The sequence below is a fragment of the Rhinolophus hipposideros genome (genome assembly GCF_964194185.1).
Source record: "Rhinolophus hipposideros genome assembly, chromosome: 3".
NCBI lineage: Eukaryota > Metazoa > Chordata > Mammalia > Chiroptera > Rhinolophidae > Rhinolophus > Rhinolophus hipposideros.
In genome coordinates this window covers 101,602,976-101,747,154 of record NC_138049.1, presented here as the reverse complement: position 1 = coordinate 101,747,154, position 144,179 = coordinate 101,602,976, and the positions used below count along the sequence as shown (strand labels likewise).

Sequence of the window (144,179 nt, the reverse complement as noted above, 5' to 3'; positions counted from 1 at the left end):
ATATATATATACATATTTACAATATGTATATATATGTATACAAAATTATAGTTGGCATTCATTATTGTTCAGCTTCAGCTTCCGGTGTACAGTGCAGTGATCAGGCATCTACATTTTCCCTGAGGTGGTCTCCCAAATGGGACAAGTGTCCATCGGATACCTTGCAAAATCTTTACAACATTATTGATTACATTCCCCAAATTAATTTTCAAAACTCCGTGGCCATCTTGTAGTTACTGACTGTTTTCTAATCCCCTCACCTCACCCCTTATACCCACCCCCACTCCCATCTAGCAACCCTCAGTTTTTCCTATATGTCTCCAAAACTGTTTCTGATTCGTTCATTCACTTTTTCTTTTCTTTAGGTTCCACATATAAGTGAGATCATATGGTATTTGTCTTTCTCTGTCTGACTTACTTCACTTAACATAATGTTCTCTAGGTCCATCCATGTTGTTGCAAATGGTAAGATTTCTTTCTTCTTTATGGCTGTGTAATACTCCATTGTATAAATGTACCACAGTTTCTTAATCCAGTCATCTACCGATGGTCATTTTGGTTGTTTCCATGTCTTGGCTATTGTGTATAGTGCTGCAATAAACATAGAAGTGCATAAAGTTTTTTGAATTAGAGTTTTGGATTTCTCTGGATAGACCTAGGAGTGGAATTTGCTAGATCATAAGGTAGTTCCAATTTCAGATTTTTGAGATACCTTCATACTGTTTTCCATAATGGCTGCACCAATCTGCAATCCCATCAACAGTGCACAAGCGTTCCCTTTTCTCCACATCTGCGCCAGCACTTGTTTGTTGATTTATTGATGATAACCATTTTGACTGGGGTGAGGTGGTATCTCATTGTGGTTTTTATTTGCATTTCTCTGATGGTTAGTGAGGTTGAGCATTTTTTCATATGTCAGTTTGCCGTCTGTATGTCCTATTTAGAAAAATGTCTCTTCATGTCCTCTGCCCATTTTTTAATTGGGTTGTTTGTTTTTTTGGAGTTGAGTTGAGTGAGATTTTAATAAATTTGTGATATTAACCCCTTATCAGATATATCATTGGCAAATATCTTTTCCCATTCAGCAGGATCCCTTTTTGTTTTATTGATGGTTTCCTTTGCTGTGAAAAAACTTTTTAGTTTGATGTAATCCCACATATTTATTTTTTCTCTTACTTCCCTAGCGCAAGAAGCTATATCAGTAAAAATCTTACTCCAGGTGATGTCTGTGAAGTTTCTTCCTATATTTTCTTCTAGGAATTTTATGATTTCAGATCTTACATTTAAGTCTTTAAGCCATTTTGAATTTATTTTTGTATATGGTGTAAGGAGGTGGTCCAGCTTCATTTTTTTGCATGTGTCTGTCCAGGTTTCCCAGCACCATTTGTTGAATAGACTGTCTTTACCCGACCGTACATTCTTGCTTCCATTGTCGTAGATTAAATGGCCATATAGGCATGGATTTATTTCTGGACTCTCTATTCTGTTCCATTGATCGATGTGTCTGTTCATCTGTTGATGCCAGTACCATACTGTACACTTGTAGTATAATTTGATATTAGGTATCCTTATACCTCCTACTTTGTTCTTATTTCTCAAGATTGCTGAGGCTACCCGGGGTCTTTTATGGTCCCAAATAAATTTTAGAATTATATATTTTATTTCTGTGAAAAACGTCATTGGTAGTTTGATAGGAATTGTGTTGAATATGTATATTGCCTTAGCATGGACATTTTAACTATATTAACTCTTTCTATCCATGAACATAGTATGTGTTTCCATCTATTTGTATCTTCTTTCATTTCTTTCTTCAGTGTCTTATAATTTTTTGACTACAGATCTTTTACTTCTTTGGTTAAATTTATTCCCAGGTATTTTATAGTCTTTGAAGAAATTGTAAATGGGATTTTTTTTAAATTTCTCCTTCTGATGTTTTATTATTGGCAAATATAAAAGCAACTGATTTCTGAATATTAATTTTGTATCCTGCTACTTTACTAAATTCATCTATCAGCTCTAATAGTTTCTTGCTGGAGTCTTTAGGGTTCTCTCTATATAGTATCATGTCATCTGCATATAATGATAATTTTACTTTCTCCTTATCAATTTGGATGCCTTTTATTTCTTTTTCTTGTCTGACTGCTGTGGCTAGAACTTCCAGCACTATGTTGAATAGAAGTGGAGAAAGTGGGCAACCTTGCCTTGTTCCTGATCTTAAGGGGAATGGTTTTAGCTTTTCCCCATTGAGTATGATGTTAGCTGTGGGTTTGTCATATATGACCTTTATTATGTTGAGATATGATCCCTCTATTCCCACTTTCTTAAGGGTTTTTATCATAAATGGCTGCTGGATTTTATCAAATGCTTTTTCTGTATCTATTGATATGATCATGTGATTTTTATTTTTCATTTTGTTAATGTGGTGTATCACATTAATTAATTTGCGGATGTTGAATCACCCCTGCATACCAGGGATGAATCCCACTTGATCATGTTGTATGACCTTTTTAATATATTGCTGAACTCTGTTCGCTAATATTTTCTTGAGAATTTTTGCATCTATGCTCATTAGAGATATTGGCTAGTAATTTTCTTTTTTTGTGGTGTCTTTGTCTTATTTTGGGATCATGGTGATAGTGGCTTTGTAAGAAGTGTTTGGGAGCCTTCCCTCCTTCTGGATTTTTTGGAAGAGCTTGAGGAGAATAGGTGATAATTCTTTTTTGAACGTTTTGTAAAATTCATCTGTAAAGCCATCTGGTCCAGGGATTTTGTTTGTTGGGAGACTGTTGATTACTGATTCAATTTCCCTGGTGGTAATCAGTCTATTCAGGTTGTCTGTTTCTTCTTGAGTTAGTCTTGGAAGGTTGTACACCTCTAAAAAATTGTCCATTTTTTCCAGATTGTGAATTTTTTTGGCATATAGTTGCTCATAGTAATTTCTTAAAATTTTTTGTATTTCTGCAGTGTCTTTTGTTATTTATCCTCTTTCATTTCTGATTTTATTAATTTGGGTCCTCTCTTTCTTTTTTTTAATGAGTATGGCTAAAGGTTTGTGGATTATGTTTATCTTCTCTAAGAACCAACTCTTGGATTCATTGATCTTTTGTATTGTTTTTCTGGTTTCTATTTCACTTATTTCCGCTCTGACCTTTATTAACTCATTCCTTGTACTCCCTTTGAGCATATTTTGCTGTTCTTTTTCCAGATCCCTTAAGTGTGAAGATAAACTGTTGATTAGTGATTTTTCTTGTTTCTTTAGGTAGGCCTGCAATGCTATGAATTTCCCTCTTAGGACTGCTGTTGCTGCATCTCACAGATTTTGGGTCGTCGTGTTTTCATTTTTGTTTGTCTCGAGATATCTTTTGATTTCTTCCTTGATCTCATGGTTGACCCATTCATTAATTAGTGACATGCTATTCAGGCTCCGTGAATTGGTGTGTCTTCCAGTTTTTTTCCTGAGTTCATTTCTAATTTCATAGCACTGTGGTCAGAGAAACAATTAGTATGATTTTAATTTTCTTAAATTTATCAAGATTTGTCTTGTGGCCTAACATATGGTCTATCTTGGAAAATGTTCCATGTGAGCTTGAGAAGAACGTGTATTCTGCAGCTTTGGGGTGAAATGCTCTGAAAATATCGATTAAATCCAAGTGGTCCAACGTGTCATTTAAGGCTGTTGTTTCCATATTGATTTTCTGTCTGGAAGACCTGTCTCTTGTTGTCAGAGGTGTGTTGAAGTCCTCTACTGTGATATTGTTACTGTTGACCTCTGTCTTTATGTCAGTCAATATCTGTTTTATATATTTAGGTGCTCCTATGTTGGGTACAGAGATGTTTAATAGGGTTATGTCTTCTTGTCAGATTGATCCCTTTATTATTATATAGTGCCCATCTTTGTCTTTTAACATGTTCTTCATTTTAAAGTCTATTTTGTCAGATATAAGTATTGCAACTCCAGCTTTTTTCTCAATTCAATTTGCATGAAATATCTTACTCCAACTCTTCACTTTCAGCCTTTGCATGTCTTTTGATTTGAGGTGAGTCTCTTGTATACAGCATATACAAAGGTCTTGCTTTCTTATCCACTCAGCCACCCTATGTCTCTTGATTGGAGCATTTAATCTGTTTAATTTTAAAGTGATTATTGATAGGTACATAGTTACTGCCATTTTTAAATTTGTAGTTAGATTGTTTTCATCTTTCTTCTATTTACAGAAGTCCTTTTAGTATTTCTTGCAATGCTGGCTTGATGGTAACAAATTCCTTTAGCTTATTCTTTTCTGGGAAGCTCTTTACCTCTCCATCAACTTTATATGATAGCCTTGCTGGATAAAGCAATCTAGGTTGTAGGCCTTTGTTTTCCATCACTTTGAGTATCCCCTGCCACTCCCTCCTGGCCTTCAATGTTTCTGTAGAAAAGTCATTTGATAGTGTTACGGGAGTTCCCTTGTATGTAACCCTCTGTCTTTCTCTTGCTGCTTTTAGGATTCTCTCTTTGTCTTTAAGCTTTGCCATTTTAACTATAATGTGTCTTGGTGTGGGCCTGTTTGGGTTTATCCTGGTTGGAACTCTCTGCACTTCCTGGGCTTGTATGTTGGTTTCCTTCAACAGGTTAGGGAAGTTTTCGGTCATTATTACTTCAAATATGTTCTCAATCCCTTGCTTCCTCTCTTTACCTTCTGGTATTCCTATGATGCACATGTTGCGCTTGAGTTTATCCCAGAGGTCTCTTAAATCATCTTCATTGTTTTTTATTCTTTTTTCTTTCTGTTGTTCTTTTTGGGTGATCTCTGCTAACTTGTGTTCTAAGTTGCTGATTCAATCCTCTGCTTCATCTAACCTGCTGTTAATTCCTTCAAGTGAGTTCTTTATTTCAGTAATTGCGTTCTTTAGTTCTAACTGGTTGTTCATTATGATTTCTCCATCCTTCTTTATGTCTTCTCTAAGCTTCTTAAACATTCTTATCATCAGTGTTCTGAACTCTGTCTCTGATTGGTTGGTTACTTCTGCTTCATTTGGTTCCAGTTGTGGAGGTTTCTTCTGTTCTTTTATTTGGGATATGTTTCTTTGTTTCCCCATTCTGGCTGACTCTCTGTGTTTGCTTTGATGTATTACGTAGATCCCCTAGAGTTCTTAGTTCTTGCTGGGTTATCTTATATAGTATGTGTCCTTTATATTTGACGTCCACTACTTCGTTCTTCTCCTCTGCCTGTGCGCCAAAGGTGACACTTGTGTTGTGTATATTTTCCTGTTAAAGATCTTTAATTGCTTTTTGCTTGTGAGTAGGTGGGGTTAACTCCTAGGCTGACTAGTTGTGAGACTTGGCTCCGCCCAACGCAGGGTGTTCTGCTGAGTCAGGGTTGGCCACTTAAATGTGGTTTGGCCTCTATGGGCTCTTTTGCCTGTAGAGAATTCCCTCTGGGTGCATCACTTGTAGGTCAAACCCTGTAGTACTCTGGTTTGGTCTGGAGTTGTTCTCTGGGTGTGTTGAATCTTGCGCCTCTTAAGCTGGGCCCTGGTAGGGCAATTTCAGAACAAAGCAAATCACCAAGCACAACAACAACAACAACAACAACAAAGAAAACAATCAAATACATTCACATGTAAAAACAACTGACAACCCACACTCAACACAGGCAAAGATATCAAAGATATAAAGACAAAACAAAACAAAACAAAACAAAAGCAGTGCCAGTCTTGGCTTAAGCCCACCAAGTAATCTCCAGGTTGTCCTCTGCTGTACCAAAGAGTCCTCTGTGCATTATGCTGGCAGAACCGGTCACCTGGTGCCCAGAGTGACTTTGGGACTGCAGATTTAGATGCGTGGGGCTGAGGAGTCTGGATGGTAGTTTCTACAAAGTCAGTGCAGTTTCTGCCCTTGCCTGCAAATATGTGCACTGAGAGTAGCACCACCAGTCCTGTGCCCAGTTCTCCTGAGTCTTCGGGCACTTCTTCCGTGTGTGTGTGTGTGTGAGTGTGTGTGTGTGTGTGTGTGTGTAGGTGGCAGGACATTTCTGAGCTGCTGAAAGCCCAGAGCTGCGTCTGCCCCCTACTGCTGATCCCTGGGAGTGCCTCCGCAGTTGTAATTGCCCTGCCCTAGGCAGGCCAGAAAGGGTGGGGTCTCGGGATGGAGGGGTCTTCTCTCTCCCAGCCCAGCCGTGTCACACTCTTCCCACAGGCCAGAAAAGGTGGTGGCTAGGGGTGGAGAAGTCTCTTCTCTCCTAGCCCAGCAAAAATCACACTCTTCCCAGCCTCTTCCCTGGGTCACAGCTGCACACCGGTCTTCCCAGAGCCTGAGCACTAAGGCTCCTCTGTAATCTGACACTACTCCTCAGTTCAGGAGCCAGTTTAAGTCTCTAGAAAGACTGGGGTAGGATTGGAAGAGCGGGGGAGGGGCACAGGTATGGAGTTTGTGTCCTTTGTCCGACCTACGGACCAACTGGAGGTCTCAGCAGAGGTTATTGCCTCAAATGCTGGATATGCTGCCCCCTCGGAGGGAGAGATCAGCTGTGGGACACAGGGAAAGAGCCCACCTCCTGGCTTTTGTGTTCTCTGTTCCGTCCTGGGATCCCCTGCGTCTCTGCAGCTGCAGATGCCGGCCACATTTCCACTGCCGCAGATGCGGGCATGTTTCCACTCTGCTCCCTTCCCTCTTCCCCTTCTGGCCCAATTTGCCCACCTTCAAGTAATCCTTGCACGAGTCTCTTAGCTGTTCTGCGTGATGTGCAGAGAGTCCTTTGATGGGTTATAGATGTCCCGTTTTCACTAAGATCCGGAGGAGAATTCAAAAAGTGCACCCTGCTGCCGCATTCCTATGACGTCACTCTTCTCCAAGGTTTTTGATATATTGATAATCACGTACTTTTTCATTTTAAAAAAAAAGATTTTACTGGGTAAGGGGAGCAGGACTTTATTGGGGAACAATGTGTATTTCTAGGACTTTTTTTTCCAAGTCAAGTTGTTGTTCTTTCAATCTTAGTTGTGTAGGGTGCCGTTCAGCTTCAATTTGTTTTCCTTCCAGTCTTAGTTGTGGAGGGCGCAGCTCAGCTCCAGGTCCAGTTGCCGTTGCTAGTTGCAGGGGGCGCAGCCCACCATGCCTTGGTCGAACTGGCAACCTTGTGTTTGAGAGCCCACTGGCCCATGTGGGAATCAAACCAGCAGCCTTCAGAGTTAGGAGCACGGAGCTCCAACCGCCTGAACCACCGGGCCAGCCCCCACTTTACCATTTTAATACTTGCCCAAGGAAAAACTATTCTTCCAAATCTGGTGCCTTCACGGGGGCTGACATTGCTAGGCATGAAAGGTCCTTATCTATGGTGTAATTAGGGTGCATTTGGATGTGTGAAGTAGGTTTAAAATGATGCCCAATGTTATCTGGCCAGACAGAAAGTAAGGGGGAAAAGCAAATAACAACTATTACAGTGAGTGGCTAACCTCTCATATTTTTGTAAGATAGGAAGGAATTAAAGTGAGACGAAAGGAAAGGGAATTATACAGGCTTGGTCCGGAATCTTGGATTAGCTGTCCACAACAGATGTGATCTGCTTCATTTCCCACTCATTTTAAATTTCAAATCTTGTGTTGGTTGAGCTGTCCAGTTTGGTGCAAGAGCTTTCTTTAAATTAGGAAACATGAGTCCAAGAGTCAACACCTTTAAACTTGGTCACACGTGGATTAGTTAAGAGGAACTGAAATCTGGAGGCATCAGGTAGGAAGGAAAAGATCAAAGCTTTAATTTTGTTTACAAAGGTATAATTTACCAAATTGCTGTAGGTCATAAGTAGCTTAGGAAGAATTTTTCTTATACCTGGGAGGAATGAAAACCAGTGATGTAGGAGATTTTTTGAGTGAGTGCCGGAATCGTGTCTCATGAAACCGAAAAATGGAAGCATGGACCAAGGAGAGGCAAGGAGTTGTAAAAGAGGATAGTTTATTAAAAAACGAAGGGTCAGAGCTCCCAAGCGGGAGGGGGTCACAAATGGGGTGCCTGCATGGGGCAAGGTCTCTTACTCTTATATCTTCTCTTGGCTGTTTGCAGAAAGGAACTGACACCTTTTAATGAAATTTGTGTACCGGGTTTTTTTTGCCCTGTTTGCGCATGCTGAAAGCATTAGAAAAATAATTCATTCCTATCTATTAAATCTGGTCCATTTGTCCTGGCGTGAAAGAGTTACTTCAAATTTATAATCTGGAGTTTTACGAAATGGCTGCCTTTTGTTTATTCCACCAGGGACTTTCCTGTCTACCTAACAATATGCTAACTAACCTGTTTCACCAGTAATATTTTATATGAAAAGTAAAAAAAAGAACTATAATCACTCTTACCCATGTTATTAATTCTCGCTGATGCTTAACTTCTTGTTAGGAGTTTCATAAATCCAGTTTTTCCTTAGAGTTGTATAAATCTTTACCTAGTTCAGTGTTACGTTTTGAAAGTTACCAGAAACCTGTATTTTACAGTACTTGTAAGGTGTTTTTAAAGAATATTTGAAGATGACACACATTTGTCGGAATATATTTTGCCAAATTATCAGAGTAAAACTGTAATTGTCTGTAAATTACAAAAGGCTAAAAATGGCCATGGTTAAAGGCCTGGTGAGAGTTCATATACATCTAGATACACATACTGTAGTTGACTAAGTTTCCCATTCCAGTCTTAGTTAGCTGGACCGTATGGAAATTCTTTTCTCAAGATTCCTCCTCTACAAACCTTCTGCAATATACACATACCTGCAACTTACCTGTACCTTCCGTTTTTGTCTTATCTTTTCCTCTCTAATTTTGAAACAATCATTCTAGTTTAGGACAAAATTACTTTCCTTTTGCTTTATTTACCAAAATACCCTCAAAACAAAAACAATCCCATGTCCTTTATATCCTACCTTATCCAAAAAAACACATTCTATTTTCCTTTCCCTCAACAAAAATGTATATTCGCACTTCATACCTTCTTCTGCTGAAAACATACATCCCATTTTAATGTATAGCCATTTGTTTTATCCTTTATTAATTTTTAGTAGTTTTGTAAAAAACCTAATTTCTTTATAACTCAACATTCTGCAAGGGAACTTATACAGCAGTCTGTATTTTAAAAAGGCCACTTTTTTATTCCCTTCAATCTCTCTGGATAATATTTTAGTTAATTTCTTGGTGTTTACATCTCAAAGACATGGTAAGAGTTACAGCTTTAAGAGACAAAGACTACGTTTTTCAGCATTCCCAGGACATGTCAGAATTTTATATAATTTTTAGAAAATGCATAATAATATATCTAATATGTAAATATAATCAAAGGTTTAGCATCACTTATTTGACAGTGCTTCCCATGGAATTAACATACCAAATAAGCCTAATTAGTTTAATTTTCCCCTTTCATAAAGAAATTGTCTTTGAAATGTTTCAGGGGCCTTCTGGAACACCCCAAAGTTATTCCTGTGTCAATAAGACAATTTGGAATCTGATCTTGGGAGTTTTGTCAGACACATCAAGAGTTTTAAAAAACTTCATGAAATAGAATCATAGGTCATTGTGGAACAATACTTAATAGAACGATACTTAATTACGCATTTAACCAAAGTAACAAGAAAAGATTTTAAAGAGAAATACGTAAAGTTACATATTTATAAGCAAATTTTAGTAGTTGTTTTTTTCTAATATTAAGAAGACTTGGCTTAGTTAGGCAATTAAAGACCAGATGATAAAGAACACAGGAAATCATTTAAATAAAACATAAATCTTTGCTTTCCATTTTTCTTATTAAGAGTACACAAATAATACAGGAAAATGTTGTGCTTTTACCAGAGAAATAACATTAAGTTTTAGCTCTACATAAGCACGTCATTGATGTTAAAGCTTAATTAATTTTTGAAAAGTCCTTATAATAACAATTGAAATTTAACCTGCTTAATTATAAGATATAAAATTCTTTCTTTCTCTCTTCCCATTCTGAAATAACCAGAACCAAATTATTTACATTTTCCTTAATGAAAACATATCTCCATATCTCAGACTGATTAGCATTCTTTAGATTGACAAATTTGTGAATACATTTTGTAATCTCTAGAAACATAGGTTTTTGACTGGCAAACATATTTCATCATTTTTAGAAGCATGTGCTTCCTTAACTTAACAAGACATTTTTATTAATAGGCCCAAATATTTTTAGTTTTCCTAATACCAAGAAGACAAAAGTAGGTAAATTTAGATTCATTTAGCAATTAATGTTTCAGTATTTTATCTTATTTGGAAATAAGATATTCAATAATTTTCATCTTTTCATTTAACATAGTAAATCTCTAAGGTTTCAAGTTACCAAAAGACTTTGCGGAACTATTTTTAAGTACACATACCATAAAACATTTATTGATGAAAAGTTTCACCAAAATTCTTTTATTTTATTTACATCTATTTAATTTAGTAATTCTCAATAATTATACTTGGATTACTCGTGAAAATTTTATGAGATATTAAAATTAATTACTATCCCCAGCTATTGTTGACAAACCCTGTAACAGAGATAACATGAACTTAACTTTTTGGAAACACAGGTAAAGAATATGTTAAATTTGATAACTCTAAAGTCGTGTCTGTTTTAATCAAACCAACAAATTTAAATCAATTTTAATAGTAAATATGTTTTCAGATCACATGAGCCTAAAAAGCACTTGGGTTAGTTTCTGTTATATTTCTTAATTAATATAAGCACTTAATTTTGTAACCAGTTAAACAGAGCTCTTTATATAAACCAAGTCTAGTTATTTCCTTTGGAGGTAGACATACATACACATATATAAACAGACATAACCAGGGACCTGATAGTTTCATTAAAAGATTTTTTTTTTAGCCATGAGACAGGTACAATAAGACAAAACTCCCATTAATTTATAACAGTTGGAATAATTTAAGTGTATTCCTTGAGGTGGCTAAGGCTCTAAGATTTGTATTTGTCCTTGATAAACACTTTAGTTAAGGAGACTGAGGGTGCTGCTTATGCAAAGGGACTCTTTTAGCTGCTTGTGTTTTTGAAAAAGCTTTCTTCCCATCTGCTGCCCTTTTTGATTTATTTAGTCTCAGGCAGTTGTGGGCTGTGTTTGCATTTCTGATTATCTGTGAGCAAGGCCTTACAGTTACTGAGGTTTAGAAAACTCCTATTAGGCGTCTAATTTTGCCAAATTTCTGATCATAGAGTTATTAAATTATTTTAAATACCTTGTCTGGTTTCAGGTAGGATAAACAGTAAGAAATTTTAAAGTACGTACTCAGATGGTCAAAAATTATTCATTTATTAGAAACTTCTGCTTCCAAAGAATGCTTTCCATTGTCCCAGAGAGGTTTGGATTCCTTTCCTATGAAATCTTTTTCTTAAGACAAGCAACATAACAGACAGAGACAAGAAAAGGAAACAAAAGAGTGTAAATAACCAAATGAGTACTCATCCATCAGGAAACCCTGCAGAGCTACTCACCTCCCAGGGTGCTTCTTACAAGCAAAAGCTGTGCAAAACCACTCCTAATAAAAGAAAATTTGTTTCCACATAACTGCATTGGGATAGAATTAAGCCCTGGTCATTCGCAGAAGGTGCAAAGAATTCATGAGATACTACAAAGTGGGAGAACAAGAAAGTTTTATTGAAAGTCAGGCAGAGAGAGTTCTGGCAGAGGGAGTCTTGCCAGGGCAGTCTGAGAGAGAGCTGCGGAGACAGAGGGCTAAGAGTGCGATGTGGGCAAATGGAGTTTAGCCAGGGTAGAGTCCGATAGGACAGCTCTGCTGAAGAGAAGGAGTGCCGGGGTTTTATACTTTCGCATGCAGGATGTAGGGTGCCTGGCAGCTTGCAGGGGGGCTGCCATTACAACTGTGTTCTCCTGGGAACTGTCCTGTTCCCATGTATGACAGGTGTTTGTTAGTTTGCACGGGGTTGCCATTGTGATTGGGAACTCTTCTGTTCCCATCTGTGACAGATGTCAGCTTGCAGGGAATTGCTGTTGTAATTGGGAACTGTTCTGTTCCAATCTATGATGGATATAAGGTGCTTGTCAGCTTGCAGGTACAGTGCTAGCCAGGGGAGTAAGAGCCAAGTCATTAATGTTTGAGTTTGTTCCTGCCATAGCTTACAAGCCCTGTCCTGTTAACTCTTTATTTGTCTCGTCAGTAAAAAGCTTCTGTGACATTTCCCCATGTGTCAGTACCTGAGGCAATCGCCCCTACCTTTACCCTCCATGAGGGAAAAATCCCTCTCTTGAAGTAAAAAATCTCTCCTTGAGAGAAAAACCCACCTGACCTCAAATAAAGGTATTTGACATCAACTAAGAAAGGCAGAAGGCTTAAATGTAAGAGGGCTTCACAGTCAGGGAGACAGCAGTCCATGGAATCTGTGAGCACAAAAGAGCCTCTGTAGTTACCACACCTGGTTCCAGGAGATGCTGGACCATGAAGGTGAGGCCACTTTAGGCCCCTTCATAGTCACCAAGATATGTAAACCTAAAAATAAAAAGGCTTTCCAGGTGAGAGGCAACAAGCTTTTATGTGAGATATAAAAGAAAAGAATCTCTATTCGGGAAGCACTTATTCAGGCAGAATACCAAATAATGTTCTGATTATGAGAAAAAGGCAATGGGCATTTATGAGAAAGAAGGGGAACAATTGTATCAATAGATGGAAGGCATTTCTATTGGTGCAGATAATGTAATATAGTGATGTTAATTTTAAACGACTAAAAATTTTTTTTCTGTCCCTTAGTCATCATACCTGCTTTCCTGTTATGTTTGTAAGCAGTTCTTTGGGGCACATGCTGGCTCTAGGCCCAGTCAAAGGTTATTTTGCTGCTTTAACATTTCAAAGTTTTGAGGCATAAGACGTGCAAAGCAGTTCCTCTGGGATGGCAGCTCCAGCTACATTTTAAGGTGACTCCATTTATTATTATTTTTTGAGAGGTGTTGTTGTCTTTCATGAAAGTATACTTTTCTGGAGTTTTGAAACATTTCTATTTAAGCTAACATAGAATTCTTTTTATCGAAAGTTCTTAGAAATGCAATATTGAAATAATTACTGCAATTTAAAAAAAACAATCCAAGGAAATATATTTCTGTGATTCAGTTATGAAAAAGAGAATTTAAAGCAAGAGCAGTAAAGCCTGGGAGCTGAACCAATAGTTTTGGGAATGGCCGTCAAGCAGAAACTAGGAATGAAAACCCAAACAGGCCCTGGGAGGGGAGAATGTGAAAGATGTCCTAAGTACTGCATGAATGCCTCATGGGCAGTGGCTGGGGGGTTGGCTGCACAGTCAGAACTAGAGGAAAATAAGCTGGAAAATTGAGAGCTGAAGGAGAGATACGTTCATACACCTCTTGCCGTGGGCAGAGTAATGAAGTTACTGGTGTGGGTGTGGATGCAGCAGAGGTTATCTCTGTGGTGGGGGCTGCTGGAACCCGGAGGGGGCGGTGCCTTGTTGGATGGTGTCACTTAGCCTCTCCCAGAACCCCAGGGATGTCTCATGGGTCCCCGTACAAAGTGACGACTGGGATGGAGCCTGTATGGGCACAGCACTGTGGCTTTCCACTCACCCAGGCTGACCTGGCGTCTGCCACTGCTGAGTGTCCAGCCTGCTAATGAGAGCTTTTCAATTTTTTTTTGAAGAGACAAATAAAATAAGTGAACTTAAGTAAGAACAAAAGAGAGTCGTCTCAGGTAAATATGTTTGCAGGCACAGGAGAAATTTAAACAGTCTTAAAACTATGAAGAACTTTATGTCAATGGAAAAGTCTTACTGCAAGGAACTAAGTCAAAGCGGTTGTAAAAATTCCGTTTCCATTCAGAATATCCAGGATCTTTTACAGGTAAGTTCTCTAAAACTTTTGAGGACAGTTCATGATCTTATATAAAATATTCAAAAGAATGGAGAAATATAGGGAAAACCAAACAACTCCTTTTATTAGGCATGAATAACATTGATCCTAAGCCGGTTAGGGAACAAAGAAGAAGAAAGCATTCTAGGAAAATCACCTTTCAGAAATTAGATCCTGAGAATACTGCCACTATGTGTGTGTATACTATATATAAAATACAGTAGTGCCCGACAACCAGGTGGTGCCCCAGCGCCTTCAGGCCCGCGCTCAGGCTCTGGCGCCTCCTCACGCCCGCAGGTGGCGCCCCTGGGATGGCTCCGCTGCAGCTTCGGCCACCGCTGCTGATGCTGCCGCTCCGGGAGGGGCCAAGTGCCCGTGCAGGGATCCAGCGCTCTGCCAACCCATCCACCACCACCCGACTTCGAGGTCTTTGTGTTTTGTGTTAGTGACAAAACTGGGGAAGCTTATGTCTGGTCACAGATCACAACTGTGACAGTCTTTGGAAAATATGACTCAGAACTTACGCGCTACGCTCATTCAAAAAGGGCCAGCGCAGTGCTAAAGGGAGACGTGTGGGTAAAGAAGATCATCAGTCCTATTCTCAGAGCATCCCGGATAACTCAACAAGTTAACTTGTCCAAAACACGATGGATGGGTGGAATTAATATAGACCCAGAGCAAGAAGCTAATTGCTCATCACCTGAATATGATGCGTTAACTGCTTCAGTCAAAGAAACTACAGATCCTTTCCATCGGGAAATTGAGGGATCCCAGGTAACTGTGATGTAGCTGGGTCTCCAAAGTGCATAGACACAGGTGCTGTAATTATACTGGAATTGCAGATGCTGTGACTTCCTCTTTGTCACGTCTTGTGATGAACAAAGTCAGGTCTGGTCAGAACGTGTTGCCGCAGCCAACGCTCCCTATGATCAGACGTTAACTGCGTATGACGACTACACCAGGATGGGCATTAACTCTAAGCCACGTGTAAAGGGTGTTCCTGTGTGGTTGTGATTATACCTGCCTGGGTGTATTGGAGGATCGTGCTTGTACCATTGCAAAGTCCCTCCCCGGGGGTCCTTGTACTGATGCAGCAGGATGTCAGGTGCCCATGAAATGATTACGAAGCAAGTAAACAGCTCTGCTTCTGGAATCCAGTGGGATAAAGATCAAAAGCCTCCTTATTATACCTATAAAGATGCTGCTGGCCGTACCCATCACGTGTGGTGTGATAACCCGAGAGCATTTCTTTAAAGGCAGCTGTATACAGATGTGTGGCTTACACGTCACTGGCGCGTGGCAGGCAGACTCGGGAGCCGCTGGAGCCAAACAGCAAATTAAAGAAATGTGGCAAGTCTTAAAACCAAACTGTACATTCACATCTTCTGTCAAACTATTAAGATTTAGAATATTATCTGTATAAACTGATCTAGTTTCTCGAAGGGATAAAAAATATATACTTTTTTGTCATGTCGCTGTATATTTTAGTTATTAGTATACTCAAAAAGAGATTCTTTGTTTATATACCATATAAATACACTATAAAACAATTAAATACTTTGACCAAGTTAAGTATCCCAAGAGTACAAGGATATTTAATCTTTAAATCATTTAATGCACTTCACCACTAAATTAAATGATAAAAATAGACAGGGATGATCGCACCTTAGTAAATGTAGAAATTACTACAGATGAAATTCAGAGCTCCCTCTGACTCACACTTCTCCAGTCATCTTCCACTTGAAAGACACATGTGATTAGAGTAGATTAGCCCCACCCCCATTGTGGGGGTGAAAGACTTGTACACTGAAAACTAGAAAACACTGCTGAAAGTAATTTAGAAAGACAAATAAATGGAAAGACATGGATTGGAAGACAGATGGTTAAGATGACAATATTACCTAACGTGACCTATGAATTCAGTGTAATCACTCTCAAAATCCCAACAACATATAGGATCTCAGGAGACCTCGAATAGCCAAAACAATTTCAGAAAAGATGAACAAAGTTGAAGGTCTCAGACTTCTTCGTTTCAAAATGTGTAAGAAAATTATAGGAATCAAACTGTGTGAGATTCTGGCATAAAGGCAGAGATATAGACCAGTGGACTGGAATAGAAAGCCCAGAAATAAACTCTTGCATATGCAGTGTTATGGACAAAATTGTGTCCCAAAAATTCCTATGCTGATGCTTTAAACTCCAATGGGACTGTATTTCGAGCCAGGGCCTTTAGGGAGGTCATAAAACTTACATGAGGTCATAAGGGTGGGATTCTAATCCAATAAGATTGGTGTCTTTATAAGAGGAGGAGGCCGTCGTTCTCTAATGCCAGAGCCACCTCACCGAGCTCCAGCAGCAGAAGAAATAGGTAAGGAGATCCCTATACCATGGCTCATACAAAGCAGACTGCCTGCAAACCGACGCATGGGAAAGCCTGGAGGAAGCCACTGGCCATAAAAGCTGCTCACAAGAGTGTGCCCTCTATTGGTGGAGGGAGGAAACCTCATCATTACAGGCCTGGTACCGCAGCACTCTGTGAAATTGGATGTTATCAGAGGTTCACTGAATTTCTGATTCACAAACTTTCCTTCCAGCGTCTGGTGCGAGAAATTGCTCAGGACTTCACAACAGATCTTTGCTTGCAGAGTGCAGCTACTGGTGCTTTGCAGGAGGCAAGTGAGGCCTATCTGCTTGGCCTTTTTGAAGACACCAGCCTATGTGCTCTCCATGCCAAACGTGTAACAATTACACCAAAGGACATCCAGCTAGCACGCTGCGTACATGGAGAACGCGCTTCAGAATCCACTATGATGGGAAAAATCATTCTTAAAAAGAATTCTTTTCTTTCTGTCATTGGTAGTTCTGAACTTAAGATATTTTTTCTCCATCGGGTTAAAAGGTACTAATTATATGATCGCAAGTGGAAAAATGGGAGAAGAAATCAGGTATTGGCAGTTTTCGCGTTTTTATCTGTGTGTGAATTTTTAATACAAATGCAGGGACATAAAGTATTAATACAAGTCAAAATATTTCAGTGAGCAAGTTTCAGCAGAGCAACTTTGTAACAATTATAGAAAGGCCATAATTGAAACAGAAAAACCTGTTAATTTTTTCTGCACAACGCCAGCATTTTGATTTTTTAAAACAAGTAAACAAGGATTTTTTAAAACAAGTAAATTTCTTATTGCTGGCAACTAAATGGTGTTTGTAGCATTTTTATCATACAATAGATTCCATCCATTTACTATACTTTTCTGAGTTGTCCTACATGCAAGTACGTGGTTTTAATGTTGTCTGCTTCTGTGCTGCTCCTATAAGTTTGCTATTAAAATACATTAAACTATTTTTTAAAAAAGAAGAGGAGGAGACACCTGAGAACTCTTTCTCCACTTATGCACAGAAGAAAGGCCATGTGAGGGCATAGAGAGAAAGTGGCCATCTGTAAGCCAGGAAGAGAGCTCTCACTAGAAACTGAATTTGCTGGCAACTTGATCCTGAATTTCTAGCCTTCAGAACTGTGAGAAATAAATATCTGCTATTTAAACCACCCAGTTTACGCTGTTTTGTTATGGTAGCTTGAGCAGACTAATATATATGGTGAATCGATTTTCAACAAGGGTGACAAGACCATTCAATGCGGAAGAGGACAGACAGTCTTTACAAAAAATGGTGCTGGGATAACTGGTTATACACATGCAAAAGAATGAAGTTTGATCCTTACTTTACACCATAAAAAATTAACTCAAACAGGGTCAAAGACCTAAAGTAAGAGTTGAAGCTATAAAACTCTTAGAAGAAATCATAGAGGAAAAGCTTTATGACACTGGATTTGGCAATGATATTCTTGTATATGAAATCAAAAGCACAGGCAACAACAACAAAAAAGAAAAAGAAAAAGAAAAAATATGTAAATTGGAGCACATCAAAATAAAAAACTTCTGTGCATAAAAGGACACAATCAATAGAGTGAAAAGGCAACCCATAGAACAGGAGAAAATGTTTCCAAATCAAGTATATGATAAGTTTTAGTATTCAGAATATATAAAGAACTTCTACAACTCAACAAAAACGACCTGATTTATAAATAAGCAAAGGACTCGAATAGACATTTTTCCAAAGAAGATATACAAGTGACCAATGAGCACATGAAAAGATGCTCCACATGACTAAGCATTAGTGAAATTAAAATAGAAAACACAATGAGGTATCACCTCATACCCATTAGGAAGTTTACTATCAAAAACAGAAAATAAATACTGGGGAGGATATAGAGAAATTGGAACTTTTGGAGATATAAAATAGTACTGCTGTGGTGAAAAAACAGAAGGGTAGTTCCTCAAAAACTTAGAATTAAAAAAAAAAAACCCTTAGAATTAAAATAGAATTATCAAATGACCCAGCAACTCCACTTCTGGATGTATACCCAGAAGAATTGAAAGTAGGGTGTCCAAGAGATAATTGTACAACAATGTTCATAGCCAAAATGTGGAAGGAACCCAAGTGTCCATCAACAGATGAATGGATAAAATGTGGTATATACATACCACAGCAATATTACACAGCCTTAAAAAGGAAGGAAATTTTCAACCATGCTACAACCTGGATGAACTTTGAGAACATTATGTTAAGTGAGAGAAACCAGTCAAAAAAGACAAATGCTGTTTGATTTCACTTCTATGAAATACCTAGAGCAGTTAATTCAGAGATAGAAAGTAGAATGATGGTTGCCACAGGCTGGGGAGAGAAGAAGATGGGGAGCTGATGTTTAATGGGTGTAGAGTTTCAGTTTCAGTTTTGCCAGATGAAAAAAGTTCTGGAGAGCTGTTGCATAGCAACATAAATGTATATAAGACACTACTGAACTCTGCAATTAAAAAGGGGTACTATGATACATTTTGTTATGTATATTTACCACAATTAAAAATTTAAAAATATTACATTTTTTAAAAAGGAAGTGAGGATTGTCAGGGAAGGATCTAGGATGGCTAAGTAGATAAATGCTATATCTGCTTCCTCCCATGAACACATTAAAATTACAACTAAATTATAGAACAGTCAACTTGGAGAACCATCTGAAGTCTACCGGAATAGAAATTTTATAACTGAGGACATAAAGAAGCCACGTCAAGACTGGTAGGAGGGACGATACGTGAAACGAGCTGTCCCCACACTGATATGTGGCGGTTGAGAATCAGGAGTGATATCTCAGCCACAGAGGTCCCCCGTTGGAGGAGTGAGACTCTCCAGCCTGGGTTACTGGTGCCTGGAAGAAGAGCGCCCCAAACATCTGGCTGTGAAAAACATTAGGGATTCTGACCATCTGGGAAACCCAGAGGTCTTCTTAAAGGGCCAGTGCACAGATACATTCATTTGTAGGCACTGACCCTGGGCTGCAATGGAGGGACAGTGGCTGGGTAGCATTGGAGACATACAGGGAAAAACTAAGTTGTGTGGCTGTGGGCGAGGACTGGAGGGACAGTGGCCATTTTTCCTGTGTGGAGTCTTCCTCCCATGTAGCTGACAGGCAGGTACCATCCCTGTGTTGAGCACTCCCCCCACACCCATGGCGAAATCTGACTCTGAATTTGTTTGGTAAGCTCTGCTCGTTTCACCCTGGTGATTTCCTGAGACCCTGCCTCACCCAACTCATGGACTACATTATACTATCAGAGCCACTAGGTGGCAGCAGGCCCCGGGGTGTCCTGGATTTTAGTGGAACTAACACAGGGACAGTATTGGTTGCAACCATCCTCGGTTTCAGCATGGCCTCCCCATGTACCTCCAGGTACAGCACAGGCAGTGACCAACTGTGGATTGCATTGTAGCTCCTACTAGGTAGTCCTGTGCCAGTCACAAGGAGTGGCTGACCTGGGCTGCAGCAGACACCTTGCAAGAGGCCCAGGAACCAACATACCTGGAGGTTGGCTTTGGACCACAGCAGAGTACCACCTAATTAGTCCCACAAATGGCATACCCAAAGGGTGGTCTCAGCAGGCACCAGAGCACAGTGGGACAAATCCCGCTCTGTAACAATCCCCCCACACAGCAGCCCATAAGCTGTATGTGGCCAAACCCCAAAGCTAGTCAGCCTGAGAGTCAATCCCACCCACTGTCATGCCAACAGCAACCAAGGCTGAATTATAACAGGAGGGTACACACAACCCACACAGGGGAAACTCCTGGAGCACCCGATCCCATTGGCCAGGGAGACTGTGCTACTGGGCTCCACTGGACACTTACTATGTAAGGCCACCTGGTCACGACTGGGAGACATAGTAGCCCTAACTAATACATAGAAACAAACATAGAGAGTCAACCAAAATGAGGATACAAAGAAATATATCCCCAATGAAAGAACAGGAGAAAAACTCCGGAAAAAGAACTAAACAAAATGGAGGCAAACAACCTACCAGAGACAGAGTTCAAAACAGTGGTTATAAGGATGCTCAAGGATCTTAGAGAGAACTTCAACAGAGAGATAGCAAACGTGAAAAAGGACACAGAGACCATAAAACAGAACCAGTCAGAAGTGAAGAATACAATAACTGAAATGAAGAAAGCACTAGAAGGAATCATCAGCTGACTGGATGAAACAGAGGATCGAATTAGTGATTTGGCACACAACGTAGCAAAACACACCCAACTGGAATAGCAAAAAGAAAAAAGAATGTTAAAAAAAGAATGTTATAAAGGTCCCAAAAGAGACCTTTGGGACGATATCAAATGTAACAACAATTGCATCATGGGGGTACCAGAAGGAGAAGAAAGAAAGCAAGGGAGTGGGAATCTAAAAGAAGAAATAATGACTGATACCTTTGTAACCTGCTGAAGGAAATAGATGTAAAAGCCCAGGAAGTGCAAAGAGTCCCAAAAACGATGAACTCAAACAGGCCCACTCCAAGACACAGTATAATTAAAATGAGAGAATGCTGAAAGCAGCAAGAGAAAGGCAACTAGTTACTTTTAAAGGAGCTCCCATAAGATTGTCAGCTGATTTCTGAACAGAAATTTTGCAGGCCAGAAGGGATTGGTATGAAATATTCAAAGTGATAAATAATAAGGACTTGGAGTACCAAGAGTACTCCACCCAGCAAGGCTGTACTTGAAATAGGATGAAGAAGGATAAAGAGCTTTCCAGACAAGAAAAAACTAAAGGAGTTCATCAGCACCAAACCAGTCACACAAAGAACGTTAGAGGGACTACTTTAAGACTACCTGTATATGACTATATATACCTATATATTCATATATATATATGAAAAATAAAATGGCAATAACTACATATCCATCAACAATTACTTTCAATGTAAGTACAATTACTTTCAATGATCCACTCAAAAAACATAGGAGGGCTGAATGGATACATATGCTGCCTACAAGACAGTTCAGTTCAGATCAAACGACACACACAGGCTGAAAGTAAAGAGATGGAAAACTATTTCATGAAATAGAAACTATACAGAATTGTACACCTGAAATCTATGTAAATTGACTAACAATTGTCACCCCAATAAATTTAATAAAAAAAAGAAAAGAAGTAGAAACAAACAAACGATATAATCTGGAGTAGCTATACTTATACCAGACAAAGTAGTCTTTAAAACAAAGACTATAAAAAGAGATAATGAAGGACACAGTAATCCCACTTCTGGGTATTTATCTAAATAATAAAAAATTATCAAAATGCTACTTTGAGGGGACATGTACATCTACATGTTCATTGCAGCATTGTTTACAATGGCCAAGATGTAGAGGCACCCTTGGGTGTCTGTTGATGGATGAATGGATATAAAGGAGGTTGTACATATATACAAAGGAATATTGCTCAACCATGGAAGGGAATGGGTTCTTTCTATCTGTGGCAGCAGGGATGAACCTGGAAGGTATAGTGCTGATTGGAGAATGTCAAATTAGAAAGACAGATGAAATATGATTTCACTTATATGTGGAATCTAAAGAACAAAATAAACAAACAAACAAAACAGAAACTCATAGATATAGAGAACATTTTGATGATTGCCAGATGGGAGGTGGGTTGAGGGGGTAGGTGAAAAAGGGGAAGACATTTAAGAAGTACAAATTGGTTGTTATAAAATAGTCATGGGGAGGTAGGATATAGCATAAGGAATATAGTCAATAATACTGTAATAACTATGTATGTGTCAGATGTATACTAGATTTATTGGGGTGATAGATGGGAGGGGTATTGGGCAGAAGGGTGAAAAAGGTGAAGGGATTAAGAAGTACAAACTGGTAGTTACAAAATAATCATGGGAATGTAAAGTAAAGCATAAGAAATATAGTCAATAATATGGTAATAACTATGTATAGTGCAAGATGAGTACTAGACCAGTCAGGGGGATCACAGTTTTTAACTTTTTTTCATTGGGGAATATTGAGGGACAGTGTGATTCTCCAGGGCCCATCAGCTCCACGTAGTTGTCCTTCAATCCAGCTGTGGAGGGTGCAGCTTACTGGCCCATGTGGGAATCGAACTGGCAACCCTTTCGTTCAGAGCTCGTGTTCTAACCAACTGAGCCATCCGGCCAACGCTTAAATTATATAAATGTCTAACTGCTATGCTGTATACCTGATATTAATATAAAATAACAATACAAGAGAAAAATATATTCTACAATACCATCAATATGGCATTCTGGAAAAGGTAAAACTACGGAGACAGTAAAAAGAGCAGTGGTTGCCAGGAGTGAGGGGAAAGGGAGGGATACATAGGCAGAACGCAGAAAAACATTAGGGCAGTGAAACTATTCTGTAATGGTGGACACATGTCATTATATATTTGTGCAAACCCATAGAATGTACAACACCATGAGTGAATTTTAATGTAAATTATGGGCTTTGGGGGATAATGATGTATCAATGTACATTAATCATTTGTAACAAATGTAGCACTCTGGTGTGAAATCTCTGAGTATAATTGTGGATGTCTCTATTTCCCTTTGTAATTTTATCCATTTTTGCTTCACGTATTTTGAAACTCTATAGTAGGTGTTTAGGATTCTTATAAATGTTTAGTGATGTTGGGGGAGGCTGCAGATGTGCAAAGGCAGGAGGTTTATGCATTCCTTGTACTTTCCACTCAATTTTTATGTCAACCTAAAACTGATCTAAAAAATAAAGTCTATAAAAATTCGGGGAGGGGGGAGATCATTGGCAGAGGAAGAAAAACAATACTAAATATTCTATTCATATTTATTTTAGTTTTACATCAGGAAAATTAGCAATGTAAAGCTTAATTAATAAAAAATTATGTGAACTATAAAAAAAGAAGTGAAATAATCCTTTCACACATACAAAAGCTGAAAGAATTCATCATCAGTAGACCTGTATTACAAGAAATGTTAAAGGAAATGCTCAGGCAGAAGAAAAATGGAATCAGATAGAAATCTGGAACTATACAAAGGAATGAACAGCCTGGATATTTTTCTTGTCATTTAAAGCTCTGTAAGAGATAATTTAAGCAAAAATAACAATGTAGGTTGAGATTTATAACATGAAAGCAAAACATACGATAGATAACAATTGCACAAATAGGAAAGTTGGAAGTTTACTATCGTAAGGTTCTTGTACTATATATGAAGTGGCATAATATCACCTGAAAGTAGACTGTGATAAGTTAAAGATGTATATACTATAAACTCTAAAACAATCACCAAAATAATGCAATAAGGAATTATATATAATAAGGTAGCAAAGGAGATCAAATGAAATTATAAGTAATATTAAATTTATCCAAAAGAAGGTAGAAAAAGAAGGGGGGAAAACCCCAAAGAATAGATGAGATAAGTAGAAAAGAAATAATAAGATAACCACTAAATATAAATGATCTAAATATCCCAATTAAAAAATTGTTAGATTGGATAAAAAAGCAAGCCCCAACTATGTACTGCCTATAATAAACATACTTTAAATATAGATATGTTAGTTAAAAATAAAAAGGTGGGAAAGGACATATCATGTCAACACAAATCAAAAGAATTCTGGAGTGGCTACCTTGATATCAGACAAAGAAAATTTCAGGGCAAAGAATAATCGCAGGGATACAGAGGTCATTTCACAGAGAAAAGGAGTCAATTCATCAGAAGGATATAAGGATATAAAGGAGTCAATTCATCAGAAGGATAAAACATTTATACACCTACTATACCTACCTACTATACCTACACCTACTATAGAATTTCAAAATACATGAAGAAAAGTGGATAGAATTACAAAGAGAACTAGAGAAATCCACAATTATAGTCAGAGATCTCAATACCTCTCTTGCAGTAATTAATAGAATAAATAGACAGAAAATTAGAAAAGATGGTAAATTTGAAGAATACTATCAACTGACTTAATCTAACTGACATTTATAGAACACTGCACCCACAATAGCAGAATAAATATTCTTTCTAGATGGATATGGATCATTTATCAACATAGAACACATTCTGGACTTAAAACTGTTTTCAATGAATTTAAAATGATTCAGATCATGCAACACATGTTTTCTGATCATACTAAAATTAAATTAGAAATCAATGTCAGAAAGATTTCTGGAAAATATCCAATTTTGGAACAAAGTAGCATATTTATAAATAACACATAGCTCAAAGAAGAAATCAAGAGGAAATTAGAAAGTATATTTATTTGACAAAAATGAAAACACAACACATCAAATTTTGCATGATGCCATTTAAGTAGCACTTAGGAGAAATTTTATACCACTAAGTGCCTATCTCAGAAATAAGAAAGATCTTAAATCAATGACCTTAGCTTCTACCTTAAGAAAGTATAGAAAAAAGAGCAAATTTAACTCAAGGTAAGTAGAAGAAAAGTAATAAAGATCAGAGCAGAAATCAGTGGAGATGGAGACATAAGATAGAAAAAGAATAGATAAAATCAATAAAACCCAAAGCTGGTTTCATTAAAAACTTATAAACCTCTAATCAGGCTAATGAGAGAGAGAGAGAGAGAGAGAGAGAGAGAGAGAGAACACAAATGGATAACAGAAATGAGAGCAATGACTTCACTATACATTCTACAGATATTAGAATGATAACAAGACAATATTATGAACAGATTTATGGCAATAAACTTGACCATTTGGATTAAAAAAAATTCTTAAAAAGACACAAACTACTAAAGCTTACTGAAGAACTAGATAATCTCAATAGTCCCTTATCTCTTTATTAAAAAATTGAATTTGTAGTTAAAAACTTTCCACAAAGAAATTCCAGGTCCAGATGATTTCAGTGTTGAATCCTACCAAATATTTAGGAAAGAAATCCTCCTTTTTATGAAGACAGCATTACTGTGATACCAAAACCTGATGAAGACATTATAAATAAACTACAGACAAATATCTCCCATGAACATAGATACAAAAATTCTAAACAAAATTTAACAGATCTAATCCACTATAGAATTACACATCATGACTAAACAGTTTATGCCAAGAATATCATGGCTGGTTTAACATTTAAAAATCTATCGAAATAATTTACCATATTAATAATTAAAAAAACAAAGACCATGTAATCATCTCAACACATGTAGAAAAAAACATTTGAGAATATGCAGCATTTATTCCTGATTTTTAAAAATTCAGCAAATTAGGAATCGAAGGGAACTTCCTCAACCTGATATAGGACAGCTATGAAAAAGCCTATATCTAACACCATACTTACTGAAGAAAGACTAAGTGCTTTCCCTCTAAAATAAGGAACAAGACAATAATGTCCCATTTCACTATTTCTACTCAGCATTGTCCTGGAGGTGCTAGCCAGTGAAATAAGGGAAGAACAGGAAGAAGTAAAACTGTCTTTATTTTCAGACAACATGACTGCAGAAAATCTGATGGAATCTACAAAAACAATATTTGACCTAATACATGAGTTTAGCAGTGTAACAGGGTACAATATACCAAAAAAACAAACAAAAAATTGTATTTCTATATCCTAAAAACAAACAGTTGGAATTAAAATTTAAAAATAATACCATTTACAATAGCATCAAAAATATAAAATAGAGATAAATCTGCAAAAGATGTGAAAGACTTGTATATGGAAAACTACAAAAAGATATCAAAAAAGACTTAAGAGAATGGAGAGAAATACGACTGTCGTGGGTTAGAAGACTCAATACTGTTGAGATGTCAATTCTCCCCAAGTTGATCTATAGATTCAGTGCAATCCCAATCAAAATCCCAGCAGAAGTTTTTAAAATAGAAATTTTAAGCTGATTCTATAGTTCATATGGAAATGCAAAGGACCTAGAATAGCCAAAACAATTTTGAAAGTCGCCAAGACAATTTTAAATTCAGATGGAGGAACATGATTTAAAGACTTACTGTAAAGCTACCGTAATCAAGACAGGGTGGCACTGGCACAAAGACAGACAAATAGGGCGATGTAATAAAATAGAGTCCAGAAACAGGCGTGTCTATGTATGTATGAAGTCAATTCAGTAGAGAAAGGAAATCTTTTCAGAATTAGTGCTGGAACAATTAGAACACCAGGAGCCAAAAGTAAACTTTGATCTATATCTCTCACCAAACATAAAAAAATAACTCAAAAGGGATTATAGATCTAAGTTTAAAACTATGACGTCTAGAAGAAAACAGAGGAGAAAACCTTCATGACCTTGGGTTGGGCTAAATAGGATGACCAAAAGTGTGATTCATAAAAGAACTTAGGGAGGCGGAGGCGACGCTGGAGGAAAGATGGAAGACCACAGTCTGCGGAAGAGACTGCTTTCCTTGTTGGTGACGTGAGCCACATAGTGAAAGAGGCCGGAGAAAGTGCAGTTGGTGGCAACACCTATCACCACAGCAAAGCGAATCAGTGGATCACAGACGTAATAGAACAAACATGAAGCCAACTCACCAGGCTGGGACAACCAGCTCATACATTGTGACCGGTACGATTATGCAGAAGAAGGGAGCAGGATCACACTCGGCAAGTTCTTGCTTCTGGGACAGCTCTGCTGACGGAGCTGCACCGTGCGATTGGAGGGGGAGACCATGTGCTGCGCTGTCAGAGCCTGTGACTGTCCATTGGAGCTCCTCGTCTGCCTGTGGTCTTTCTCCTTTTGTCTCAGCAGTTCTCTGCCATCTTCTACCACACGCTGTGAATTCAGTGAACACCATTTTCATTCTCTGTAAGTGTCCTTTGTTGCACTCTCACAATGTAGAGGGAAAAACCCCAAATGACGGCACTGTTCTGTGAGCTGCACCCCCTAAGTCGGAGGAATCACTCGCCACAGGTGGTCAGAAGCCGGGCCTGCCATTTGCCTTTACTCTGACTCTTTCTGTGCAAAGATGCTAAAAACAGAAATCTTCTAGTGTGAAGCTTTGTCTACTCTCTGAAATGATTCAAGGACACTAATTTTCCATACTTTGTGCTTTTGTCAAAATAATAAATTATTCCAATTAAAAAGAAATAAATTGATAAACTGGACTTCACTGAAATTAAAAGTCTCTGCTTTCCAAAAGATACTGTTAAGTGAATGAAAACACAAGGCAGAAACCGGAAAAAATATTTGTAAGTCATACATCTGATAAAGGGTTTGTATTTAGAAAATATAGGGCGGCCGGATGGACCAGTGGTTAGAGCACATGCTCTCAACAACATGGTTGCTGGTTCGACTCCCGCAAATAGGTTGAAAACTGCGACTGGACCTGGAGCTGAGCTGCGCCCTCCACAACTAAGATTGAATGGACAACAACTTGATTTGGAGCTGATAGGTCCTGGGAAAAACATACTGATCCCCACTAAAGTCCTGGAAATACACACTGCTCCCTAATAAAGTCCTGTTCCCCTTGCCCAATAAAATCTTTAAACAAAGGGGGGAAGAAAATATAAAGAACTCCCCAAACTAAACAATAAGAAAATAAACAACCTAAATTTTTAAAAAAGGCAAAAGATTTGAACAGACATGTTACCCAAAACGATGTAAGAATGCTAAATGAGCACATGAAAAGATGTTCAGCATCATTTGTCATTAGAGAAACCCAGGTTAAAACCACAATGAAATAATGCTATCCACCTATCAAAATGGCTAAAATGAAAAACTTATCGTCTGTACTAAGTGCTGGCAAGGATGTGGAGAAACTAGAATTCTCATATACCGTCACTGCGAATGCAAATTGTACAGCCGCTCTAGGAAAAATATTGCCAGTTTCTTTAAAAAGTTAAAATGATATTTACCCAAGATAAATGAAATCCTAAGAACATACAATGTTTTGTACAGAAATGCTTATAGTGTTCTTCTTCATAATGGCCCCAAACTGCAACCACTACATGCCCTTCCCTGGACAAATGGATAAACAGACTGTGGTACACTCATGCCATGGCGTCCTACTCAGCAAGGAAGAACAAACTATTAACATACATAATGACATGGATAAATCTGAAAGGCATCAGGCTGAGTGAAAGAAGCCACACAAAAAAAGAGTACGTACTGCAGGGATTCACTTTATGTAACATTCTAGAAAATGCAAACTAATACATAGTGATAGCAATCAGTACCTTGCGATGTGGGATGGGGAGTGCAGGAAGGGGCAGGAGGCGGGGATTATGAGGAACCGTTTGCAGGTAACACATATGTTCATGAACTCAATCGTGGTGATGGTTTCACTGGGTATACTTATGTCAAATTATATACTTTAAACATTATATGTTATCATGTGGCAATTATGCCTCAAGAAAGCTGTTAAATAAACACTTAAAATAACATCGAATATTTGAAGTAGAAGTTTGCTCAATTTGTCTTCTATGTTGGCTTAAGCTGCTCTGATAGTTTCTAAACCTGAACACAAAGAGAATTTTATTTTTTGTTTTATTTTTATTTTTTAAATATTTTGTTGGGGAAGGGGAACAAGACTTTATTGGGGAACAGTGTGTACTTCCAGGATTTTTTCCAAGTCAAGTTGTTGTCCTTTCAGTCTTAGTTGTGGAGGGCGCAGCTCAGCTCGAGGTCCAGTTGCCGTTGCTAGTTGCAGGGGGCGCGCAGCCCACCATCCCTTGCAGGAGTCAAACCGGCAACCTTGTGGTTGAGAGAACGCACTCCAACAAACTGAGCCATCCGGGAGCTCAGCCACAGCTCAGCTCAAGGTGCCGTGTTCAATCTTAGTTGCAGGGGGCACAGCCCACCATCCCTTGCGGGAATCGAGGAATCAACCCTCCACCTTTGTGGCTGAGAGCCCACTGGCCCATGTGGGAATTGAACCGGCAGTCTTCAGAGTTAGGAGCATGGAGCTCCAACAGCCTGAGCCATGGGGGCCGGCCCCAAAGTGAAGTTTCTTGGTCTGCGATAATGTGTAATCTTGTCCTATCTCATATGATTGGCTAAGTGATTCATAACTGCAAATCCTCAAGGTCAGGCCTCAAATCTTATGCTTTTCTTGCATCCTCCTCCAGGTTCCAGACACAGAAAAGTTTAGCAAATCCCTTTTGATGAACCAAGTAACTGTTTTTTACACTATTTGACAAATTTGGAAAAGGGGGGATTCAAAACAGAAAAGGAAGAATGACTTTTCTCTATTTTTATTCTTTTACTTATCTGGAATACAGCATAGAGGACACAGGGAGAAAAACTATAGCACAAAGTCACCGACAGAATCCTTCATGCAATCTGAGATGCACAAACACATTCGCGTGCCCCAGGGTTACATGAGAGAGCTCCAGGTTGAAGGCTGATGAGGACATGCGAAAGTGAGAGGGTTGGCTGGCGGCAAGTCAGCTTCATGTCACTCCCTCAATTTGACCAGGAAGGTGGTGCTGACCAGACAAGGAGGGAGAGCTCCAGGAGTGCCTGATAAATAACAATACCCTTTAAGTAACCATCCTCGGTGAGCAGGATTTCTCTCCACATTGGCCAAAAGGCAGTAGGGTCTCTACTTGAACAGACCAGCAAAAGTGAAAGAGATGGAAACAACTACCATGAGAACCTGGTAGATCTACCCTCATGGGAGAGAAAAGGGCCAACATCATTCATTATCGTGGCGGATAAAGTTGATTATCTTTGATTTCCACCGTGGGAACTTTTTACTGTCTGCAGAAATACATCTGTTGTAGAAAATTATATTGCCCTGGGCTTCACTTTTGTAAATTATGTGGGCATAGGTGGTGACAAAGAGCATCCAGAAACAATGCACGAACGTACGGGCCACCACACCAAACCAGCGCATGACTCTGACCTCTCCAATGCTGGCGTCATTGTTGGTAAGGATTTGTAGTACAATGTTTACAGTTTCATAAAAGAAGATCCAGATGATGTAACTCACCAAGCCCCTGCACATCTGGGCGTATACTGAGGATATGAGCAAGCAGCTGATGATGATGGTGATACAAGCTAGGAAGAGGGCGATATTCAAACTCCAACAGATGATGAACTGACGTAGCAGGAGAATTACTCTCGTTCCATTGGTTAACCTGAGTGCAATTGCTGCTCCTCAGTGGCTTCTGTTCGAAGATGAGGTACATGTCAGTGGCTACGGTGGTAAAAACCCCTGCTAACACGGTGCCTGTTTTAACCGTCATCCCACACCAGTGCTTCTGTCTCATGCTGAGAATTCCTGTGGAGACAAACAATATAAGGGGGAATTCTGGTTCCCATCCATGTGGCAAATTAAATTACCAGGTTGTCTGCCTCCAGTCCTAAAGGAGAAACGACAGAGAGAAATATGAAACCAGGAAATAACTGTAGGAAAACAGAAGACTGTTTACAATTGACTGGGAGTGTGAGTGGGGAGGAGGGAGGATACAGTCTGGTGGCAACGAGCAGATCAATTACAGGAGTGGTTCTCAACCTGTCTTCACATTAAAATCACTGAAAGTATGAGGCCTAGGCGCTATCTCAGACCAATCAGAACATTTTCTAGGTGGGTCCCAAATATCAGAATTTTACAAAACTTCCTAGTGATTTTCATATGTAGCCAGGATTGGAAGACACTGAGCAGAAAAGGTAGTTTAAATGATCTTTCCTAGATTTGCCTTGGGCAACCATTGCTGCCCCCTTGTGGGGACAAAGTGCCAAAAAGCAGTTTCCAGGCTCTCGGCCTCACATAGAAAGGTGCTGGCTCGGGTAGTAAATGGCCATCAACTGTGATCAGACGGCCAGCAGCTGTGGCTAGTTGGCTGTCAGCTGTAACCCGTAAGCCATTGGCCACTAATATAACTGCCGTGGCTACGCTAGCAGAAAAAAAAATGGGGCCAGCAAGAAGATGGTGGCTGGCAAGTGCGGACTGCTGTTAGGCAGATTATGTAGATCCTGCTTCCTGTGTCTCCAGCCCAGCCACCAGCGAGAATATATTGGTTTGACTCCCCTATCTATGGCTCCGTGGGTGTTCCTTTTTGGCCTCACCGTGTCCTGCATTCTTATGTAGGGAGTGGGAGCTGAGACCCCGCCGGACGCCCCGCATGACAATGGCGCAGCGAGCAGGGTCCCCTGCATGACATGGGACCTCCGTATACTACAGTCACTTGCGGTGGCCACTCAGCCACCACCCCTGGTGGCACTTGCAAATCATGAGTCAAACCGGCCCCCCATGGGGCTATCAGGCCCAACCATCGACAGTGGGGGCTTTGGACCTGCCAGGGCCAAGTCCATTGCTGCCGTTCCCCTGCTTTCAAGCATGTGGGTGCTGGCAGCAAAATGTTTCCATTTCTGCCGTAGCCTGGCTTTAACAGAGTCTCACTGGTGGTGACTTGTAATTGAATGGGAGCGGCCATTCGATGTAGCAGAGTTTCTACTGGTGCGGGCCCTCCCTTCCGTGGTCTCTCATTCAGGACTCTCAGGATGTCCCATAGATGCGAGGCCCAGTCACGCATTGTGGGAGGGTGTTCTGACACCCGGAGACCTTGCTTTCTCTGGCCTATAGTGGTTGGAGAACCATCCACTTCTTCCCACCCCTCCACGGGGGTCCAGCTCTTGGGCAGCTGCTCCTCCTGGTCTGCCTGAGACTGAGTGTTCATACGCACAAACTGCTCCATTACCTTCCGGAAATTTTCGGCCGACACCATACCCTGCTCGCTGCGCCATGTGTCATGCAGGGTGTCATGCAGGGTCTCAGCTCCCGCTCCCCACATAGGAACGCAGGACATGGTGAGGCCAAAAAGGAACACCCACGGAGCTATAGGTAGGGGAATTCAAACCACTATACTCTCACTGGCGACCGGGTTGGATACACAGGAGGCAGGAGCCACATTACCCACAACCACTTCTCTCTGCCAACCAACTTCACTTGTTAGCTGCAATCCACCGTGCTTACTGCAATCCGCTCTTGCTAGCTCGGCCACCATCTCTTGCTAGCTCCCATTTTGCTGCTAACATAGCCACAGCAGTCATATTAGTGGCCAATGGCTCACTGGTTACAGCTGACGGCCAACTAGCCACAGCTGATGGCCATCCAATCACAGTTTATGGCCATTTACTAGCTGAGCCAGCCCTTTCTATGTGAGGTTGAGAGCCTGGAAACTGCTCTGTGGGGCTCTGTCCCCACAGGCATCTACACACTCCATGAAGTGATTCCCTTAATAAGTCCAGTGCCCATCTGGCACCCTATTATAGTCACACAGCAGCCTAGCTGACAGTCCCCCTGGTGTCTTTCCTTGTGGAAAGAAAATCTGTGAGACTGTGCCTTTTTGGGACTTTGTTTATCTCAATGTTTTACACCTTATGTCTCTTTGTCTGGTCCCCAAAAGATGGTTTGCAGCCAAAGATGGGTAAGATATCTCAAGCCAGGCGGAACCGAGTGGGGACCCCAGTGAGCTGCCTTAGAAAATCCGGGAAGGAGCTTTGCCTCCCCTTCCCCCTGCCTGGGAAAACCCATTGCTGACTCTGGCTTTCCTCTCTCACCTGATTGTGAGAGAAGTCATGAGGGCAATAAAGATCAGCTCTCTCCACTTAGCTAAACAGTTACAACATGAGAGACTTGCCCCCAGGGAGTGCATACCTCACCTGAGTCATCACAAGACTTTCCACTCAGGCTGCTTGGGGGTTTGATTCACTTTTGTGACATGATGGATGAGTCTCACAGACCATGTAAATAAATAAATAAAACAATACCACTTCCTTGCATGATTATCAATAAAAGCCACCAGTCGGCCCAATTCGGGGCTCCAGTCTCTGGTGACTGCGAGACCCCCTGGCCTTCTGAGATTTAACTGCATTAAGTCTCTGTTGCTTTCTTTCTTAAAACTTAACCCAAAGCCGCCCCTTCTCGCTCCCTTACTGCCCGTGTTGCGCTGGACGTGACACCCTACATGATCTTTACAACATGATTGATTATATTCTCCATACTGTATTCCATATCCTTCTGACTATTTTGTGATTACCAGTTTGTGTGGTTATGTGGTCAATGTGAGAGAAAGTGACATGTGCCACTTTAAAGGATGAGGAGTGTCTCACTTTCTCCTTTTCCTCCTTCCTGATTCTTGGCCATGATCAGAACTGATCTTTGATCCAGACTTGGAAGCCCTTGTCGAATATGGTGAACACCCTATTAGCCACGGATCACGGTTACTTGAGAGAGAAATAAGCCCCTATCATAAATAAGCCACTGTTTGGGGGGTTTGTTACAATAACTTAGCCTGTACTATAATATATCTAAACTTCACTTTTTGGTGCTAAACGCAGTGAGGACTAGCAATCCACGGGGATCTAGCTCCTCCCTTGACTTTGCCCTTTTGAAGAAACCAGCAGGTTCTCTCCATCTACCGTATTTGCCGGCGTATAAGACGATTTTTTGGCCCCGAAAAATATGCCTCCAAGTGGGGGGGTCGTCTTATACGCCAGGTACACTTCAGATAGACTGCCCATAGTGCTTGCCCCGTGCCATAGTGGCCTCCCGATGCCCGCCCACTTCATTCCACATACCATTCAGGCATCAGCAGCGCTGCTCGGCTGTTATGCGATTTTGCTGTTATGCGATTTTACCACACTCGCAAAATCGCACACAGCCGAGCATACACCCAGTATGATAGCGCAAAATCGCGAATCGCGATACCATACTGGGTGTATGGTCGCTGTGTGCGATTTTGCGAGTGTGGTAAATTCGGGTTACCGTATATTTCTTTACATATGCATTGAAGATTCGCGATTTTGCGCTATCATGGTGCCTGTTAGAATGTTGAAGAGCTCGCACTTGCGCACTAGTGAGGTCCCAGGGAGATGCTGATGCAAGGGTGGACCAGACTGCTATAGTGACAGGGCAGGCAAACAGGGAGCAGGGACCAATCAAATCAGGCTTTGTATACAGACAACAGCCAACCACAATACTGCACCATTGTACAGTACAGCATAGAAAATGTCGACCAGTCAAACCCCTATCATCCCTATCATGGCACCAGCCAAAAGAAAGAAGTATGATGCAAATTTTAAACTGAAAGTTATTTGGTGTGTGGAAGGTGTGCGGAAGAGGGGGTAGTCTTATACGGCGAGTATATAACAAACTCTGTATTTTGAGTGGAAATGTTAGGGGGTCGTCTTATACGCCCAGTCGTCTTATACGCCGGCAAATACGGTATATGTTTATCTCCCGGAAAGAGATGTCTCCCTTTAAGCTCAGGGTCACTATTGTCTTTGCAATTAACTTGGTAATAAATCATGTATTGTGACATCTTTTCTATTGTTTTACATTGCTTTTTAAATATTCTGTATGTATAAGAATCATCCCAATGGCTACCAATGGGGACCTTAGAGAAGGTATAATTTATTTTGCCTAAGGCGTCCATCTGGTCAGTGGCAAAATCCAGATTTTAACCTATACCTGTCTGTCTCCAAGACCAATCTCAACACTCAATCCACTTGTGCCTTATCTTCCTCAGAGATTTGTGAGCTTGGTGAGCCCAGAGACTCCATCCGTCCCACAGTTCCTAACAGATGGTCTTGACTAGAGTAAGACCTCGATTAGAGCAGGCCCTTGACAAATACAGACAATTCTTCCCCCATTGCCTCTCATCTTAGTCTTCTGTTCTCAGTAACTCTGAGGGCCCTTACGCTCTTCTCTCCTTTTTCTTCCTCTCTCCTAGGTTTTCTCCTTTCTTCGCTTCCCTCCCTTCCTGTCTTCTTCCCTCCTACACAGTAAAACTTCTAAGGGTGTACTCCTGATCGCTGTAAGAGAAGGCTATGGTCTTTAAATTGGGAAAGTAGAAAGGACTAGGAAATGCAGGGAGCAAAAGAATTGCGCGATGGCCATCAAACATGTTTTGTTTGAACAGCAGTCTTTTAAAGGAAGTTGAATTACAATGCTTTCAGGCAAGGTGGATACTGTCCTGTTGTTAACTTTCCATCGCTCCCTATTATCTTTATACCTCTTATGGGGACAAAGCCCCAAAAAACAGTTTCCAGGCTCTCGGCCTCACATAGAAAGGTGGTGGCTCGGGTAGTAAATGGCCATCTACTGTGATCAGGTGGCCAGCAGCTGTGGCTAGTTGGCTGTCAGCTGTAACCCGTAAGCCATTGGCCACTAATATAATGGCTGTGGCTACGCTAGCAGAAAGAAATGGGGGCTAGCAAGAAGATGGTGGCTGGCAAGTGCGGACTGCTGTTAGGCAGATTATATAGATTCTGTTTCCTGTGTCTCCAGCCCAGCCGCCAGCGAGAATATATTGGTTTGACTTCCCTGTATATGGCTCCGTGGGTGTTCCTTTTTGGCCTTACTGTGTCCTGCGTTCTTATGTGGGGAGCGGGACCAGAGACCCCGCGGGACGCCCCGACGACAAATGGCGCAGCGAGCAGGGTCCCCCGCACGACACCTCTTCACCTCATACATTTATTATACTTGCCTGGCCCCGGAAGGCCTTGGAGTTTGAGATTCTTGCTTCAGAAGTCTCTTATCTCATTTGATAGAGCAGACGTGACATTTTATGTAACATGAAAATATTAATCATAATACTTTATTAATAATATTTTATGAATAATAATTAAAATATTATGATTAATATTTTCTGTATTTTTATTTGTGACTTTTTAAATCTTAGTATTGGCTTTTCCCCCCTATAGGATTATCTCTGTAAGGACCTGGCCCTCAGGCAGACAAGCTGGCAAGGCAGTCAAGGTCTCCAGGCTGCACGGGAACACTGCTTAGCAGACCCCTAGTTCTGTACGCTGGCCAGTCGTCAAGGTCTCCCGGCTTCTTGGGGCGCAGTGTGCCTGAGAGCAGGCCTGCAGGGCCCGCCAGATCGTTTCTCCCACGGAACGCCCTTTGTCTTGCGGGACCTGTATCACCTCGCTTCTCCTCCACCTTGGGGCCCATCACTTCCTTCCCGCCGCCACCGCAGACTCTCCCGGGTCCGTAAGTCTCAATGAACCTCCGTCCCGCACTCAGCCAGCCCGCGTGTTCTTTGGGCTTCCGGCTGCTCAGGCGCAAATCTTAAACAACTCGGACTCAGTCCGGGAAATTTCTCTCAAGTTATATGCTAAGTCAGTAGAAAATGATCCTTTACTTTTACACATTAAAATATTTACTTCTCAGGAATATGCCAATCAAATGAAATGAGGTAATAATAGTAATAATAATAATAATAATAATAAACATTTACTAAAATGTTACATTGTGCCTAGCATTGTGAGTTTCACAACATTCCTTTGAGTGTATCTGTAATTGTATAATTTGTTCTCTTGTTGAAGTTGAGAGAGGAGAGGTGTAGTTGTATTATTTATGCATTCAGACTCCCAGATGTTGATTTTTACTCATCAGGAATCATTCAGTTACTGACAACCATTCAGAATTTAGCTCCAACTCAGGAGGTCGTTCTGCTAATTTTCTAATTCTTCAATAGGACTTTGAAGAAATCCTGGTACATTTCCTAAGTAACCTTCAATTTACTAGTAACTTTATTTGATTTATTTTATTATTTGGCTCACTCTAAGTTAAAGTCACCTGTAGGTTTAATTTCTAGTACTTTTCCTTAAGTTGCTGACACTTCAGTTTGTTGTTCATTGTTTTCTATTGCTAACTGTAATAAATCACCACAAATTTAGTAGCTTAAGACAACACAAACTTCCTTTCTCACAGTTCTGTAGGTCAGAAGTCTTAGCCAAGACCTCAAAACTCAAATGGTTTCTCTGCTTCGGGTTTCACATGGCAGAAATCAAGGTGTCATCGGCTAAGTGAGTGTCATGCAGAGTGTCATACGGGGTCTCTGGTCCCGCTCCCCACATAAGAACGAAGGACATGGTGAGGCCAAAAAGGAACACCCTTGGAGCCATAGATAGGGGAGTCACACCACTATATTCTCGCTGGCCGCTGGGGGAGACACACGTAGTAGTAGCGCCTCCATCCGCAGTCCGCCATTCACTTCTCTGCCTGCCAACCAACTAACCAATCAATGCAGCCCCACAGCTACAACAGTAGCCAATTGGCTAACCGGCTACAGCCGATGGCCAACCAATGACAACCGATGGTCATCCACAACCCGAGCCAGCACCTCCCCACACGAGGCCAAGAGCCTGGAAACTGCTCTCCGGAACTCTGTCCCCATATTGGGTTCTTGGTGGGAGGCTCTGGGGAAGAATCCGCTTCCAAGTTCTTTTAAGTTGTTGCCTGAATTCAGTTTCTGGCTGCTGTAGGACTGAGGTTCCCATTTCCTTGCTGGATGTCAGCTCAGGGCCACCCTGTCCTCCGGAGGCCCCCTCTGTCCTCGCCTGTGGGCTCTCAGAGCCGGCACCATTCACCAAACCTTCTCATGCTTAGAATCTCCCTGACTTCTTCTGCCTCTAGCTAGAGAAAGTTCTCTTCTTCTACCGGCTCATGGGATTAGATTGGGTACACCTGGGTGTACCTGGGTAATCCAGGATAATCTCTTTATCTTTAGATCTCTTACCTTAATTACAGAGTCCCTTTGCCATATTCATAGATGTGATTCAAGTGGCAAGGGTCAAAGGGACCCTTTGTGTCCCCAAAAATTTATGTTGTAGCCCGAACCCCCAGTACCTTTTTGCTACTTTTGGAAATAGGGCCTTTAAAGAAGTAATTAAATTAAAATTAGGTCATTAGTGTGAGCCCTAACCCAATATGACTGGTCTCCTTATAAGTAGAGGAGATTAGGACGTAGACACACATGGAGAGAGGGAAGACCATGTGAAGACAGGCAAAAGATGGTCATCTACAACTAAGAAGAGAGGGCTCAGGAGAAACCAACCCTGCCAACCCCTTCATCTAGCACTTCTAGCCTTCAGAATTGTGAGAAAATTAAATTCTGTAGTTGAATCCACCCAGTCTGTTGTACTATATGACGTCAGTCTCAGCAAACTAATACAGGGGCCAAAATTCTGCCAACCACAGTCATGAATTGTCCTCCAATTCTTCTTTGGTCTGGGTACATTGCCTATTTACAACTGGGATGTTTTCTTCCAGAAATTAATTCTGTTGGAAAAGGTATTTTACAATCAGTTTTCTTTTAGACAATAACAATATAACAATACAAAGTTGTTTTTTTTTAACTGAGGCTGTGGGATTAAACCAAATCATTCAAGAACCTAGCTAAATCATTGTCAGTAAACTCCATTTAATTTTTAAGGAGTCAACACAAAGCTCATTCTCTCTGGGTGTTCTGTCTTTAAAACATCTTTTTTCCAACTTAGAGAGAAATGTTTTCAGGAGGTGGAGCTGCTGTGCTCCTGGATTTTCTTACCACTTCCACCTCAAAACCCTGCTTCCTAGGTCTACCTGATGTTGTAGCTAAAAAAATTAAAAAATAAAATAAAATAAAAAGAATCTCAGTCCCTAGACCAGACCTGCTGAAGGTGTGGACCCAGAGAAAAAATCCCAACCTTTCTACTTGTCTTCTTTGTGCCTGAAACTGGGGAACACAATAAAGCTGAAGGAAAAGTTACTCTACAAGGTATTTCCTTTTTGCTTGTGTAAGTCTTTGGGGAGGTATAAAAAAAGTTTATTCTTGATTCTGGGCTAATATATTTCATTACCGGTGTAAAAAAATGTCTTGTTTCAAAAAATAGAATTTTCCTAAATTGATGCAAATAGAATTAGGGATCACAACATGTTGACACAGCAAAACTCTCCACCAAAATGCTCCTGCCCAAAATGGATTTTCTGTATATAACACTTTTTCTGAACCTCCAAGGGTAATATATACCAAGGGTCCTACAAGATATTTTTGTGCCAGTATTCATAGTCCCAGTTTCAACTGGGCCTTCAGCAAGGCTAGGAACTCCTACTACACATCTCTGGTTACTTCCTCTCCTATTATTTGCAACTATTTTAAACCTTCTGCTTTGAGATGCACAAATCCCATTTCCACATACACACCCTCTTCCTCTGTTACACTGACTATCTTTCTCCCTCTACCATTGTCTGTGTTCCAGAGCCCCTTGCTCCTGCCCTCTCTGGAACTTTCCACTTATTACTTCATTGGACTCCTCTGTATTTCTTCAAGGATCTTCTTTGGGCTTCTGACAGCAAACTCACCTTATTTTCCTTCCATTTCTCTGGCAACTCCTTCTCAAAATCCCTTCCTGGATTCCTTCTGCTTATTCTTAAATGTTAGTCTTCCTCTGTACACAAACCAAGGCACTCCTCTCACTTTCTCCTTTCTCCTCAGATATTGTCACTCATCGCCATGGTCCAGTTGCCATCACAATGATGACTCCCAATCCAGTCCAGTCTATGTAGAGATTTAAACCTGCATATTCACATATTCTGCCTCCATCTGGGAACTTTTTAGGCTGCTCAAACTGAACATGTCAGAAACTGAGCTTACAATACACCCATCCCCACTCCAACCTGCTGCTACTTCAGTGTTTATTTCAGTAAATGATATCAGTATTCATCTCTACCATTTCCCCATGTACCTCCCTCTCTCTCATTCTTTACATCCAAAAATACTCAGTTTCATCTACCCTTCCTCCCCACATATCTCTTGAATCAGTCATTGTTTTTTCCCATCTCCACGGCCCCCACTGCAATCTAATCACCATCATGTCTCCTCTGGGCTATTGCAACTAACACTTCTTGTAAAGTTGTCTTTATAGCCATGAATGATGATACAGCCATGTTGGGAATTTGGGTAAAAAGGCAGTGGATATGTGTGTAAAGGATGAAAAGTCCTCATTATCATGATGGGAGATCAATAAATAATGTCTAAAAATGATGAATCAAGAAATGTCAGTATGAGTGTATAATATAGAGATTAAAGGTAAATAGGAGGAGAAATAGAAGAATTGAAGGTGGTTGCCTGTGGGAAGTATGACTAGGGGTAGGGACAGGGAGCAAAGGACTACTGTTTTTATAAGTCTTTAAGAATATCACTATATGTCGCGTCCAGCACGACATGGGTTGTAGGGAAGGAGTAGGGCGGCACAGAGTTAAGAAAAGACAGTAGCCAGTAATAGAATAAAAGCATGGGTCAAGGGGAACAGTCTCAGGGACAGAACCCCGAATCGGACCAACGTGTAGTTTTTATTGGTAAAATTCTAAAGAGGTAATAATTGTTAATCTCAAGATCTGCGTGTTAGTTGCCTGCTAGCTGTCTTTCCGAAAGCTCCCATTGTGTTCCAGCCTGAACTTTGCCTTCACACACATGCACAACTCCAAGGAAACCATTGAAGGGGAGGGACCGATATAATTCCATCGGGTCTCAGTTTGCTGAGACTTCCCCTCAAAGGAGCTTTTCCGGTATCTTTCCATGGGGCCTCAATTTGCTGAGGTGCTCCCTTGTGAAATCCCGGGAAGAGCACGGGGAACAAATGGCTTGGCAGCTGTAAGGCAACATCTCCCCCTTTCTGTTTTTGTGAAGGAGAAACAGAGACTTGGCAGTTTCCTCATTTACCACCCATCAGAGGGCTTGTCGTCCACAGCTGAGAACTAAACAAAATAGAATAAGAATAATTAACAGAAGTGCAATTGCACCCGCAAATCCTCCACCTAGGGTTTTCACCCAAGTGAGTGGATTCAAATGAGATGGCTCTTCCGCAGCTGTGGAAAGCATCTCCTCTCCTGGGAGGAGTGGGAGCATGGCATGAGACGTCTGATCTATTTCTATTTCTTGCAGCTGTAGAATATCCACAGTGAGGTTGGGAGCATGTCCCCGGAGGTGAGCTCGTACCTCCCATCATGGGGTCCTAGTTTGGTTGTAAGAGAAAGGAGTCACATAGTAAGTGGAAACTTTCCAATCACATTTTAAAGTAATCATGATATGGAGACTTTCTAATTGATCTCCAAGAGAAACAAATCAGCTAATCTAACACTAATTTCTTGATCAGTTCTAATTTGTTGATTCCAAGCCTTACTAGCATTTTCATGCCATTCTTGTACAAATTGGGTTATTTGTACAGTCTGATGTAATGCTACTCCAGAGAATGCAGCCACTGTGGCTATTGCTATAATTCCCATAATTCTGCAATCAAGATTCCAATAAATCTTTTAGTTCTATGTAAAATCTTATGAAGAAGTTGTAAAACAACATGAATAGTTGGGGAGCCTTCCCACACCCTAGGAGCTTGGATTGGTATTCATAAACCCTGTCTTCTTCTTAAGATCATAATTTGGTCTTGGGAGGGCTTTAAATTGAAGAATTAAGGCATGTAAATAAATGACATTGAGAGCATTCAACTACTTTTAAGGTTGGATTAGTTGTAAACTTTCCTAACAAAAAGACAAAAAGAGTTTTAAGACAAACTTGTAAATCAAACATCTGTGTTTTTTCAAATCTAAAGGTGTATTTTTTGTTGTCATCCTTAGTATAATTTCCTTTCCAGATTTTATTTTGTGCTAGGTTTAAAGCCACTTTCCATAAAGTTTTTTGTAATGGACCCCGGATGGGTTTGATCATTCTTAATTGAGGTGGGGCAAAAACCTTATTTTTCCAAAAGATAGAAATATTGTATGGTGATTTAATTATTTTTGGAAATCTTTGACCAAGCAACTGTTCCCTTAGTGACTGAGGGTCAGAGCACTTTAAGTGAGAACATACAAGGATTGCAATCCCATAAGCGCCCTAATCGACTACAGAACCATGGGAATTATTAAATAACACTCCATCTAGGCTTCCCCCACATTCTTCCCAATGAATGTGGGAATGTGTATCAATCCAACTATTTTGAAGACATGGATGAAAGGGAGGAGGAAAACTATGAGTGTTTAACTCCTGTGTCTGAAATCCTTTACCAGAGATCATAAACAATTCCTTGTGTCATTTCTTTCTCCCTTGGGAATTACCCAAGCTTGATCAGAGACAGGAAGACACAGAGGAATGGGACCAATGCAAATGGGTGTATATAAATAGCCTAGAGCTGTATGGTCAGAAAGAGTAAAATTTTGGCCTTTTTCCTCAGGAAATTCCAGACCTCTTTGATCCTCTCATCCAGGAAACCAAGAACTGTCATTAATATAAATAAGAGGAGATCATCATTCCAAGTTACAGGTGTCAATAATGGGGGTTTGGATAAATAAGCCCAATAAGCAAAATTCTCGGCTGCAACGCCAAGTGGGAGGCAACTTACAACAGAGATGACTGCCAACATGGACAAAAACATATTGACGTCAGTTTTGGGAACTTTCTTTTCAATCAACCTGTTTTCAGCCATGTGAGCCAACTTTTTCAGTTGTCCCCAAGTGGGAGGTTGGGCACTGGTTGTCTGTGCTGTCATCCGTCGACTCACAGTTCGAATTGGGGTTGAGGGCGAGGTTGGATATCTCAATTTTTGGAGGCTCCACTGTCTCTGTGTACCCTGTGAAGGGTTTCAGCCAAGTGCGGTTTCTCTTTCGCCAGCTGCTGCTCATGGTATGGTTTAGCACACCAACCAGGTATCCACAAAGGTTGTTCTTCAGGACCTGGAGAAATACAAGCAAAGCCTCGCCCCCATGTCAATAAAGTTCCTAGATGCCATTGATTTGTTTGAATGTCCTTCCACTAGATAGGCACATTTTCTAAAGGTTTTGGACTCTGGAGACTATTAAAATGTCTCTCAGCTGCAGTGTGTCCAGGTTGAGCCTTGGTATCTGAGCCAGATGAATTTAAAAAATTTTAAAGTAAACATAGCTCTTGCTAATTGTATCTGTGGGGAGGGGGTCCCCTTTTTCTCCCCCTTTTTGTTTTTTTAGTTGTTTTTTCAACATGGCATTAGCACGTTTAACAATGGCTTGACCCTGTGGGTTGTAAGGAATACCAGTGGAGTGAGTAATGTGCCATTCAGTACAGAATTTTGTACACTTGACACTGGTATATGCAGGGCCATTGTCTCTTTTGATTGTTAGAGGAAGCCCCATAATTAAAAAACAGACAGGCTTTCCCTCTCCCACAATACCTCGCGCTCTTTCTTTTCTACTTGGGCCCGGCAGGATGGCTCCCGCGAAGAAGGGTGGCGAGAAAAAGAAGGGCCGTTCTGCCATCAACGAGGTGGTGACCAGGGAGTACACCATCAACATTCACAAGCGCATCCATGGAGTGGGTTTCAAGAAGCGTGCCCCACGGGCACTCAAAGAGATCCGGAAATTTGCCATGAAGGAGATGGGAACACCAGATGTACGCATTGACACCAGACTCAACAAAGCTGTCTGGGCCAAAGGAATAAGGAATGTCCCATACCGCATCCGGGTGCGGTTGTCCAGGAAGCGTAATGAGGATGAAGATTCACCAAATAAGCTCTATACATTGGTTACCTACGTACCTGTCACCACTTTCAAAAATCTACAGACAGTTAATGTGGATGAGAACTGACTGCTGATCGTCAAATAAAGTTACAAAACTGCCAAAAAAAAAAAAAAAAAAAAAAAAAAACAGACAAACAAGTGGTGTATAGTATGGGCAGCAGTTTCGCCTCTTTGAGCTGTAGTTACAAGGAAGCCAGAAGTGGTATCAATGGTGACATGTACAAAGGATAAACGTCCAAAAGATGGAATATGGGTTACATCCATCTGCCAAAGGGCATTAGGTATAAGACCTCTAGGATTTACTCCTTCAGGGCATTCCTGTGGAGCATTAAGAATCTGACAAGTCGGACATGTTTGAACAATCTGTGGAGTTTGTTTATTAGTGATAGGAAACCGAGAGTAAAGACCACCAGCATTGGTATGGATTGAAGAATGAAAATGTATTGCCTTGGTAACATGGGCACTTCCTACTAATGAGTCTGCATTAGCATTACCCTGAGTCATAGGACCAGGTAATGTAGTGTGAGCTTGGATGTGAGTATAAAGAAAGGGCGTTGACGATTTCTCACAATCTGTTGAAGTTGGGTAAAAAAATTTGAAGAGATTGATTGGAATTATTAGAGATACTGTCTCAATATTTTGTACTGTATGAACAACATAAGCAGAGTCAGAAACAATATTTAAAGGATCTAAGAAAGTTTGTAAGGCAGTTAAAACTGTTACCAACTCAGCCTTTTGTGCTGAAGTACAGTTGGTGTGAATAAGTTGGCCTTTTTTGCTGACAATTACTGCTTTACCATTATTAGATCCATTTGTAAAAACTGTAAAGCCTTGAGGAACAGGAGTCTGTCTGAGTTTTTTAGGTAAAATCCAATTAGTTTTTAGGAGAAACTGAAATAACTTATTTTTTAGATAATGATTATCAATTATTCCAAAAAAGTCACTAATAGCAATTTGCCAAGATTCAGAATGAATGTTTAAATATATTATTTGTTGTTTTCTAAAAGGAACAACTATTTTACTGGGTTCTTGTCCATTTAAATGAAGTATCCTAGTGCAAGTTCAAGATGTGAGTTCTGAGATTAACTCTACATAGCTTGGAAGTGACTTAACAAAGTTGTTAGAAAAAGCCATTCTACCAAGGCACTTTGTTGAACTATTCCCACCATAGTAGGTGAATGTGGAGTAGGGAAAATTAACATTTGTAAAGGCGTAGAGGGATCAATGCGTGGAACTTGAGCATCCTGAATTTATTTGTTTGTTTGTTTGTTTGTTTGTTTATTTTTTATTATTTTTTATTTTTTTACCAATTCTAACTCTTTGTTGGCCTGAGGAGTTAGGCTACTAGAGGCTTCCCTCTAGTTGAGGGAAGGCCCGCAAAAGACCAAATAGATTAGTGAGAGCATAGGTGGGTATACCCAGAGTGGGACATATCCAATTAATATCTCCTAACAATTTTTGTAAATCATTTAAAGTAGAAATTTGATCTCTTCTACTTTGAACTTTCTGGGGTTTGATAGACTAGCGGTCCACAATTGTTCCTAAATATTGGACCAGTGTTGTAGTTTGAATTTTATTTGGAGCAATATAGAGACCAGCCAAATCAAGTTGTTTTTTAAGTAATTTAAAGCATGCTGCTAAAAGCTCTATAGAAGATGCAGCACACAGAATGTCATCCATTAAATGAATAATATAACAATCTTGGAAATTAGTTCTTACAGGTTGTAATGCTCTGGCTGCAAAAAGCTGACAAATTGTAGGGCTATTAAGCATTCTTTGTGGGAGGACTTTTCACTGAAATCTCTTTTGCGATATCTTTCCATCGGGACTCAGTTTGCTGATGCGCTCCCTTGTGAAATCCTGGGAAGAGTGCGAGGGAACAAATGGCTTGGCAGCTGTAAGGCAACAACTATACTTACACACAATTTAACAAAAATAAATGTATGAAAATATACTTATTTCATGAGTTCATAATAAATCCAGATCATTAAATAAATCCCATTGGCTGCTTCAAAGCTGGTGTAGATTTCTTTTTTTTAAATTAAATTTATTGGAGCAGCATTGGTTAATAACATATGCTTTTCAGGTGTACAATTCTATAATACATCAACTATATATTGAACCGTGTGCTCACAACCCAAAGTCTAGTCTCCTTCTGTGACTGTATAGTTGGCCTCCTTTACCGTCTTCATCCTTCCCCCATCCTCTTCCCCTCTGGAAACCACTGGTGTTTTCTTTAATATAGTATCTCCTTAGCTCCAGAAAGGGTTAAAGCTGGCATCATGGAAAGACAGCTGAATAACTTTGCTCTACTCTAAACCAAGAGCTAAAAATGTTATCATGAAAAGCAGTTGGTGTTAGCATAACCTTCTTGGTTTATTTGTGAAATTTCCTGAAAATGATATGTTAGTTCAAATACTACATAACTAGAAATGATTCTGATTCCATCTTTGAATATTTACAACATTCCAAAATGTTTTAAAGATGTCTCTTTTGATTTTTAAATAAACAACACTAGGAAAAAGCTATTAATACACAAAATATTATAAAAGAAAAAGTTGATTTTTATCCTTCCACTTCACATTAATATCACCTGTTTGAACTTAATAAAAGTATATAATGTTTATTTTAAAATACTCTTTGTTTTTTTAGGCCCTGAACTAAGGTTTCATCTTACTTGGGAAGGTCTCATTTGACAATCTGCAGATCTAGTCCTTTCTGAGTGGGCTCTATTTAGGGCATTGGCATGTGTATTTTTTTGGAAGCACTGCACTCCCATGTTTAATCCCAGGGTTAGGGGAGTGAGTTAATTAGTCATGTTCTGAAGGGTGTCCTAAAAATGCAAGGGAAGAAACAGACTATAGATAATTATAAGGGAGGTGTCACGGTTAGGAACAGCAAGTTTTCAAGTCAAATGGCCAGAGTTCAAACCTTGGTTTCACCATTTACTGTGTATTTATCCTCAGCTACCACATCTTTAAATTGGGTGTAGAATTACTCGGCAAAAAAAAAGAAAAGGAAAGGAAAGGTAAGGGAAGGGAAGGGAAGGGAAGGGAAGGGAAGGGAAGGGAAGGGAAGGGAAGGGAAGGGAAGGGAAGGGAAGGGAAGGGAAGGGAAGGGAAGGGAAGGGAAGGGAAGGGAAGGGAAGGGAAGGGAAGGGAAGGGAAGGGAAGGGAAGGGAAGGGAAGGGAAGGGAAGGGAAGGGAAGGGAAGGGAAGGGAAGGGAAGGGAAGGGAAGGGAAGGAAAGGAAAGGAAAGGAAAGAAAAGAAAAGAAAAGAAATCTTGCCATTTCTGACACGGATAGATGTAGAGGGTATTATGCTAAGTGAACTAAGTCAGATAGAGAAAGGCGAATACCATATGATCATGTGATTTCACTTACATGGGGAATCTAAAAAAGAATACAACAAATGAATAAATAATACAAAACAGAAGCAGACCCATAGACAGAGAGAACAAGCTGATGGTTGCCAAAGGGGATCGTGTGAAGGGATGGGTGAAATAGACATTAAAAAAAAAACAGATAAGACAAAAAGAAAACACTTAGTAAGATAGCAAGATAGTAGATTTAAATTCAACTATAGCAACAATTACATAAACTATAAATGATCTGAACACTCCACTTAAAAGTCAAAGATGTCAAATAGAATTTAAAAAAACTGCCAAACCCACTTTAAATATGGGGCTACAAATAGATTAAAGTACAAAGACAGGATAAAATAGTCTATGCAAACACTAATCCTACGAAAGCTGGACTGGCTGTATTAAAACAAAAAATAAGTATATTTAGGAGAAATATCACTAGAGATAAGATTGTATGTTTTCTAGCAATAAAGGAGTCAAATTAGCAAAAGAAAATATCAATCTTAAATTTGTGTGCATGTAATAGCAGAAATAAAAATAAAAAATAAATTGGGTGCACCAGTTACTATTTTTTTACTAATTGTACTAGTTTGCATAACAAATGACTACTCCAAAACGTAGAAGCATAAGACAATCATTTATTGTGCCCATGGATTCTGTGGGTGAGAACTTTGGACACAACATGGGGTTAGCTTGATACTCACTATGCGTGATGAGGAATTTGGACATGGCACGTGCAGGAAGACTTGTCACCGCTCATGAATTTGGAGGCCCTCTCCTGGAAGACTGGTTTACTCACTAGTCTGGCAGTTGCTGCTGGCTCAGTTGGGGACCTCAGTTCCTCTCCAGGGTGGTCTCTGTGCAGGCTCAGAGCTGCTTCACAGCCTGTGACTGGCTTTCACAGACCAAGTGTCCCCAAAAGGGTGAGCCACTGGTAGCTGTGTCACCCTTCCTTAACTTGGCCTCCCAAGTCCCCCCCACCACGCTGCTTCTACTGCACTGTATTCTTTAGTCACCAAGGCCAGCCCATATTCAAGGGGAGGGCAACTAGGTTCAACCTTTGTGGGAGGAATGTTAAAGATTTTGCCCAGGTGCCGGGCATTCTGGTTATCTCAGTGGTCAAGACCCAAGTTCCCACGTTTGCCAGGTTGCCCAGGGAAGCAAAAGTGACCTGCTAAGCTAAAAACAACAACAACAACAACAACAACAAAACATTCCTTTCCAAGTGAGAGGCAACAAGCATTTATTGAGATCAACAACAATAACTATTTGGGATGCACTGATTCAGGCAGAAGCCCGAATGGTGTTCTGATTAGGAGACAAAAGTGATGGGTATTTATGAGAAAGGAAAGGGGAATAATCACATCAATAGAAGGAAGGCATTTCTATTGGTGCAGATAATATAACACAGTCATGATAATTCTAAACAATGTCTTAAATTTTCAGTTCAGTAGTCCTAATAACTGCTTCTTGTTATTTTGCAAACAGTTTTTTGCAAGGCACAGGGTTGCTTAGGCCCAGTGCAAAGATTATTTTGCTCTTTTTTTTAACAATTCCAAAGGTGCGAGGTATAAGACATTCATGGCAGCTCCATCTCCATTCTCAAGGGGCCCTGTTTGTCGTATTGTTTACAGATCATAACAATGAAATATTCAACAATGAACTGACATTCCCTACCTCCCCCCAATATTCCTCTTGGCAGAGAGTATGGGCTGTCTGTGCCCTAATAAACCCATCAAATCAAAGTCTTTATTAGTCAGCCTTTCTCACGTAGCCCAGTGTAAAATAACTGACAACCCAAGGCAAATCATTTGCAAAGCATGATTGCAAGTCTTGCAAAAGAGGCGGGATCTCATGAGCCATTACAAAGGATGTAGAAAAACTGCTGGAATCACATGAAACTATTAGCAAACATGGATGTGACAGAGACAGACTACTTAACAACCAGAAAAGAAAAAATATCAATAAGTATGTAATAGGCACTTCAATAAAGAATGGTTTGAGGATGAATAAACTGTTATATATTCACACACTGGTTTTAAATGGTTGTCGAAATGACTGTAGCAACACACAGCAATATGAATGAATCTTAGCAACGTAACAGTAAGTGAGAAAAAAGTACCAAAAGATGATAAGACAGCTAAAAACAACCGTAGATACATATTAAACACACACACACATTTTTAGGACCATATATAGATGCAATAAAATTATAAAATTGTACAAGGAAAGTAAAGAAATGATGACGTTAGGATTCTGGAGGATTACTTGGGCCCGGGGAGGAAGTGACATGGGTTGGGTGGACCATCCAGTCGGAGGCAAATTAGTGACAAGAACCTCATTTTATTTGGGGTGGAGGCTTCGGGGGACTATTACAATATTAAAAGGAACTAATATTTGAAAAGTAAACAACAGAGAGCCATGCATGGAGCAGGGAGGAATATGCCATGCACCAAGGATTACAATAAATCTAGTTGTGAGCAGATGAGGCACAATAAGAAATAAAATAAAGCAAGGATAATCACAGCATTTACCTCGTAAAGTGGCTGTGAGGATGAAATGAGTTAATATATTGAAAACATTCAGAACAGTGCCTGAAACACAGTAACACTATACTATATATGTATTTTTGCTATCATTATTTTTACTGTATACCCAGGGGCAACTATTATTTATTATGGACACAAAGCTACTATTTATTAAGCTGTGTTGCAGCAGACACCATTAGCTTCCTTCCCAGTACGCATGTCCTCCTTCTTTGCTAACAGAAGTTTGCTTTTGTTCAGGATGGCAATGAACCGAGACTCAGGCAAAATATTTGCTTTTCCAGATATTATCAAGCGTGTCCATGGGACACAGTTCCAGCAAATGACACATAAGCAGAAAACCACCAGGGGCTCTAGGAAGACTTGCTTTTCCTGATAAAAGAGGATGACGTGGCTGGCACCATCCCTACATCTTTCTTCTTAACTTGGATGTGCTGTGATGCCTAGAGCCTCAGCAGCCATTTTGTTACTATGAGGCAACAGGCAGGAAGACAGAAGCAAATATGCTAAGGATGTCAACACAAAGGAATTTTTCTGCAGTTTATCGGTTACTCCTAGAGTTGAACATTCTTGTAACTATTGACACATGATTGAAAAATCTATGTCTAACCAAGTTTAAAAATGAGTGTGATAAGTAGAAAACTGAAGTTCAAAGTGATGAGAAAGCATCAAGCATAATTTAATTAATAGGCTTTTTCTCTCAGTTCCTGAAATCATGCCGTTAATCTTATAACTCAATTACAGTAAGACTTTATATTTACAGTTCCTTTCACAATTTGCCTGGTGATCCCAGCAGAACACGTTGCTGCCAGTGCCTCTCAGCTGGATGGCTTGCATTGTTAGGTCTGGGAAGAAAATAATGACAGTGAACACATTATAAGGCTTTACAGCCTAAGGCACCTGTATCAGTTAAGAGTACATTTGGCTGCAAAGAACAGAAACGCAAACAATGGTAGCCTTTAAAGAAATAAAGATTTAATTTTCTTCTCATAACAGAAAGTCTGGCAGTGGCAGTCTGGCGTTTGGGCACTGGCCTCTGAGGAGCACGTCTGGGTGGCTATGAAGAGGTAGGATAGAAAACTGTTTTTTTCACACTTTAAGTCTATTTGACTACTTTCCCCTCTCCAATACTATATTATGTATTGCTTTGTAACAAATTATCTCGAACCTTAGGAGCTTATGATAAAATATTTTTTATGTCATAGTTCCTGGGAGTGGCTTAGCTGGATGGCTCTGGATCAGGGTGTCTCACGCAGTGGCGTCCAGCGTTGGCTGGGGCTGTGGTCACCTGAATGCTCTGTGGGGGTTGGAGTCGGGGGAGGGGCGGTGGAAGAGACCCTCAGATCCTCATCCAAGCTCACTCATGTACTTATTGGCAGGAAGTCTCAGTGTCTTGCCGGCTGTTGGCCAGATACCTCAGTTCCTCACCTCCTGTGGACCTTTCTAGAGGCTGTTTGAGTGTCCTCATAACATGGCCGCTGGCTTCCCCAGAGCAAGTGATTCAAGAGTGAGAGAGACCAAAAACGGAAGCTGCAATACCTTTTATAACCTAATCTCAGGAGTGACATCCATTATTACAGGTGCATGCGATGGTCACACACATCAACCCAGGAGGAAAGTATGGGGAGTGGGCTCCACAAGGATGGAAATACCAGGAGGCAGGATCATTGAGGGTGAACTTGAAGACTGGCCACCTGGTTTAGCATATATTTGCCAACATTTGGTATTATTATTTTAAAATTATTTTCTATCCTGATATATTCTTCCCATTTAACTCACACAGTAACTAAAAAAAAAAATCAGAGTTTAATTTTTGAACCTTATTGATTACTCCTAAAACTGAATATCTAAAACGTATTTGTTGACCAGTTTCATTGTCCCTTTTACAAGTTATTTATGTCCTTTACCTAATACATTCATGTATTAGGATGTTAGTGATTTTTCCCCCAATTTGTAAGTTCCTTATATAATAAAGAAAAAACAGAGGCTCCTGTCTCGTTGGTGGGGAGAGTTGAGACCCTGCATTCTCACGGCAGAGCTGCAGGGAGCGCACAGGACCTCAGAAGGGATGTCTGGGTATTGAACTGGGGGTGACTGGACCCCAAGTACCAGGAACTCCCCACAAACCAAACTTGAGTCAGGCTCCCCTGAGTCCGCTTCTTAAGTTAGACCCAACCTTGGGCTCTGTTCCCACAGCCTCTTAGTCCGGTTTTAGCAAGAATCCTGCTGAGTGAATTGAGTGAAAATCCCCACACTTGTTACTGGCCTGCCTTCAGCAAACATCCTCCAAGCCTCACGTCTCCTCTTGGTACTTTTCCATCCATTCACCCCGACCCTGCTACTTAGCTATAAATCTCCACTTGTCCTTGCTGTATTCGGAGTTTGGCCCAATCTCTCTCCCCCACTACAAAACCTCCATTGCAGTAGTCCCTCTTGAATAAAGTTGTCCTTACAGTCTTTAACAAGTGTCACAAACAATGTTTTCTTTAACACTCCCCAACCTCAGTAAAAATACCTACGAGTATAACTCATGTGGGCTAGAAGCAGGAGCTGGTGGGCACTCACGAGGCATCTGTTAGCACCCCCAGGATGGCCACAAGTGGGAGACTGGCCCCTGTTTCTGGCACCAGGCTCTACATCTGGATTCTGAGGCATGTCTGAGAGCCAGAGGAGCCTTTTCTGTACTTGATGGAATAGCACTTTCTTTTTGCACTCATCTTGTCTGGGGGTCAACATATTATTCCCTTTAAATCTACCATTAAACCAAGTGTTAAATGAAGCCTTAGGGGAGACAGGAGTGGCAACAAAAATGATGACAGTTAATAATGATGGTCTACACAAAAGCAACGAATAACTGCAGGCAATAAAATTCAGAAAACGTTTACTTCACACAGGTGCATTAAGTACGGTCTGTTACAACACATGACATATTGAATTATGAAGATTCATATTAGACACCACCACATCTGTTCATTATCAAGTGCACATATGTTTTGTACGTTGTTTCTATACTCTGGTCATTCGGCAATAAGTGTTGAGTTCATCTGTTTACTTAGGCGTTTACCTCTCTTCCAAAGGCACTTGCTTGGTTATTTATAAATAATTATAACTTATATTATCATTTATTTTAAGTATTAATGTCAAAAACATTGTTTACTTATATTTAAGTATATATTAATATTATTATTTTATAATGCAATATGTCTGTCCTGTGTTGCAACGACACACTAAATGCGTCCGTCTGGCAGACGATCTTAACTGGGGCTTATTTTTGGGGTAGGGCTTATACTATAAGCATGCTGAAAAATCATGCTACGGTTTATTTTCTGGTTAGGTGTTACTTTCAGGGAAATACCATAGCAGTATCAGGCCAATTTAATTAGTTTTTTAAAACGAAAATGGATACTTGTATATATATGTATGTATGTATGTATTTGAGTTCTTAGAGACATAGCTTCTACATTTTGTTGTAAGACATCCATCAGCTTAAAAGAAAGCTGGTGAGATAATTTATGACCCCTTCTCACACCCTTTTCCTTGGCTTTGTATAGCACAGTTAGAATACGTACCATAATTGAACACGCTAATGCAAGAAGTGGCTTTATTATTTTATCTTTATTTTTTAAAATAATATGAAATCTGCCTCAGCGCTCTTTCTCAAGGATTTAAGGAGAAACTCTATCTCAATCATACCGAATTCCCAAGTTCACCCAATCTTGGAATCTCAGGGAAGGGCTCTGGCTTCAGGCTGGTGTGTGTCTGAGCTTCGGTTGTCACACTGCTCGTCGCCCCAAAGGCTGTGGCTTAGAGCTCAGTTCCCATGTCCATGCAGCTAACCCATTAGACATCCTGTCTCTCCAGGGGCTGGGAGGAAGGCACACTAGGGCTCCAAGGTGGGCAGAACCAGTCACCTCTCTATTCCCTCAAGAATAAGGAAATCCCCCTTGCTGTAGGGGTTGGGATCCATTCGCTTCTCCCTCAACTTCTCACCCCCTACACCCCCACAGAATCTACATCTCTGCCTTTAAGAGCCTAGATAGTCCACAGCAAAGGTCTTGTAACTACCTAATGGGGAGACAAGGGCATTCCTGTTAAACCTACAAAGAGAAAATGCGTGTCATGCTTTGGTGGTGAATCCGCCAACAAGCAGGGACACCAGCCCCAACTCTGAATGAGGTAATTCTGACAGTAAATCACACCGCTGCATACAAAGGCCTCATGATCTGACTCCCATCCAAATTTCCAGGGCCGTCTCTGAGCATTCCGTCTCCTGTATACAATGTTCTCACGTGCTCAAATATTTTTTCTCTCCTCTCCACTGGCTCACCCCCACTCATCTATTACGGTCATGTGAATCCTCAGAAAGGTGTCAGGGCTCTAGGTCGGCACCTGTAATTCCCTTTCTCTAGTGGTCGTAGGCTGACTGCGTAGTACCTCACACCAGTATTCCAAACGGGAGTATGCCAGTAAGTTCTCCTCTCTGTTTGTCTCTCTCACAGGAAGGAAACCACTTCCCAGAACCCCCCAGCAGCCTGCCCTTCATGGCTTATTGGTGAGAAGTGGGTCACACGGCTACTCAGAGCTGCAGGGGAGGCTGGGGAAGCAAAGGTCTATCATGTTTAAAGCACTGTTAATTTGCAGTCACCCTTATATCCTATGAATAAATACCATTCCCTCCAATACTCTGCCTATACGCATGTTGTCTCTCCAACCTCAAACAACCTCTTCCTTGACCCTATGTTTCTCTCTGATTTACATTCAGGCTTTCTCTGTTAGTCAGAGAAGTAAGAGATATCAATTCTTGGCTGATTTAGCAGAAAAGGCAGCTCATAGCTTATAGAAAAGGGCTAGAGAACCATCAGCTATCTACCGCCATAACGATGCCACATAAAGAACCACAAGACTTCAGTGGCATATAACATGAACAGTATTTAGTTCACAAGTCCGTGGGTTCAGCTTATCTGGGGCGGGGCTGATCTCACCCGGACTTGCTCAAGTGTCTGGGTGTCAACTGTTGGTAGGCTAGAGAGCTCTGTTGGTTTTGGCTGAGCTCATTCCTATGTCTGAAGCTCACCTGGCTGTTGGCTGACTAGGACGGCCTCAGCTGGGATAACTCAGGGGACACTCCTGTAGTACCCAGTGCCATTGGCCAGGGAGACTGTGCCACTGGGCCCCACTGGACACCTACTACATTAGGCCACCTGGTCGAGACTGGGAGACATAGCAGCCCTACCTAATACGTAGAAACAAACATAGAGAGGCAGCCAAAATGAGGAAACAAAGAAATACATCCCAAATGAAAGAACAGAAGAAAATTCCAGAAAAAGAACTAAACAAATTGGAGACAAAGCAACCTACCAAAGACAGAGTTCCAACAATGGTTTAAAAGATGCTCAAGGAACTTAGTGAAAGCTTCAACAAAGACATAGGAAGCGTGTAAAAGGACATAGAAACCATACAAAAGAACCAGTCAGAAGTGAAGAATACAATAACTAAATGAAGAATGCATTAGGGTAAATCACTAGCAGGCTAGATGAAGCAGAGGATCAAATCAGTGATTTGGAAGACAAGGTAGCAGAATATACCCTGTAGGGAGAGCAAAAAGAAAAAAAGAATTAAAAAAAGAGGATAGTTTAAGAGTCCTCTGGGACTACACCAAGTATAACAACATTCGCATCATAGGGGTACCAGAAGGAGAAGAGAAAAAGCAAGGGACTTGGAACCTATTTGAAGAAATAATGACTGAAAACTTCCCTAACCTGGCAAAGGACATAGACATACATCCCCATGAAGTGCAAAGAGTTCCAAACAAGACATACGGAGGCAGGCCCACACCAAGACACATTATAATTAAAATAGCAAAGGTTAAAGACAAAGAATCCTAAAAGCAGCAAGAGAAAAGCAGTTAGTTACCTACAAGGGAGCCCCCATTAAGATTGTCAACTGATTTCTCAACAGAAACTTTGCAGGCCAGAAGGGATTGGCACAAAATATTCAATGTGATGAAAAGCAAGGACATACAACCAAGATTACTTTACCCAACAAAGCTATCATTTAGAATTGAAGGACAGATAAAGAGATTCCTAGACAAGAAAATGCTAAAATTGTTCATCAGCACCAAATCAGTATTACAAGGAATGTTACAGGGATTTCTTTAAGATAAAAAAAAGGACAAAATTCTGAATAATAAAATGTCAATAGTACATATCTGTCAACAATTACTTTCAATGTAAATGGAGTAAATGTTCCACTCAAAAAGCATAGGAGGGCTGAATAGACAAGAAAATAAGGCCCTGACATATGCTGCCTACAAGAGACTTACTTCAGATTGAAAGACACATATAGACAGAAAATAAAGGGATGGAAAAAGATATTTCATAGAAATAAAAACAAACAAACAAACAAACAAAAAAAGCTGGGGTAGTAATTCTTATACCAGACAAAACAGACTTTAAAACAAAGCCTATAACAGAAGACAAAGGAGGACCCAGTAAGCCCACTTCTGGGTACTTATCTGAAGAAACCCAAAATGCTACTGTGAGGGGTGGTCAAGATGCAGAGGCAGCCTGGGTGTTCGTCAATAGAAGAACGGATAAAGAGGAAGTGGTACATATATACAGTGGATATTGCTTTGAAGGGAATGGGTTCTTGCCATGTGCGGCAGCATGGATGGACCTGGAGGGTATTGTGCTGAGTGGAGTATGTCAGATAGTGAAAGACAGATCCAATATGATTTCAATTATATGTTGAATCTAAAGAACAAAATAAACAAACAAAACAGAAACAGACATACATACAGAGAACACTTTGATGGTTGCCAGATGCGGGGAAGGGTTGGGGTGAGGGGAGAAAAAGGGGAAGAGATTAAGAAGTACAAATGGTTGTTACAAAGTAGTCACGGGGATGTAGGGTATAGCATAAGGATTACACTCAATAATATTGTAGTAATTATGTATGGTGTCAGATGGGTCCTAGATTTATCAGGGTGATAGATGGGACGGGGTTGGGGGCAGGGTGAAAAAGGTGAAGGGATTTAGAAGTACAAATTGGTAGTTACAAAATAATCATAAGGCTGTAAAGTAAAGCATAGGGAATACAGTTAATAATATGGTAAAAACTATTCATAGTGCCAGGTGGGTATTAGACTAGTGAAGGGATCACTTATTAAATTATATAAATGTCTAAACATATGCTGTACACCTGAAATTAATATAAAATAATACTGAATGTCAACTGTAACTGAAAAATTAAAAATGGGGGGAAAGGTGAAGGGCAATAAGTGGTCCAAATTTCCAGGTATAAAACAAATAAGTCATGGGAATGTAACCTACAGTATAGGGAATATAGTCAATAATATTGTGATAGCGTGGTAGGATGTCAGATGGTTGCTGGACTTATCACAGTGATCACTTCTTTAGATATATAAATGTCATATAACTAATGTATATACCTGAAGCTAATATAATATTGTATCTAACTATCTTTTAATAAAAATCTTTACACAAATTTTGCAGAACAATGCCTATCCCTGTTACATGTAACACACTTTGATCTCTTCTATTCCTGTCTATTCTATTTCATTAAAGTTACCTACCATGAAATCTATTTCAATTCTTCAATAGTTGACAAATGGTATTTTGAAAAAGACTGTATTAGAGAAAATTTTCCATATGGTAAGTTGTAAAAGAATGTTAACTGGGCAATGTTTGAAATAAAAATAATTAGACATGACAATTCTTGAGGAATATTCACACAGTGGAACAATACATCGTAGAAGATGGATAAACTAGAGCTCTATGTAGCAACAGAATGCTGGATGAAAAAAAAAGCCAGTTGCTAAAGCATATGTACAGTGTGATGCTATTTATAAAGTTTCAAAACATGAAAAACATGTTGTTTATGTATATGCACACATGTAGTAAAAGTCCACACCATGCATAAAAATGCTGAACACGTAACCCAGGATTATGGCTTTCACTGGAGAGAGGGAGGGGAAGAAGAAAATGGAGGGGCAAAAGGGGACTGTGTCATAAGGTTTTCTTGTTTTTTAATCTTGTTCTTATATATTACTCTTTATTCTTTAGGGGTTATCAAAGTACCACCCACTAACCAAATCTGTCTTTGGATGGCCTGAGAGCTAAGAATGGGTTTTACATTTCTCGATTGTTGAAAAAAAATTGAAAGAATAATAATATGTCATGACATGTGAAATTATATAAAATTCAGATTTTCTTGTCAACCAATACAGTTTTGTTGGAACACAGCCACACTAGTTTATTTTCATATGTCTATGGTTGCTTTCATGCAACAACAGCGGAGTTGAGTAGTTGTAACAGACATTGTATGGCTGGCCAAGTCAAAAATATTCACAATCTGTCCCTTTATAGAAAAAGTTTGCCAGCCCCTGGTTTATTGTGTGACATATATTTCCTAATAATTTTTAAAATGGTAGCATCAAAGAAAAATTCCAGAAATAAAAAGATGTATAATTCTACCACCTAAAAAATGAGCTTAGTTTTCCCGTTTTCTTGTAGTCTTTGATAAAACCCATATATTTTTATTGAAATCAGGCAAAGACATTGTGCGTTCTGCTCCCCCACTCTTGTACATCAGTTCATAAGCTTTTTTGTTGTCCTACGTAGCATTCAAATTTGCACATTTTAATGGCATGGCATGGTTTAGGTTTACAAACCATACAGCATAATTTGTGTAACTCCCTCCTCATATTTAAACCTTCATGTTCTTTTCATTTCCCGCTATTTATTATTGGTTACAAGGCAGGGAACATCTTTGTACACAGAGCTTCGCCCCCCTTGACTTATTTTCTTAAAATCCATTCTTAGGAAAGAAATTCTTAATCTTCCCTTCCCCCAACTCTAACAACTCTCTCCTTCCTCTCTTACTCCAAAAACCTTTTGCTTCTTCAGTCTTTATGCTTATCCCTTTGCCTTCATCATACAAGTGATTTATCTCATTTGCCTCTTTCTAGTGGTTGCTTAGGTATCAAAAAAGCTCTCTTGCTCTTAGATCCAGCTTCACCTTACCATCCCTTTGGTGGTCCAACATTCGACAGTGCATTGTGAGGGCTGCTTCTTGCTCTAATTTCTTAACCCTTCCTCTCATGACAGGGTCCACTCCACGCCCTGGCTGAGGTTAAAGTCTGCCCATGATCTGTTGGTAACGAAGTCCAAAGGCTTTTTTTTCTCAATTTCTATCCTCCCCATGGAGCTACTGCTCTGGAATTTCCTCTCTATTGTTCTTCCTCTCCTCTCCTCTCCTCTCCTCTCCTCTCCTCTCCTCTCCTCTCCTCTCCTCTCCTCTCCCCTCCCCTCCCCTCCCCTCCCCTCCCCTCCCCTCCCCTCTCCTCTCCTCTCCATGTCTCAGGGTTATCTCTTCCACAGAATCTTCTCTAAGGAAATGCAAATGAAAACCACAATGAGATATCACCTCACCCCAGTCAGAATGGCTATCATCAATGAGACAAATAGTAATAAATGTTGGAGAGGCTGTGGAAGAAAAGGAACCCTGATACACTGTTGGTGGGAATGCAGACTGGTGCAGCCGCTATGGAAGGCAGTGTGGAGGTTCCTTAAGAAATTACGAATAGAATTACCATATGACCCAGCAATCGCTCTCCTGGGTATCTACCCAAAAAATCTGAAAACATTTCACTATAAAGACACGTGTACTCCAATGTTCATTGCAGCCTTGTTTACGGTGGCCAAGACATGGAAACCACCAAAATGTCCTTCAATAGATGAATGGATAAAGAAGTTGTGGTATATATACACAATGGAATACTATTCGGCGTTAAGGAAAGATGATATAGGAGCATTTGTGACAACACGGATGGATCTTGAGAGTATAATGCTAAGTGAAATAAGTCAGACAAACAAAGCAGAGAACCCTATGATTTCACTGATATGTGGTATATAAACCAAAACAACAAAAGAACAAGACAAACAAATGAGAAAGAAAAACTCATAGACACAGACAATAATTTAGTGGTTACCACCAAAGGGTAAGGGGGTGGGGGGTGGGTGATGAGGGTAAGGGGATCAAATATATGGTGATGGAAGGAGAACTGACTCTGGGTGGTGAACACACAATGGGATTTATAGATGATGTAATACAGAATTGTACACCTGAAATCTATGTAAATTTACTAACAATTGTCACCCTAATAAATTAAAAAAAAGAAATCTTCTCTAGGGATTGGGATATACCCACCTCTTTTGAGTCTACATTCAACCCATGCATAGCTCATTCCCTTAACTCTCCTTGATCCTAATATAAGTTGTTTTACTCTCCTTTGAATGACTAGCAAGTTAAGGAATGAAAAGTAAAAACTTGAAGGCAGACCACATTGAGAGTCCTCTACTTAAAGTTTCAAGATAATCAAACCCTTGAGATAAATTCAAGGATCGCAGGCCACACTGTCCTGGTAACAGAAGATCTACAAGGTGAGGGCCTCAGATTAGCAGCTTCAGTGTCACCTGGGAGCTGGTGTGAAATGCATCACCTTGGGCTCCATCTCAGACCTACCGAATCAGAATCTAGGCTTTTACATAATCTCCAGGTGGTTCACATGTACATTAAAGCATGAGAAGCACTGGTCTAGTGGACCAGCGAGTGTCTGCCACTATGCCTCCATCAAAAGTGCTCTAGGATCCCTTGGGAACCTCAAAACAATGATATTTACCTCTAATGGGGCAAAATGTGGTGTAAGGGTAATTAATCTGGCTGCCACAGTTATCACCCCTTTGATGGACAGGGTTGATCCAGTTGGTCTCTTGGACAGGTGAACAGCTTCCTTCCCTTATCATTCTAGGTATCGGTTCATTCCTTTGAAGCTGCAAAAGGGTTCGAAGAGGACAACCTTTCCCAAGAAAGGAAGACTGTTCTTCAACCAAGAGAACAGGAAAACATATGGAATCTTTGGTAAAGTGGACACATCCTAACAAGGTTTAGAAAATGTTTTCTATCATCTTTTCCAACCAAAAATGTGTATGAACAACATGGAACCAAAAGACAACAATAGTTTAGATTCTTCAATCTCTCAGTTAAGCACTTACCACGTGCCAAGCACTCTTCTAGATGCTGGGGTTATCATAGCAGAGAACAAAACAGACAAATCCCTGCCTTAGTGGAGTTTACGTTCCGGGGGATGGAGATGGACAACAAAATAAGTAAATAACATAGTAGGCAGTGATAGTACTTTAAAGAAAACTAGAGTGATGGAGCCCGCTAAAAAAAATCTTAAATAAGATGATGGTCAGGGAAGGCCTCCCTAAATTGAAGACATTTGGGAATGTACCTGAATGAAATGAAGGAGCAAGTCATCTAGATACTTGGGAAAAGTGATTCCAAACAGAGGAAATTGCCAATGCAAAGGCCTTCAGATAGAAACATGCTTGGATTGTTCAAGGAACAGCAAAAATGCCAATAAGTGTGGTTGGAGCAGATTAAGCAAGGAAGAGAGTGGGACCAAATCATGCAGGGTCTTTAAGGACCTTAGGTTTTATGTCAAGTGTGATGGAGCCATTTCAAAGTATTGAGCAGAGGAGTGATGTCTGACTGGCATTTTAAAAGGCTCTCTCCAGCTGCTGTGTAGGGAATACACTCTAAGAGGGCAGGAGTAGAACCAGGGAGGCTTAATAAGAGGCTGCTGTAAGGATGTTGGTTGGTGTGGATTTGGGTGGTCATGGTGGTGGTGGTGGTGAGAAAGGTCCCAATCATCTCAACTTCCCTAATAAAGACTATTTAATAAGTTATCACCAGACAACTGGAGGGAATTTTTAAAGTCTTGGATGGGAAACTGGCTTAGATGTAGAAAACCAAGAATAGGGATAATAGGGCTTCTTTGGGTTGAACAATGTTAACGGTATCCCCTGGGAACCAGTGTTATTTAACATTTAATAAACAATGAAGAAAAAAGGAATACTTTGAGACATTTCTAGTATACAAATTATACTCTGCTTTTCACATGTGAAATAGCAAGTTAATAGGGAGCTCTTCTGGAACATTTCTGAAGCTCTGTGCATAGGCTGGAAAGAGACAGGTGACTTGCCACATGGACAAGGGTAAGACAGCTCCTATAGGGAGAAATAACTCTGATGATACCTTTAAGATAATGAACTCTGACTTGCCAGTATCCACTGAAGAAAGGATCTAGAAGTCACTGTAGGTCATTTCTTCAAGACATCAGCTTTTGAAAAGTCCAAAATGCCAGCAAAAGTTCTGGCTGTCCAGCATAAAGACAAAACATCAGCTTCAACAAAACCTCAGGAAACCTCTCTTGGAGCTCAGTGTGCAGTGTTGGTCACTGTATCCTAAGGAAAAAAGAGCAGCCAAAGAAAGGCAGCTAAAATATTTAAAAGATAAGAATAAATGGATAAGAGGGGCTTTTGTTTGATGGATTAAATGCTTATAAAGGTGAGTACGTGAGACAAGATAAGATGAAACTATAAAAGCACAAAAGGTCCAGAGAAAGTAAAAACAGCTCTTTTTATACAAGCCCATGATTGTGAAATTAGGGGGCAAAAGAAGCTTCAAAATAGGGGTAATATCTATGTAGAAAGGGGCCACTGGAAGGCATATAAAAAATGTCTTTTAGACAGGGGGTCCTTAAGTATTCTCCAACATGTGGAAAGCTACCTGGTAGCAGTAAACAAGCCACCTCAACAGTCCTTTGTTGGAATAGAAACTATTCTGACTGGTGTGTGCTTTCTGCCCAAGTCCCTCATCACTGGTGTACTACCACAGAAACTCAAAAAGAGCAAAAAACACTTAGAAGATATTCAAAGGATTCAAAATGCTAATATTAAATCTCATTCTGGATTTAAAACTGGATTGAAAATAAACTCAAGGGTGAAAAACTGATAATAGATTAATAAGAGAAATTAAGTCTGTTTGGGTTTATATCCTAAATCTCTGTGATTCACGTATGGAGATATAGTATGGCCTCGCAAGAAATGTTACTTGCTGGTCTGAATTGGATGAATATTTTGTCAGCATCTGGGTTCTGGTCAGAAAGTGACCGTTAATTGGGTGAAACAGGGATTCAGGGGTGTCCAAACACGCTGCGATCCATTGTTAATTGGCCGGCAGCAAATTCCAAAAATATATTTAGTTTACTTAAGCAAACCAGGTGAGGCAACACGTACTTCACCTTGAGCGAGTGGCCCGGCTGTTTGGCATATGGCCCTTGGTGAAAACCGTTGAAAAAAGTTTGGACACCCCTGGATTAGATCATTTGAACTTCACCCACAGCACAAGTCCTTCAATAGTGTTTAATGAACAGAGGAGAGGAAGGTTCTTATGAACCAACCATTACTCACGTGTTGAACAGTTAGCAACCATACGCTATCCGACAGTATAGATCTTCCTTCACAGATTAAAAAATATATATCTCGGGGTCAAAACGGAAAGGGAAACGGAGGGTAATAACCAGTGTCATTGAGCTGGGTGGGAGATTTTAAAATGGGCTGCAAACAACACATGCGCCCTTATTTTTAGGTCAAGATTTGTGCATATAAATAAATACATATGCTGTCTCTTCCCAAAAATATTAGACTCAAGAACCTCATTCCCCTCAAAGAAAACTGTACCCTTTCCTCTTCCCATGGGTCCTTTACCTGCTCTTCCCCTCTCCAGGTTGAGGAACTTTCAGCCCCGCCTCCCTGCCGGTCCGAGCTCCGCCTTCCCGGACCACCTGTGTGCCCAGCCCCTGACGTCACCATCCAGCTTCAGCTGCTTGCAGGATTCCGGCTCCTGATTGGTTCGTCCGACCACGGCCTGGCAGTCCACCAATGGCAGCAGCGCTGGGTTGGGAGGTGCCCATATCCAAGATGGCGGTCCCAGCAGCTAGGAGCGGGTGACCGGCAGCGGGGGAAGCGGCCTGGGCTGGCCCTCCGGTTGTGGGGTCCTGGGGGCATCTCGCCGAGTACCCCCTGGCCCGCCTACAAGGCCTTCCCCGGGCCAGAGCAATGGCTGCGGAGAACAGCAAGCAGTTTTGGAAGAGGAGCGCCAAGCTGCCGGGGAGGTGAGCCCAGGAGCTGAGAGGAAGAGGGGATCGGACCAAACCCTTCCAGATCCGAAGCATGAATCTCGCGGGCCTGGAGCCCCGCAGACCCCGGCAGGCTGGTTTGGGCCACGTGGGCTGGGGGAGCTGGGGCTGCCTGGTGGCGGCAGGGCAGCTGTCAGGCTGAGGCGCAGGCAGCAGGGTTTGGGGGTGGCTGTTGTGGGAGCAGCCGGGGTCTGGGGGTGGAGGGCTCTGGGGGGGCTGCCCTCAGCCGGGCGGTGGCCGGAGTGCGGGCGTAAGAGACCCTGGAGTGGGATGAGTAGCCTGTGTCCGTCCTGGGTTAGGAGGGCCAGCCCTGGAACTGCTTCTCACTTTAAACAGAACCCTCTCTTGGGGGGTCTCCCCCACGCACAGGTGGTTGTTTGGACAAGGATGGCCCCTTCCCCTGCTCCTCCAGCTCGGCACGTAGGAACCTTTTCCTGGATTCCAACAAGGTTCTGCTGGGAGCTTGGGACCGTCTGCAGGGGGACAGGAGAAATGAGGAAAAGTCTCAGGGCCGACCTTACTTTATCTTAAGTTGGCCTTTTCCCATTAGGGATTATTACGGGGTGACCCAAGAATGAGGTTATTTCTTTAGCCTTTTGTAAGGATTTATTCAACCCCAAGTGGCCCCTTACCCTCCTGCGTTGTATTGTACTACTAAATTTTTTCATTGTTCAGTTGATTAGTTGGAGAGCAGACCTTCTAAGCTATTTTTTTTCCTTTTTGATGTATTTGAGACCCTTAACAATTGTACATCCTTCCCTCTGCTGTTGGTTTACAGTTTCAATTTGTTTTCGGCAGAGTCCTGAGAAGTATAAGGAGTGTATGTTTCAGTCGTGAATTTAAGATTTCTGACAGCCATAGTCTACTTAGTGATGAAATTCATGTGGGTTGCCCCACATGCTACCTTTCCTCATTGATTGGGGTCTTTTCCTTCTGGGATAATCCTTTGAACTTGTGACCCCTTTTTTTTTTTTTAATAGCAAGAAAGAAATGAGGATCCATGGTGGCTATATAGCAGACTTATTTTATTTAGGATCCTATTAGACATATGGAGAATGGTGGGAATCAACTTCTACTGACACAGTATTAAAATAATGCAAGGGAATGCAGAGACAGCTTCAGATGAAAGTGCTGTGGAATTACAGTGTTAATGTCAGTGCTAAAGACTTCTATGTTTTTAGATAAGCACCACTTCCTGCCAACTGATTCCTTTTCCTTCCTGGTCTAGTGAGCTCTCCAGTCTCACTAACTGTTGCTCTCTGGGGTTTTCCATAGTGAGATCATTAAATGTTGACATCCTAAGGTTATAATCAGAATCAATGGGAGAACTGTTAATTCAGGAAGCAGTAGATGAGATGTGGGATATGGCATGGTCTTTTGTGCCTACTGAGTGCTAGTTATGATTAACAATCTTTTGTTTTCTGTGTTTCCTATTTTGGACTATAGGAACAGTCACCTTTTCTCATAGGAACAGTCACCTTTTCTCAAGACACTGCTTTTGCAAGATAGGAAGAGGAGTCTTTTTAGTTTTCTCAAAGTTTCTGGTTTCCTTTTTCATTTTGAAAAGGAATATAGAGGGATAGAGGAGAGATCATTTCAGTTCAGAAAGACTTGGGTTATTATTTGGACCCTTTTACCTGTGTGATTAAGGACAAATGGTTTGCTCAATTTCTCTAGGCCTCAATTTCCTGATCTATGAAATGAGGATTAAAATACTTTCCTCAGGTTTACTGTGAGGGCTTAATTTAACATCCTATTTGTAAAGAATGAAGGACAGTGTTTATGTAGTACATTATGGTTGCTCAATATATACTAGTAATTAGTACTACTATTATTCTTAGAGCAAATAAATAAACCTTTACTCAGATCCTTACCCTGGTACTAGGTATTTATGTTCATTGTTTATCTTGAGACATCAAAGTGTTGCCATGATTGATAGTAGTGTTTATACTTTGCTTGTTGAGGGGAAATATTGTTTAGTTACGTGCTTTTAGCAGGGAAGCCTCCAGGGTCCCCTGGTTATGGGGACAACTACGTTTAGATAGTAAGTGCTTTGATTTAAGGAAAACGTTAGGGCATTTTCTCAAGAATAGAAGTTTTGCATTTGTACTCTTTCCGTTTTAGTGAAGAAACACTTTCCCCTCGTGGGGAAATGGCATAGACAACTGTGTTTAGGCCCATTGCAACCTAAAAGTGACACTAGTTTACTTTTCTTTGCAAACTGAAAGGTAAAAATTCAAAGCACTTTCAGGTTACTTTCAGTTTCTTTGCTCATGATCCAGCAACCTTTTATGACAAACAAATAGGAATTTGATTTAGTAAAATAGCCTAAGTTCACAATGAATTAAACATTTTTTTTAAAACAACAGCTTTATTGAGATATAATTCACATACCATAAAAATTCACCCACTGTTCAGTGGTGTTTAGTATATTCATCTAGAGTATGGTGGTTTTGTACAACCATCACCGCTAATTTCAGTACATTTTTATCATCCCAAAAAGAAACCTCAGATCCATTAGTAGTCACCTCCATCCTTCCCCTCCCTCCTCAGCCCCTGGTAACCACTAATCTTCCTGTTTCTATAGATTTACCTTCTGGACATTTCTTATAAATGGAATACTGTGATGTGAGGCCTTTTCTGGATTCTTTTATTTAAGCATGATATTTTCTTTTTTTTTATTTTTTTATTTATTGGTGTGACAATTGTTAGTGAAATTACATAGATTTCAGGTGTACAATTCTGTATTACGTCATCTATAAATCCCATTGTGTGTTCATCACCCAGAGTCAGTTCTCCTTCTATCACCATATATTTGAAGCATGATATTTTCAAGACTCATTCGTATCAGTATTTTATTCCTTATTATAGCTAAATAACATTATATGGTTGTACCTCATTTTGTTTATCCATTCGTTAGTTGATGGACATTTACGTTGTTTCCACTTTTGGCTATTATGAATAATGCTGTGAAATTCATGTGGATGTATGTTTTCCATTCTTTTGAGTATATGTAGGAGTGGAATGGCTGGGTCATATGGTAACTTGGTGGAATTAAACATCTTTTTAAGTTCTCTCAGTCATATGCGTACATAAGAGCCCTATGTACTTAATACATCACATGGTCCTTGTACGGATGCCTAGGAAGATAGGAGGCAATATGTACCACGTGGTTAAGAATCAGGCTTCGGAAACTTGCAGCTAATAGATAAGTCAGTCCTGGAGATCTAACGCACAGCGTAGTGATTATAGCCAACAGTACTACATTATAAACTTCAAAGATGCTGGGAGACTAGATCTTAATTGTTCTCACCAGAAAAAAGAAATTATAATGTGACATGAGGGAGTTGTTAGCTAACCCTTTGGTGGTAATAAATTGCAATAGATAAATGTATCAAGCCCACACATTGTACACCTTAAACTTTCACAATGTTTGTCAATTGTATCTGAAATAATAATTTTAAAAAAGGTGAAGGCTTTGGAACCTGACTGCCTGGGTTCAAATCCCAACTCTGCCCTTTATAGCTGTGTAATCTTGGGCAAGTTACTTAACCTCTCTGTGCCTCAGTCTCATCTGTAAAATTGGGACAGAGTGATTACCCCATGAAGCTAGTGTGAGGGTTAAATGAGATAATGCATAGAAGGTACAAAAGAAGTGCTCAGTATTATTAGCTGTTATGAAAATGATAAATGTTCAGGTGTTCTTTAGCAGTGAAGAGTATGACTTTGAACAGTCTCCAACTTCAGTGAGTACCCTGGAGGGTTCATTAAACCATAGATTACCAGTCCCCACCTCCAGAGTTTCTGATTCAATAGGTCTAAGGGGGACCTGAGAAGTTGAGCTCTAAGAGGTTCCCAAGTGACACTGCAGCTGCTAATCTCGGGCTGCACGTTGAGAACCACTAAGAAAAGCCCCTAATTAGACTGAAAGAAACCTGTTCCGGTGCTGGGGGCTTTTGCCACATGGATCTTGAACAATTAATGCATCTCACACTCAACATGTCAAAATAGAACTCTTGGATTCCACGTCTGCCTGCTCCTGCAAAACTGCTCTTCCCGTCTCACTTAGTGGTCCCACCATTCGCCAAGTTCCTCAGACCCCAAATCCTAAGGTCTTTGACTCTTCTTTTTCCCTTCCTGCCACATCCAATTCATCAGCAAGTCCTGTTGGCTCGTCAAATAAATCCCAAATCTGAGCTGCTCTCACCATTTCTTTTTTCTCCCCCCCCCCTTTTTCTGCCTCCTCCCCATGCCCCACTCTATTTCAAGCCGTTATTTCTAGTGTTTCTCAGTCTAGTTGTGTAGGACACAGCCCCTGGCCCATGCTGGTATTATGAGCCTTGCACTACCCCCCAGGCTGAGGCAGTCGGTCAGCGGTCGTTGGTCAGCTGCTCACAGCCGCTCACGCTGGGCACCGGCTGCTCCTGGCAGCGCCCAGTAGCCCACGCTGACCTCAGGTTGCTCACTGCAGCCCAGCTCCAGGGAGAGCTGTTGTTCACAATCTCAGCTATAGAGGGCGCAGCTCATGGGCCCATGTGGGACCCGACTGGCGACCTCATTGTTAGGAGCACAGTGCTCTAACCGCCTGAACCACCTGACGGTCACCATTTCTACACTTACTACCGTGGATCAAACTGCCCTCTCTTGTCTGGACTACTGCTGTAGTCTCCTAATTGGTTTTCCTGCTTCTCTTCTTGCCCATCTTACAGACCTCCTATTTGTTGTTAGAATAAAATCCAAACTCTCTGAGTCTTTCAGGCCCTTCATGGTTGGAAAGATAGGTCAAGTTATGGACTTTTATCTTTATCTCAAGAGCAGTGGAATGCCATCAGAAGGTTGATGGGGGCTGTGACACGATTGGATTTGTGTTTATAAAAATATCATCCTGGCTGCCCTGAGGAAAATGGCTTGGACCAATGTTTTCAACAGTTAGGGATGGGACACATAGTTGGTGTTTTGGGTGAGTTAATGCTGGGTTGTACTGGACTGTAGGATGTACATATCCCTGGCCCCTGCCCACTGAATGTCAGGAAGGCCCACCAGTTATGGGGACACGCACCCCATCCTCCACATACACTTACACGTTTCCAAACACTCCAGCTCCCCCCACCCCACCCCTGACTCTCACCCACTCCCTCACCCCTGCTGGGAATCAGAGTGAGTCTAGTTAGGGGGCGACTGCAGTCAGTGGGGAGAGGACATGATGGCTTGGATTAAGGCGATGGCAGTGGTCCGTAGAGGTCAAGTTTGAAAGTATCTGCAGGACTTTACCGTCATGGGATTTGGGGAGTGAGGGAGAGGAGGCGCCGAGGAGGTGTGACTCCCAGGTTTCTGGCTGAGGTGCTCAGGTGAGATTGTGGTGTGATGGCCTCAGAGACCTAGCCCGATTTTAGGGCAAAGGACTTAAATACTCCATGATCAATCTCCTTATCTATGAAATGAGAGGTTTGGATTAAGGCTCTTACCAGTTCTGAAGCTGAGTGTTACGTTTAAACTTACCAACTCCAGCTCGTGTCACTGGATATTTCTCTTGCTCTGTCACTCACACCAGGCAGGCTTCATAGGTAAAAGCAGAAGACGGGGTGGGGGGGGGGGAGGTGGGCTTTTCTGTCTTGTGCTTTTGAAAGTCCTGCCTTGCTGGCCCTGCTGACCATCTGAGCGTCATGAAATTGTAGGACGTTAGACTCGGCGCTAAGACCCCTGCACTGGGGAAGCTGAGGGCACAGGGGAGGTGACTGGCCACAAATCACACTGCAGATTCCTTGACTCCTGGTCCATCCGGGCTCTCTCTGCTGCTGCTTCCCCTTCCCTCAGTCTGTGCTGAGGTTAAGACGCCCTCTGCCAAAGCACCTCATCCATTCCAGGGGTATGCTCACTTCCGGTGAAAAGATGTGGATGAGACGTGAAATAGGAGAGACACGTGTGAGCCAAGGCCTGGCTCGTTTCCCACGTTCTTATTTCCAGTCTTTCTGGGAAGCACTTCTCCCTCTTTTTAAGCAAAAGTCTTTGTTAAATTTGAGGAACTCTGTTTAGCATTCAGTGAAGTTGAGAAAAGTGTCTAATCACTTGACTCACTTAGGAGCCTTCTGTCACTTTGGTCATTTTTCATAACATTAATGAATCTGAGAGTAGACTCGGTGTCATGGTCCCAGCCTATCTGGGCGGGTACATTACAACCTGTTCTTACTTGGAAATGTGTGACGGATAAAGTAAGTGACTAGAAGATACTAAATGATCACCAGAACCCCGTACACCCCAGTTCTGGAAGACCTCCATCCCGTGAGTGTGTGAGCCTGCATCAGTTGTCAGCACGTTTGGTTTTCAATCAGGTCGCTCTGTTCCCTTATTTGCTTTAGCTCCTCTGTCAGCACCAAGCAAACACCTGTTGGTTTTCCCTACCAAGGTGTTTGCACTGTTCCAACTACATAAACCAGCTGTGCCCGGACATTCTGTGGTGTCAGTTTTATTAAAGAGAATGACGGAGGTTGCCCCTTGTTTTTGCTCCTTTTTGTCTCCGTTGCAGCCCATCCTGTGGCATTTTCTGTGTGTCTGCAGTGTGATTTCTCTGCGATGCAGCGTGTTTGCCTCTGGTTTTAGGTCTCTCTGAACAACAGTCTGCTTAAAACAGAGGCCTGAGTTCTGTGCAGTTCCATTCTTCACTCAGTAAGTGTTGTTTAGGTGCCTGTTGGTGTGCGTCGTGCTCTGCCAGGCGGTGAGGGGACTACAGAAAAAGACGTGCCCCAGCCCTGCTCTTTAGAAGCTGAAAATCCACTAGGCAGGTGGCTTCCTGGTGAGGATGCTGTGTATTATTGACCTTCAGAAAAACGTAGAAGTGGAGCTGGGTGAAAACACATTGTTGAGTGAGAAAAGCAAGATACAGAACGGTATGCCCAGTGTGCAATCGTTTATGTAAAGTTTTAAACATAAGAAAGTATTGTATGTTGTTTATGGAAACATGCGTACGAGTAAAAGTATGAAAATAGGGAGGATTTCATACCCAGTTCAGGATAGTGGTTGTCTCTTGGGGAGAAAGGGAAACAGGATCCCAGGACGCATTGGGACTTCAGTCGTTTCTCTAATGCTTTATTTTCTTAAGAAAAAAAATGTGGCAAATGTTACCATGTTAGATCAGAGTGATGGGTTCATGGATGTGTGTTATATTTTTCTCTCTACTTTTTTTGTATTTGAAAATGTGAATTAAATGGTTTCTATACTTTTTTGGAGCTAATATTTTTAAAATTTGTTTTGGAGACATCAGTCAGCCATCCATAAAATTAAGTAATATTTAAAGCAGCATTTATGATTTAGAGTCAGAATAAGTCATATATACAGTGTGATGCCATTCATATAAAGTTTTAAAAGCATACAAAACGATACTATATAAATTGTTTAGGGAAATACACCTAGGAAATAAAAATGTAAAAACAAAAATGACGGTGAAAAATGCCAGATTCAATAAAATGGCTTTCTAGGAAGGGAGGGAGGGTTTTCCTCTCCATAATGCCTTATTTCTTATGCAGGTGATGAACATAAAAAGCCTTATATTATGATCTAAATAGTTTAATTTTTTAATTATTTATTTTTAAAAAGCAACATAAGCCCTGATTTATGTATGTTAGGGAATCAGAGAGGGCATGAGTTAGTGGGCGCTGGGTGTGGGGTCAGAGAAAGTCTCATGGGGGGGGACTCGGGGTGTGGAATTTGAAGGGAATGTTTCAGGGTGGACACGATTTTGAACAGGGGGTAGTGGGAAGAGCCTGATTTAGTCAGTGAGGTGTTTGGAAGGTGGAGTGGAGACCAGCCTGCTGGAGCGTTGAGTTTGGCTCTGGGGGGTAGAGATGGCACAGGCTGATGGGTCAGTTATAAGTGCCAGGACATTGAGCACGTCAGTCGCCAGGCTCTTAGTTTATCGTTGTTTAGTCTCTGAGCATCTCGGTTTCTCATCCTTTTCTAGGTTCTTGCCTGTCCTTTCTGAGATTCAATAAACTGATTAATTATATGAAATGTTCCAGGAACAGAAACAGCATAGTTTGGTTCAAGAATATGTTAACAAATTCTGTTTGGGCTCTGATACCTTTGCTGATAAAATCCATCATTTGGCCTTTCTGGCTGTGTCAGCACTTTGGGCTGACATTTTTAAAAGAAACCGTCTACCATGATTTTAAATTCTCTTTCCTGGATAGTAATTGATGGCCTTTGGCGCTTAGGCTTGCACAGTTAGGACAGCTTTTTGTCTGCATGGATTACTGGTCAGTGCTAATCTTTCTTCTAAGGAGAGAATCTAAGGGTCCCTCTTATTTTTCTACCCCGTCACCTTACCTAACTGGCCTGTTGCGAACTTCCTGCAATTTATCCTCTGATCTGTATATTTTACTACAAAGAGGCTTGTGAACTTGCAGACTTCAAGTGTACTCATCTTAGAGTATTTACGAACGTTAAATGTACATCAGTGGCCCTTTGGTGTTTTAGTCTGGGTTTTAATTTATGTCTCTGAGCCTTTTCCCTGTAAGCCAAACTTACCCATTATTCTTTGAGCCTTCTTATTTTCTCTCTCCTTTTCTTTGCCTAAGAAACTCTGTAAACACATTCAAGTAGCATTGTTTGTATTTCTGTAGTTGCATATATAATGGTTTGTTTACAAATTACTTAACAACCTTTCAGAGAAACTTAGGGAGGAGAGATTTTTCTATCTAGAAAGTCAGGGATCGTATCCATAACTAAAGATCTGTACACGGGAACATTCCCTCTGGAATCTTATTAATAGGACAAGTCAGAGTGAAAATGATTGACTTGGTTACATTTTCATTTAAAAGTAACTTAGTCAAATATATGGTGATGGAAGGAGAACTGACTCTGGGTGGTGAACACACAATGGGATTTATAGACGATGTAATACAGAATTGTACACCTGAAATCTATGTAAATTTACTAACAATTGTCACCCCAATAAAATTAATTAAAAAAAAAAAAAAAAAAGTAACTTAGGATCACATCTGTTATGTCAAATAAGTGCTTGGTAAAGTTGTTCTATTTTCTAAACGTTGGGTAAGGAATAAATTACCAAAATGAGAGGTAAAAAGAAAACAAACGTTTCTTGGGCACTGAGTGTGTGCTGGGTGGCATTCTAGCATTGGCAGTTCTGCCTCACTGCCTGCTGGTATTGTCTATTACTTGAGCTATCAGCCTTAAAGATCTTTTTTCAGCTTGGCCAGTAAAAGATGAACTCAGTGTACATACTCGTTCGTCCACTTTTCCTCCATCCCATTTTAATATTTGCCAGTTACATTATTTTTACATTTTCTTCTGCAACCATAAAGCCTCAAATTTAAGACGTAGTCTTAAGGTTAAATTAATTAAATGTTCTCCACCAGTCCTTTTGCCATAATTTCTACGTTTATCTCATAGTGAATTGAAGTTTTTCCTCTAGTAGTTTCTTCGGTAAGGAGTTAAGGAAATCATATTCCCTGAGTTCTTCTATGTCGAAACCTGTTTTTCTGTCACCTTTGTACTTGAACAACAGTTTGGCTTGATATGTAGTTATTCGTGGGTCACTTTTGTGTGTGTGTGAACTATTCCAGAAAAGGACATGAAACAATTGTGCGGTATGAGAGCTTGATGAATAATCACAAAGTGAACACCCCAGAAATGAGCACCCCACAAGCCACTTTGTGTCTGTTCTCTATCACCCTCCCTCCTTCCCCCAAGACAAACACAGTCTTTATTTTAATCTCTCTGCTTTCTTTATGGTGTTGCCACTATGGATGCGTCCTAAACAATACCAATCATTTTTCCAATATTTGAAGTATATATAAATAAAATCATACAGTATTTACTCTTTTATCCTGTGTTTTTTGCTCAACGTGACATTTGTAACATTCATTCACATTGTTACTTGCAGCCCTACTTCACAATTTACGTTTCTGTGTGATAGTCTGTTGTATGAACATATTGTATGAACAGTTTATTTCTCGGTTGATGGACTCTTGGGTTATTTCTAGCTTGGGGCTAAAAGAAACCATGATGCTACGAATCGTTTTATATATGTCTCCTGGTACAGATATGTGTATATTTTTCTTAAGATATAGATTTGGGAGTGAAAATACTGGGCCTTAGGGTATACACATTTTGTTCTTCCTAGATATGGCCAAACTGTTGTTGTTTTTTAATTTTTTATTGGGGAATATTGAGGAACAGTGTGTTTTTCAGGACCCATCAACTCCAAGTCCAGTCACCGTTTTCAATCTTTAGATGCAGGGGGCACTGCTGACCATCCAATGTGAGAATTGAACTGGCACCTGGCACTCTAACCAACTGAGCCATCCGGCCACCCCTCTGGAAGCTCAGCAGCAGCTCATCGTCTTCAATGTAGTTGTGAAGGGCACAGCTCACTGACCCATGTGGGACTTGAACCAGCAACCCTGTAGTTCAGAGCTCGTGCTCTAACCAACTGAGCCATTCTGCCGCCCCAAACTGTTTTTTGAAGTGGGTTGTATCACTTTATACCCCCACCAGCCATGTGTGAGAGTTCCTCGGTTGATGTGTAGTGTTGTTCATTGCCTTTTAGCCCAAGCGATCCTTTGGGATAGGTGATATTTCCATTTGACAGATAAGAAAACAGGTTCAAAGTGGTCAAGTATTTAGTGCAAGTTTTTAGAGGTGGTGGATGCCAGAACTGGGATTCGACTCAGCTCTCTCTGGCTCTAAAGCCCGTTACCTTCCGTGCTGCCTTCGTTACAGACAGGACTTCCTGACGTACTGTATGTAAGGCACTGAAACCTCACCAGGGAGGTTTCAGAGACTTTTTTTTTTAATAGACTTTTTAAAAAATATATTTTAAAATAGATATTTTAAAAATACTTTTGGGGATGGATTGGATTTAGTTGTTCTCGGAGGGGAGCTGTTTCTCAATCCCTTCCGAATCTGTGATGTGGATGGTACTCATGCAACATATTTCGTGTCCTGACAGCTTCCTTTGTTCTGCTTTTAGCATCCAGCCTGTGTACGGAGCACAGCACCCGCCTCTGGACCCTCGGCTCACCAAAAAGTAAGTCAGGATGTTTGCCTTTCATGCTGGTACTTCTTCCACCACCCCCAAATCCTCCCCTACTTTGTTGAAATGACAGTTTCCACTGTGATCTTTTCTAGCTTCTGCTCTGCTCTCTTTTGGATCAAAAGATGAGCAATCTTCTTACCTCTAAACAGTCTGTTACTAAGTGAGAAATTAATTCACTTCCAAGATTTTTTCCCTACATTGTGATAGGTCGGCCGGTAAAGGAATGTGCACGATCAGGCAAGTGAAGAAAGTTTATTAAGAGAAAGTCTGGTTTATTAAGAGAAAGTCTGTCGGGCGGAGCAAAAGATGGCTACGGCCCGGGCTGCGTGTCTAAAGGAGACTTGCAACCCCAAGGAGGGGGTGAGGAGGGTTTTATAGGGGCTGTGCTGACAGGGTGGCCTTGTTTGAACAGAAAACGCTGACTGCCTGCAAGCCAGTAGCTGTTTTGTGGGATTTTCTGTTATCGCAAGTTGCCTGTCTGCAGGTGCGGCCAACAGACATCCTGCTGTTTTCTGGCAGACACGGCTCTGCCTGTAAGTCGAGGTCTCTGAGACCCAACATTCAGAGACCTGACATGAAGTCAAGGTCTCTAACATTCAGAGACCTAACATGAAGTCAAGGTCTCTAACATTCAGAGACCTAACACATTGGAAATGGGTGTGTGTAGGGTTTGATGTGGAATTCTCTGTCCTGGTGAAAAGGTCTTTATTGATTAAGTATTGTCCTGAAATTGGATGACTGATGACCTTCCATTAGCAGGAGAAGTGGTTTCCGGGGCCCATTGCTTTTGAACATAGGTAGGTCTCCCACCTTCTCCTCACTGACACTCTGAGAAGTGGGGCAGACAGAATATAACTCTAGGGCTGGTTTCCTTCTGGTCCTCTTTCTGTTCAAGGAAACCCAGCCATACAACAGAGCTAAAAGCTCCCTGGAGGCTAGTTCTCTAGTAAAATTCTAATAAATTATCTTCAAACACAACAGAGTCCCTACTCAATCCAGGACGTGTGGATATATCGATCCCCCCGATATCACTTCATCACAACTTCCTCTAACGGGCCGTCACTGAGCCGCAATGAACTTCAGTGAGGAGACGGTTATCTTCTCAGATTTTCCGAGAACTTTGGCCTCTGTCTTTGGCTGTGCTTAATCTTAGAGACTTATTTCTATGACAGCTGTAGTTTGTGGTGAAAACCGAATGATTTGAAAGGTGCAGGACACCTACGTTCTCATCCTCCTGGGGCCTGGTTAATAATGTCCTCCCTTTCTTCCTTCACAGTCATTAGGGAAGTAAAGATACTTACATTGGAGTATTCTGAATACCTAGAGAAATGCTGTTCTAGTTCCTATATTTGTATGTATGCCGTACCAAGGTGCTATCCTAGTTGCAGATTACAAAGCTAGTCTCCTATGAAGTCACACCAGTTACTGAGATGATTGGATTTATTTGAATGTTGCTAAATTCCTCACGCGTTTCACATCCCTTTCCAGTGTCAAACATTATTTTTCTAAATCAATTTGTGTCGTATTTCTATTAAGTGAAGAGCCACATCAGTAAAACAGTATAGTATTAATCAGCTTACAGAATGATCTTTGGTTTCCTAACCAGTATAACCTGAAGCCACTCTTTTTCAAAATATCCGCAGATGTTTGTGTTAACAGTTAAGAAGTTATTATTCACCAAACAACTAAGTTTCTCTCATAATAAATGTTCCATTTATTATGGTTTTGTAAGTTTTTAGTTGCACCTGTGCTTCTCAAATCCCTTTTTCTTGACCACTTACTAGTTCCATGATCTTGGACAAATAACCTCTCTGAGGTTTAGTTTCCTCGTCCATGAAATGGAAATAATCAGACTCACCTCACAGAGTTGTTGTGAGGATCAAATGAGAAAGTGCTTTTTACGCTCTAATTTGGCGCCCAGTTGTAAGGAGGGATGGAAAGGTGTCTGTCAGAGGCCAGATGGGTTGTAACTTTGATACCGTTTGTTTTAATAACCTGGTTAAACTTCAAGCCCCCCTTGGGTGAGGTATAATTTAGTTGGGACATGTTAAAATGAGGCGGCCTATAAAGCACAGGCACCCCAAGCTAGAATTACCTAGATCGATTTTTTTTTTACCGTGACTGCTGGGGTCAAAAGGGAAGAGACGTTTCTCCTCCACAGGCCACGTCCCTACATGTGGCTTCTTGTCATTCTGGCTGCGAACATAAGCAGCCCGTTCCGTGTAGACAGGAAGTTGTTCCTACAGGGCCCAGGAGGTTATTTCCACAAGACGAGAGAGGCAGGGCCATCCGCACACACTGGGGAGATTCTAGCTGTGCTGTGACCTGCTCAGTGTGCGTGGCTACTCCTCCTCCAGGCTGGGTATCCTACAAGGCCTCATCCTCCCCTCTTCTTTGTAACAGGTTTTCTAGGTAGAGGCGGTAGAGCGTGCGCGCGAGCTCTGCAGTCAGGTAGGCCTGGTGGGTTGGAGCCCAGACTTCGCTGCCTGCCCATTACCTCAGTCAGCCTCAGTTTCCTCATCTGTACATGGGAATAATAATAGTAGTACCTCATATAATTATGAATGAGCATTAATAAGAAAATGGTTATGTGTAAATATTAGCACAGAGCCTGGCACCTAATAAATAGCCTATAAATGTTAACCATTATGTACATTTGAATTTACATTAATCTCTTTTGGAGAGAACAAAATTAATAAACGTGGATAATCTTCAAAGCCTTCAAACTTCTCATCACTGTCACTGGTCTATAGATTTGCTGCTTTCTCTCATTTGGTGACCCCGGTACTTTTCCCTCTCGCTCTCCTCTTTCATTCTTGTGAGTGGTTCTCAGCGACCTTCTTCTGTCCTCAGACTCCCACCCGTGTCGGTGAGACCAGCTCCTTCCAGGAAGGCCTCGTCCTCAGGACACAGCTGACTTTTCTACCTGGTTGGTTGGGTTTGGGGTTTTGTGGGAGTAGGTGTCCCTAAAATAATTTCTAGCAGCCTCACAATGCTCTGCTTTGACTCTTGTCTTTCTGTCACAGAGAATGGCAGCCTTTCCTCCCTTCTTGTCTCTTCATTGTGTTGGAATGTGTCCTTCCAGTTTCTATTTGCAGAAGCCTTCATCTGAGTACTTCTTAATCTAGTTCCCTTACACTGAATTTCCATCTGCTTTAAAAACGTAATGAAATACTTGAAATGCATAAAACAAGGTGTAGAGAAAAATATAGCCAACGCGCATGGACCCAGCACACAGCTGACTTACCTCCTTCGTTGTGCAGGAAGCTCAGCGGCCGTGAGAACCTGACCCTCAGCACAGCCGTCCCTGGTGTGTGTTTCATTTCATTCCCGGCTGTGCATGGGCTCCCCCCAGTGTTACACTGTCAGCACCCAGTCAGTTCTTCGACCTGAGTTAGAATTCAGCTTCTCGATTTGATGGTTTATTTAAAGAATCCTCAAACATCGAGAGGATTTTTAGGAAACATCAACCAGAAAACCCAGTAGTTAACCTTGCGATCCACAGCGCTCCCTGTTACTCTGTAGGATTCATTCATTATGTGCAATCTTGAGGTATGCGCGGCCTCCGAAGAGGAAAACAGTAATAATCAGCACGTCCTCCTGTGCAGTATTTCATCGATGACTGGTCGTTCTTACACATCTGCCTATTTGTTCTTGGCCGCGGCCCCTCCGCGGTGTGTGCTGCAGGTTGGGGAGCCTGGGTCCCCTTTACAGGGGAGAAGCAGCCACAGTGATGAGTCCAGAACCTGCGGCCTCAGCAGGTCTGCAGAGGAGCAATTTGCCTTCTGGCTCATGGGGACTTTTGACATGCAGATACTTGTACTGCCTTGCCTCAGTTTTATTTTCTTTGATTTGTTCATTTCTGATTATTCATTCAGTAGCTTTATAAGTACTCTCACTTTGGGAATTGACGAAAGCCAACAAAACAACATTTTCCACTGAATAAGAGAAGTAATAAGCTCATTGTAAAAATCATGAATAATTCCGAGAAGTATAAAAATGGAATGAAATGTCACCTATAATTCTACAGCCCAGAGATAAGCACTGTTCACATTTTGATGCAATTTCTTCCCGGTTTATGCATATACTTCTATGCTTATACTTTTCTATAAATACAGAGATCATTAAAAATGCATCATTTGGTTCCAAGTTTTACTTTATCGGGATCGTTTTCTAGTGTTATTAAATACCTTCAAGATGTGATTTTCACTGGCAGTATAACATTCCATCTGGTGGCTGAACCATAATTTATTTCATCATTTCCAATTTCCGGATGTCTGTGTTATTTGCCGTTTTTAACCAAAATAATACCACTATAAACTTTTAGATCATTTTTGTTTGACTTTCTGATTATGTTCCTATGGTCAGAGATTACAAATCATTTTAAGGCTCACGGTGTGTGTGATGCCAGATTGTTTTCCAGAAGGTTGTACAACATACTCTCCCAGCTGCCGGATTAGATAGCTGGTCTCGCTACACCCTGGTCAGCTACAGAGAATATGTCTTTAAATCTGTGCTAATTTAGTGGGTGGAAAATGGTATCTTGTTTCTACCATATTTGAGCCGTTACATCTTGTAATCTTGTGTTCTCTCTTGTATTAATTAGTGTAATATGTTTTCCTTTGTTCTGTGTGATGCTAGTGTTTCAGGATAATCCCTCAGTGATATCTGACTCCTTTTTTGATGTTAATAATAGGGACATTCGGATGAGCTGTGAGTTACCAGTGTGTATTATCAGTGTTAATATTGTCTGTCAGAATAAATATTGGACTCATCTAGGGAGATGGCACAGGTTGTTAGACTACCTACCTCCCAAAGGAAGAAACATCCCTTGGAAATAGGGGAACTGCAGCTCTCTGGCAGAGCCTTGTTTTCACTCTGGAGTTGCCCTCCTTGTTGGGGGAACAATGAGGCATTTTAATGATGTTTTTGCCCATTGTATTCCAGTCCCCAGGTGTAAACGTACAGAAGGCATATCCTCTGCTTCCCTGTTTGGGGTCTGAGGGATGGTCGGTGAGACTAAGTTAGAAATGTCCCAACCATGTAGTCTCTTGGGACCAGAATAAGGGCCCCCAGACCTTAGGAGGGATACACAAAGAGGAAAAGTTCAGGAAAGTAGGAATGGTCTATACGACTCAGGACTAGGCTCTCTTTCTTCAATGAGTTAATCTAGGTTCCCCAAATCTGCACCATTTTTTTGGCCATATTCTGTACTATTATTTATTAAATGCATTTTAAAAAATAAACTCATTTACTCAATTAGATTTATTTACAAAAATAAACATAAACTCTTATAAATGGAAAACCAATACCATTTGCCAAAAATAGAAAGTAACCTTAAAAGTAAACACAGTGAAAACCAAAACAATCTTTATAATTAACTTCTAAGCCAGGTCCTGTTGCTTGCAAATATGTCAGTCCTGAGGCTGCCCTCACTTTGTTAAAAAAAATTGTCTTAAAGACGGAGCAACACTGAACTGAAACTATCTCCTCAAGGTCAGCAGATGAACTTGAACAGAATAGAAAAGGACAACTTGTTCATTTTGGAACTCAATGTTTAGTGCTACATTTGGACTACCTGAAATGACCTCGTGTTCTACCAGTAGTTTATGTCCCACTCTGAGGAATAGTTCAGGTTATATTGCCTTACCAGCTTAACTCTGAAATCTCAGTGGATTGACACGACGAAGTTTTTTTCTTGGTCATGTTACCGTGTTTCCTCCAAAATAAGACCTAGTTGGTCAACTAGCTCTAATGTGTCTTTTGGAGCAAAAATTAGTGTAAGACCCGGTCTTACTTTCTTATAATGTAAGACTGGGTCTTTATAATCTTATAATATAAGTATAATATAATATAATATAATATAATATAATATGTAGTATAGTATAATACAATATAATACCAGGTCTCATATTAATTTTGCTTCAAAAGACACATTAGAGCTGATTGTCTGGCTAGGTCTTAGTTTTGGGGAAACAGGATACCTACCCGTCCAGAGTGAAATTGGGTGGGCATGGAGGGCAGCCTCTGTGTTGCAGGTTGAGGAGGCGCCACCCTCTGGAGCCTCTTCCTTTTCCACAGTAGAGGAAAGATTCTAGAGAACGCACCCCTGTTCTTTTACACTTGGGCTTAGAAGTGACTGCCTCTCCTCAGCCCATTGGCCAGAGCGAGTCACATGGCCTCACCTAAGTTCAAGGGCCTGGGAAGTAGAGGAGCACAGGGAACATTTGGGGAACACTGCTGTCTTCGCCACATCTGTCTCTGCAGCCGAGGCTGGTCTAGATGCATCTAGATGAGGAGTGGATGTGGGTGTGATTTCTCTGGAGAAGGGAATGACTGTATGTGAGATGCTGCTAATACTGTTAATATTACATTAAGCACGGAAAGGTGGTACGAGGGCTCAGACCATTCCTTGGTAATGGTGTCTCCTTTCTTAAAGCTTCATTAAAGAACGGTCAAAAGTCAGCGCAGTTCCCCTGAAAAACAAGAAGGCCTCCAGTTTCCATGAGTTTGCCCGGAATACCAGTGACGCTTGGGACGTTGGCGATGATGAGGAAGAGGACTTTTCCTCCCCTCCTTTCCAAACTCTGAACTCAAAAGTTGCTTTGGCCACCGCAGCCCAAGTCCTGGAAAACCACAGCAAGCTGCGGGGGAAACCCGAACGGTGCCAGTCAGCAGCATCCGACACCCCTGCCAGCTACAAGGTCATCAAGTCCAGCAGTGACGCCCAGCTGTCCAGAAATGCCAGTAAGTCTGTCTCGCTGCCCTTCAGAGCCTCAGTGTTCCCAGGGGAGTGCGTTGTAAATCAAAATCATTCGTCTTTAGGGCGTCACTCGGATTTTCCAATGGATGATAAGTAAGCGAGCAGAGCCTCAGGTCCAACCTCAGGGCGCCTCACTGGGCATGAGCGGCCCTTGCTCCTCCCACCTCAGTGGCTGCCTGGCCCCGCGACCTGGGGCTTCACTTCCTGATACTGAGGTGCTGCCTTGCAGTTTCTTCTTCCTTTCTCTACACGGGGGTCCAGAACTTTTGTGGTTTGATTGCTTCCCATTGCTTTAGGCGTGGTCAGGTTAAAGAATATTACCTAGGGTTGGCCGGATGGCTCAGTTGGTTAGAGTGCGAGCTCTGAATGGCAGGGTTGCTGGTTCGATTCCCACAAGGGCCAGTGAGCTGCGCCTTCCACAACTAGATTGAGGGATGACTGCTTGGAGCAGATGGGCCCTGGGGAAACACAGTGTCCCCCAATGTTCCCCAATAAAATATATTAAAAACAAAATAAAAACAAAAACAAACAAACAAAAAAAGAATATTAACTAATGTATTGAAAGTTGTTAGCAGCTGAATTTCACAAACGTTTGGTGCTGTAGGTTGGCCTCCTCATCGTGGGGAACAGCCACGAGCGTAAGGGTGTCCTTTTCCTGTTCCTGAGGGATGAGGAGACATGGGCCTGAGGGCCCTGGGTCCCACCAGGTTGGGTGGAGCTGGAGGAGATGCCCCTTCTGTGTGTCTTCAGGACACTGGCTTCAGTAACTGGTTGGAGTGATGGTGGCTTTATCAGATGTTTGGGGCCCCCAGGGTACTCTTTTGATACGCATGGCTGTATTTAATGCTGTCCTAAGGGTTTTATGGGAGCCAGTTATACTGAGCTGGAGGGACGTGCCCTCATTCTAGTGAAAGTTACAACAGGACTGGGAGAGGGGAAACAGGAGAGAAGCGTGTCAGAGCCCTGGGGCAGATCCTGGCGCAGGTTCTAAGAGAATGTCTTTTCCAGTTTCACATGAAGCACGAGGTCATGGAATTACGCTGTAAGGCTGTAAAATCATTCCCCGGTCACTTTCCATCGCCGACTGGAGCTCCAGCCTGAACCTTTCTCAGTGCCGCGCCCACGCAGGGTGTGGTGTTGGTCACCCACAGCTGCAGGCTGTGGACAGTCCACGTGGTGACCCCGGGTCTCCGGAGGGGGCCGGCGTGAGGAGGTCCGTCCAGGGTCCCTGAGCAGCTGCCCTGTACAGTCGGGAGGGACTGAGCCTTCCCTCTGGGGTCGCCTCCTTGAGCATGTGTCTGGGAGTCGCTGGTGTCAGAGGTCACGTCGGCCGGTCTCAGCTCTGCAGTGTGTGGTCTGCGTTTTCCAGGCTTTGGGTCACACTGGGCATCCGGCCAAGTACCTGTGGCAGTTGTTTCTGTAAACCTTCTCGTGGTACTGTTTGTTTTGTAGTCACTATTTCATTCTTGTTGTGACTACTGCTTCCCAAGGTGCAGGTATGTAAAGGATATGAAACAGTCATGAAAGGACAGTCAGAGTTGAAACTGAGTTTTGTTTGGGGTAGTAAAATAAATAAAGGTTTTGGAGTCAGAAAGATCTAAGGTGGCCTCTCGTCTCTCCCTTGAGAATTACTTAACGTCTCTGAGCTTCAGTTCCCACCTCCGCACAGTGGTGATGACGTCCTACTGTGTGTTGTACGGATCAGATGAGAGCTATGGAAACGTGACCAGCATGATGCCTTAGACACAGTAAGCACTCAGTAAACGCTAGTCCTACACTGCTCATTCTCCTACCTGCCATCTAGGTTAGAAACGTCTAGAAGCAGGCACAGAGTTTAGCTGGAGTCGTGTTCCTGTTATTTCAGTCCCATCCCAGCAGAATTAAAAGCTGGTTCATGTGGTGGGAAGTGTAGGAGCACAGAGGAGGTGCAGCCACCCAGAGCGGGAATGCTTTAGGCCAGGACTTCTCAGCCGGTGAGCAGGGCACACAGATGGCCCAGGGACAGGTTGGAGATGGGCCAGGGGCAGCTGTGGGGGCTGGGACTTCAGGAGAGCAGCCACCTCCTTTCACTGCAGCACGCTTTATAGTGTCATTTCTTTTGGGCTCTGTGACCTGTGAAGGGAAGCAAACAGCGCCTTACACTGCGTGGCCCCCAAACTCACTGTTAGGTACCAAGAAAACGTCCAGCTTGGGGTAGAAAGAAAACATTTGATTGCCCTCGGAAGTCGCCAGAACAATTTTCAAAGTTGCTGCGGCATCGGAGTCTGCAAGCACACAGAGTGTGTGGTATGTGTGGTAAAAATGCAGCCTGGCCGCTGGCAGACAGTGGAGCAGAGCTGAGTGTCCCTCCCCCGCTGCCCCTCAGCTGGGCGCCTTCAGGGAACACGCAGCCTGTCAGCCGTGGCTCTGGGGGAGGAGCCCCGTCCTGAACAGGCCGCTGTGAGGTTTCTCAGATTCTGTGCTCTTCACACAGTCGCTGCTCTTTCTCTTTCAAATGATCTCAGGTGACACATGCCTGAGGAACGCACTCCACAAACAGCAGTCACTCCCTCTCCGACCCATCATCCCCCTGGTGGCCCGGATCTCAGACCAGAACGCCTCTGGGGCGCCCCCGATGACTGTCCGGGAGAAAACCCGCCTAGAAAAATTCCGTCAGCTTCTCTCCAGCCACAACACTGACTTAGGTGAGTCCCGGGAGCCTGGACGAGACAGGACCTCGTGGTGACTGGGATTCTCAGAGACCTGGAAGCTACTGCTCTTTATTCTTCCTTCTTTTACTTTTCCAGCATCTCCTGATCTGGTGCCCACTGCAGTGACATGCAGGTATTCAGTCACACGTGGGTTACTAGGAATTAGGGACCCAGTGAGGTGGGAGCGGACTCGGGGGCCTGTAGACCATAGTGCAGCTACTCCGGTGTTGGTCTCCCCACCTCAGGCGATTGGTATGGAAATCCACACCCACCGGCCTTTCTCTTCCCCTCCAACTCTGATCTCGGAGCTGACCGGGCCCCTGCGGCCGAGTCGTGTCCTTGGCACCTTGCTGCTCAGGGCTGTTGTCTGGGGCTGTTTCCTGGTGCTTGTCAGTAGCTGGTGGCGGTGGCTGTGGTCATGGTGACGGTGGCAGTCGTCTGACTTGAATGGCGGGAGGCATGAGGAAGTGCCGGCTGAGGTTTGTTTTAGGGCATTTGTAGGAGGAGCTAAATCCAACGACGCTGTTATCTGTTTGCAGATGAACTGAGGAAGTGCAGCTGGCCTGGGGTTCCCAGGGAGGTCCGGCCTGTGACCTGGAGGCTCCTGTCGGTGAGTCCCGCCCTCTGTGTAGGACAGCGGGGGCTCACTCCGCCCTGCTTGGCTGCTGAGGGCAGTCTGGGCCCGTCAGTCTCGCTCCAGAGACTCTGTGTCCTACTGGGTGTTACAGAACTGGGGGACCGTCCTGTTTCTGTGCGTAAACACACACGTCCTTGAGAGTTTATTCCCACCCGTGTAGAAGGGCACAAGTGTGTTCCTATCGTCACACTCTCACTTTCTCACCCCGGAGGAGAAAGAATCTGGTGAGGCCGGGGGATCCCGCCCTCGTTTGGGAAGCTCCCACGGTCCCAGTGTTTCACTGCTTTCTCGGTAGGAATAAGCCAAGTGGTGAAACCCAAGTGGTGAAACCCGCTTCGCAGCTGTGAGGAGTTAATAATGGGCCTCCCTCGGAAGCTGCTCTAGTCCCATTTCACTAAAGTGCAGAGCGCCAGGCCGGCCACTGCGATAGGGCCTGGATTTCCTAAGCCTGTGACATTCATCTCTCACCCAGTAAGGATTTATCGAGCGCCTGCTGTTTGCCAGGCACGGTGCCAGGTGCCCGGAGGGTAGGAGAATGAAGACACCGAGGCCCTGCCCTCTAGGCACCGCCGTGCAATGGCGCACAGCCGCCTGCAGGAGGAGGGGTCTCTCCTGACGGCTCCCACGTCCCTCTGGCAACCACATAATCAGTGCCTCTGCCGCTTCTAGTCAGTGCGAATGCTGTTAGGAGTCGATGTGATGAGAACGGAACAGGAGATGTCAGCAGTGAGAGTGGGCTCTAGACCAGGGACAAGAATGGAAGTAGCCTGGAGTTCTGGCTGGGGGTGGGGTGGGGGGGGGGGGCTGCTGCCAGTTCTGTGTCTGGGCGTCGCAGCCGCTGTGTCACAGCTTCCATCGGCTTCCTAAGCCGGTCATTCTGAGTGTGACCGTGTAAAGAATGGGGAAGTGGCCCACGCTTACACGGCACGTCACTGAGATGTGCCGCAGACATGGCCCCTCCCCGCGATTCTCTTAAGTACTGCTTTGCGCACACACAGCCCTCGGAGGCCCCGGCGTGGGTCCCGTTCCCTCCGGCCGACCTGCATTCACTGCCCGACTGCACCAACTGCGGGAGCTCTGGCGCCACCAGCGGTACCAGCCCGAGGGCGGTGAGCTCTGGCGCCACCCGCGGTACCAGCCCGAGGGCGGTGAGCTCTGGCGCCACCAGCGGTACCAGCCCGAGGGCGGTGAGCTCTGGCGCCACCAGCGGTACCAGCCCGAGGGCGGTGAGCTCTGGCGCCACCAGCGGTACCAGCCCGAGGGCGGTGAGCTCTGGCGCCACCAGCGGTACCAGCCCGAGGGCGGTGAGCTCTGGCGCCACCAGCGGTACCAGCCCGAGGGCGGTGCAGGGCGGCGAGAGGAAGGAGCCCTGGTACCGGAGTCACTGCCCACAGGTGGAGCTTGTTGTGAGGAGACGGCAGACCCTGGGTGGCCCAACCCAGAGCGGGCTGACCCTTGTCTGCTGGCAGCTTTCCTTCCGTTCCTTTGATGGTTTCCCAGCCACTGCTCAGGCTGAAATGAAAACAGGATCCTGCCCCCAGTGTGTGTCCCCGTCTGACCGGCAGTCCTGTCCGCAGGGCTATCTTCCCGCCAACACCGAGAGGAGGTCGCTGACGCTGCAGCGGAAGCGGGCGGAGTATTTCGGCTTCATCGAGCAGTATTACGACTCTCGGAATGAGGAGCATCACCAGGACACGTACCGACAGGTAGAGTCATCCCTGCTGCCTTTTCCTTCCTCGTCCTGATCTCAGGTGCCCTGCGAGTGCTCTCGGGGGACAGGTGGGCTTTCCAAGTCCTCAGGCTGTGGTGTTCTGCTGTGGAGCTGCATTTCTTCCTGGGGGTACGTGGAGTAGGTGTGGGGGTCTGGAAACAAATTTGTACCCGGACCAGTTCCCCTCTGTCTAATCAGTCGTTCTGATTTTAGCCCTTTTTAAATAGATATTTTATCCACTGGTCAGTGGCCGTGTTTCTCAAATGTAATGTGCATGCAAATCACCTAGGATTCTGATAAAATGCCCCCTGGGAATTCTGATAAAGTGCAAACCCTAATCAGTAGGTCTGGAGTGAGCCCTTCCCTTCCCATGAGCCCCTGGGTGATGCCAGTGCTGCTGTTTCACAGACCTCACTGCGAGCAGAGAGGGTGATGGGAGACGAGGAGAGATGTGATCCCTCGGGAGTGGTCCAGACCCCCGACTGGGACGTCAGTGTGTCCGTCTGGCAGTGGCAGTGCCTGTTCAGCACCCATGTCTGTCTGTCTGTCCGCTGGAGCTCTAGTCAGCAGCAGACTTGGCAGGGAGTGTCCTGTGATTGCCCGTAGTGGTCCCCACAGCCTGAAGAAACATAGAGGGGGCAGAGAAGAGTCTGGTGGCTGCAGAAGAGGGGACAAGATGCGGATCAGCTGTCTACAACGGTGCTGAGAATGGAAGTAGCCCCTGCCGCTGCTAGCATCGTTTCTAGGATTGTTAGATGGGGCAGTGGGAATCCCAAGGCCAACACGAACTAGTGACCTCTTTAGTAAGAGGAGTCAGAACTTCCGGTGCCAGTTACTGGAGCTCACCTCCCCTCGGGTTTTCCTCTCTTCTCACACGTCATGACTTCATGGGCAGGTTCTCTGGTTCCTATCCTGGCACATCATTGCAGCTGTCAGAACTCTTTCAGTTCTTGCAAACTTGATGAGTAAGATTCAGAAAGAGGGGTACATGCTTTGATCATCACACCTGTTAAAGGTACCAACTCAGAGTGAAACACATCAGAGCAATAGGGAAAAACAGGAGATTCTCTTAGGTTGTGAAGCATATTGCTTTTTGAGAGAAGTGGTTTTGGGAGGATAGGTTTCCTCACTGTTCAGTAAGCTATTGCTTCAATGGAAACGTATTGCAGATGGGCAGGTAGGTTTAACCAGCCTTTTTTTGTATGTCAGTTCTTTTCAAAGATATATTGTGCTCTCATTCTTACTCCCATGATTCCTAGTTCTTATTAAGAAAATAACTGCTCAAAAGAACAAACTGGCATTGTGTTTTTGGACACGGCTTCTCTTTTTCAGATTCACATTGACATTCCAAGGACGAATCCTCTCATTCCATTGTTCCAGCAACCGCTTGTACAAGAGGTGAGGGAAGCACCTAATGTTCTGGGCTCTTCTCCCGTCGTACCTCTGAGGCACCTGTTCTGTGTGGACGCGTGCTAGCGCCCTCCCTCCACCCACGGGCAGGTTCACGGCTCACAGTGATAGTACCCGATACAGAGTTTGGTCCCTTCGGAGCACTTTCTGGTGCATTCTCGTTTGATCTGCTAACAAACCTCGGGGCAGAGTAGGGACTTGCCCAGAGTTTTGAGTCATCTCGTGACGGAATGAAGACGAGGAACCACATTTAGAATTCCTGGTCCTGTGTTTGCTCTACTTTATCAAGTTGGGATAATGATTTTTTTTTCTATTGTGGTAAATATACATAACATGAAATTTTAAATTGTAACCATTCTTAAGTGTACTGTTCAGTGCTATTAAGTACATGCCCCTTGTTGTACAACCATCACCACCATCCATCCCTAGAACTTTTTATCTTCCCAAACTGAAACTCTACCCATTAAACAATAACTCTCCATTTCCCAGCAATCACCGCTCTACTTTCTATTTATATGAGTTAATTATTCTCAATACGTCAAATAAGTGGGATCAAACAGTACTTATCCTTTTGTGTCTGGTTTATGTCACTGAGCATAATGTCTTCAAGGTTCAATCATGTTGTAGCATGTGTCAGATTTCCTTTTTAAGACTAATATTTCGTTATATGTATATAACACGTACTGTTGACTCATTCATCTATCAATAGACAGTTGGGTTGCGTCCACCTTTGGGTTTTGTGAATACTGCTGCTAGAAATGTGGGCACCAGATCTCTGTTTGAGTCCCCGTTTTAAATTCTTTTGGGTGTCACCAGAAGTTGAATTAGTAATGATACTTTGAGACCTAACAAGTTGGCAAAGCACAAGTGGGACTATTGCCTTTTTCCCGAGCAGTAACTATAATCTCCTTGAGATGAGCAGTTGCCTTTGCAGCTTCACGGTAGCGAGGATGCTGGGTTAGAGTCCTCTTTGAAGTTCCCTTTCAGGGACCCTCATAGTAGAGAGGGAGGGGGGTAAAATAAGTTTTATTAGCTTTAGAGTCTATTAATAATTCTGTGTAATCACAGACGTCTCTACTAGTGAAATCTCTCAGGACTTACCCATCGCGTAAAGAAGATTTTGAGGGTGACACCATTATTTTAGCTCTAAGAGTTCGCTCAAAGGAAGTTAAAAACCGTCAGGATTCCTCTGAGTCTCCCATACACGTTCCCAGGGCTCAGCCCTGCTCGTTCCTCATTTCAACGTGGAGATGTTCAGAATCTTCCACCTGTGCAAGCTTACTCTAAACTTGGAGACAGGGAAAGTAGTTTGTTTAAAACGTTTCTCCTACTGGTGGAACCTGAACACAAAGAAGGAAAATCAAAACTTCCCACTTTTTCTAGAATCCCCTTTCCATCTAGCAGATGTGAAATGCCAACCAAGGAGCAGAGAACTAAGTAACCCTGAATATTAAGACTTGTTCTGCAACCTGAAAGATACGTGAGCATTAACTATAGAAGTCAGCATTGCCCGCACGAGTAGAAGAGGTGTAGAAAATCCTTCGGGGATTATCTTCTCCTTCCCTCTCTGCGAGGCAGGACTATTCCAGGCTTTTCTCTGGTGAAGATGCCATGGTCCCCTCTGGTACCCAGGCCGGTGCTGGCCAATTCCGTCCCTTTGGCGTCATCCTCACTTGTACAGGGTGAGTGTGTCTGCGCTGTGCCATCCTGACTAGGACATATCGCAGGTCTCCTGGTTCTGAAGGGCTGGTTCCCACCCCTTGGCCGTTGTTAATGCCAGTCAACAAGGATTGTGTGTTCACAAGGGGTGATCAGTAGTGTGCAGTACAAGCCCTGGCAGGTCCTTCAGAAGGACTGACCTGGAGGAGCCTTTAACAGAGACATCCAGACAGACACGGGCCACAGGAGGTGTGAGGAGCCTGAGAGGCGGAGAATCCTTGGGAACTTCCTGAACGTGGAGGGTGTAGCTTGAGCTCCACTTTCAAGGGCGGGAGGGTCATTGAGCAGCAGAGAGGAAATGTGTCGGAGGGCCCCACCATGAGAATGTTGGGTCTCACAGAAGTGAGGATGCCCCGGCCTTCATTCAGCCCCAGGGAGCACGTGGACAGGTCTAGTAGAGGCAGAGAGGCAGCTCCTTCTGGGCAGGGCTTTGTTGTCACTGCTTGGAGGGGCAGGAGTGTGGCAGTGGGAGTTACTCAGCTCTCTGCCAGCTGGAAGGCAGACTCTACCCCAGCTGGGAAACAGCCTTTATTGTCTTCAGATGATCCGCTTCTCTCCTACACTAGCCAACAAACTCCAAAACCACACAACAATTTCTCTTTTACTGTTCTCCATTGGAGCGTTTTTCTCCCTCCACCTGACCTCCAGGAGGGCCTCTTCAGTCTGCCCGGAGCCGGCTGGTTGGGGCTCTGCAAAGCCATGTGCTGGGGAGGCCCTGTAATCTCCTGTCCTTGGCACGTAGTCGCCGTCACCTCTGCCACCCCTCTGAGTGGTTCACAGGAACGTGAGGCAGCCCAGGAGTTGTGGTCAGCAGGATAAAGCCAGGGAAGGAAGAATTTCAGGGTGAGAGAAGATGGGGGGAAAGTTCCGAGGGCCGGATGAAAACAGAGGGGAGTGTAGCTGATTGGGCCAGACTTTGTAAGTGGACCATACAGAGCTTTTCTCTCTCCCCCTTCTCAGCCTCTGGCCTCTGTGGCTAATACACTTCATTCCAGGGTCTTTGCTGTGGAGGCCCTGGCTGATGTCCCTGCTCTCAGATTCGCAGCTGTAATGCTCCATGGGATCTGGTTTATGTAACTTCTTATCCCCAGCAAATGTCTGGATTGCATCCTGATATGTGAAGAGACTTCCTGCATTTATAGTCTGTCACTAGTTTCTAGTCAAGCTGAGTTAGAACTAAATCTAGATCTCGGTCTCCTTCTGTCTCATCAGGGAGAAAGGAGAGGATGGTAGAGAAGGCATTTCCTCTCTAAATTCTGTAATGTCGGAAAGAGGTTAGAAAAGGTGTCACAACTTAGATGTTCTGACATTTTGTTCCTGGAAATAGAGACACAGTATCTACAAATAACATCCTGAATTAATGACATCCATTGCAAACCTTTTTCTAAGCCATTGTGTCGCCATCCTTTTCTTTCTCCAAATTTACATCACAGTTACTAGATACTGAAAAGATAAATAAAGGGCAAGAAATATCTACCCCTTCTTAATAACGATTAGCATCTTAGAAACTGTATTTATAGACTTCCTTTATCCATAATATTTTAAAATATTCCCTCCAAATTCTGTAGCCACCCTGAGATAAATTGTGAGCTAGGTAGATGGAGAGAGGGAGCATATCCCCAAGGTTTAACAGTCATATCTTCTTTCTTTCTCATTTTCCCAGATCTTCGAAAGAATTCTATTTATTTGGGCCATCCGACACCCTGCCAGTGGGTATGTCCAGGGAATTAATGACCTGGTCACTCCGTTCTTTGTCGTCTTCCTCTCAGAATATGTGGGTAAGAAGCATGAGTACCAAGTTGAACAAGCTCTCGCTCTTATCTTCAGTCTGTTTTTCCCAAGAGTGCAGCCAGTAGATGTGTCGTGCTAAAAAAAAAGGACAGTGGCTGAAGCATACACAGCTAAACCTATTTTAACAGCGGTGACCGCCTGGAATTTCCCTCTCGAGGTGGTCGCTGATCTCACCTGAAAAGACCTGCTTTGTCACAAGAACGACCATACTGATATATTGTGTTCTGCCATAAACAGATGGTTTGATGGCTTATTTGAGGTCATTTAGGATAATTTTGAACTTGGTGGAAAGACAGGAATCTTAGATTGTATTAGGTTGGTGCAAAAGTAATTGTGGTTTTTGCCATTTTTAACCTTTTAAACCACAGGTACTTTTGCATCAACCTAATACATCAGGCCTTCCCACTTCAGTTCACATGCTGTTTCTTAGGAGCGGGGTGTGGACTTGTAGAGGAGGAAAGGACGTGGCCCCAGCATCCAGCTCATGTTGCAGGTAATGGAGTGGACCGAGGAGAGCTGCAGCACCTTGATCTCCCCTCCTCCCTCGGCTCTTACCCCACCGGTTCTCGTCACTTTGGATGGAGTGATTATATGTCAGGGTGACAGGTAGGTGTCCTTACGGCCCCAGCCTCCTCCTCTGGCCGTGCCGCCATTTTAGAAGGACTTGAGGATCTTCCACTGCTTTTGGTTCCTTAATCACTTGTGCTTAGAGACTCACAGGCAAACCCACCTGTCATGGCCTGAGGCTTTGTTCTCTTAGGTAAAGAGAAGCTCATGTGGGAGTAAGAACATGAAAAGGGTCTTAGAAAACCATCCACCATTATAATCCCCTCATTTCTCAGATGGGTTGTAAGATTCCCTGCCTTTTTGTTAGTGGCAGAGCGAGGACTAGCACCCTTTTCTTTGGACTCTGGGGTGGTGGATTGTCGTGGTTTGTGCAGGAAGCCATTGCAGGGGGGTACAGCTGTACTGAGAAGTGGGCTAGAGTACAGACCCTTGAAGGCGGAGGGCATAGAAAATGTCTCACTTCATTCATCTCCTTCATGTTCTCTGATGGGGCTCAAAGGGGTGGTGTTTGGTCTTTCATGAGGCAGGTCTCAAATGTAAGGCAACCGAATGACGTCCCCCCTGTTCCCCTGAAGCAGCAGCAACCAGGGCCGCACTGGGAGTGAGGCTAGGAGGGCCCTCGGCCAACTCTGCCAGGTGATCCTAAGCAAAAGCGGGACTAGTGGCAATTTAGGTACTGAAAGCATATAAATAAAGCTTTTGTAAAGGACTCTTCATTTTCCCTTCACGTTAATAGGTCAGCTCTTGGAGGCATCCTAATTCCGTGTGTTTCATTTCATTAAGAACTGTGCAGCTGATCTGTTGGGATTTTGAGGTAGCTTCTCGCGGTAGCACTTCTGTAAAATAGTGTTAAGGGATGAGCCTAGAAAGGTGCTAACCCTTCCATTAATCTACATTTGAAGTCTAAATGATGGCGTGACATCTTGGTAACAGTATTATGCCAATTAGAAATAGTCCTTGGCAGCTGCAATGCTAGTGGGATATTTAATTCTCTTTAGTTGCCATTGGTATTTTGTACCAAAATTTGCTTTACTTTCTTGTCGTGTCCATCGCAACACAGTCAGTGAGGAAGCGAGAAGGGGCGACGTTGAGTTAGGTTTTAAGAAAGAAACGGAGACAATGCAGTTAAATCTCAGAAGGCCAGGGGGTCTCCAGTCACCAGACTGGAGCCCGAATCGGGCCGACTGGTGGCTTTTATTGATAATTATACAAGGAAGTGGTATTGTTTTTTACATGGTCTGTGAGACTCATCCATCATATCACAAAAGTGAATCAAACCAATTATCTTTGTCCCCAAGCAGCCAGAGCGGAAAGTCTTATGATGACTTAGGTGAGGTATGCACCTCCCTGGGGGCAAGTTTCTCATGTTGTAACTGTTTAGCTAAGTGGAGAGAGCTGATCTTTATTGCTCTCATGACTTCTCTCACAATGAGGTGAGAGAGGAAAGCCAGAGTCAGCAATGGGTTTTCCCTGGCAGGGGGAAGGGGAGGCAAGGCTCCTTTATGGATTTTCTAAGGCAGCTCACTGGGGTCCCCACTTGGTTCCGCCTGGCTTAGGTTGTATCTCACGTGAGATATCTTACCCGTCTTTGGCTGCAAACCATCTTTTGGGGACCAGATGGAGAGACATAAGGTGTAAAACATTGAGATAAACAAAGTCCCAAAAAGGCACAGTCTCACAGACTTTTCTTTCCTCAAGGAAAGACACGGGGGGATTGTTGGCTAGGCTGTTGTGTGACAACACTTTATGTTGTCACATAGAGTGTCCATCTCATTACTGCCTCACCCCCGTCAGCCCCACCAGCGCTGTGCCTTTTTCTGTGGTTGGTGTGACTGCTTTCTGATCTCGGCACTTGGTTTGTCAGCCCCACCTGCTGTCCAGTGAAACCATGTGCAAGCAGCGTGGGTTCCTCTGCCCTTCCCACGCACAGAAGCCTTTCGTGGCACGGCTGCACTCAGTTTCACCTCTGCCACGGACTTCTGATTACCTTCTCCCAGACCTAGGAAGATGGGGGGCACTCATTTTTTACAAAAATTTTGATAATGTTAAATTTCAAACATATGTAAAAGGAAAATATAATACTTTAAATCCCCATATACTTATCATCCAACTTCAACAGCCAGTCTTGTTTCATCTGTATCTCTATCCATTTTCCATTCCCCTCAGCTTTGTGAATGACTTGGTAGCAAATCTCAGTATCAAGCATCATGTGATGTCATCCATAAATATTTCCATATGTATCTCTAGAAAATAATGATTAAAGAAACCCACAGCCATAATGCAATTATTACATCTAAAAAGTAATAATAGCTCCATAATAGAATCTCATATGCAACAGTATTCCAATTTTCCTGATTCTCATAAATGTGTTTAACAGCTTGAATCAGGGTCCAAATCAAGTCCACACACTCTAACTGGCTGACACGTCCCATCAGTTCCCATCCTTCTCTCTTGTCCTTAGAACTTTGCAGTGTTAGCCCTTGTTTTTCCAGTTTTCAGCCTAGGGCTTTGCCTTACCAAGCAGTAATATCACCCTGATTTTTAAAGTACTTTACCATTTGCAAAGTATGCTGACATACCTGGATTCATTTGATAGACCCCACCCAATATCTCGTTAAGGTCAATGTATCAACCCATTTTCCAGGTGAGAAATCTAAGGCTCAGAGATATAATGAGCTTTACCAACCCAAACCCAGGTCTTCTGACCTTAATACCTGTGATCTTTATATGTATCTCATCGTAGATCTGTGTCCTGGAGCATCTAACGGCTCTCTCTGCTCTATTCTCTGCTCCAAAGCAGGCAATGTATTTCTTACTGCTCCTTGCCTTAAAAAAAAGAAAACTTGCAGAAGGACATGCTCATTAAACAAATCAAAACAATTTAGAAGTGTTATTACCCTACCTCCACCCCCCACCATCAGAAGTAACTACCACTGTTGACCTTTTGGTGTGTGTGCTTCCGGACCTTTTCCTGTGAGTGGATACACCTACATAGATTATTTTTCTTTCTTATGTTTGGAAAAATGCGATCAAACTAGCCGTACTTTTCTATATCTTGCTTTTTTTCATTGACAAATACTGTGGCCAGCTTTCTAAGTTTGGACATATCGATCTGCCTCGTCCTTTTCAGCAGTTACATTTATTTCCATAATAAGGCTTTACTATAGTTTATTAAAAAAATCTTCTATAGAAGGACATTTAAATCATCTATAATTTTCAGCTGTTATAAATAGCATTGCAGTGAATATCCTCGTACATATTTTCTTGTGCATTTGGGTTAAAATACATATTTCTTGAAAGAGCAATTTCTAGAAGTGAAATTGGCTAGTCCTACCGGCATGCCAAATAGGCGCTACTATTTTACACTCCAGAAACGTTTGCACCAGTTTGCACTCCAGCTGCTGATGTTGGAGTGTACTTTTTCACGTCCTTAGCAAAACTGGGCCTCTTAATCAAATAGTTTACCAATCTGGCAAATAAACTACTCTTTTTGTTTCCAATTTTTATTTCCACTTGCTCATCAGTGAGGTTATTTTATATGTAGTAGCATGTGTTTCTTTTGTGATCTGCTGGTTCAAACCCATTTTTTCTATTGTGTTTTTGGTCTTGTTATTTTATAAGAGCTTTTTGCAGGTTAGATATGTTCATTCTTTATCTGGTATATGTTAAAAACAGCTTAAATGTAAGAAATTGCTATTATTCAACTATTTTATACCTCCAGGAATTACCACAGGAATTTTAAATGGTTCAACCTAATATTTTTTTCTCCCAGGTCATCATTTAGCTCTTTAACTTTGTTTATTGTGTTTCCTTATATAGAATTTCCTGATTTTTATGTAGTCTAATCTGTCCATTTAACAGGTATTTACTGCACTCCTACTACGTGGCAGGGAATAAAGTAACTAAGATGACGGACTTTGGCCCTGCCCTTGTGGCTCCTCCCACCTAGGGGGGGTGTCTCAGAAACAAGTAAATAAGTCATTGCAAAGTGGGAGGGGTACACGGAGGAAATAATCTCCTCCTTTATGGCTTTTGGATCTGGTATCTTGCTTAGGAAGTCTTTCCTTCCCCACCCCAATATTAAAAACTATACTCTCCCATATTTTCTTCTAATACTCTTGTGGGTTTGGTTTTAAATTTAGCTTTTTAAATTTCATTAGTAATTTATTTTCCTGTGTGGTAGGGGTTGAGATTTACAGTTACTGTTCTAACTGGATAGTTTTAGTTTCAACACCATTTATAAAGAGTACATCCTTTCTTCACTGATGTGAAATCCCTCCTCATAATATAATATAAATTCCTTTACTTCTGCGGCTCTACTTGTTTCTGTTCTATTTATCTCCATTTCTATGCAAGTACCACATGGCTTGGATTCTTGAGCTTTACAGTGTGTTTTATTAGTAGTCCTGGACCAGTCACTTCCATCACCCTTTCTAAACCTTGTCTTTGCTCTTCTTCCAGATGGACTTAGAGTCAGCTTGCCAAATTCAGGAGGTAGGGAACCCGTTAGCATTTTTATTGCATGGCAGTAAATTTATAAATTAAGTTTTGTGGGGGTTTTTTTATAGCAGCTTTATTGAGATGTAAATAATATACTGTACAATTCACCCATATAAAATGTACAGTTCAATAGTTTTTAGTATATAGAGTTGTGTAAGGATCTCCACAATTTTAGAATATTTTCATCACCCCAAAAGAACCCCTGTACCCGTTAGCCATCAGCCCCAAGACCCCCATCCCCTCTGCCCCTAGGCAACTGCTAATCTACTTTATGTCTCTTTGGATTTGCCTTTTCTGGATATTTCATAAAAATGGAATCATACTATATGTGGTCTTTTGTGTCTGGCTACTTTCACTTAACATAATGTTTTTATGTTCAGTTCACTTTTATTATCAGACTATCTCTTCTAAACATAATCATTGCACAACACTTCCAACAGGCGAATCTAAGGGTAAGCCCTGACTAAGTCTTTAGAAGACAGGTTTGAGATTTAGTATTCTAGCACATAGAAGTTCAGCTTTTGGTATCATCCTCCACACAGAGTACATGGTTTTTAGTCTACTTTTTAAGGTAAAGACAGATAAATCCCAAATGGCCTTGGCATTTAGAACAATGTTAATGATTTACCTGTTAATTACCCCTTCAGCTCTCTGATTCTTGGCATCCGAGTTGGATACTCTGATGAATAACAGACCATCTCGTAAAGATGCAGAGTCTTCCAGAGCACACAGGGTGTGGCTAAAACATCAGGAATGGACAATTACAAGTCTCAGTAAGGCTGCTTTAGCCACCTCCAGATGTCTCACCCAAGATTGTCTGTGTACAGTTAGTACATGGAGAACACCTCTGAGTCTCTGCGATGGTTATCAGGCTTTATGGAGGGTTAACAACAAAATAATAATAGCTACCATTTATTTATTCACAAAAGAATGCTTACCATGTGTGGGAGAAAGTCTTGTTAATCATTATTTTATTTAATCCTCTCAATAATCCTGTGAAGTAGGTAGTATCATTATCCCCATTTTGTAGATAAACAAACTGAGGATTCGAGAGGTCAAATAACTTGCCCAAAGTCAGATGACCAAAAAGTTTGGGAGCCATTATTTAAATACAATTTGCTTAGCATATTTTTAAGTTTCATCCACGTTGTAGCAAGTGTAAGTACTTCATTCCTTTTTAAGGTAAAATGTTTCACTGAATGGATATATCACACTTTGTCTGCTCATCCATTGATGGTCATAAATTAAGTTTCAAAAAAACAAGTCATAGGGCCTTCTCTCCATCCCCAAGGCCTTTCTTGAACACAGATATAACATTGTGTGTGACCTTCAAGAATGTCTCTTGTCTGAGTAACTGCTTCTTTCTCCTGCTTCTCTCATGGCGTCACGTCCTGACAGGGCAGCTGCTGGAAAAGGCGTTTTGCTGTGACCTTTCTGATAGAACGCTCCCTCGTGCAGGAGGCCCCAGGTATCCTTGCCCATGGAACAGGCCAGGCGTTGCCCTCGGCTCCTGGGCAGTCTCAGCGGGCAGGCTCCCCCTCCGCCCCATCGCACTGAGCTATAATGTGGACGACCTGCCCTCGTAAACTGTGGGATCCCCATGTCACTGGGCCACTGGCCTCTCTCCCACGTCCTCCCTCCTCTGTCCCCTGTCATTTTATAAATTCCTACCTGAGCTTGCTTTATGCTTTGTGTTATGTTCTTTGTAAAATAGTTGAAGACAGGGAGATCCAGTGAGTGCCTTCTGAGTTGACAGAGAAGTTTCTATGGCTAGTCCAGCCCCCATGCGGCTTCTGCTGCAGCCAGCTGCTCACATACAGGTGGGTCCGCTTTGGGTGAGCCCGCTGTCTGGGTCCAGGGGTGACAGCGCTAGAGGGTCACCCCTGGGGAGACACAGTCTCTGGTCTTTGATCCCTGGGACTACAGAATACCTCTAGTCTCTGATCTCCAAAACCTTTTGGGTTTAGACGATACTATTGATCTATTTAAGTGAGACATAGGAAAATCATGTAGAAGAGTGAGGCTCGTGACATGTCCTATTCTCAAAAGAAGAGTGGTGCCTGGTGATTTCAGTACAAATGAAGCACTGAGTATCAAACAACTCTCCCTCTTCTCGTCCACATGAAGCGAGAGGGTTTTCATTTCAGCTTCTATTTAGAAGCTCATTGGCACTGGAACTCAGAGGTAAGGGAAGGCTTTCCCATTCCTCTGACCCATGTATCCAGTTCCCTGTGTGACGTTTCCACTTTTCATAGACAATCAGGATTGGCTGTATGTGACAGGGAACCCCAAATACCTTAAGTATCTTAAGCAAGAGAGAAAAGCTTATTTGTCTCACATGAAAAGTCAAGAGGTACTGAGTACAGGGCTGTGTGCTGCTCCCGTATATCAGGGGCCCAGACTTCTTCCTCCTGTTACTCGGCCATTCTCAGTGTGTGGTTTCCCTCTCACCATCCACAAGAGCTGTGTGCTCTGCCAGCACATCTGTGTTCCAGCCAGTAGGAAGGAGGACAGGGAGAAAGGCATGCTCCTTCCGTTTAAGGACCGCTCTGAAGTGCATGATGCTTGGGTTTGTTTCTCTTTTGTCTGAACTCAGTCCTACGGTCATAACTATCTGCAAGTGAGGCTGGAAAACATAGTCTGTATCCCAAGTGGTCAGTCCCGTCAGGGTCCTACCAGCAGGGAGGAAGGGCCACAGTACTGTGTGGACAGCTGGCATCCTTGCCACCCTCGGGCTCCTGAGACTCAGTGTTTGACTGACTCCTCCCCACGCACAGCCACCCTTTTCTCTCTGCAGCATTTCCTGTCACCTAAGTCGGAAATGCCGAGAATGAGTCCTTTGTCTCACGCTTCCATCCCCAATCAGGTACAAAGCTCTGATGATTTTATGTCCTGAACATTCCTTGAATTTGCTTCCCTCTCCATTCATCTTACAACTGTCCTAGGTCAGGCCTGGGTTGCTGAAATGGCACGTGTGTGTTCCCATCTCTGGTTCTGTCCCCTTCTAACCCATCTTCACACCATTTAAACACAGACTTGCCCTCTGCGCCTCTGCTTACACCCTTCAGTAGGTCAGGCCTGGGTTGCTGAAATGGCAGGTGTGTGTTCCCATCTCTGGTTCTGTCCCCTTCTAACCCATCTTCACATCATTTAAACACAGACTTGCCCTCTGCGCCTCTGCTTACGCCCTTCAGTAGCTTCTCATCACCTACAGGTTCAAATGTCCACATTCTCTGGCTTGTTGTGTGATCTCCGCCCTCCTCACCCCTGGCACTCCGTGATCCAGAATGGATGTTTTTCATCGAAAGCCTCATCCTGCTCCCTCTCTTTATCCCCAGGCTGATCCTTGTGCTTCCTTTAAGGCTCCCCTAAGCCGGGGTTTCCTCCCTGCCACCGACCACAGTCGTACTCTTACCATGACCCTGTGCATTTCTTCTGTAGCACTTGTGTTTACTTCCGCCGTCTGCCACCAAACTGTGTGATTCTCTGAGGCCAGAGACTATTTTAAATATGTTTATATTCCCAGTGTCTTCAGTTTCAGTGTCCAAAATACACATTCCACGTGTCTAGATGAATGAGAGGACAAGCAGTTTATGATATCTTGGCAAGATATCTAGGAATTCGGCTTTGCTGGGCTTGGCCACTGGAGGGCAGTGAATTACAGTGTTCTGACACTGCGCTGAGTTGGCCAAAGTTCTCTCTCCAAAGGGATGGAGATGGAATGCCACCTGGTCATCAGCGAGTATTTACTGAGCCCGATGCTGAGCTGGGCACTGCTCTAGGCATTGAGGGTGCCACCATAAGCAAAGTGACAAAACTTTCTGCCTTTTCCTTCTAGTTATTCAAGGAAAATGAAAGGTAATAGTCCTCCAAAGAGTATCAGGATTTTCATAGCAGCTTTATTCCTACAGACAACAGTTGTAAACAACCCAAATATCTGTTAACAGGAAAATGGATATTCCTACACTGGAATAGTACTCAGCCATAAGAAAGGACAAAGTACTGATTTGGCAGCAACATGGGAGAAACCACTTTAAAAACCATTCTGTTGAACAAAAGAAGCCAAATGACAAAAAAGTTCACGTTGGATGATCCCATTTAAATTGAGTTCAGAAATAATCGATGTGAATAGAAATCAGAACAGTTGTTTGCTCTGATGGAGACAACTGGGAAGAGGCCTGGGGAAGCTTTCTGGGGAGATGGAAGTGTTCTCTTTCTCCACTGGGGTGTTTTTGCACAGAGACACACATCTTTCAAAGCCAAATGGCTTTTACGTGTAGTCAACTGTGTGTAAATTATGAGTAAGAAGAAATCCCTTTCTTACAGGTTAAATTCTGATGACCAGAAACAGATAATAGAAAAGCAGGTGTTGTAGGAGGATAAGTGCTGTGGAGAAAAATGAAGCAGGAAAGATCAGAGATGGGCCCCGTTGGCAAGAGTGGGAACAGGAGCAGGTTTTAAACGGGGCAGTGAATCAGGGTCACACTGAGAAGAGGAGTTTGAGCAGAGTGCTGAAGGAGGCAGCGGGCAAGCCATGCAGTTTCCATTTTTGATAGTTAATACACAAATTTTCAGAAAAAAGACGTTGGAGGCCAAAGGTGAAACTGGCCAAACTTCCACAGTAATGGTGGGTTTTCATTGTTGTCTTAAGAGGACATTCCTTTTGAAATGTAAATTTTACATTGAAGTACAACTTACTCGTACATTTTTTTTTATATTGGGGAACATTGGGGAACAGGCCCGTCAGCTCCAAGTTGTTGTCCTTCAATCTAGCTCAGCTCCAAGTCCAGTCACCGTTTCAATCTTAGTTGTAGGGGTCGCAGCCCACCATCCCATGTGGGAATTGAACTGGTAACCTTGTTGTTGAGAGCTCGCCCTCTAACCGACTGAGCCATCCAGCTTCCCCTCGTATATTTTTTAAAGTACATATACGTGCACAGCTGGATAAATTTCCCCTAAAAAACCAGCACCCGTATCAAGACATGGAACATTGCAGAGTCCCCTGTGTTCCCGTCTAGTCCCCTCCCCCCCTTCCCTAGCAGGGGTAACTATTGACTTGTGACATCTCAGTTAGTTTTGCCTGTCTCTAAACCTTATAGAAATTGAATCATGTAGTAAGGACACTCCATGTTCCATTTTAATGCTCTTGTTTGGAGAGAATTGGGGAGTGGAGCTGGTGCTGAATGTTTTAGCACCCACCCTACCTGAGACTCTAACCCTTTCATCGAGATGCCCCCTGGCCCCGCCACCCAGATGCAGCCGCCTCCTGCGTGACAGGCAGGTGAGGAAGACGAGGCTCCTCCCGGCAGGAGGAGGCCCAGTCAGAGCGCTGAGCTGAACTCCTTTGAGCGGATACTGTGGAGGGCGGTGTGTGCATGTGGTGGGAGGTCCGGTGATGAACTTCCTGTCGTGTACGAGGTAAATTCTCCAAGGTCAAGTTGCAACTTGTCGTCTCCGGGACTCTAAGACCTGGCCTGCTCTCCCTGGCACCTGGTACGAGGGGCATGTCCCTGCTTTCTAACTCGCTCATTCACTCACTGTCATCTAACCCCAAGAATACGTGAGAAATTCTAACAGGAGAAGTTGAGGTAGCCACCACATTCAAGATGTTTGACCCTAGATGGGGAGCCTCCGGGCATCTGACGTTGGCATTGGGGCCCCTGGACTCCTAGAGCCTGTTCACATACTCATCTTGGTGACATGCTGCCTGGCCCTGTGGATGGGCTTTGGGCGGGTCCTACAAGGTTAAGTGTGTGCCGTTCCTTTGCCCCCAGAACCTGACACTCATGTAGTTTGGGCTCATACAACCTGGGGTCCTGTAGCCAGTGCCAAGAGGCTGAGTTAACCAGCGGTCACTAACATTTGCTAAGTAACAGTAAAAGTAATACAGGAACCTGTGTAAAATAGAGACAATTCGGTGGTGTGTTGGTTTAAAATTCATTTGACCTAGAGTATCATGACACAGGTATACCCAGGCTCCCTCACACTGAGTAGCGCACAGCCCGAGTTCACGTATCATTCTGAGATAATATTTACCTTAGCGTCACGACCTTGATTGACAGGCGCAGTCAGGAAGGGCTCATGGTCAGCGGCTTCTCTGCAGTTGGGAAACAGCACATCTCCTCTCACTCAGTCTGGAACATGGAACATGACACAGAACCGCCTCCCACTGGTCTCTGCTCTGTAGGAACCTCAGAAGAGGACTTTCCTCTGACCCCCGCCCTGGGGGAGACCAGCTGTGCTCACTCTCTGTCTGTCAGGGCTTTGACTTTCCTGGGGTTGCCGAGGGCCCCCCGCCTCTCCCTCTCCATAAGGTTTGCAGTGGGGTCCTTCTCTCGGCTGCTGCCATCAAATACTTGTCTGAAATACCAGGTGAATAATACCCAGCAACGACATTTTTATAGCACTCGAACCACTTAAAAATCATGACACACAGGTAATTAGATACATTCCTTGACACTTTTCTTAAAACTGTTTTTTGGATGAAATATCTTAAGTTTCTGTTTTATGAGGTTCTTCAGATATGTGGCCAAAAAGATTTATGTTTTTCTTTTCTCAATCAGTTTACTTTTGTGATCAGAAAATATGTAACATATTCTTAGGAGTTTAGTTAAAAAAAAAAAACAAACTGGAATCAGGTAAGCCCCGAGGCTTGGGAAAGACAAAGGCTGGCCGCAGTCTGATGCCTGGAATCCCATGGCTACCAGTCAAGCTGAATCGTTCTGACCCAGCAGATCACAGGCGAGACACTGCCTTGCGATGACAGATGGTTCCTGGGAAATGCCTAGAGCAATGAATGGGCAAGTTACTCTTGTCAGTTAGAGCAAAACCAGTTTTTCCAAGGCTGTCGAGCCTTTCTTGAGGCACATGTGAGGCTGCTTTAGGGCCAATACTTGGAGGTCTCAGAAAAATAAGCCCTTGACAGGAGTCACCACTCAAGTACACGGTGTCCTCTAATAAATGGGTATGATGTCGTCAAGCCCAGAGAGGGCGATTTGGTTTTTATAAAGAACTTTGGGCTTCCTCTTTTCAGATGCTTTGCCTCATAAAATAGCCATAAAATAGTCCTTAAAATCTCATTCCCTCCAGTCTGAGTCCTGGCTGCCGTATGTTCTGTAATGACAAGCAGACACTGCCCTCATTCAAGACTACATTGCAGGCACGGATTCCTATTCCAGCTCACTCACAGGTAGAGTTTTCTCAAGTAGGACATCTCATGATCCTTCTGAACAGACTGTGCTGAATGAAGCCCTTCAGAGAGCATTTGGGACCCCCGTCTCTGCTGCTTTTTGCTGGTGCATTCAGCTCACATTTTTGACTGAATGTGTGAATTTTATTCTCCCAGCAGGCAGAACACTAGAACTAAGCTCTCCTCCCATTCTGTGAAGTGCTGGTGAGCTTTACCCCTGTCTGAAAGCAAAGGGCTAGTGGGCGGGCACGATGGCAGAATAAAAGCCCTGGGCTCCAGGCCCCTCAAGACTGTTCGGCACGTGTCTGTTGGTCCCTTTGCTTCCTGGACCCCTAAAGGTTTGGAATTGGTGCAATTTCTGAGAATGGCGTTTTACCAACTAAAGACCTCATGTTGTTAGATCTTCCTCCTTAAGAACAAAAGATGGAAATGGAAACTTCGAAATGGACTTGTTTTTAAAGTACGTTTTGGAATTGTTAAGTTTGGCTGTGAATAACAGAGATTCAAAATAACTGAGGCTGAAACAAGATAGAAGTTTATTTGTTCCTCATTTAATAACAATAATACTAGCTAATGTTTACATAATGCTTCTTTTGTGCCAGGCACTGTTATTGGCACTTTGAATATATGAACTTCTTTAACCCTTATAACGTCCTGTGACACTGGTAGGGTATCACCACCTTAACAGGTGAGGAATTGAGGCGCAGAAGGTAAAGCCATTTGCCCAGAGCCACATAACTGGTGAGTGATAGCCCGGCTTTGAGCAGTCTGGCTGCAGAGTCTGTGCTCTTCTGCACGTGGTCTTCTGTCTGGAAAAGGCCACAGGTCACCAGGGCTGACGTGGCAGCCGTGCTCTCTGTTGTTCTCACGGATCCAGGCTTTTCTCCCTCGTTATTCTGCTCTGTATGGTTTCCATGCCCAGTGACATTTCCACTGCAGGGTTCTGGGATTGTAGAAGCCCCAGGTGAGAAAGAGCCTTCACATTATTATGGAGCTCTGGGTCTTCATTTGGGAAACTTCGTGTGTGAGTCATCGGAGGTGGTTTTTGTCCTGAGCTGTCACAGCGTTTCTTACAACCCTGTTCTCATAAAGCAGGAGCTCCTCCTTGGACAGTTAGTGCAAGGAAGCGGCGCTCTTTCCTCTGGCGCTGCTGTGCTCTGGTCCTGGAAAGCAGTCTGGTCTGGTGGCCCCTGTGGGGTAGGTTTGCCTCCACCTGTGCCCAGCGCAGTTTTCATGCCCTCTGAAGGGACAGTTCCTGGAGGCATTGTTTGCGGTCGTGGGTGTTGGAGAAACCTGGGTATCTGTCCCTGGGGAATGGATACAGATGGGGGGGGAGGCAAACGTGGGGCAGTGAGCAGCCACACGCAAGGAGCTTGGAAATGTGATACGAAAAAGGATTCTGAGCTAGGTCTTACAGCCCAGTATAATTAAATTAATAGTGTGTACATGGTCACCGCCCAAAAACTCTACATAACAAGTGTTTCAGTTAGGAAAAAAAGAAAGATGTTATTTCTTGGAAGGTTTTTTTTCTTTGCTCAGTGTAATTTCTCAAATGGACCTCTGTATATTACCTGAAGTCTTAGTTTCTGCAGGCGTCGTGTTGTTTTACAAAATCTTGATTCTTTTTTGCTGATAAAAGACAGCTGTAGTCAATTATAGCTCTTTTTTTCTAACATAATATGCATTTTTTTCCTGATTATAAAATTGTGCTTATTGTAGAAGATTTGTAAAGTCTAGTAAAGCTTAAAGAAAATAAAAACGCTTTATCCTTACCACCTGGGGAATAAGCACGGTAAGCCTTGTGATATACTTTGTTTTTCCGCTGTGCTTATGTAAACACACATAAATATTGTATGCACAGTATGAGAGGATACCATAAATAGTTTTGTGCCTTGCTCTTTTCCCTTAACACACTCACATACTTTCCCGTGTCATTACACATTCCTAAGAAACTTCATCTAAAATAAACTATATCGCACCTACTGTGTGCCAGGCCCCGTTGTTTGCACTTTACATGTGTTCACTGTGTCTGTACTTCGAGTCGAACTTCTAGGTTGTTCCCAGGACCATAGCTTTTCTGACAAAACACCCTGCCTTCCCCAAAAGGGTTTGTGCAAGGTTAAGCACATTTGGAAAATTTCTTGTAACTTCTCAAATCTTTTTGTTTGTTGTGATCTTTGTGAATCTCCAAGGTGAGCTATATAATGCTGCATTTCTCAACCATATTTGTCTCTGGAACCCCTTCTTTCTTGAATATCTTATAGGATTGATGTTTTACAAAATCCATCTTAGAACTACCAACTTGATGAAATTAAAACCTAGACGCTACCACAGGTTTGGGCCATCTTTTTTCACACTCTCATCTTCACTTCTAAGAGGTGAGAGCATGAGTCGGCCTTGTCAGAATTTGGGGATTGCATTTTTAAAAATGAATGGCAGGGGCTGGCTAATGAGTATTGGAGACAGCTCACTGAATTTCTGAAATCAAATAGGTTTTCCAACCCATCTCTGGGGGCCTGGGTATAGCTCATTCCCGTATTGAAGATCCCTGCCTTTCCATTGGGTGGCACTCAGCAGCAGCATTCACCGTATTTTGTGATCACAATGGAAAGGCTCTGTATCACACATCATTTCTGGTACAGCAACTTATATCAAATAAAAACATTGCAATGTGTCCTCATCCACCTTATTCACCAGACCTGGCACCGTGCAACTTCTGGCTCTTCCACAAAGTCAAAATGACCATGAAAGGTAAATGTTTTGAATCAATTCAGGACATGGAGGCAGCCACGACAGCTCAACTAAAGATACTCATGAAAGAGGACTTCCAGAACCGCTTCAGAAAGTGGCAAGAACAGTGGGATAAGTGTGTTCAAAGTGAGAGGGAGTATTTTGAGGAAGATTAATGGCAATGTGTCTTTTACTGTAATAATTTTTTTTAATTTAAATATTCACCGTATGTTTTGATTACACCTCACATGGTCCCCTTTAAAAGAGGTACCATGGCTAAAGAAGTTTTGGGAAACGCTGGATAAGCAAGGTTAAGCACATTTGGAAAATTTCTTATAACTTCTCAAATCTTTTTGTTTGTGAGTGACCTTTGTGAATCTCCAAGATGAGCTATATAATGCAGCATTTCTCAACCAGGGGTTCTGTGGGACCCCTTTTTTCTTGAATATCTTATGGGATTGATGTTTTACAGAATCCATCTTAGAACTAACAACTTGATGAAATTAAAACCTAGACGCTACCACAGGTTTGGGCCATCGTTTTTTCACATGCTCATCTTCATTTCTAAGTTGTGAGGCCATGTGTCGGCCTTGTCAGAATTTGGGGATTCCATCTTTAAAAATGAACTGCAGGGGCTAGCTAATGAATATGGTAGACGGCTCACTGAATTTCTGAAATCGAATAAGTTTTCCAACCCATCTCCAGGGGGCTGGGTATAGCTCATTGAACACGAGGCCTGAAGTATCTTTTTCTAAAACGGAATGAACAAATCAGGGGAAGAGAAAGATATGTTGGCCCCAGCAGAACTGGTGTGAGAAATGCCTGTTCAGTGTTGTACGAGCTCCAGAACTTTCCTGGGCCATTTTTGCCCACCTGACGAGGAGCGGAGGAAGGAGAGCAGACCCCTGCTCCTGGGCGTCAAGTTAGCCTGGGTCTGCCCTGGCTGGAAGGACCCCCTTAAAGATACTAGACTCTTATCTTTCTCTCTCCGTTTTTTAGAGAAGACCTCTGGACTTTCTTCACCTTTTGTTTTACAGAAGAGGATGTGGAGAACTTTGATGTGACCAATTTGTCTCAGGACATGCTGCGAAGCATTGAAGCCGACAGCTTTTGGTGCATGAGCAAGTTGCTGGATGGGATCCAGGTAAGTGGTTCTGCCCATGTGGGACGCCCAGGGTCGGGGCTTCCTGCAGGCCTTTGGGTCCCTTATTGCTCTTCTGCATCAGACAGCCTCCCACTCCTGCATAGCTCCTCTTTGGGGTTCATCCACTCCTACCTCTTTCATTAGCTTCACAGCTTTCAAAAGGCAATACTCTAGGGTCCCCTGGAGTCTCAGGAAGTCTCCACATTGCCCTGGCTTTGTCATCAGAGCACGTCCCTACTTTGTGCTGCACCCAAACCATGTGGCTTGCCTCTAGCGTGCAGGACTCTGTCAGGCTTTCCCCATGCTCTGCTGTACTCTAGATTCCTTTGTTCTTCCAAATACTGACACCAGCTTTGGAAAAATAGCTTGTGTTTTTAAACGTGTTTCTGTGAATGCGATGGGTGGTAGCATAACTGTTTGGAGTCCCTGCTTATCCTGGGCTCTGTGTCATTTGCAGGATAACTACACCTTTGCACAACCTGGGATCCAGAAGAAGGTCAAGGCACTGGAAGAGCTTGTCAGTCGGATTGATGGTAGGTTCCGAGGAACAGGAATTCTCTAGCAATAACACAGTATGATTCTGACGCGAGCAAGTTATGCTTGTGGGTCCCTTCCTCAGCCCTGTTCCTAGCCATGACTCTTTCCAGTTTACTCTGTGCTCTTAGTGGCACAAGTATCCTTCTAGATCTCCGCAGGAAGGTGAGGTGAGTGTGCTGCTGTTACAGCACATTCTTTTTTCTCCTTAGTTTTCTGTCACCAAATTCTATCAGTTCTCCTTCAACATCTCTCCTCAAACTCACCCTTTCTTCTCCATTTTCCTAGCCACTGCTCTGATCCCGCCATGCCTCCTTCATACTCTTTCCTCTTCCAAACCTCCTATCACACAGCTGCACCTTTCTAAAGCATTGTTCTGGCCACATCCGTCTTCTGCCCTAAAATCTCTGGTGGCCCTCCATTGCTTTTAGCATCAAGTCTGTAGTCTGACCTTGTCCTTCAGCAGGTGACGTAACTCAGGACTCATGGGCTTGACGCAGGGTCCTCAGGTCTGGCTGATACCCCAGCAGGACTTCCCGGAGCTCCCTGTGACCTGTTTGGGCTGGGGGAGATAAGATGGGGCTCTTCCTGAAGCAGAATGTCTTTGAGAAACAGGAGCCTTCCAGGAATTCTTTGGCTCTGGCTTGGAATAATGGAATGTTACAACTAAAAGGCAGCTCGGGAAGCCCTACTCTTGACTGATGAAGAAACAGAGCCTCAGGGAGAGAAATCAGAGTTAAGTTTCACAAAGAACACGTGGAACCTAACAGGAAGGTCTGTTCAGGGAATCTCTAGCACCAGTTAAGTTGCAAAGCTTCTTTAGAACTTCACCAGTTATTATACCAAATAGTCTATCTTATTTCCTGCTTTTCCCAGTCATGGACATTCTGCTTTCAGCAAGCATTGCCTTTCTTCTCTTTCTCCTTTCCCAGGTTCTCGTTTCATGGAAACCTTACCTGATATGTTCCACTCACGTCAGCTTCCTTGTATGACTTAGGACTTCAGTCTTCCCAGCTAATTTGCTTATTTATAGTGGTTTCCTTTATAATTCCTCTGGTCTCCCCAACCCAGCTGTTAGCCCCATGGCAGGGCCTGCATCTAGGGCTCTTGCGTCCCTCAGCTGGGTCGTGGTACAGGGCACGTGCTGTCATAGCAGGGCCGCTGAGCTGGCTGACGGGCTGCTCGTCAGTCGGGTTCTAGAGGCCAGAGGCTGTGGTTTCTGCCCCTGTCTGCCCGAGCCTTGATGATTCTGCCCTCACAAATAAACACCTGACAAATAATGGCGTAGTTGTCTAGGGTGGTGGGTTTTTGAATGTATATACCTTTATTCTTTGAATTATACAAGTAATACTTATTACAAAAGTTTAAACAATTCACAAAAAGAAGTAAAAATCCTCCCCCTTCCTTAAACTCTACGTCCCAGAAATAATCATTGTTAATAGTTATTCTTTCAAAAATTGCAGTAAGTCATTCCCACAAGCCAGGTGCTGTTGTAAGCACTTTTATTTTCTCATTTTATCCTCTCCCAAACCTTCTAAGGTATGAGTGATTATCTCCATTTTGTAGATTACGAAATTGAGGAGGATAGTGATTTTTTTTTGAAATCCTGTTAAGTATTATCTGAAGGGCTTTCATGTAGAGCAGGGATCAGGTTTGTTTGGGGTTGTTCTAGAATATCACCCAAACACCAACGGATGGGAGTGAGGAGGGAGCTGGTGTCTGCTGACTGTGGTGAAGCACTTTCTGGTGAATGCCTTCAGACGTCAGCGGGCGGGGCAGCCCTGAGTGGAGCCGGGGAGCCTCTCACTGGCAGGCGTAAGTCCCTGCTGGCTGCCATCTGTCAGGGATGCTGAAGAGGAAATCCTCACCAGCAGGAAGGTGGCCAAGGTGACCGCCAGTCTGGCTTTTTCTCCGATGAGTCCTAGTGAACCTTGCATCTCCTGCTTTGTGGCTAGAGCAGCCCCCTGAAGGAAGAAAGGCACCTGGGACCTCACTATGGGATGTGAAAGTAGTTGTGTGCGCAGGCTGAGGTTACCCTGCAACAGGACAACCAGAAGCCGGGTTGCCCCTCTGGCTGGCTTCCCCAGGGGAAGGAGGTGGAAAGAAAAGGAAACGGCCCTTTTGGCTCACGTGAAGGCCTGGTCCCCCAGGTGGTGCCCCCAGGGCCAATGACACTTCCTGTTTCAGAGCAGGTACACAGTCACTTCAGGAGGTACGAGGTCGAATACCTACAGTTTGCCTTTCGTTGGATGAACAACCTGCTGATGCGGGAGCTTCCCCTGCGCTGCACCATCCGCCTGTGGGACACGTACCAGGTTTGAAGAGACCCTGCCCTCTGCACGCCAGGCTGCCCGTGCGCCCATTTGCTGCCCTGTGATGGAGTGCGGCTGCTCAGAAGTCCCCCCGCCTCCTGTCTAATTCTGTGTCTGCCTCCGCTTCCTGGGCGGAGCCCCTGCTGTACAGGCCTCAGCGTGCCCAGCCGTGAAAGGGGTGCTGTGCAGCTTTCCCACCTTGGGGAACGATTGGAACTAAGAGGACTAGAGCCAGCTCCTTGGCGGGGCTTGGAGCCCTCACTCTGTTTTTTTTGCCTTCCCAGTCTGAACCAGAAGGCTTCTCCCACTTTCATCTCTACGTGTGTGCGGCTTTCTTGATCAAGTGGAGGAAAGAGATCTTAGATGAGGAGGACTTCCAGGTGAGTGGGCAGGAGCTCCGCCGGAGCTGGGGATGAGCATCAGAGTGAGATATTCCATTGGTGGGGGCGCACAGGCAGAAGGTGCCACAGCAGGCACCTGGCTGGGAGGAGGGAAGGAGAAAAGGGGTTCAGAAGAAGCTGCCACTCCCAGTTGGCAGGCAGTCACTGGGGCCCAGAGCTCTTCAATCTGAGAGGGTTTTAGTGCCAGAAAGGCTGCAGAGCTGCCGGGCAGGCCTAAGGGATCTCATTCATTCCCGGACGAGCCCTTGTTGGATGCTTGCCACATGCTCAGCATCAATGACGGCATAGGATATTTTGGAAAGTAAAACAGGCAATGTCTCTGTTCTCATGGAGCTTCCATACTAGTTGGGAGGAGACTTACAATAAACGAAAGCACATTTAAAAGAATGTTAGAAGGTGATAAAAAATGTTTTTAATGTAGAACAGGATAAAGAGATTATTAGATGGTAGGAAAAGGACAGGTTGTAATTTCAAATCAAGTAGTCAGGATAGGCTCAGTGAGAAGGTGACATTTGGGCAAAGGCGTAGGGAAGGTGAGGGAGAGCCATGTGGACGTCTGGGGAAAGAACGTCCAGGCAGAGGGGACAGCCAGTGCAAAGGCTATAAAGCAGCAGTGTGATGGCGCCTCGTGTGGCCTGGAGCAGAGTGGTCCAGGGGAAGAGCAGGAAGAGGTGAGGCCAGAGAAGTGACAAGGGACCCAGATCACAGAGGACTTTGTAGACACTGTAAGGACTGTGGCTTTTACTCTGAGTAGAAGGGGATCCCTAAGTGGGTCTTGAGCAGACGAGGGACACAGCCTGACTTACGTTTTCAAAGGATCACTCAGGCTTCTGTGTGGACGGTAGGTGTGGGCAAGGGTGGAAGCAGGAGACCACCCAGGAGGCTATCGTCGTCCTCTAGGTGAGGCATGAGGGAGGCTTGGACCTGATGGTGGCAGTGGGGTATGACAAGTGACCCGATCTTGGATGTAAGTAGAGCCAACAGGAATTCCTGATGAGTTGGGTGTCAAGTATGATAGAAAGGGATGAGTCAGCATGACTTTGCAGTTTCCGAGAAGGCTTTAGGAGGAGCAGGTTTCTGGAGGAAGATCTGGAGTTCAGTTTTGAGTGTGTTGAGTTTTAACTGCCATTAGACATCCAAATGGAGATGTAGAGTAGGCAGGTAAGTCTTACGAGTCTGGAGTTGGGGAGAGAGAGAGGTCTGGACTGGGCTAGATGGTCCTTACAGCCAGGATGGTGGCTGAGACCCCTAAGGAAGGGAGTGAGGACACAGGAGAGCTGAGGACCAGCCCTGAGCCCTGGCCCATGCCTGCACGAAGGGGCCGGGAGAAGAGGTGGGTGGAGCACAGGAGGCGGAGGGGAGCGGTGAGAGTGCAGCGTCCTGGGAGCCTTGGCTGGGGATGTGAAGAACACGGAAGCAGGGCAGCTGTTAGGTGATGGCATGCCAGGCAGGTGCTCCAGGAGCCCTGGGGATGGGAACTGCGGGGTGAGGAGAGCGATTGCCAGGCTCTAGTCTGCAGAGAGAAAGGCCTGAGGTTGTTCATGGCTGTCAGCTCTGGGGCAGTGGTGGGCTTTGGTTTTTCTGCTTGATGCATTCTGAACGGGGCGGGGGCGGGGGGCTGTTGTTTGTTTGTTTTAAATGGGCATGTATTTTTTTTCAAAGCAGGGGCAAGAGAGGCAGGGAAGGCTGCGTGTTTTTCTAAGTTCTAACTAATAACACAGGTGTTCTCGAGAGCAGCAGTGTCTCCACGTGATCCCTGGGTGTTAGGTGGTGGCTGAATGCAGAAGCCTGTTCAGCGGCTCGATGGGGAGTCAGCACCTGACTTGCCCAAGTAAGGGCTTTGGAAGAAAAAGGGAAGAGTGGGCTTCTGTGAGTAGATGCCAGCTGTGGTGCCAAGGCCGCAGGCAGCTGATGAAGAGCCACGGCTGCTGCCAACAAGCAGCACATGTGACGTCCTAGGATGAATGAGCACACGGGGCTGCGATGGCCGCGTGTCGGCAGAGCTACCAGTTTTGATAATGTGGTTGGTGATATCGAGAGCGTGGAATCTGATTTAGTTATCATGAGCCAGGCTCAGAGGGCCTTGTCACATGTGATGAAAGTGCTTCCCGGATTAACTCAGGGAGTGTGGAGGTGATTTTTGGAATGGCTTTTAGCAGTTTATAGTCTCGACAGCCTAGGACAACAGTCTATGACTTTAAAATTGCGCTAGACATAGAGATGTAGCATATTCGATTATCTGGTGGATCTGAAGTCTTTCTCCAATAACCCACAGAATAACAAGGGGGTTTTCTATCAGCTGCTGTGTTAGCACCTTAGTTAGTCGTACGTACAAAGGAGCCTCGCCGCTTTCTTTTAGACAAAGTAGAATGGGCAGTGAAACTGGATAATCTGCAAAGTGCCTCCCAGCCCCACAGTTCTATAATTCTGTGAATAATGAGAAAACAAATGTGTCTGGCTGTGGTAGGATAGTCAGGAGACGTCCTTTAGGAGACAGAAGCGTGGCCCAGGTGCGAGGAACGAGGCACAAGAACCTTGTTCGAGAGGGTGAGACACTGGCCCATGATCTCTGCAGAGAAAAGGGCCGCCTATACTTAAATCACTGCAAAGGAAGCTCTCAACGAATACGGGTATCCCAGAGAGTCAAACAGGCTTAGCCTGGGAGAAAGAAGTTTGGGGCTAAAAGCTGTAGTGACTCAAAGGAAAACCACATGAAGTAACTGCAGAGATGAAAGTCAGATTTGTGGCAGTTTCAGCCGACCAGCCATGTCTCACCCTTACAAAGCAGGGAAGAAGAACCCACTGTGAGGGGAGCCAGTGGAGGGTGTCAGGAAGCAGCGAGCCTCCTAAAGTTGGGGACTATACAGAATAGGACAGTGGTAAGCCACGGTCTCTGGGGCCGGTCTGCCTGGGGTCAAATCCTAGCTCTGCCACTTTTCTGGGTGTGCACCCTTAAGAAGTAAATTGGCTCTCTATGCCTCAGTCTTCTTACCTGTGAAATGGGGATAAGAATCCCTGCCTCCTAGGGCCATTATGAAAATTGTACAAATTAATACACATGAAGTGGTCAGCATCGTGTACTGTGTATATAGCCGTCAAAACAGTGAATTTATCATCGTTAGTATTGCTTCCTGCAATATACTCCTCAGTCTGGGAAGCAGTAAAGTGAAGACAGAGCTTTAGAAACCTGTCTGAGTGGTTTTTGACTTACCTGAGTAAACCATGCTCGGCTCATCCTGGGTGAAACTGCCAAGCTGGGTGAACAAATGGGGCTGGACAGGGGGTGTCAGAGGGTGCAGGGGCAAAGGGCAGTGCCCAGCTGTGGCGAGAGCCCCCAGAAGGACAGTCGCTTGCCTCTTCCGGCCCAGCGGTTGCTTGGAGTCATGCTGCCTGGGAGAGGGGGCCAAAAACAGGCAGTGAGAGAGTCACCTTCACAGTTTCCTTCCTTCCTGAGACCTGAGCAAGGGAACTGGAGGCGTGTCCGTGCACGGGTGCTGTGAGGGCAGGAAGCCCCGGTCCTCTGGGCCACGGGCTGCTGGAAATGACAGCCCTCAGCAGAGCTGGGCCTGGCCTCTCATGGTAGAGGAGACCTCAGTAATGCTGGCCCGTAGCCTGCGTTGGCATGATAGGATAATTATGATAATAGGTTGCATTTTATGAAATTGTTTTTATCGGTCAAAATGGTCAAATATTGGCAATTTCGTAAGATTCAATATAATAATAACTAATTCTTAGCACTTTTGATGTTCCAAACACTATTCTAAATGCTTTCCTGTGCTAATTCATTTAATCCTTGAACAGTCCAACAAGGGAGGTTATAGTTACGACCCCCATTTTACAAATGGGGAAACTGAGTCACAGCACAATTAAATAACTAGGCCGAGGTCACCCAGGGAATAAGTGATAGAGAGCTGGAATCCATGCTTACATGGTGGCTTCTCACAGGCAGGGGTCTGCTTCTTCCTCCTCCTCCTCTTCCCAAGACTTCCCCTGCCCCCTCACCACTCTTCCCCTCTCATTGACAATTGCTGGCAGGATATCTTCTCACAAAATAAATGTTTAACAAAAAACCGGTGGTTTTGAAACTGGAAAAGCAGTCCTCCGAGGTCCTGCTGTTGCTCTGCCACCATTGTAGCTGCTGGGTTTTTCTCCTCCCACTGCCAGCAGGGCCTGCACCATCCTGGCGCCCTTTGGTGCTCTCCCACCCAGGGGGCTGGAAACCTCACACGTGTGTCTGTGGGAAGGAGGTGCTCTAATGGGCACGAGTGCAGGTGGCTGGAGCAGGGAGGGCCTCTGGGCCTCGGTATTGAAGCCCTGAGCACGGCCCTGAGGGAGCTCCTGGGCCTCAGAGCCACCTGCCCACGAAGGGCAGCGGGTCAGACTCAGGAGGGGCCGGGGATGAGGGATTCTACCCCAACAAGGTTTTTAAAGGGGTTTGTGTGTATGTGTGTGTCTCTCTCTCTTTACTTTTCATTTTGAAATAATTTTACACTTACAAAAATGTTTCAAATATAGTGCAGAATCCCCGCCCCGATCAACTGGATATTACATCTTACACACCATGCCACAATTAACCGGCCAGGAAACTCATGTCGATAAAATGCTGTTAATCTACAGACCTTATTTGAATTTTACCAGTTTTTCCGTTTATGTTCTTTTTCTGAATCGGTACGAATCTGGGATAGTTCCTCAAGTCTTTCCTTGTCTTCTGTGACAACATTTTCAAATGTTTCGAAGAGCACTGGTTAGTTATTTTATAGAATGTCCCTGAATGGAGGGCTGTTTGGCATTTTCTCGTGATGAAATGGAGGGTGATGCCTTTCAGAGAAGAAACCACAGAGGTGACGTGCCCCTCGCAGGACGTGCTGTCACGTGGTGCATGGTGCTGGCACGTCTCGTGACTGCTGCCCTTGATCACGTGGTGCGTGGTGGGTCTACCAGGCTTCTCCACTGTTGTAAAGTTACTATTTTCCCCTTGATAATTAATAACTATCTTCTGGGGAGACACTTTAATACTATGTAATTACCCCGCTTGTCATCTTTCTTTTTCACCCACTAACATCTGTTAATGGTTCTTGCCTGTAACAATCATTACTATGATGTTTGCCTAGTGGTGATTTTCTATTTTCATCATTTCTTCTATACTTGTTAGTTGGCATTCTACTCCAAGGAAGAGCTGTCCCTTCCATTCCATTTCTTATTCAAATATTTATTTATATCAATGTAACATTCGTGGGTATTTATTTTACTTTATGGATTTCCCAATTGTCATTATTTATTTTGCTGGTCCTGTTGTCCCAGCTTTGGCCCTGGGGTACGCCTTTAGGTTGGTTCTGGTACCTTTTCAACCCTATCATTTTTAAGCAGTTTCTTACTTTCTGGCACCACAAGATGTTTCCAGGCTTGTCTTGTATTTTCTTTGCCCCAGTCTTGGACTCAACTGTTTCTCCAGGGAGCCTGGGTTAATTAAGCTAGTTTTTTGCCACTAAAAATTATTTAGATGTGTCATGATAACTTTGGAAATAAGATAGTAGGAAAGCATTTATGTGAAGTTCAAGAACAGGCAAAACTAATTGATGGTTGATTGAGGTCAGTGGTTGGTGGGGAGTGTTGCCTGGGGAGGAGCGTGAGCCTTCTGCCTTCTGGGGCAGGACGTGTTTTTCACCTTGATCGGGGTGGTGGTTTTATGTATACGGAGGGTGCCAAAAAAATGTATGCACATTGTAAGTAAGGAAAACTATTAAAATTGTAATACTCACTGTATACCGATAACAAAAGATGACTATAAGTCACGTTTGATGTCTGCATCTACAAGAGGTGCTCAGAGTGGTTCCCATCAGCGTCCAGACACTTCTGATGACGGTGAACTACTGCTTGAGCAATGCTGACCAAAGTGTCCACTTGTCTACATTTTTTTGACACCCCCGATATATATAAAGCCATCCAGCTATACACTTAAGATTTGTGTAGTTACTGTATGCAAGTTATATCACATTTTAAAAATTTAAAAAGAAAAGACTACAGGGGAGTGCATGGTAGGAGAAGGGCAGGCACGTGGTTCAGTTTGTCGTGAGGCCACCATTGAAGGGTGGGGAGGAAAGTAAGTGGGTAAGTGGTGGAGGAAAATGCAGCTACACTAAAATCTACCCACCAGACAGACTGTTGACCATGTAAAAATTGCCCCAATCGAAATGGACGAAAGCTTCCTTCCTCACAGGGGAAGGCTGAAGAGTAAGTGATTGTACTTGAATCTTGGTACCGCGTGACGATCTTGATTTTGGCAGGTTGGAGACTTGAAGAAAACAGTGTAACGAGTAGGATTCAGGGCCGACAAGTCCCGGAACTCATCAGATGCGAGGTGGTGGCCGTGCAAGGGGTTGTGCAGCACTGAGTGTGTTGGGGTGTGAGCGGTGATGGTGGGAAACCCTCCTGGCTGAAGGGAAGCTGCAGTGGTGGTCAGATAGGCTGACATTGGCCTTGGACATGGGATCCTAATTCGTAACCAGCGGGGCCTCCACATGCAGTTGTGAGGGGAAGGGAACTGTGGGGGGAGGGCGTGGGGGCTTCTATCCCCCGGCTGTGAGCCTGAGGAGGGCTGTACCTGCCCAAGGGGGTCTGTCAGGCTGTTACAGATCCTGGAAGGAGAAGGGAAGCAAAAGGGACTCTGCAGGGAAATGGGCCGCGCATGTGACAGCTGTCCCTGCTCTGATGTAGGCTGCACGGAGAGCAGGCCCTTCTCAGCACTTGCCCGGGGCCTGCCCTGCGCTAGGTTCTTCTCCCTGATGGGGAGGTGGAGGAGAGGCCGCTGCAGCCAGCCACGCAGAGGTCTGCCGAAGGGTTTTCCCTGCAGAGGAACGGCCAGAGCAAAGGCCCTGCAGGATAAGAGGTTGAGGTGCTGGGGAAAGGAGGAGGCAGAGGGAAAGCAGGGTGGCTGGAATGTCAGGAGGTGAGGGGACAGCACTGGTGAAGACCGTGGGAAGGGGGTTGGGCTTGATTCTACAAGAGGGAAACTTGGAACCCTTCCCTTTGTCACATCAACAGCCAGCCCTGAAGCCTGGCCCTGTAACGTCTGGGACTTGACCTGCCCTGCCAGCTCTTTGGAGATGGGATGAGGAGGGATGCCTTGGTCCCACCCCAAAAGTCAGCCGAGTCCCAGGGATGTACAATCCGTTGTTAAATAACAAAATCATAGCAAGGAGAGTGCACTTGCCAGCTTCTGCTCTCGGGCCAAGGCTGAGCCTGGAATGTTAGTGGGTCTGGGAAAGCCTCAGTTAGGTCCCTGGAGAACATGCTGTTCTTCCTGACACCCAGGATAGAGAACACCATTGGGGCAGGTGTGGGCATCAGACTTTGGGGACACTTCCCCGTGTCAAACCCAGGACAGGAAATCTGCGGGAGTTCTGTGAGTGAGTTTGGCAGGCCCCTGGGTCAGTGTGCCACCACGTAACACAACCAAACGAGAAGAGCTGCTGGGAGAGAGAAAGAAACCAAACAAGAAGAGTATAACAGTGGTATAATGTGGCCATGGTGAGATGGAGGTCATGGTGGCCCTTTACTGCTCAGGAGCAGTCTAATTTATGGTCTGTCAGTCTCCTCACAGTAGCTAATGCTTAGGGCAGATAAGGGAAGAATTTGGGAGGACTCCAGGCGGTGCTCCCCGTAATTGTGTTGGATGTGCAGGAATGCCAAGACCCCATTACCTGTGTCTAACTACCTGCTTTGTTTTCCCTGAGAGACATGATCCCCATAAATCTCTGTGGGGAGTTGAGGGACAGGAGGTCTCTACTTCTGCATCTGCTTCAAGCTGAGAAGAGGGGTAGAGCTGTCCCTACCCACTGGGAATTCACAAAACTCTCGTCATGTCTGTTCTTAAAGAAGAGGGGGTCTCATATCTGCATTGGTCAGGGTGCACTGGAAGCCTCGCTGAAGCATAATTCGTATCCCAATGGCCCCTAGATGAGGAGAAACAGATGTTAGTTAATAAATTAAAAGCGCTTGCTCCAAGGATAGGACTTGAAGCCCAGTTATCTTGATTTCACCCAGGGGTTAGGTCTGGACTGGCTTGAGGAGTATTAAAACCCATTTGGTCTCTGGGATGGCGTTTATTTATCCAAGAGTTAGGTCTGGAATGGCTTGGGGGAATGTTGGGCTGCAATGAATATAGCTCACAGGCTTTTAAGTAGTTATTAAGCAGGGGTGAGAGATTCTGTGATTTAGGCCAGGAGCAATCTTTAGTTTAGGATTTAGAAACTGATTAGAAGAGTGATTAATACCAGGGGCTAAAGAGCTAAGAAACTAGGGAAAAGGAGACTTACAATTTCTATAGGGAGGGAGGTTTAAAACTTTCAAAGTGAGGGAGCTCTCCCATATCAGTTCCACCAGGGACCCAGGCCTCGGAGAATGCAGTGAACGAGCAGCTGGCAGGTAAAGGGCAGGTGGCAGTTGCTCTGAGAACGGCCATCCCCCCGAGGTTGCAAACCACTGCCTGTTGGCCCGCTCCTGAGCCTGGCCTTCAGTCCCCAGCCCAGCCAGGGCTCGTGGTCTTGTTTTCTTGTGTCACTGACATTTTGCATTTTGTAATAAATATTTTGTTTTTTAAAGAAAATTTCTGCAGAATAAAGTAACCCACAGGAAACCTAGACACTTACTTGACAATAACAGTGTATCTAGGAAAAGTGTGCCCGAGTCAGAACAGCACCTGAGCAAATAAATGCCTGGTCACACTAGAGTAAGAAGTCATCTCGGGACAGCATCTATGGGAGCCCAGAAAAGCATGGGACCCCACAGAGATGTCGGGGCAGGTGCCAACAGGGCCTCGGGTGTCTCAGCCAATTTCCAGGGAACTCCAAGGACCAGCCGTCACAATTCCTTTTGTGACATAAAATGGGAACCGACAAGGAAGTCATGGGGACCAGCTGATGAGTCTAAACCAGAGTAGCAGCTGGTCTCAGAATCCTTTGCTTTCATCTTACGGAAGAAAATCTTAGAGAGATTCCTACTCTGAAAATATCTTTTGTAGGAGAGGAGAGAGGTCAGAGTCATTAAATGAAACAGTGCTAAGCCCGTGGGACGTTCCAGGCCTAAATAACAAACTAAGTGTAAATACATCCCTTGAACCAGATGGCATCCACCCATCCGTTCTACAGGAACTCAAGGGGGAGAGTGTGGAATGTTGCCCAAACGCACGCCCCATCTTTACAGAGAGCCAGTGAATTGCCGGTTTAAATCCTGCCCAGAAGGGTTCAGAGTGAGCCCTGGAAACTGAAGGTTTCCCGCCAAAAGCAGGCTGGTGTGAGAAAGAACATGATTTCTAGACACATAAACAAAACAAGCCATTGAGGGGCAATCAACATGGCTTTCTCTGAGGGGAAACTTGCTAAATGCCCTAGGTACTTGGATGCCTGGGAGACCAGCGAATAAGTTGGGCTCTCAAGAAGTGTACATAAAGGGCATTTTTTTTGAAAATTTGTATTGAAACCAGGGGAATTGTTTTGCTACCTCATGGATCCTCAAAACAGGAGGGATTTGGGTTTTTTTGTTTGTTCGTTTTGGTTTTTGGTTTTTAAAGATTTTATTGGGGAAGGGGAACAGGACTTTATTGGGGAACAGTGTGTTTTCCAAGTCAAGTTGTTGTCCTTTCAATCTTAGTTGTGGAGGGTGCCATTCAGCTTCAAGTTGTTGTCCTTTCAGTCTTAGTTGTGGAGGGTGCAGCTCAGCTCCAGGTCCAGTTACCAGTTGCTAGTTGCAGGGGGTGCAGCCCACCATCCCTTGCGGGACTCGAGGAATTGAACTGGCAACCTTGTGGTTGAGAGCCTGCGCTCCAACCAACTGAGCCATCTGGGAGGCAGCTCAGCTCAGGGTGCCGTGTTCAATCTTAGTTGCAGGGGGCGCAGCCCACCATCCCTTGTGGGACTCGAGGAGTTGAACCAGCAACCTTGTGGTTGAGAGCCCACTGGCCTATGTGGGAATCGAACCAGCAACCTTTGAAGTTAGGAGCACGGAGCTCCTACCACCTGAGCCACCAGGCTGGCCCCGGGATTTGTTTTAAAAGACTTACTTGACTAGGAAAGTATTTTGACATGCTTGAATATACTTTACATTTGCAAAAAATGTTCCAGTATTGCTAAGTGATTCTACAGTATCTTATTTAATAGTAGATATTTCATGTGACCTTTTAAGTTCTTTTCCTGTCAATTATTATACATCCTATCTTTGGTTGTGCTTGACTCTTATCGCTGAGTAAAATTAATCAACTCATCCAGATTTCCTTCAAATGGCTTCCTTTATGACTTCTTGTTCTTTCTGCATTGCGCCCCACTTCTCACTCCAATGCAAGCAGTATATACCAGGGGTGCCAAAAAAAAAGCATACACGAGACTTGTATTCGTATTTTGTTATGGGTATATATTATTACAATTTTTTTTTATTGGGTAACTGTGTTTTTTCCCTTGGCCCCTTATCTAATTCTCTCTCGCGCGCGCTATCTCTCTCTCTCTCTCTCTCTCTCTCTCTCTCTCTCTCTCTCTCTCACACACACACACACACACACACACACACACACACACACACACACACGGCTCAAATTCCTCTGCCGTATTCCTTTTCCTCTGGGATCTGTGGATTCTTGGCAGGTACCTGGGCCCTTTTCTACTATTTCAGCCATTTCCAGCTTTTCTTTTGTGAAAGCCATTGCCCTTTTCCATTAATTTGGAATCTTCTTTACCTCTAGATAAAAGCACCTGGTTTGTGACTAACACTTTCTTCCACGAGCCATGATCCTGTAGTTTCTACCTCTTCATGTGTTTCCCAAATTGATCAATGTATTAGGCAGGTTTTTGCATTGTTACAGCAATGGGATGCGGGGTGGTGGTGGTGGTGTGTGCATTCCTAGGCATAGCTATCAGGTGGCAGAGTGGTTTCTCATACTTGGCCTCACTGCCAGTGGGGAAGGTGGGGACATTAACTTGGCCAGGGATAGAATTATTACCAGGCTTCTAGCAAGGCTACAAGAAGTGGAAATTACAGGTAGATCCTATCCCAACAAAGAATATTCTCTTCTAGATAGATCATGCCTTTGTTGGTTGCTTTTGTTTAACAATTATATGTGTACGTAACCATTATAGAGAAATTAGGAAAAATAAAAATTAGGTACCTCAGATCTTACCACACAAAGATGATACATTTCCTGCCAGACATTTCCTTTTGCAAATCTATATGAACAGATTCATGTTGTGTGTATATAACTGTTAAAGGAACCATTGTTTATACTTTGTTTTAAAACCTCTTATCACTTTACAAAACATAGTGGATGTTCTATAATGTCAAAAAGTCTACATCATTTCCTCCATTTTCTTATTTTTTACATATTACATGTGTAAAAATTTTGAAAATATTAAAATAATAACTTGGCTACAGGGTGATCTGTTTTAAAGATTGACCGTTATTTAATGAGAATCACTCTGTGTATGACGTCTAGGGGTTTCCTTCCTTGGGATCTCATTATTAGGCCTGCGTCTCAAGTGTGCTTTTATTCCTTCAGGAGCTTTTTAATTCCTCTAGTGGTAACCCCAGACCTGGTTGCCTGCGGGAATCATTGGAGACGCTTGTGAAAGGTGTGGATTGCTGGGTCCCATCCCAGGTCTTTAGAATCCAAAACTTGAGGAATGAGGCTAGGGTGCGTGTATTTCTAAGAGTTTCTGCGGTCTTCAGCTCTTGCAGCCTGGTTGGAACCACTGGCTGTGATGACAAGTGGGAGGATCGCTTGAAGCCCTAAGGGTCCCGTTGAGTCTACAGGCCCCTGGAATTTTCTGGCTTATGTGCTGTGAGGCTAAGCAGATGTCATTCCTTCAGCTTCCCTTCCGTGGAAAGTAGGGGCTGCTGAGTCCATGAGGTGTGCCCTCAAGAAATAGGATAGCAATTTGATCTCACCTAGCAAGCTGGTTGAAAGTGGGAGTGAGATTCTATGCCAACAAAAGCAATTTGTCCAAAAAGGAAAGTTTTCCAATGAATGAAGTTAGAAAAGTTAACATTGAGTGTTAATGTGGACACTTGGGTGTTAAACTGGACGCTGGAGGGAAGTATAAGAGTTCTTGTGAGCTGCCATGGGGAGCAAGAGAAGGACCAGCCACAAAAAGAGCAAGGAACTGGAATCTAGAGTTCGCATCTAGAAGGCAGGAGATCCCTGCGTGTAAATGGAAACTAATTATAGTTTTATTTTCCCAGACCCCTAATTCAAAGTTAGCATTTAGTACAATAATGAGCTTAGTCAACAAAGCACAGTGATATGAGCAGGACCTGTCTTTGTCGCGAATTGCAAGTGTTTTGGTGTCATCTTAAGTTGTTTCAGGTATCTCAAAACATTGTTCATCACTACTCTGAAATTATGGTAGTTATTTAATCTGCCATTAGATCTTGTTAAGGAACATATTAATGAAACACATTCAGAAGGTGAAATCTTTGCCAGGTTGGGTGGGGGTGCGGTGCTTGCGGGGAAGGCACAGGAAGCAGGAGAGGAGTCAAAAGGGCCAGAGGTCGGGGAGACAAGAGGTCATGGGGACAGCATTATATACCAAGGGACAATAAGATAACATTTTAAAAAAATAAGATAAAAATGAAGGTTCTCTTTTAAAAAGAAAAGAAATGTGGATTTAGAACTGACGCTAACATAGAACCCAGGGATATGGTTGCTGTGAGAAATGCGCACTCCAGAGATGTTCAGAGCAGCTAAAAGTTCTTAAAAGCAGTGTTAGCATGTGGGTAGATGCTAAATAGATCAAAATTATGTAGAGAAAATATTTCAACTGTGTAAAATGTGCAGATTGAATAAATATCAGTGACTGGTTGAGTAAGGGGTCTGTTTTGAGTGAATTTCGGTATCCATGATGTGATGGGAGGGGGTGTTTGTTTACCATGGACTGGGAGAGTGTGGACAGATAGAAAAGCACACAGCCCGATTGCTTTCTCCGTATGTTCTTTCTGTGGGATCTCCACCATTTTGACCTAAGGCTTGGAGTCTATTCTCAGGCTTGGAGACCTCAGGGAAAGGAGTTGCAATTAACAAAGTTTGTTTATTGAAGAGTATCCAGTGCTGATGGAGATCCAGGGAAAGGAGCACTCTTATGGAATGCATTTTCTGGATGAGTATTAAGTACTTTAAAAATGTTCATGCTCTTTGACACAGTAATTTTCATTCCTAGGAATCTTGCCCAAGGAAATAATCTAAAATATGGCTTTATGCACAAGGCTGTTCATTATAATTTCATTATAGTGAAAACTAGAAGTGAGTGCTCAAAACAGAAAGATATAGGATAAATTATGGTACACCTGCATCATGGAAAATTGTTTGGCCATTGATAATGTCTATTGGGAGTTTTGAATGTTAGAGGAAATTCTTATGATAATTGCTAAATAGATCAAAATTATGTAGAGAAAATATTTCAACTGTGTAAAATGTGCAGAAAAGGACTGGAAGGAAATATGCCAAAAAATGTAGAAGTAGCTTCCTCTTGATTATGAAGTTATGGGTAATTTATTTTCTGCTTTTTTATTTTTTACTAAACAGAACTCCCACAGATGTGTATTACTCAAAAAAAAAAAAAAAAACGTTATCTCACACTGGTAACATACAATGATTTATTGTAAAAATTGAAAACAAAGGGCTTGAAAGATATAGAAGTATAATGAGAAAACGTGAACGTCTCCCATCCCTAAAAGTAACTGCTGTTTACAGTATATCACCTAGCCTTCTAAAATTTTATATACATATGTGCATATATAAATTATAAATACATTGTTTTTATAATTTTAAATAATTTAAATTTTATAAATTATTTATAAATAATTTTTATAATTTTAAAACCTAAGTGACATACTATACATATTTTTCTGCAACTTACTTTTTTCTTTTTTTACTCCTAAAAATGTCTTAGATGTCTTTCCACTTTGGCACATGTAAGTCCTTCATTTGTTATAGGAGCTGCTTTGTATCATGATACGGATAATTATGGTTTATCTCACTATTCCCGTACTGACGGATACTTCCCTAGTGTCATTTTCCCCACTATTTGAAGCAATGATGCAGTGAATACCTTTGTAGGAGTGTGACTATTTCCCTAGGAGGGGGACATAGAAGTAGAGTTGCTGGATCAAACCCCATGTACATTTTTTATGTTGATAGACATGGCCTGTATTTGTTAAGATGATATAAATTTGCCTCATGTAATCAAGACCTTAAAATAATAGTGGCTTAAAATAAGATAGGTGTTTAGTTCTCTTCGATTAACAGGCTTAAGTGTAAGCAGCCCAGGGCTAACATGGCTTCAGGGTGGCAGGAACTCATTGCTTCCACCTTGTTTGGTCTGCCATCTTCAACACATGGCTTTAATCTTGTGGTCTAAGGTGACTGCTTCCACGCCTCTATTTATACCCATTTTCTAGGAAGGGGAGAAGGAAAAAAAGTTTAGGGCACATCCGGAAGTTACAGTGCCCCAGAATTGGCCACACATAGCAGTGATGTGTGGCCAATCTGATTTAGGCGGCTTTGTGCCCAGCGAAATTTCCGTTACTAACAGAAGAAATCCTATAAAAGATATGCAAGACCTTTTCACTGAAAATTACAAAACACTGCTGAAGTATTCACATCAGCCAAAGTGAGGTTTTTAAAAGTAACCGTGGGGCCGGCCCGGTGGCTCAGGCGGTTGGAGCTCTGTGCTCCTAACTCCAAAGGCTGCCGGTTCGATTCCCACATGGGCCAGCGGGCTCTCAACCACAAGGTTGCCAGTTCAATTCCTCGAGTCCCACAAGGGATGGTGGGCTCTGCCCCTTGCAACTAAGATTGAACACGGCACCTTAAGCTGAGCTGCCACTGAGCTCCCAGATGGCTCAGTTGGTTGGAATGCGTCCTCTCAACCACAAGATTGCCGGTTCGAATCCCGCAAGGGATGGTGGGCTGCGCCCTCCACAACTAAGACTGAAAGAACAACAACTTGAAGCTGAACGGCACCAACTAAGATTACAAGGACAAAAACTTGACTTGGAAAAAAGTCCTGGAAGTACACACTGTTCCCCAATAAAGTCCTGTTAAAAAAAAAGTAACCGTGGCATGTGGGTGAGCCACTGGCATTCTGTACGTGACCTGGTCACAGCTTCTGCCATTTGTCTCTTTGGTCATTTTCCCTTTTTTTTTTTTAGTGATTTGTAGGTACTCTGTTTTGATTTTGGACATTAACCTTAATTTTTTTTATAGTTTCTTATATTTTAATTTTATTTTAGGTGTCTCTTGACATATTAAGGCTTCAAAATTATATGTAATCAAATCTGTCAGTATGTTTATGGCTCCAGAGCTTGTGTCTTGCTACTACTACTTTCATAATCAGAAAAATAATAAGAATATCCAGTTCAGAGAGAGAAAGAACTTGAAGCAGCAGCAATAGCATGGGTAACTAAATTACAGAGAGAACCTAAAGGCTCACGTTGATTTTTATTCTTATATCCTCGTTAATAGGCTATCTCCATAGAGCTGTTTGAAGGGCCTGGGCTTTGAAAATGGAATAGAATTTAGACAGGTGGAAGAGAAAAGAGAAGGTGTTCCAAGAAAATGGAATAACTTAAATTGAACTGTGGAAGCACAGATAAATCTGGCCGAAGTGGGCCTGGCATGATGAGGTGTGTACGTTGGGAACAGTGGAAAATGAGCTGGACAGCTCGGTTGAGGATGGTCTTTGAAGAACAGGGCAGAGGATAGAAGCCGTGATTACAAGTGAACATTGGTATTTCAATATGGCAGATGCAAAAGGATACGTAGCAGTCTCCAATAAAGGTTTGTGTTTTTGTTTTCAAAAGGAAGCAAATTAAGTTCCTTACAAAAGGGAAATGGTTGAGTAAATTAGGGTATAACCACGTGATGGAGTACTAATAGTGAATGTAATCATTTTTGAGGGCTGCATGGAAAAACATGAAAATTACAGTTAAATTATTTGAAAGCTCGTAAAATCATAATTATGATTACAACTATTTAAAGAAATATGCACATGAAAAGGAATACTTCAAAATTAGGAGAGTTATTAGGATGGTGAGTGATTACTTTTCTCTTGTAAATATCCTTATTTCTTGTTGTCATTCTCTGTGCATAATATTTTTCAAGAGGCAGGTGTTAATGGATTGGAGAATTAGCAGAGGCCTTTCATGGCTTCCTGAAGGGGAACTAGGAGCTGAGGGCTGTGTGCCGTTTGGGAGCGGGGAGGCCAGACCCTCTGGCATGTGTAACCCAAGGGAAAGGGGCCCCTTTCCAGGGCCTGCTGGCCCTTCACTTTGTAGTCCCGGGATGATCACATCCCCTCCTTGCATTCCAGGGTCTCCTCATGCTGCTACAAAACCTACCTACGATACACTGGGGCAACGAAGAGATCGGGCTGCTGCTGGCCGAGGCGTACCGACTCAAGTACATGTTTGCCGACGCCCCTAACCACTACCGCCGATAGGTGCTGTCTCCCCATGAGGACCCAGACTGTCCCATCTCTGATGGCAATCTGATCACTGTGGCCATTGTGGGAGCCGCAGACCCCGGCCGGGAACCAGTCCTGCTGTAGAAAGCTCACGTCCGCCGCCCAAGTCTTAACTCTCTGGCGTGCCTGTCCACCACTCCATGTCTCTGGATGGGTCTCCGGGACCACTGTCAGTGTTCCCATGCCATGTGGACGGGCCCAGGTCTGGGAGAGGACACAAAAGGAGGTACAGGGTCGTCTGCCCCTTGAAAAGAAACTGGAAGGGAAGGCTCAGGGTCTTAACTCCCATTGTCTCTCCGTGGACTGTCTGTCTCTTGCCTCCTGGCCCCCACTGATACTGTTGTTTTTTGTGACATAGTTTGATTCAATCACAGGTCAAAAACGCCTTATGTTTTCAGGAGACTCTGGCCTATCCCCCACCCCCACCCCATCCCAGCTCTTTCCTTTCTGCCCTAGTCTGAGCCAGTGAGGTGCAGTTTGTAGACCACGTTTCTCAGATGGAGGAGGCATTGATGCTTTTAACTCTGGGAAGAGGCCTGCACCCAGGGGCTAGGAGATTTGTTTTTCCTTTTCTCACCAGTACGTGAGCGTGCATTTGTGTGTGTAGATGAGTGTACACACCCATCAGCATTTACTTACACGTCTGAATTTGTGTGTCCCCCTCACAACCAGCTGGGAAGGGCCCCCGTGACCAGGTGTACAAGCATCCCTTGCGGAAGGGTCAGGGCAGGGGAGGGAGAAGGGGCTTTTTACCTCTCCAAACCCTTTTTCCATGATGACCCACTCCAAGATATGTGTAAATGGTGTTATTATGTATATGGGGAAAGATGTACAAATATATGTCCTCTTTGTAGCAGATCTGATTTTATATTTATAATGTGCATCAACATGTGAAAGCAATCTAGGTCACTAGCACAGATGAAGTCGCCAGGGAAGTGGCTTCAGTGCCTCCAGGTTGGTTTCCAGCCCCCCCCCCCGCCCCCCCGTGAGGGAGGTGAATGGGAGTTTGCTAGAGTGAGCGTAGCTGAGCAGATGGAGCTGCTTCGAAAAGCAGTGGCAGCCATCCCAGACGTCAGTGTCTCAGAGTGTTTTCCTCCTCCCCCCTTAACCCCACCCCTGCCTGGGCCTTTGTGGAGCACCTGCCCTGCTCCTTCCCCGTCTCCAGCAGACAGAGCTCCCCACCCTTCACCCCTAGAGAGGACCGCAGAGGCGAAGCTCTTCCACGTTTTTAGCCCCTGCCTTTCCCCTGGAATCTGGGGAGGGCTTTTGTTTTCACATTTTTAAGTCAGCATTATATTTAAGACAGGAACTGACTGTCAGTGCCAAGGAAAGGGGTTTCCCGTGTGTCCCTGGGGTTTGGGGCTCTTCTCAGAGAGAGGCATTCTGTGTCCCCCACTGTCACCATCACACCCCACTCAGCTCATGAGCTGTGTGACCCATGTTCGATTTTGGGTGTTTGGTAGTAGAGAAGTAGGGGATGGTGGCAAGCAGCTGTCATCTTCTTGGGAAGCCGAGCAGTGTCCCAGTTGTGATACCCCCGAGTCCCTGCCAGTGGCGCCCCAGCACGCAGGCATGTTCATTTCTCCTCTGGAGCTGTTTCTCAGGCATCTTCCTAACCCTGCTCCCCCCCTTCGGTGTGCCTCAGTGGTCTCCTCCACAGAGAGGGCTCGTGACCTGCCCTCAGCCCGACGGAAGAAAGACACTTGTGTGCCCAAGTGGTGGTTTTATTTTTTTAGTTTTTATGTTTGTATGGGAAATTGTGGATAAAGTGAAAGAATTGTAAAATAAATAGTGTATTTCCTCCTCCATTGCTGATTTTTCTCGCATGGCTTTGTGTCACCTGGCACCTAAGGAGTCTATTTTCTCAGGTTTTCCTCGTTGTACTCGTCAAAATGGAGGACAGGCCCTCTGTAGGACAAGCAAGGGATCAATAGAGAGCAAAAGGCAGTTTCAGAGGACATCAGCAAACCCTTATTACTGAGCACCTCCTCTGCGAAGGATTCTGTGGAAACTACGAAAATGAAATAAAAACATGGTTCCTAATAGCTGACGTTTATAGAGCACCTCACCATGTGCCAAGCACTGGGATAAGCACTTTTACGTGGATCATTTAATGTATCCAAAAGGAGTATATAATGTAATGGACGTTAGAAAACAGACTAGAATTTCAATGCTGGACGAAAGCCTAGAGATACCTAGTTCAACACCCTCATTGTTCACAGAGGAAAACTCAACCCAAGGCCCAGGAAGTGAGAACAAGAGGAGGGCCTTCTGCTTTGCCTGCACTGGGGTTTTCCTACCAAACCACTGAGAACTAAAATGTGTTCAAACACTAGCCCTCTCTTTAGGGTCTTCATTAAGGGTGTTTTCGGTTTCTGTCCTTTTTGGCTGTTGGCTGGTTTTTCTCTCAGTAACCCGTCTCACGTGAGGCAGTTGACTGCACTTTTATCTCCAGTGTCCAGTGGAATGGTACCTTCACCTGGAACTTTTTCCTGGGAGTCGTTGGAGACTGTTTCTTGGTTTCAGTCATTAGGATTAAATTCAACTACATGTAAGAGAACCCAAAATTAAGTGGCATGGGAATTTCCTTCTTCCATAAAAGACCAAAAGTAGGCAACCCAGGGCTTGTAGAATGAGTCTGTTTCACAGAGCCTTCAGGAGTCTGGGCTATTCTCTAGGTCTTAATGGTCAAGGTGGCAAGTAGCACTCCAGCTACGACGTCCACTTTCTAAGCAAAAGGATGGATTAAAGAAGGGACAAAGAAAAAGAATGAAGGAAATGTGCTGGCGGTGTTTTAAGGAAGGTTCCAGAAAGCTACCCCATAACATCTTCTCTTATGACTCACAGGCCAGAACTCAGTCCCATGGTAGGTCGCAAGGAGGCTGGGGGATTAGTCAATTCCAGGTAGCTATATGCCTGGCTCAAAATCAGGATTCTGTTACTATGGAGGAAAAGGCGAATACATATTAGGATTTAAGTAGCAACCTCTACAATTAGAACTTCATAGTTGAAAATAGAGATGACTTTCCCAGACGCATGTAGAGGGGATCTGACTTTGAAATTCAAATGATTGTTCACAGTTAACCTTGGAATTTAACCATTGTTATAAAACACGGGCAATTGATCTACTTGATATTATTTGGACAGTGGCCATTAATTGTTCCTGAGGCTGGCAGAGAAAACAACTAATCTGAACTAGTCTTCATTCAAAAATTCTCTTTTTCATTTATGTAGGAAGACAAGCATTTGCTGAAATATGTTTGGTCACGATTAGAAAATTGAAACCTTTCACACAAATGCCGGCATACTCTGACCTGCAGTTTATCCAATGTTTCTGCAATCTAAATCTCTACAGTTCTACTTAAACAGGCCCTACCTCAGCTTTTATTCATCTGCGAAGGGACAGTGGCACAGATTCCTTAAATAGTGATCTCATTTGCTTCTAGAGGCTAGAGCCCCTCATTGGCGGCATTTGGCTTGTCTTGGGTTGAACTTTGCATGTCCAACATCTTTGCAAAGCTTGAATGAAAGGAGTGAGAAACTAAGTCCCAGGAACTGAGCCCTTCATACCTCTTCTTGGGACTCCCAACACTCAACTCCTGGTTGGAGACTGAACGTGGAATGAAGGTACAGTGACCACCGAATCAAGAAGGGATCTTGAGACTGGAAAACGAGGCAGGCAAATCCATTGATTATAACAATTTGTTGTAGGGTAAGTTACTTACAGGAAGACTAGGTCAAAGAGGAAGGTGACCCCCAAGTCTGCACAGGTAATCTGCGCTGCTAGAGAGTTGTTACTGTAAACGTTTGATACTTTGGCTGAACTACTTATGATCGACAAGACAAAGGGACCAGACCTCCTGTGGTCTCAACTATGAGACCTTGGTGCTGGCTGACACTCCTTAGGTCAGGGTTCAGAACGTCGGAACTAGAAAGAAATGGGGGCACACAAAGATGGAGTCAGCTTTGTTCACATCTACCTCTATACAGAGATAGTTTTGGAAGCTGCCTTAGACACCAAAGAGAGGATTTTAGACTCATGATGAAAAAGATGAAATCCACACAGTCAGGAAACATAAAGCACGTTGCTACAAGACCAGCATCTTCTGAGCCTGTGCCCACTCGACAGGATGGCTGCAGCACACCCACAGCTACAGCAAATCAAAGTATCCCCTTATTTTGGCAATGCTGAGTTAGAATTCTTGGAAGCAGAGAACCCCTGTTCAGTTGGTTCAGCAGGTGGCTTGTGAGCTGTGACTTCTGGGTGGTGAGCGTGACAGTCCCTGCTGGAATCGGTAACTGGTGGGAAGTCTGAGAGCCAGACCCTGAGGACACTGCTTTTGTTGTAGGAACACCAAACTTGTCTCAATAGTGACCCCACCACCCGTCCCATCCCACCAAGCTATCTGAAAGAGGAAACCCAGACCTTCTCTTCAAACCACTGCTCTTCGAACATTTTCCCTATCCTTTTAACTTATATCTTTATACCGTGTTTCCCTGAAAATAAGACCTAGCCAGACAATCAGCTCTACTGTGTCTTTTAGAGCAAAAATTAATGTAAGACCAAGTCTTATTTTACTACAAGACTGGAAATATAATGTAATATAATTAATATAATATAATATAATTAATATAATATAGTATACCAGGTCTTACATTAACTTTTGCTCCAAAAGACACATTAGAGGTGATTGTCTAGCTAGGTCTTATTTTCGGGAAAACACGGTATTTAATGTGGGTTTCTTAAAGACAGGATATAGTTGGGTCTTGATCTCCAGTCCACTCTGACAATCTCTTGTTTTTAGTTGGTGCATTTAGACAATTTATAATTAATATAGTGGATTTAGGTCTACCATTTCATTTGTTTTCTGTTTTTTTGTTCCTCTCTCCCCCATTTCCTGCCACCTTTTAGATTATTTGAATATATTTTAGTTATTCTAATATAGCTATTGACCTTTGGATATATATCTTTGTATTTTTTTTAAAAAGCTGCTCTAAGAATTACAATATACGAGGTCAGAAAATTAAGTTTGCGAGCTCATCCTGGAAAAAGTGCTGCATACCTCATTGCTGAATATCACCACGGTTACCTTCGAAGTACTCCCCTTGGGAAGCTATGCATTGATGCCAGTGCCTAGTCCACCCTTCAAAGCAGTTTTGGAACTTTTTCTGGAATGGCCATCAGAGGTGTTGTCGCATTACCTTTGATGTCCTGAATGTCATCAAAATGTCTTCCTTTCAATATTTCCTTTATCTTCAGGTAAAGAAAGAAGTCATTGGGGGCCAGATCAGGTGAGTAGGGAGGGTGTTCCAATACAGTTATTTGTTTACTGGCTAAACACTCCCTCACAGACAGTGCCTGTGAGCTGGTGCATTGTCGTGATGCAAGAGCCATGAATTGTTGGCGAAAAGTTCAGGTCATCTAACTTTTTCACGCAGCCTTTTCAGCACTTCCAAATAGTAAACTTTATTAACCGTTTGTCCAGTTGGTACAAACTCATTATGAATAATCCCTCTGATATCAAAAAGGTTAGCAGCATCGTTGCAACAAGTTTGCGAACTTATTGTTGGGCCTCCTACATACCTGACTGCTTACAGTCTATATACAGTCTATGTGGACTGCTACACAGTCTATAGTTAATATTTTATCACTTCAAATAAAATGTTGAAGCCTTACAACCATATAGATACTTTTACTCTCTCCTTTTATATGATAGTTGTTATATGAATTATGTCAACATGTATTGAAAGCCTGACCAGATACTGTTACAATTTCTGCTTTCAATAGTTAATATTTAAAAGAACTTCAGAGGAGACATTCACTATTTATGTTTCTCCTTCATTCCTTAAATTCTAAGTTTCCCTCTGATATTATTTCCCCTTCAGCCTGGAAAATGCTTGAGCATTTCTCATAGAGCAGGTGAGCTAACAAGTAGTTCTCCTTCCTCTGAGAATCGTCTTTATTTTGCCTTCATTCCTGTATATATTTTCTCTGGATGTAGTTGTTTTCTTTTGGCACTTCAACTGTCTTCCTGCTTCCACAGTTTCTGATGTGAAATCCAAACTCTTTGAAATCATCGTTCCACATTTAATTCATCACTTTACAATTGTTTTTCTTAAAAATTGTGGCAAAATGTATGTAACACAAAATTTGCCATCTTAACCATTTTTAAGTATACAGTTTGGTAGTGTTGAGTACATTCACATTGTTGTGTGACTATCACCACCATCCATCTCCAGAACTCTTCTTGTAAAACTGAAACTCTGTACCAATTAAATAGCAATTTCCTACTTCCTCCTACCCGCAGCCCTGGCAATCACCATTCTACTTTCTGTCTCTATGAATTTGACTAGGTACCTCATATAAGTGAAATAATACATTATTTGTCTTTTGGTGACTGGCTTATTTCATTTAGCATATATTCTCAAGGTTCATCTGTGTGGTAGCATATATCAGAATTTCCTTCCTTTTTAAAGGCTGAATAATGTTCCATTGTATGTGTATTACCTTATTTTGTTTTTCCATTCATCTGTCACTAGTCAGTTGGCTTACTTCCATTTTTTTTTTTTTTGCTCCTGCTGCTATGATCATAGGTATATAAATATCTCTTTGAGACCCTGCTTTCAATTCTTGTGGGTATATACCCAGAAGTGGAATTGCTGAATCATCTGGTAATTCTATTTTTACTATTCTGAGGAACCATTATGTTGTTTCTCAAACTGCTTTTAATATATATTTTTTCTTTTTCTTTGGGTTTCTTTAATTGTGTGTTTGAGTAGAGGTTATTTGTGTGTGCGTGTTTTGTAGTTTTTTTGTTTGTTTGTTTTTTGCATTTATTCTGTTTGGAGTTCACTGAGTTTCTTCAATCTATAATTTTATGTCTTTCACCAAATTTGAAAAGCGTTCAGCTATTGTTTCCTCAATAAAATTTTTATATATATATAATTTACCCCTGCATTAATCTCTTACTCTTCCCCTGGGACTCCAATTATGTGAATGTGTGGACCCACAGTTCCTAAGTCTCTCTGTTCATCATTTCTTCAGCATTTTGTTGTTGTTATTCTTCAGATTACTTTCTCTTCATCTATCTTCAAGTTCATTCACTCCTTTTCTGTCATCTCCATTCTACTATTAAGCCCATACAGTGATTTTTTAAAATTACAGATATTATGGTTTTGGGTTCTAATATTTCCATTTGGTTCTTTTTATAGTTACTATTTCTCTGCTGAGAACTTCTATCTTTCCTTTTATTTCAAGTGTGTTTACTTTTGCTTCATAGAGCATAGTTATAATACCTGTTCTAAATCTTTGTCTGATAATTCCAACAGCTGGGGCATGTTGGGGTTGGCATCTTTTCTATCATCTTTTCTCATAAAAATTGATCACATTTTCCTAGGTCTTTGTATGTTGAGTAATTTTGGATTGCATCTTGGACATACTAAATATATTGTGTGAGACTCTGAGTCTTATTAAAACCCTCTAGAGCCAGGAACAGCAAACTGGCCTTCAGGCTAAATCCAACCTTCCTCCTGTTTTTATAAATAAAGTTTTATTGTCCCCGGTTTTGGCACCAAAAAAAGTTTTATTGGAATACACAGCCATACTTATTCATTTACATATTGTCTATGGCTGCTTTGTAACTACAACAGCAGAATTGAGTAGTTGTAATATACCGTATGACCCACAAAGCTTAAAATATTTACCATCTGGCCCTTTATGAAATACATTTGCTAAACCCTGCTCTAGAAAGTGTTGATTTTGTTTTGGTTTAGCAGGCAATCTATTCTGTTCAAACTGCAAGTTCTGTCTCATCTTCTGTGGGCCGTTGTCCAATGTCACTTCAGTATTTCAGAGACTTTGCTATGCTGCTTTGGTTTGTTTTGACCATGCAAAACTTGTGCCATTTCATACCTGAGAATTAGGGGACCCCCTTCTCTAGCTGACTTCTCTCTGGGATTCCCCCTGCACTCTGGCTCACAGGTGCTCTGTTTCCTCATCAACCAGCCAGAATGAGTGTTTCTTATGAAAGTTCTGCCCATACTGCTGCCACCACTGCTGCATAACTGAGGCCTGCCCTTGGGACAGGTCTGGGAGACAGAAAAAATTTAATTGTAATTCTTTCCCCATCCCATATTCTCTGGCTGGCAGGGACCAATTTCCCAAGTACTCTGGTCAAGAGAGGTGGTGTGTGTGACATACTAAGAAATATATCTTTGATCTCTCACCCCAGTTCCTGACACAGACTCCTAAAACCCTTGGAATTTCCTGAGTGACGGGAGCATATTTTGCTCTAATGAGGCCACTCTGGGTGGGCTCCTGGATGGCTTAGTATGGGGGCTGGTCACCAGAAGAGCAAGCTACAATGAGAAACTTAGAACTTTCAGGTCGACCCCCATCCTCTGAGAATGGGAAAAGGGCTGAGGACTGACTTAATCAATTTTGGCTACGTGATGATGCCTCCATAAAAAAAATAAAAATAAATCCTCCCCGAAGAGGTTCAGAGGAGTGGTCCATGCCAACTCTGCAGAAATAGAAGCTCCTGTGCTCAGAACCTTCCAGACCTCTCCCTACATGCCTCTGGCTCTTCTTTATATTCAGTTGGTGTAAAAGTAATTGCAGTTTAAAAGGTTAAAAATAATGCCAAAACCCGCAGTTACTTTTGCACCAGCCTAATAATAAACCACTAAACATAACTGTTTCCCTGAGTTCTGTGAGCTATTATAGTGAGTTACCCAACCTGAGGAAGGGGTTGTGGGAACCCCCAGTTTATAGCTAGTTGGTCAGAAGTACAGGTGACAACCTGAGATGCACCTGGCATCTGAAAGGAGGGCAATCTTGTGTGACAGACCTGTGGGGTCTGCGCTATCTCCAGGTGGTTAATGTCAGAATTGAATTGTAGGACACCCAGTTGGTGTCCGGACAGTTAGAGAATTGGTTGGTGTAGGGAAATAAAACCACACATTTGGTGTCAGATATATGTGAGTGAAAGAAACATGAGTTGTTTCTCTCTCAGAGTTTTACTGCTGTGAAGCTCCCCAGCCAGGACCTACTTTCAGGTCAAAGCTGTGAGAGAAAAAAAGTTTGAGAAACTTACCCCATACTGATAGCTTCTTCCAGCTTTGACTCCGCCGCCCGTATATGCCTGCTTGTTTACTTTTCAGAGTTCTCAGGTAGTTGTATTTTGTCCAGAATTTTGAGTTGTATTTAGTGACAGAGAGAGGCTGCAGTGGGCTTGCTTCATCTTGTCTAGCACCAGAAATTCTCCAAATGTTTCTGACCACAACCTATAGTAAAAAACACATTTTATGGAGCGGCCCAATGGCTCAGTTGGTTAGAGCACGAGCTCTGAACAGGGTTGCTGGTTCGATTCCCACATGAGCCAGTGAGCTGCGCCCTCCACAACTAGATTGAAGACAATGAGCTGCTGCTGAGCTTCCAGAGGGGCAGCTGGATGGCTCAGTGGGTTAGAGCGCGAGCTCTCAACAACAAGGCTGCCAGTTCAATTCCTGCATGAGATGATGGGCTGAGCCCCTGCAACTAAAGATTGAAAACAGCAACTGGACTTGGAGCTGAGCTGCGCCCTCAACAACTAGATTGAAGGACAACGACTTGGAGCTGATGGGCCCTGGAGAAATATTCCCCAATAAAATTTAAAAAAACAAAAAACACACACACATTTTACACCGAACCCAGTACACAGGCATATGGTGCTCACAAAGAGGAGTGCCATTTCACAAACAATAATGACCTTCACTATGTGTGATGGCCTCTGACCTGCTCTATTGTATTCCGTTTTTCCAAAATGCTGATCAAGACTCGTTACTGTTAACCTGAGTTTGAAAAACATAGCTCTAAACATTATTACTGAAATGAGAGACAGAAGCCTGCTACTAGCTGAAAGAATCTTAAGCACATTTCAACAAATCCTGAATAGTAAATACAAGAGCTGGTAGTGCAGTAAATTTCTGAGTCAAAAAAAAAAAAAAGTGATTAGAATTGCATTATAATCTTGGACTGTAGAATTCAGGGTCCTGCCACTCTTTCCCCTTTTCCCAGCCCTGGACTAACATGAATCCAGTTAGGGATCTTTTGAATTTTGTTGTGCAGAAATAGCCAACTCAGTGTGATGTGATTCGATTGTAAATCACTCCAAGCCTAATTTTGTATTAGGCACTTGATACCACGTATTACTTGCAAAAATAAAAACCTGAAGCCAACTCTGCAGTGAGAGAAAAACAAGGTAGTAATTACTGATGCCTGATTCCCACTGCCTTCTTTCTCTCCCTCTTGCCTACCTCCTTCCCTCCTGTTCCCTCCCCCTCCTCAATGAAACCAGATGGGTAATAAATATTTGAACTGGATACTGATCTTTGGCAAGTTAAAGGATGTGAGTGCTTAAAGAAACATCTAGGGCCCCAACCAAAAAGGAGGTGGTTTCCTACAGTACTAATTTCAAGCGCCTCCAAAACATCTACCTTAATTACTGATTACAGATACCTCCAGAATGTAATAAACTTGATGACTCATTATAAGTGCTTCCAAAATATAATACATTTGATTAAAGGTACCAGAAATATCTTCCGACTCAGTACTTGAAATCCTGTGTTTACATAAAATAGCACTTAATACACAATCTGTCCAAAGCAGATGGTCCCTTTTTCCCTTTTCACCTACTTCTGTTTTTCTAAAACATTTTCTTTTGAAAAATAGAAGACATCTTTCCCTAATTCCTTCAGCATAGAGTCTTACATTTGGGGGTAGGTGGAGAAGAGATGGCGGTAGAATAAATGAGTAAGAGAAAAGATAGAAAGAGAATACGGAGCCATCAGCCACCTGCCCACCCCGACACACACACACACACACACACTATGGCTGGATCACCCCATGTGGGATTTCACCTCCCCTAGTCACCCTGAATGCCTCCATACCTCCAAATCTAGGGAATCCATCTGTGCCCTCACTGCCCACCCTACCCCCAAGATGACTAAATGCACCAATATATCAAAAAGTTGACCTGTGATCCCACGATTAGAGAGTACTTGAGGAGAAACAACAGGACTTCTTCGCTTGAGATGTTACATCAAGATCCCTTTCTTCTCTGCTCAGTCTTTTGAAAACATAATGACAAGGTTCCACGTATCCCTTATTGAACCTCACACAGAGAATCACACTTCAAATCAATGGGCAGAGCTGTAACCCCCCAAAGTGGGTCAGTCCTTGCTCACAGAGGAAATGATTTAATCTAAAAAACCCATCTTTTTTGGAGATGGGTATTAAAAGAATCTAAAATTGATTGAAGGGATTTCTGCTTTATAGCTTCACCAATTTAAAGGGGAAAATATCTTGTTTTCTCGTCTCTTAGACAAGAGAACAGAAAAGGCATTGGGAGATAGTTTATACCTGCAGGAGGTGGCTTCTGAAAAAGCTGACACTCCATTCATCTACAATAGCTAACAAATATTGGATACTTACTAGGTACCAAGCCTAACTATCTTATGGGAATTAACCAAATTCATCCTCACAACAATCCTATAAGTTAAGTGCTATCCTTATCACCCTCATCTTACAAATGGGGACACTGAGACTTGGAGAGGTCAAGTAACTTGCTCAAGGTCTCATATAAAGAGACCTTGTAAAGAGCAGGGCTGAGATTTGAGCCCCCGTGACCTGGCTCCCGACCCCACACACCTCACTACCATGCTATAGTAGCATCTAGTTTACCCAAGTTGAGAAGGGCTGGCCTCACACCAAGGCCACACTGGGAGCAAAATGTGATCATGTGCCCCACCTCGATTTCAGGGAGATTCAAAAACAGGAAAAAGGAGAGGGAGAGAAAGGCTCTGTCATGATCATCATTTTAATTCTTTAACTTGAGTTCTAAAGTCTGCCAGAGACAGCTAACTGTCCACCAAAATTCATGCTCCCTTTTCTGTAGTATGGAGGGGTTTTTTTCTGGGAACTGGCTGACCAACCAGGGACTACATTTCCCAACCTTCCTTGGATCTAGGTGGGATTATATGACCAGTTCTTTCCAATAAAATGTGAGCAGAAGGAATATAGGATGCTTCTGGGACAAGAAAGTTAAAAAGTAGATGCGCCTCCTTCATTCTCTCTTGCTGTTTTGCTTTCTGGATGCAAGAGACTCGAGGCCCTGGAGAACAGAGAAGCCACAGGATGACAAGTTGTCCGACTTCCTGAATGATTTGATGGAACGCTGTCCACCAACCAGAAACCCTACACTGAACAATTACATGAGTCCGAAAGAAACTTCTACTGTGTTAAACCACTGAAATTTGGGGTTTGTATGTTATAGCAGCTAGCATTGCCCTAACTAACATTAAAGCAGACAACCAAGGACTGTTCAGCCAACCCCCCTTTTCCTGTTGCAGATCTTGATGCCTAACAAACGATCCCCAAACGAGAGCTTAACATACCATTGTATGATGCTCACAGACTCAGATGGGGCACCACAGGGACGACTTGGATCTACTCCATGATGTCTGGGGCCTCAGCTGGGGAGACTCAAAAGGCCAGGGTGACTCATGCTCAGGGGCCTGGTGTTGTCTAGAGGAACCTTCATTCCCGTGTCTGGCAGTTGATGCTGGATGTCAGCTGGGACCTCCGTTGGAGCTGTCAGAACATCTACCTGTGTCCTCTTCATGTGTTCTCTCCACTTCCTTACAGTCACCTCAAGAAGGAAAATTGGAAGAGCAGGGGAGCAGAATGTAGAAAAGCAAGGAGGGCGTTATCTATAGCTATGGATCTGACACATGTCTCGTTACATATACTCAAGTTGAGGAATGTTAGAGTTGAAGATGGAGAAGCTTGGGAAGGGGAAAAGAAAAATGACAAGAGGAGGAACCTGACTGGGTTCCAAGAGCGTCCCCCAGAGGCCAGGTGGAAGCTGTAACACCTTGAATGGCATAGCATCACTTCTCCTGGAGTCACATACCCACCTAGATTCAAGGGGAGGAAGTACGGACACCATCTTGCAATGTGAGGAGTGTCAAGGTCACATTGTAAGAGCACGTGGCATGGTGATCTTGTTGTACTCATCTTGGAAAATAATCTGCCATCTTTCCCCCTTTCCTTTTCATCTTGCCATGTGCTTCCTCCTCTTGTCATTTTCCTTTTCCCCTTCCCAAGCTTCTCCATTTTCAACTCTAACATTCCTCAACTTGAGTATATGGAATGAGACATGTCAGATCCACAGCTATAGATAACGCCCTCCTTGCTTTTCTATATTCTGCTCCCCTGCCCTTCCAATTTTCCTTCTTGAGATGACTGCAACACAAAGTTTCTCAGCCTTATCGCTACTGACATTTGGGACTAGATAATTCCGTGGTGGGGGCGATCTTGTCATTTGTAGACTGTTTTGCAGCATACCTGCCTTCTATTCACTAGATGCCAGTAGTACCCTTGCCTCTGTCATAATCAAAAACATCCCCAGGCATTGCCAAATATCCTCTGGAGGGCAAAATCACCCCCAGTTGAGAATCACTGTTATAAGGGAATATATAGGGGAGGTAGAGTTAATAAAATCCCCAAATCTTAGAAGGTGGTGTCTCCAAACTGTTTTGATCATGTACTCTCAGCAACAAAGTCTGAGCATACAGCCCAATATATATACATATTTATTTATTTATTCATGTAAAGTCTATACATACTATCCTCTATGTTGTTCTTTTATGGAAGTATAAATTACTCACAAAAGTGACATATTTAAAAGGATGGGATAAAAACCTAATTAGACATCCTGATATATTCTTTCCACAAGCAAATGGATCATCTTGTGTACTCTCTGGGGTATGGCCATTGCACCTTAGAGAGCAGTGAAAGACGGTAATGAGTGCTGCCTTGGGGGCTACATAAATCCAGGCTCACAGTCTTGGCTTTAGTTCCCTGCACTGCCATTTACTAGTTGAGTTATATTCATTTGTTCAATAAAAATGTCAGGAATACAATGGAAAACAAGATACAACCCTCAAGAAGCTAACAGTGGGCAGAGGGATGGCTCAGTTGGTTAGAATGCAAGCTCTCAACAACAAGGTTGCTGGTTCAATTCCCACATGGGATGGTGGGCTGCACCCCCTGAAACCAAGATTGAAAACAATGACTGACTTGGAGCTGAGCTGCGCCCTCCACAACTAGACTGAAGGACAACAACTTGAAGCTGATGGGCTCTGGAGAAACACCCTGTTCCCCAATATTCCCCAATAAAATTTTTTTAAAAAAGAAGCAGCTAATGGTAAGAAGACCTTGGACAACCTAGGTTCCTCATAGGTTAATGGGGATATCTTGCAGGATGGAACTGAGAATTAAGTAAGATAATATATAAAAGCATATAACAGGTGTTGAAAAATGGTCCCCTCTAATTCACTGTAAGGATGTTTGTGATAGCGAAAGACTGGAAAGAATCTAACGATACATCAACAAAGAACTGGTTGAATAAACAATGGTACATCTTCACCATGGAGTAATATACAACTGTAAAGAGCAAGGAGGAATATATGTATACATGGCTAGGGACTGATTCCAGGATATAGTATTAAATAAAACAAGCAAAGTGTGGGAGGGTGGGAGAGAGGCCTTAAAACTATTCTCTATGATAGTATGTGTGACACTATGCATTTGCCAAAACTCATAGAACCTTACATTAGAAAGAGTGAACCTTAATGTACATAAATTTTAAAAAATCATCTAAGAGTTCAAGGGATCTCAGATAGAATGCAGACTTTGACAAAAGAATCTAACTGTAGGAAATAACCTTTCTGAAGAGGGTGGGGGGAAAGGGCTGACCTGAGTAACTCTGTAATTGAATTCCGTAAGACTAAAGGCAAAAGACCTGCACATACGTAGTCTACTCTAGTTGATAAAGTTGTTGTCCACAGGTGTATGGGTTAACAATTCTGAAGCCACTATACATGTATACTGGAAATGATAATTAAGTAAATGGATAGCCGATGGTGGGAGCCAGGTTTCTCACGTTTGGAGCGGAGGATTACAGACAAGCAAAAGGGGATGACTAGAATGATCCAGGTGCCAGGTGATAATACCTTAGTCATAAGACATCAGTATGCACACATTTAGATTAAAGATGGTAATGGGGGAGGTGTGTATATTTACGAGTAATCCTTTGCTTTCTTTCTCCTCTTTCTGGTACCCCTATGATAGAAATGTTGTTATGCTCATATGCATATGTATTTATATTATTACATACATACATACATACATAAATATTCATAGATATGTGGACATAAAGGGGTTAGTATTCACACATATTTTTCCTAGATCTGTCAGCTGAGAGCCGACAAGTAACAACATCCCAGCGGCAACAAGCCCACGTAGTACCCAGAGCTTGGTTTCTAATACAATTTTCTAATAAAAGGAACCAGGGATCCTTGGGAAAATGGCTGATTCTAGATTTAGAGGATCTTGTGCCAGAAAGTAAGTTAGTGCTCAATAAAACATAATGATGGGAGTATGTCAAAGGGACAATGTAGCTAAAGTAGGAACAATTTGATTAAAAAATAAAGTGGTATTGGATTATAACGCAAAGTATAAAGTAAGTATCTATGAGTTCATACTGCTATAAATAAATAATTCAATAAATAAATGGGGGAGAAGAGACAAATCTCCTGTGTAGAAGAATTTCAAATAACTTATATGGATAACCTGCCCTTAAGGAAGTAAAGCGTAACTGCTCACTCCTTAAATGTGGGCTGTGCATAATGACTTCCTTCCAAAGAGCAGAGTAGGGGAAAGTGGGTAAATAGTAACTTTACGCTACCTAAGCCACGTGATCAAGATCAACATCAACAGCAATAACTGGTGTTTATAACTTTACCCTTAACATGATCTGCTGAGAATAGCATTTTACCTCTGTAGTCTTCCTCCTCAAAATCTATAGCCCTAGTCTAATTACAACAAAAACATAAGAGACATCCCAGTTGAGTGACATTCTACAAAATATCTGGCCACTACTCCTCAAAACTGCCAAGGTCATTGAAAACAAGAAAAGTCTAAGAAACTATTACAGCCAAGAAGAGCCTAAGGAGACATGCCAGGTAAATGTCAGGATGGCCTCTGGGTGCATTTGCTGTTCCTGGGACAGAGCACTAAGGTGAGGTACAGGCACCAACAGATACAAATCCAAGTTTAGGGAATCATCTATGTGAGAGTGCAGTTAAGGCACCCACTAAAGCTTCCTGACCCTTTCTGACATCACAGGCCACAATTCTTCATGACAGTGCCACACATTTAAAACGCTCCAGGCTGGAGTTGCAACCATGGTTAGGAAATTAGGTTCTGGAAACAGACCTCAACCAGCATGCTACTCCACCATTTAATTTGTTACTTTGGGAAGATTACCAAACCTCTCTGTGTCTCTTTTCACATCACCCCTAAAGTAGAAATTATAATTGTAACCTTTATAATTATATAGTTAGTGAGGAGCAAATAAGATAAAGCATGTAGGGAGCTTAGCCCAATACTTAGCACTTAGCTCTTGATAAATGTTAGCCATTTACTATTGTAGTTTTTATGATTCATTTAGTGTATGTATTTTCTCTTGACAAAATTTAAGAAAATCGTTAACTACGTATTGAAAAATTGAAAAGACATAAAAGGGCGTTGAGTTATCACAGAGGGACTCACTACAGGGAGCAGCTACCACACTATATTGGAGAATCAAAAGGAGTTTGAGGGTTTTTTTTTTCTTTTTCCCCCATATATATCTTTTATTCCATCTCTTTCTTTTTGAGCTTTTTTATAAATTAACAGCTTTATTGAGGATAATTTACATACCATAAAATTCACCCACTGTAAGTATATGTGTGCTTCAATGGCTTTTTAGTAAATGTATACAATTGTGCAATCATCACCACAATCCAGTTTTAGAACACTTCTATCACCTTCCAAAATTCTCTCGTCTATTTGCATTCCATCCCTGCTCCCGCACCTAGCCCCAAGTAACTGATTTCTGCCTCGATAGATTTGCCTAGTATAAGCTTCTCCTCTTTTTTTTCCCCTAATCCAGTAGTAAAAGGAGGTCATGCAAAATAGATGCTGTTTAGGAACAGACTTA

At 42.9% G+C, this 144,179-nt stretch overlaps 3 protein-coding genes and 1 pseudogene across 7 annotated transcripts; 3 read left to right on the top strand and 1 right to left on the bottom strand.

The window, feature by feature from the left end:
• The first annotated feature begins 14,152 nt into the window (after positions 1–14,152).
• LOC308494587 (di-N-acetylchitobiase-like) lies at positions 14,153–26,894 on the top strand (annotated as a pseudogene). Its single transcript has 2 exons — positions 14,153–15,211; positions 26,827–26,894. The product of its transcript is annotated as a di-N-acetylchitobiase-like (transcript).
• A 2,941-nt stretch (positions 26,895–29,835) lies between these two features.
• TMEM217 (transmembrane protein 217) lies at positions 29,836–30,412 on the bottom strand (the record flags this gene model as incomplete). Its single annotated transcript, XM_081042433.1, is given in 2 exon segments — positions 29,836–30,274; positions 30,276–30,412. Coding segments are annotated over 2 exon segments (576 nt in total).
• Positions 30,413–43,114: 12,702 nt separating this feature from the next.
• LOC308493109 (large ribosomal subunit protein eL31) lies at positions 43,115–43,555 on the top strand. The gene has a single exon (XM_081038862.1). It carries the CDS (start codon positions 43,151–43,153, stop codon positions 43,526–43,528), a length of 378 nt encoding a protein of 125 aa, XP_080894988.1. The 5' UTR covers positions 43,115–43,150; the 3' UTR covers positions 43,529–43,555.
• A 19,641-nt stretch (positions 43,556–63,196) lies between these two features.
• On the top strand, positions 63,197–128,904 carry LOC308496194 (TBC1 domain family member 22B). Of its 4 annotated transcripts, XM_081044992.1 has the most exons (14): positions 63,197–63,415; positions 74,427–74,483; positions 80,932–81,239; positions 83,760–83,939; positions 84,485–84,555; positions 86,160–86,288; positions 87,626–87,691; positions 91,086–91,200; positions 107,237–107,343; positions 107,801–107,876; positions 110,065–110,192; positions 110,474–110,569; positions 126,732–126,807; positions 126,940–128,893. In XM_081044992.1, exons 1-14 carry the CDS (start codon positions 63,360–63,362, stop codon positions 127,050–127,052), a joined length of 1,578 nt encoding a protein of 525 aa, XP_080901118.1. In that variant the 5' UTR covers positions 63,197–63,359; the 3' UTR covers positions 127,053–128,893. The 4 variants fall into 4 exon arrangements, with proteins under 4 accessions (XP_080901118.1, XP_080901115.1, XP_080901116.1 ...); XM_081044989.1 differs by lacking the exon at positions 126,732–126,807 and having other exon boundaries at positions 126,940–128,904; XM_081044990.1 differs by lacking the exon at positions 126,732–126,807 and having other exon boundaries at positions 91,086–91,135; positions 107,199–107,343; positions 126,940–128,899.
• The last annotated feature ends 15,275 nt before the right edge of the window (positions 128,905–144,179 follow it).

What these genes read in the sequence shown, in the direction of transcription:
- LOC308493109 (XM_081038862.1), top strand. Translation starts at nt 43,151, where the DNA reads ATGGCTCCCGCGAAGAAGGGTGGCGAGAAAAAGAAGGGCCGTTCTGCC.
- LOC308496194 (XM_081044992.1), top strand. Translation starts at nt 63,360, where the DNA reads ATGGCTGCGGAGAACAGCAAGCAGTTTTGGAAGAGGAGCGCCAAGCTG. An exon ending in AGCGCCAAGCTGCCGGGGAG is followed by an intron (nt 63,416 to 74,426) that starts GTGAGCCCAGGA and finishes TTCTGCTTTTAG; the next exon opens with CATCCAGCCTGTGTACGGAG. An exon ending in CAGCCACAACACTGACTTAG is followed by an intron (nt 83,940 to 84,484) that starts GTGAGTCCCGGG and finishes ATCTGTTTGCAG; the next exon opens with ATGAACTGAGGAAGTGCAGC.